This window comes from Pseudophryne corroboree, chromosome 6, assembly GCF_028390025.1.
Source record: "Pseudophryne corroboree isolate aPseCor3 chromosome 6, aPseCor3.hap2, whole genome shotgun sequence".
Lineage (NCBI taxonomy): Eukaryota > Metazoa > Chordata > Amphibia > Anura > Myobatrachidae > Pseudophryne > Pseudophryne corroboree.
Window position 1 is genome coordinate 480552352 of NC_086449.1, and position 144179 is coordinate 480696530.

At 44.9% G+C, this 144179-nt stretch overlaps 1 long non-coding RNA gene across 1 annotated transcript; it reads right to left on the bottom strand.

Moving 5' to 3' along the window:
• Positions 1–2254: 2254 nt before the first annotated feature.
• LOC134935381 (uncharacterized) lies at positions 2255–115020 on the bottom strand. Its single transcript, XR_010180101.1, has 4 exons — positions 114960–115020; positions 45809–45863; positions 4530–4664; positions 2255–2354 (listed from the first exon to the last, which is right to left on the bottom strand). It is a non-coding gene; the product is annotated as an uncharacterized LOC134935381 (long non-coding RNA).
• Between the last annotated feature and the right edge of the window lie 29159 nt (positions 115021–144179).

Consider the following 144179-nt stretch of genomic DNA (forward strand, 5'->3'; position numbering starts at 1 on the left):
AGGGCAAGTCCGGGTCGCATGCCGGATCCAGCTACCCCCCCCCCCAAGACATGCATGAGCATCGCACAGCTGTAATGCTTTTAAATGTTTAGAGTAGCCCTCTGTATACGCAGCCTAGCTGTGAAGGCAGACGGCTACCCACCATGTTAAGGGTCGCAGTGGCTGCGTGTCACATCATGAAGCCGCTGCGGCCCGCCCAGCAAATTGTCCGAATATGTCTGCATTGTCCAGACTGTGTCCTAAGATGGGGCATCAACACCCACAAAACGCGGCATTGACGCACCATTCCCGCCCCCTCCAGGTCTTAATCTGAGTTCTAAAGAGAATGCAGGTTAGGACCTTGCACATGCACGTACCGGTGTACTCTCATGAACAGATGTGCAGAAATCACTTCACATCGATTTTTCCACATCAGTGTCAGGGTCTGAATCAGACCCATTGTTAAGATGGCACTATGGACCTGGTTCATGCTTGTAAAGCAAATTATCAAACAACTGGGCAAAACCATGTTGAACCGTAGGTAGGGCAAATGTAACATGTGCAGAGAGATTTATATTTGGTTGGGTTATATTTTTCTGTGCATGGTAAATACTATATGCTTGATTTCTACACTGCAATTTAGATTTCAGTTTGAACGTACCCCACCCATATATAAATCAGCCAATTAAGAGAAGAGGCCCGTGTGCAGTCTCCATCTGGGCCCCCTCCTTTCTAGCCAGCAGCTCAGTAGACTCTGAGCACCAGGATCACTAGGGGACCCTAGCGCTGTACCAGAATCTAGTGCGCATGCACGGGTCTCCAGGGAAATGCCGCAGCGGCCATTTTCCCTGTGATTTCCCTGTGAATGCTGGAAAAATGGCCACTGCACTATTTTCCCAATTATTTGTGCAGTGCTGCTGCCAACAACTCTGGTAGGACAAGTATTTTAGAAATGGGTGCAGGGTGTGTGGTGTAGGCCCCCGTAGGCACAGGGGCCTGTGTGCACTGCACTGTCTGCACACCTTGCACCCATTATAGATACGCCACTGAGTTAGAGCCTTAAGAAGAGATTGCATTTATTTCTACTGTTCTCAAAGTGTTTTACAAATAATGCAATAACAGGTAAACTCATTTAACATATAATAATAATAATAATAATAATAATAATCATTATTATTATTATTATTCCTAAATATACATGTACATTATTAATATTTAACTATATTTAATTATAGTAAACATTTGTCCCTATTTGGACATAATACACCTTCAAATATTGGTAAATTGAAATAATGCTCATCTTAGTAATATGTTCTTCAAGCCAAGGTCACACAGCTTCCGTTCAGACTGCTGAGACAGCTTTGAATGGATGACTGTTTTGTAAACTTTCTAACACACTGCTGAAAATGTAATTACTCTCAGTTTAAAATCTAGACATTACTGTTGTTGTATTTTAATGCCCTTTATAACATGCATGCTTCTTTAACTTAGCAAAGCTCAATCTTGACCATATAAATTAACGAAGAATGCAACAAAAGCTGCAATAAAAGAACTTTATCCTCCAAGCCTTCAAGTTGCAGCTAAATGAGATTTCTTTGAAATGCAGATCAGTTTAACTAGATTAGTGAATTTTAGCTCCTGTCAACATCATAACAAAATACAAATACAATTGTTCGCTGGCCTTATCTTCATGCTTCCATCTGCTGCCTTGTTATTTACTTTCCTTGATTTACTATGCAGATCTAAATAAGGCACATCAAGGAGGGCTTACAACACAATGGCTTCTTAAGCTTTACATCAAGGTATTTGAAACTGAAGCCCTGAAAGGGCTGCCATCAAAGACATATCTCTAATGAACTTCCATATCTGAGAAGGTTTGGTATTTAATACTGCTGTGAAAAGGAAGAAAAACAAATCAGAACAGCCTTCGAAATAAAATGCTAGGAAATCTTGATGAGATTAGCACCTACTGGAATTAATATCCCAATAAAAGTAATGTATTGCACTATACAGAGTTAACTCCCAACCTTGTTTAAAATCAGTGTCAAATAGGCCATAACAGCTGACAAGGTTGAAAGGTCATAATAGGATTTCAATGTTTTCATAGAAGACAATGAAACAGCTTTGGCTCTTTAATCAAATCTTGTAAGTCAAATTATCAGTAGCACACTGATGTAGATCACCAGCAGATCCAGCAGAGCTTTAATTTTACAAATATATATTTTATTGTATCTTTTTCAAATTTAGAACAGCATCACTGTGTACAAACCTAATCTTAAATGACAGCAGGCACCATTTGTTCATCAAAATCACTATTCCATTTCCACCCCCACAGCAATCTACGCTTGCTCAAGGAAAAGTCTTCTGTCAGATGGCTTGAAAAATAATTCATAAGTATATATTCTGTTATCCTTACAATAAAGAGAACACTTTTTATTTTAGTTCCATGACCAGCTAAACACAGGCAACCTTATAACTAAATATTAAAATAGATATCACACAATAGTTTGCTTTTTGGAATAAAGTATATAATGACTTGAAGAAAGTAGTTCACTTCATTATGAACCCATAAGGAGAAACTGTTAGCCACCAAAGTCAAGATGACACTTTACAAGCTTCAGTGCCTGTAAATTGTGCTGTAGGCTCACCAGATGATGAGAAATAAGGTACGCATTTGTATCCCTTGGCCTTTGGGCACATTGCACTTCTAGCTAGTCTTATATCAGAGATGGAAAACACCTTAATTTTTCTGCAGATCTTTCTATGGTGGAAATGTTTAGCTAGTGATAAAGAGCTGATTATCTTTTGTCCTTTGTATACAGACAATAACTATGCAGCACCCATTTTCGCAAATAAACTCATATTTGAGGACAAGCAAATAGCTATTTCTAATGAAATAACTCCAATTATCACCTTTCTTACTTAGCTGTAAACAGCACGGTATGCTGCTTTTTCATGAACAATGCTTGTTGTAGAACAGGTGCTTGAACAGATTTTACCTTATGCTGACCGTAGGCATAAGCAGCATTTATTAGCAACAGTTTGGGAAGTAATGTAACAAAAGATAATTAAAGCCTTAGCAATTTAAATAATCTGTCAGGTAAACTACTATTCCTTGAAAATATTTGACATTACCATTCTTATTTCTTCTCTTTTTCGTCTGTCAAAATTCATATCACAATGCATCGTTAATACTTTTATCTTAATTGTGACAGTTAGTTTTAGTGCTATTTTATTACATTGTTTATTCAGAAAGACTTTTATGCTGCACTATTTGTACAGAGAATAAAAATAATCTACATTTTCAGTCACTGATTTGGAACAAAAAAACAAACAAATTTATATAACATCAACCAGGCCCAATTTAATTAGAAATCCAGAGATGTAAATAGCCAAAACAGCAGCTCCACATAGTCAACACTCAGTAGCGTACGCAGGGGGGTTCTGGGTACCCAGAAACCCCCCCCTAATGGACTGAATGCCTTTTTAAGAGACAGATGTGTCTCCGTGTCAAGGAAAGCAGCGACTACGATCGCAATCATGATCGCAGTTACCGCTGCAGTGCAGGGAGCTCTTGCCGGGAAAAGCTATCTGCCTACATAGAGGGTCCAACTGCAACAGCAACTCCATACTGATGTCCTCACTGTTCCGTGGCTGGCAGTATCCCTCCTTCTGCAACCCGGATGCACTCCATATGCTTGTAAAAAATGTACCTTATGTGTGTGGTGCGTTATGTATGTTTGTGTGTATGTTCTTTTTACACAAACTTATAGACACACACACACAAATATATATATATATATATATATATATATATATATATATATGTAGGGGGAAGCAGCGGCACTCGCAGGTCTTGAATACATGCAGTAGATAATTAACCCATCAGGTCTCTATGTCAACGTTTCAATTCATTACATAAATTTTCATCATAAATTTGATGTCCTAATGAAAATTTATGTATGTTCTTTTGATGGCACCCAGGCAAGTTGGACTGTTTTTGTGAATGCCGGTCACCTACCAGTCGGTCTATCTATCTATCTATCTATCTATCTATCTATCTATCTATCTATCTATTTATATATATATATATATATATATATATATATGTATATATATATATATATATATATATATGTATATATATAAACAGAAATCCATATAAGAAAGGCACTCGGAGTCAGCAGTAATGCAAGATACCTCTTGTATTGGTCATGTCGATACAAGAGGTATTTTGCATTATTGCTGACTCCGAGTGCCTTTCTTATATGAATTTCTGGACGGATGCACCGGAGCAAGCTGATCCCTTTAAGTGAGTGCCAGCATATCATGGATATATATATATATATATATACAGACATATGATGAAGAAGGCGGCACTCAGCAGTCTGTTAAAATAGTGTAGAACATTCGTTCTTTATTTAGGGTCCTAAATTTCAAGGATAAATTCCCCATCTTCAGGGACAAGCAGATACAAACAACCACAAAATACAAACACATATATACCTTAAAAACGTCACGTATGGTGATTGAAAAACTATATCTCTCACCTGTCTGTCATTACCATTTGGTGCTTACAAGCACAAAGGGTCCGGTGGTCGTATGTGACTGACATCATTGGGCAGCGGCAGACAGGTGATTGGAAACCTCGCAAGCTGTTAGGCATTGCTAGGCGACGCTTTGTCCTAAAGAAAATCACACATGCATTTAAAAAAACAGCAACATTGTAACCAATAACATGATACTATACATATAGTCTTGAAAATGCAGGAGTTATTTGGGGTATTCACCTAACCAGTTGATTTAGTTATACTACTATCGAGTTTACAGATATTACAGAAAGCATTGCAATCCCAATGACTCATTTAACCTAATGGGCAATAAGGTGTTGAGAGTATAGATCCATCTGCTCTCCCTCTGTAATAGTACTTTATTGTGATCTCCCCTCATAAGGTCCCAAGGTACATGGTCTATTAATATAGCTCTTATTGAAGCTATACTATGTCTAGCCTGTACACAGTACCGTGCAACAGGCTGTTCATTGCGCCTTGTTTCTATGGATGCTTTAATGGAGCTGTGATGTAGTGCCATGCACTCCTTAAATTGCCTTTGTGTCTTACCTATGTAAGATAGCCCACATGGGCATGTTAACATATAAATTACATAGGTGGTGCAGGTTAAAGGAAAAATTATAGTGTAGCGCTTGATTTTATGTGGATGGCCAAAAGAATTGCCAACAACCAGTGCATTACAAGTGGCACAACCTAGACATCTAAAGCAACCTGGTTTGCGACTTAAAAAATTACCTTTTTTTGGGAGGCTAATTTAGTAATATCCAATTTGACTATCCTATATTTAATGTTAGGTCCACGTGTTAAAGCTGTGGAGAAGTTTAGAATTAGCCATTGCTGGCTAATTCCACTTACAGTGGAGTTTCTGAGGGCACCATTATTTTATACAGTACCAAAGATTCACAAAACACTAAACTAAGCTGCCTGGGTGATCCATCGTGTCAGCTAGACAGTCCCTGTATAATCTAATATCTATATATCGGACTGCGTACAAAATATACCTTCATACCTCAAGGATACAACTGCTTTGTTAAACCAACTCAAGGCCTGTGGTGTTCAAAAAATTTAGACTATTCTATGTAGTGCAGCTTATATACCTGAATACCACATGAACAGGGTATAGAAGCTGTCAGGACACTAATTACTAATAATGATGTATATGTGGGTCAACCAATAGAATACTTTTTGGATTTGCTAAAATTGGTATTAACACGTAATTATTTCTTGTTTAATGGTAGATTTTACCTACAGAAGGCGGGGTGTGCAATGGGGTCCTCAGTGGCCCCATCGTACTCCAATGCCTTCATGTATGTGGAGGAACAATGATTATTCTACAATAATGCTATATTGTTATATTGTTGGAGCCTATTTCACTATATTTTCGTTATCTAGATGATCTTTAGATATTTTGGACTGGTCCCCAAATAGAACTCGTTAAGTTATTGGACAAACATAACAGCTCCAACAGTGTAGTTAAATTCACCTACCTAGTCAGCACAGATAGTATTAATTATTTGGATGTTAAACTCTCCCTTAAGCAAGGCATTATAGACACACAACTGCATTCCAAGGAAATAGATAAGAATACCCTGCTATCGCATAGTAGTTTTCATCCTGTATTTTTTGCATAAAGGTCTACCCTACTCACAATTCTTACGTGTTCAGTGGATCACATCCAATCCTGACATGTTAGATAAAGTGTTATTAGAAATTAGAGAGGTGCACCAGAAATTTTTCAGGTTTTGAGTTTTGGTTTTGGATTCGGACGTGTTTTGGCAAAACCTCCCTGAAAATTTTTTGTCGGACTCGGGTGTGTTGTGGAGTCGGGTGTTTTTTTTTTTCAAAAACCCCTCAAAAATAGTTTAAATCATAGAATTTGGGGGTAATTTTGATCCTATAGTATTATTAACCTCAATAACCATAATTTCCACTAATTTTCAGTCTCTTCTGAACACCTCACACCTCACAATATTATTTTTAGTCCTAAAATTTGCACAGAGGTCGCTGGATGACTAAGCTAAGCGACCCAAGAGGGCGGCACAAACACCTGGCCCATCTAGGAGTGGCACTGCAGTGTCAGACAGGATGGCACTTAAAAAATTGGCTCCAAACAGCACATGATGCAAAGAAAAGAGAAAAAGAGGTGCACTGTGGTCGCTGGATGGCTAAGCTAAGTGACACAAACACCTCAATATCACAGGAATTATTCGTTCTAATCAATGGTATTATCGGTCCAAATCACTGGAAGAAAATGACAAAATCACAGGAATTATTCGTTCTAATCAATGGTATTATTGGTCTAAATCACTGGAAGAAAATGACAAAATCACAGGAGTTATTTGTTTTAATCAATGGTATTATTGGTCCAAATCACTGGAAGAAAATGACAAAATCACTGGAATCATTTAGCAAGATCACTGTAATTAATAATTGATTATAAATCACTGATATTAATTGGTAAGATCTCGCTATCGCCTGCCTAGTGAAGTGGAATCTAGATGGGATTTTGTACCGGGGTCACAATAACTTCATCAATTGTCTAAATCCCAATGCACTAATGGCGGAAAACGGGTGCATGTTTAACAGCACACTGATTAAACTGAGAACTGATTATACTGATCAATCACTGATTATACTGAGCACTGATTTTACTGAGCACTGATGATGCTACGGAGAACTGACACTGAGCAGCGAGAACAGCACTGGACTATTGTACTGTAGTATACTGGTCACCACAATGCTGCACTATACTACTATATACTGCTCACAACAATGCAGCACAGATATGGATACTTGAAGTGACACGGAGCTGCAAGATACAGCAATGGCCTACTGTACTGTACAACTATATACTGTTGGTCACCAAAATGCTGCACTGTACTACTATATATACTGCTCACAAAAATGCAGTACAGATATGGAATAGATACTTGCAGTGACACGGAGCTGCAAGATACAGCAATGGCCTACTGTACTGTACAACTATATACTGTTGGTCACCAAAATGCTGCACTGTACTACTATATATACTGCTCAAAAAAATGCAGCACAGATATGGAATGGATACTTGCAGTGACACAGAGCTGCAAGATACAGCAATTGTCTACTGTACTGTTCAACTATATACTGTTGGTCACCAAAATGCTGCACTGTACTACTATATAAACTGCTCACAAAAATGCAGCACAGATATGGAATGGATACTTGCATTGACACAGAGCTGCAAGATACAGCAATGGCCTACTGTACTGTACAACTATATACTGTTGGTCACCAAAATGCAGCAGACTGAGCACAGATATTTGCAGCACACTGAGCACAGATATGGAGCTTTTCAGGCAGAGAATGTAGATATTTGCAGCACACTGAGCACAGATATTTGCAGCACACTGAGCACAGATATGGAGCTTTTCAGGCAGAGAACGTAGCCACGTCCTCTCCGTTCAATCTCCAATGCACAAGTGAAAATGGCAGCGACGTGCGGCTCTTTATATAGAATATGAATCTCGCGAGAATCCGACAGCGGGATGATGACGTTCGGCCGCGTTCGGGTTAACCGAGCAAGGCGGGAAGATCGGAGGCTGCCTCGGAAATGTGTAAAATAGGTGATGTTCGGGGGGGTTCGGATCTCGACGAACCGAACCCGCTTATCTCTATTAGAAATGTTTTAAAAAAATTGTGTCCAGGGGTTATGAATGGAGAGAATAAAATGCTTTGAAGCAGAAGGTCCTCACAATTCCTAGAGATAAGACCTTATCCGTCAAAAGTCTTCATGTTAAACAACCTGAACAGACAATCATTCCCTGGGTAAAGAAATATAATGCTAATAGTCGATACACTGTCAAGAAAGCAAAACAAATGTGGATATTAATTAACACAGACCCAGACTTGCCGGCAATGGTTAATTCTAAAATTCTCCACAGCTTTAAATGCGGACCTAACATTAAAGATATTATAGTCAAATTGGATATTATTAAATTAATCCAAAAATCCAAACTCATTTTTTAAGTCGTAAACCAGGTTGCTATAGATGTCTAGGTTGTGTCACTTGTAATGCACTGGTTGTTGGCAATTCTTTTGGCCATCCACATAAAACCAAGCGCTACACTATCATTTTTCCTTTAACCTGCACCACCACCTATGTATTTTATATGTTAACATGCCCATGTGGGCAATCTTACATAGGTAAGACACAAAGGCAATTTAACATCACAGCTCCATTAACGTAGCCATAGAAACCGGGTGCAATGAACAGCCTGTTGCACGGTACTGTGTACAGGCTAGACATAGTATAGCTACAATAAGAGCTATATTAATAGACCATGTACCGTGGGACCTTATGAGGGGAGATCACAATAAAGTACTATTACAGAAAGAGAGCAGATGGATCTATACTCTCAACACCTTAGCGCCCAATGGGTTAAATGAGTCATTGGGATTGCAATGCTTTCTGTATTATCTGTAAACTCGATAGTAGTATAACTAAATCAACAGGTTAGGTGAATATGAATACCCCAAATAACTCCTGCATTTTCCAGACTATATGTATAGTATCATGTTATTGGTTACAATGTTGCTGTTTTTTAAATGCATGTGTGATTTTCTTTAGGACAAAGCGTCGCCTAGCAATGCCTAACAGCTTGCGAGGTTTCCAATCACCTGCCTGCCGCTGCCCGATGATCATAGTCACATGTGCAGAGGCGTAGCATGTAGCCATGGCATCCGGAGCAAGCTCACGTCATGGTGCCCCCCCCATGTATACTCAAACACATACCCATCACCTACCTCAGACACAGCCCCATCATCTTCCTCAGAACCCAGACCCATCACCATCCTCAGCTCCCAGCCCCTTATCTTCCTCAGCCAGAGACCCATCTTCAGCACCCATGAACTCCCTCAGCCATCATCCTTTTACCTTCCTCAGCCCCCCACTCCATGACCTACCTCAGCCCCCATTTCCATTACCTCCCTCAGCTCCCAGCCCCCTCACCTTCCTCAGCCACAGGCCCCTCATCATCCCCAACCCCATCACCAACCTCAGCCCTCACCTTCCTAAGACCTCAGCTCCATCACATTCCCTGCAGCAGAAAACTGAATTATGCCATGGTAGAGCTCCTTAAACACATTACACTTCAGTAGAGCCCCTTATACACATTAAGCCAGGTAGCTCCTTATACACATTACACCAGGTAGCCCATTATACACGTTGTAGCAGGTAACCCCATATACACATTACCCTGGGTAGCCCCTATGTACACTTTATGCCTGGTAGTCCTTACATACACATTATGCCAGGTAGCCCTTACATACACATTGTGCCAGGTAGCCCTTACATACACATTGCACCAGGTAGCCCCATAGACAAATTGCGCCAAGTAGCCCCATATGCACAATGCACCAGGTAGACCCATATAAACATTGCCCCAGGTAGACACATATACACATTGCACCAGGTAGCCCCATATAATCATTGCGGCAGGTATTCCCATATACACATTATGCCAGGTAGCCCCATATATACATTACACCAGGTAGCCCCATATACACATTATGCCAGGTAGCCCTATATGCATATTGCGCCAGGTAGACCCATACACACATTGTGCCAGGTAGACCAATATACACATTGCACCAAGTAGCCCCATATAATCATTGTGCCAGGTAGACCCATATACAGATTGCACCAGGTAGACCCATATACACATTGCACCAGGTAGACCCATATACACATTACGCCAGGTAGCCTCAAATACACATTGCACCAGGTAGCCCCATATAATATTTGCACCAGGTAGCCCCATATACACATTGTGCCAGGTAGCCCGATATATACATTGTGCCAGGTAGCCCCATATACACATTGCACCAGGTAGCCCCATATACACATTGTGCCAGGTAGCCCCTTATGCACATTGTTCCAGGTGACCCCATATAATCATTGCTCCAGGTAGCCCCATATAAACATTGCATCAGGTAGCTCCATATAATCATTGCATCAGGTAGCCCCATATAATCATTGTGCCAGGTAGCCCCATATAATCATTGCGCCAGGTAGCCCTTACGTACACATTTTGCTAGGTAGGCAGGGAAGAGTGTGAGTGTGTTTGTGTCACACTCCCTGCAGTTCCGGTACCTGCCACTCTGTTTTTCTGCTCCCTGCAGCTCCGGGACCCACCACTCCATTACTCCGCTCCATGCAGCACTAGACCCGCAGTTGTGACAAACTGCGGGTCTAGTGCTGCATGGAGCGGAGTAATGGAGTGGTGGGTCCCGGAGCTGCAGGCAGCGGAAAAACGGAGTGGCAGGTCCCGGAACTGCAGGGAGTGTGACATAAACACACTCACACTTTTTCCTGCCTACCTAGCAAAATGTGTACGTAAGGGATACCTGGCGCAATGATAGCTCTTTGCAGCTATGGGACCCACCAGTGCCCTCTGACAGTTTTGGCACCTGGAGCTTGCGCTCCACCAGAACTGCCTTCCCTATGCCCCTGTACATGCGGCCACCGGACCCGGAGCGCTTGTGAGCGACAAACGGTAACGTCGTACAGGTGAGAGATATCGTTTTCCAATCAGCATACATGACGTTTTTAAGGTATATATATGTTTGTATTTTGTGGTTGTTTGTATTGACGGTCCAATACCCGGTTAAGCAGTTGCTTTACATGTAACCAAAGATACATAAGCAATTAGTCAACCCTCCAAGTAGGCCCACAATAGCAGCCAGGGGTTCATTGTATCAACTCATTTCCATATATTTGGATGCTTTGCTACAGCCTTGTGTGCAGGCAAAACCAACCTTCTTAAAGGATACCACTAGTCTACTTGTGGCCCTAAGGCAGTTACCATCCCTGACCGACACATGTTTACTTTGTGTGGTGGATGTGAGCAGCATGAATACCTGCATACCTCATAAGGCGTGTATACAGGCTACTAAATAATTTATTATGAATAACCCCCTGTATAGGGGTCCACCTGTTGAACATTTTGTGCACCTTCTATGGTTGGTGTTGACGAGAAACTTTTTTTCTTATGATGACCGTGACTACTTACAACTGTCAGGGTGTGTGATGGGGTTCAATGTGGCCCCATCGTATGCAAATGCATTTATATTCACAGTTGAGGAGCATTTATTCTTTGACAACAGGGAGGTGGCTGACAGGATACTAACTTATTTTAAATTTATTGATGATCTGTTGATTATATGGGAGGAGGCAGAATGTGATTTCGTCCACCTGATTGAAACACCTAATGCTGGCGACAGCCCTGTTAAATTTACATACACCTTAGATGCCAAGACCATGAATTTTCTTGATGTGAGTCTTACCAAAATCAATGGTAGACTATCTCCAGCACTATTTACTAAGCCCACATAGAAATAATTTGTTACAGGCAATTAGTGCACATCCAGCCCCTTTAAAGAATGCTTTGCCTTACTCCCAATTTTTGAGGGCTCTCCATATCTGTGATGATAGCAAAGTGGGGATTAGACAGCTAGAGATGATGTTTATGAAATTCCTCCAGAGAGGGCACAAGGAGGTCGATTTGATTAAGGCTAGGAATGATGCTCTAGCGGTACCAATGGAACAACTCCTTGTACCCAAAGTTAGGAATACTAACACCAATCGTCATGTATGGGTTAGTAAATATACGCATATGAGTACTCATATTAACAACAAAGTGAAATCCTTGTGGCCCATGCTCACGTCTGACAAAGAATTGGGGGCCCTGCATAACAGGTCCCTCATGACATGTTACAGACGTGGCAAGAACCTTAAGGATTACTTGGTACGTAATGATGTGTCTCAACTGGGTAATAAATCTAGTAGCACCTTCCTCAGTAAACCTAAAAACAGATGCTACAAATGTCCAAACTGCACTACTTGCAGTTTTTTACAGACTGGACCCTCCTTTTATCACCCATATACTGGGGTAAAATTCAATATACGGCACCGACTTAAGTGTACCAGTCGTTTTGTGGTTTATGTTATATCTTGCCCCTGCTCAAAAATCTATGTTGGGAAGACTGAGGTCACCTTTCGTGAAAGGATGGCTCAACATCGCACTGCCATTCGGGCACCCATCAATACTGGTTCAAGTATTCAACCGGTGGCATGCCATTTTGTTGAGGTTAAACACAATCTGTCATCTTTACGTTATAGGATTATAGATCATATACCACCCTTGTTAGGGGTGGTGATAGATCTGTTAAATTGTTGCAGAGGGAGGCTGAGTGGATCCTACAGTTTGACTCTCTGACCCCTAGGGAGTTAAATGAAAATATTGGCATGCAGGTTTTCTTATAGTATGTAAAAGCGCAAGGAAGCGCTGAAACATTGCCTAACAAGCTGCTGTTTGAGTCTTCTTTTCAGTCCTGAGTGCCGCCATTGGAGGATATATTGCACATAGCCTTTGGCTATTATGTGAGGAGGGCACCGGGTGCAGTTTCTTTTCTTGTGGTTTCCAGTGAGTGCCGGAGTTGGGAGATTGTATATATATATATATGTGTGTGTATATATATATATATACCTTTTTTTAACACCCCCTTGGAAAAATCCTGCGTTTGCCACTGACACTAGGTTAATTGACTCAAATAAGAGAATAAAGACCACAAGCTGCACTTTCAGCCAACACTCAAAGAATCAGTGGGGGTAAGAAAACCATCGTGGACGTGTGGTGAGGTAAATTGTTTAATAGGAACTGGCTAGTACCAGCGACAGATTTACACACTATATATAAGGCCAAGGGATCATGTGGGCATTATACACAGGTGCAGCAGTATATACTGTTGCAAATTTGGTGAGTTTTGATCACAGATGTGTGGAAAAGGTAAGCAGGGGACACACTGCCTCACCTGCCATAAACCAGTAAAAATGATTTGAATAATACAAGAAAAATGTTATATCTTCTTTGTATTTTTCTTATAATTTTTATAGTCAAAACCCAGGTGTATATTGGAGTATGGCCCTGCCTCACCCGCTTCACCTAACTGCACATCATTGCGGTGAGGTTAGAATACTCACCAAAACATGTAGGGATTTTGATCATTGGGATGCCTCTGTGGGGATTGTAGCTCCGGGATATCGCACCCAAGTGACCCAACCGATTCACACACACACACACACACACACACACACACACACACACACAATAATATATATATATATATATATATAGTACATATATCTTTGTATATTTTTGGGTAATTGGTTCTTTTTTTTGCAGCAGCAGTGAGAAAGGTGAGCTGATTATAGATTTTTTCTTGTTTGTGTTGATTAGCGTGTGCTTGTGTGAAGTGCAGTGTTAATGTTAGTGTAGATTTTATTTTTCTGTGTTTATCTTGTCTGTCTTCTGTGTTTTCTGTTAGTATGGAGGGGTAGAGGAGAAGATGATATGGAGGATAGGGAGCCAGTGGTAGGTGAGGATGCACAGGAGGTGATGAAGGGGAGGAATGAGAGCCATCCAAAACCAAGTCAAGGAGACATGTAAAGTGCTTATATAATGAAAATGTGGCCAGAGCCGGATTAAATGTGTGTGGGGGATGGGGGGGGGGGGAAGGGGGGCAGGAGACACATTACCATGATCTCAGGGGCCACCTGTGCCTGCCGTTTGCATAATGTTGGTTTTTTTATCAGAGACGGAGATAGCCTTGTCTCTGTCCCTACACCAGCTGTCACCATGCAGGAGCATGATTGGAGCAGCCCCACATACAGGCTGCTCTTCAAAGACAATCCGGTAGAGTTGGACAAAACAGAGCCAGTCCAGGGGCCGGGCCCCAGTGCTGAGCAGGGTTGTGTGGGAGCAGAAGCAAGTCAGCACCTTGGACAGTGGCTACCGGCTACACTACAGCTGTGACTCCAGGGGGTTCTCTGCTCTTATTATCCTGGCTTTGAGCCGGCTGGTGGACAGGAAGCGCCTGGTGGTGGGGATGGTGCTGCTGCTGGTCATCCTCATCCTGGTGCTTGTCAACTCGGTGCCACCTCCACCCACTACAAGATGCTGGGCACCTACAGGATGGACTGCAACCCCTATGGCCCCAAGCACTGCCATGGAGGATCCGGTGCCGGAGCACAGCCTTCTCCAGTCCCTGCCCACCTTCATCCAGGGGCTGAAAGGGGAACCAGGCCGGACAGGTAAGGCTGGCCCCAGGGGCCCCCGGGGGCCCTCCCTTTCCTCCCTTGTCTTAAGTACCTTAATCCAGCTCTGAATGTGGCACTGGTGGCAGCAATAGTATCAAATTATGAAGTTATCCTTTGTAACCAGGCCACAAAGATATAAGTGCAGCACAAGCAGCAGATATGGTCCACGGTCCTATGCCAGAAATAGAATTGGTGTCTCCCTCTGTAAAATAGGGATAGTGTGCGCCATAGGAGCACACCACAAAATAGGGGTGTGGCTTCATGGGGCATCCTTTAGTCACATTACACAGCATAGTAGTGTCCGTTAGTCACATTATACCACATGGCAGTGCCTGTAAGTCATATTACACTGCACAGTAGTGCACGTTAGTCAAATGACACTGCACGGTAGTGCCCATTAGTCACATTAAACCCCATAGCAGCATCCGTTAGTCACATTACACATTATAATTTATCACCTGCCAAAGATTCATAAAGCTCGGGAGACACTGCCACGCCGCCCAATTGTTTCGGGAATAGATTCTATTTCGGCTAGGATATCAGAATATATAGATATTAATATAAAAAATTATGTTACACAATTAAAATCTTATGTAAAAGATTCAACATCGATCTTGCAGACTCTTGAAAACTGTGTCTGGAAGGATAGCTATTTGTGGGGTACGATCGATATTAATTCCTTATATACCTCTATACCTCACGAGAAAGGGGTGGATTCTATAAAAGCAGTTCTGTTAAGAGACTCTGAAATAGGGTGTGAGAGAATGGATTTTATTCTAGATTGTCTGTATTTTGTTTTAAAACAACTATTTTAAATTTTGGGGGGAATATTTCATACAATGCTGTGGGACGGCGATGGGGATGATTTGCGCCCCAAGTTTTGCTAATCTTTATTTAGGAGAATGGGAGCAAGAATGTATTTACTCTAATAATCCCTATACTAAAAATATAGTTCTATTTAAACGTTAAATTGACGACCTGTTGGTGGTATGGGAGGGGTCAGAATTGTTCAAAGAATTTGTGGAATTTATACATGTTAATGAATATAATTTAAGTTTTACCTTTAATATTCATAAAAAGGAGATTCAATACTTGGATTTAACACTTAGAGTGGAAGGTTGTTCTAAGGGTTTTAATTCTTGTACCTATTTCAAACGTGTTGACAGTAACAATTATTTAGAGTATAACAGTTGCCATTATAGTAAATGGAAAGAAAATCTTCCTTTTTCTCAACCAATATGATTAAGACGCACATGTAATCATGTTGATAAATTTGAAGAACAAGCACTGATACTGTATATGTTAAAAGGTTACGTAGAACTTAGTAAGGAGACCGCACTGGTTGTAATAATTGGATAGTGAAACAATAGGATGGTTATCTCCCAAGAAAAGCCAACTTATTAATATGCAGGAAAGTCCTGTATTTAAAGTACCCCACACATGTTTAGCAAAACAAAGTTGCCTATTTTATGTGCTGTGGGTTTACTGTTGGCGGTGCTCCCCTAGAGCCTGAATATTACACGTTAATATCCAAAAAAAGAAACAATTGACTCTGTTTGGGAAGCACTCTTACTTAGGAAGATGAGTATATTGTACCTCAGTACACTGAAAAGATAGGATAAATTAAATTAAATTATATTCCGTACTTTCTAGAGTTAACGGAGTTCCTTCTGAGAACAAATAATTGCAATGCGAATTTATGTAGAATATCAACTTATCCTATTGTTAAATACTGGATAAATAATAGTAGTGAACTGGTATTTGCTGTATATTAAGTATATACTATGGAAGAGTCCCCCCCTCAATATTTAATGACTGGGAACACTTTATATATGAACCCCCATTCAGCCTGCATGTATCCCCTTTTTTTAATGGGATACATGCAGGCTGAATGAGGGTTCATATATAAAGTGTTCCCAGTCATTAAATATTGAGGGGGGGACTCTTCCATAGTATATACTTAATATACAGCAAATACCAGTTCACTACTATTATTTATCCAGTATTTAACAATAGGATAAGTTGATATTCTACATAAATTCGCATTGCAATTATTTGTTCTCAGAAGGAACTCCGTTAACTCTAGAAAGTACGGAATATAATTTAATTTAATTTATCCTATCTTTTCAGTGTACTGAGGTACAATATACTCATCTTCCTAAGTAAGAGTGCTTCCCAAACAGAGTCAATTGTTTCTTTTTTTTTATATTAATATGTTAAAAGGTTCCAAGAGAAAGGATATCCACAGAGTTTAATAGAAGCAGCCCTTCATAAAGCTAGGTCTTTAAATAGAAAATAATGAATTTGTTATAAGGAGAGATCTAATATAAGTTTAAAAGAAAAGAACCAGTTTACCTGCTCATTTGTGACACAATATAATGCACAGGGGACTATTATTCGGAAATTTCTGGATAAGCACTGGCACGTATTAAAAATGGATCCGGTACTTAAAGGTACGATCCCTGATAAACCTGAAATAGTTTTTAGAAGGGCCAAATCTTTAAAAAATCTCTTGGCACCAAGTGAGTTACCTTTATTACCTTTAGAAAGCAAAAGCATTGGAAAGAGCTTTTGGAAAAAAACTGAAGGTCTTTTTGCCAGCGGCAGCTGTAAAATGTGTGTACACGGTCTTGCCGGTAAATAGACCTTTAGTGACAGTGAGGATAAAAAAGACTTTAAGATAAAGAGTCTTATAAATTGTAACACACCACATATGTGATCTACATGCTCGTTTGTGCATGTGGGAAAAAATATATTGGAAAAACGAAGAGAGTACTAAAGTTGCGCATTTTAGAACATTATAGAAATCTTAAAAATAAATGTGTGAACCATAGTGTACCGTGGCATTTTAAAACCTGCCAGGATGGAAATCCTCATCTGATGTGCTTTGTGGGTTTAGAACATGTAACTTTAAATCATCGCAGAGGAGATAGAATGAAACTCCTGTCCAACAAGAGACGTATTGGATTCTTACACTGAACACTTTGCACCCTGCTGGTTTAAACGATCGGTTTGAAATTACACCTTTTATTGATTAACGTTTGTTTGCTGTTAGCGATAAGATAAATATATTATGATCAAGAGGTTTATTAAGGGATTTATTGTTTTATCTTTCCCTCTTATTTAAAATTGTTTTAAGTAATATTTTAATTCACTGTTGTATTGTGTTTAATATAACATATAACTATGTTATTATATGCTTAATGCTGGTGAAATATTTTGACAGAATGTTAAAAATATGCTGTTATTATATGACTGCTATTTATTCATTAAGGGTGTAATTACCGGATTGAATTTAGCACTATTCCGCCATTGATTCACTGCGGGTGAGATCACCTGATTGAACCAGTGGGGGATAAAAGAAGTGACTGAGCTATGCTAGGCCAGCCCTCTGACGAAGTCCTGTGATGACGAAACGCTTAGGGGCGTGGCCTAGCGTGTGGACTGCTGTGAGGTGGTGAGATTCCCCTGATGCGGTGAAGTCCTTTTTGAAATAAATGTTATACGTACGGGGGTTGATACTGCCTGCTGTGGTATTTTACCTGTCTGTATATGGAGAGTTGATGGAATAAAATCTACTTTTAAACGGATTCATGCACTATAGAGTACCCTTTTTATTTGTTTTTCTATATATATCTATATCTATATATATATATATTTATATATCTCTCTCTATATATATATATATATATATATATATATATATATATATATATATATGTGTATATACATATACATACAGTGCATCCGGAAAGTATTTGCAGAGCTTCATTTTTTCCACACTTTGTTGTTACAGTCTTATTCGAAAATGGAGTAAATTAATTTTTCCCTCAACATTCTACACACAATACTCCATAATGACAATGTGAAAAAAGCTTTTTTGAGATTTTTTAAAATGTATTAAAAATAAAAAACTAAGAAATCACATGTACATAAGTATTCACAGCCTTTGCTCAATAGTTTGTTGATGCACCTTTGGCAGCAATTACAGCCTCAAGTGATTTTGAATATGATGCCACAAGCTTGGCACACCTATCTTTGGGCAATTTTGCCCATTCCTCTTTGCAGCACCTCTCAAGCTCCATCAGGTTGGATGGGAAGCGTCAGTGCACAGCCATTTTCAGATCTCTCCAGAGATGTTCAATCAGATTCAAGTCTGGCCTCTGGCTGGGCCACTCAAGGACATACGCAGAGTTGTCCTGAAGCCACTCCTTTGATATCTTGGCTGTGTGCTTAGGGTCGTTGTCCTGCTGAAAGATGAACGGTCACCCCAGTCTGAGGTCAAGAGCGCTCTGGAGCATGTTTTCATCAAGGATGTCTCTGTATATTGCTGCATTCATCTTTCCCTCTATCCTGACTAGTCTCCCAGTTCCTGCCGCTGAAAAACATCCCCACAGCATGATGCAGCTACCACCAAGCTTCACTGTAGGGATGGTCTTGGCCTGGTGATGAGCGGTGCCTGGTTTCCTCCAAACATGACTCTTGTCATTCATGCCAAAGAGTTCAATCTTTGTCTCATAAGACTAGAGAATTTTGTTTTTCATGGTCTGAGAGTCCTTCTGGTGCATTTTGGCAAACTCCAGGCGGGCTGCCATGTGCTTTTTACTAAGGAGTGGCTTCCGTCTGGCCACTCTACCATACAGGCCTGACTGGTGGATTGCTGCAGAGATGGTTGTCCTTCTGGAAGGTTCTCTTCTATCCAGAGGAATGCTGTAGCTCTGACAGAGTGACCATCGGGATCTGTGTCACCTCCCTGACTAGGGCCCTTCTCCCCCGATTGCTCAGTTTAGATGGTCGGACAGCTCTAGGAAGAGTCCTGGTGGTTCCGAACTTCTTCCATTTACGGATGATGTGCTCATTGGGACCTTCAAAGCAGCAGATATTTTTCTGTACCCTTCCCCAGATTTGTGCCTCGACACAATCCTGTCTCGGAGGTCTACAGACAATTCCTTTGACTTCATGCTTGGTTTGTGCTCAGACATGCACTGTCAAGTGTGGGAACTTATATAGACAGGTGTGTGCCTTTCCAAATCATGTCCACTCAACTGAATTTACCACAGGTGGACTCCAATTATGATGTAGGACCATCTCAAGGATGATCAGTGGAAACGGGTTGCACCTGAGCTCAATTGTGAGCTTCATGGCAAAGGCTGTGAATACTTATGTACATGTGATTTCTTAGTTTTTTATTTTTAATAAATTTGTAAAAGTCTCAAAAAATCTTTTTTCAAATTGTCATCATGGGGTATTGTGTGTAGAATTTTGAGGGGAAAAAATAATTTATTCCATTTTGGAATAAGGCTGTAACATAACAAAATGTGGAAAAAGTGAAGCACTGTGAATACTTTCTGGATGCACTGTGTATATGTATATATATATATATATATTTATTTATTTTTAAATATATATACTAGGTGGTTAATCGCGCCCTACGGGCGCTCTTAACACCGTCGCAAGGGGCTACGCCCCCTTAAACCCTGCACGCCTTTCTAGGGTTTAATATTTGTATTATATGGAATATTACCTGAGAGCTGTTTGTAGCCATTTTGCACCCCAGTGGGAGTCTTAAAAATGCTTTCCCCCCCCCATTGACATTAAAAAAAAATCCCCCCCCCCCACCAGATATAAAAAAAAATTGTGTGTGCGCCTGGCAAGGGGGAGTGGCCATGTTAAAATGTGCTTGACTTCTGTAAAATGGGCGTGGCCTCGTGTGAAAAGACGACCTCACACTCCAGTTTGGCGCCCCTGGAGCAACAGATCACCGGCACCACAGGGAAAAAAAATAATTCCACAATAATAAGCCCCACACAGTAATGCCCCCCTGCACCATATTATGTCATACACCTCATGGCCTTGATACACTAAATCCCCATTTTACATATGACGGCAGACAAGAGTCCCTATTTTACACATTACAGCAGGCAAGAGTCCCCATTTTACACATTACAGCAGGCACGTGTCCCATTTTACACATTGCGGCAGGCAAAAGTCCCCATTGTACACATGACGGCAGGCAAGAGTCCCCATTTTACACACTACGGCAGGCACGTGTCCCCATTTTACACTTGACGGCAGGAGAGAGTCCCCATTTTACACATGACGGCAGGCAAGAGTCTCCATTTTACACATGACGGCAGACACGTGTCCCCATTTTACACATTACGGCAGGCAAGTGTCTCCATTTTACACATTACGGCAGGCAAGTGTCCCCATTTTACACATTACGGCAGGCACGTGTCCCCATTTTACACATTACAGCAGGCAAGTGTCTCCATTTTACACATTACGGCAGGCAAGTGTCCCCATTTTACACATTACGGCAGGCACGTGTCCTCATTTTACACATTGTGGCAGGCACAGTCCCCTTTTTACACATTGCGGCAGGCAAGAGTCCCCATTTTACACAGGAGGGCAGGCAAGAGTCCGCATTTTACACATTATGGCAGGCAAGAGTCCCCATTTTACACATTACCGCAGGCACGTTTCCTCATTTTAGACACTACGGCAGGCACAGTCCCCTGCTACAAAGAGAGAGAGAGAGAGAAAGTTTTAGTTACATTTGCACTGCAGCGGCATCCGCCGACCAGAAGTTCTCTTCCATCCCGATTCTGGCTCTTTGTTCGGCCTGGGCTGCCTCTCGCTGCGTGTCCCGGGAAGCTCCCCCTCCTCCCTGTCATCAGTACTATGCTCGGGGGCGCAGGTAAGTGGAATGATGCGTTTGTGTTGTGAAGTCACAACACAAATGCACCATTGCATGAAACTCCGGGCCCCAAGTGGAATAGTAATGATGTGGAGGAGGGCGAGCACAAACAGAGAGACCTAGAGCCGCAGCGGGCACCACATGCGAATGCACACCGCGCCCACCACAAGAAATGGCTGTGTATTACCTGCATTCCTCATTCTGTTAGTAGTTAAATATTGGCCGACTAAAGGGCGTTCGATGGTGAAAGGGGTGGGGAAGTGGGGGCCGCGGATGGGGTAGGGGGACCAGAGGTGCTGCGGGTGTGGGAGGGGCAGGTGTGGGTTTGTCGCAGATGGGGGAGGGGTTCCGGAAGTGCTGTGGGTGGAGGAGGGGCGGGGGTACAGCGGGTGGTTTAGGGGGTCTGGAAGTGCCGCGGATGGGGGAGGGGCAGGGGTGCGGCAGGTGGTGGAGGGGCGGGTGCTGGTGTTCCGGGTGGGTGGGGGGGGACAGGGGGCCAAAAGGTATGGAGGGTGGGGGAGGGGTGGGTGCAGCGGATGAGGAAGGGGGTCTGTGGGCGCTGCAGGTGGGGGAGGGGCCGGTGTGTGGGTGCCATGGGTGGGGGAGAGGCAGGTGCTGGTGTGTGTGTGGGGGGAGGAAGGGGAGTAGGGGGTTCAGAGGAGTTGCGGGTGGGAGCAGCGGATGAGGGTGGTGGTCCAAGTGTGCTGTGGGTGCATGGGTGGAGGAGAGACGGGTGTGGGGCGGGCTGGGGGAGTAATAAGCCCCGTATGTAAGGGCAATAGAGGATGTGGATGTATTGTAATCTCTCATGTCAGGGGTTACACAGGGAGCCCCCTTTTTACCTCAGGCAGAGTGAGTGATTGGTGGGCAGGCCTGTGCAGCTGCCATTTGTGGTCTGTCCTCCCCTCTGTCCTGCGGCATGCTGGTGGCTGGCGGGCAGGGTGGTGGTCGTGCAGGCCCGCTGGTATTGTCTGTCCTGGACGCTGCTGCTCTCCATACTGGCGTCCTCCGGCCGGTGACAGGCAGTGGCCCCCAAGGCTCCCCATCCCACCGCACATTCGCAGCTTGGCGCAGCGCTGCCGCAGCTGCGCGGCTCAGCTAGGAGCAAGGAGTCCTCTCGGGGTGACGGTGATGAGCTCTATCTGAAGGCAGCAGGTATTACTGATGGGGGGGCGAGGGCTCATCTGCTGCAAAACACACACACTATATATATATATATATATATATACATATACACATACATACACACTGTGGGGGGCAATGTATATTTGGCACTGTGGGGGCAGTGTATATTTGGCACAGTGTGGCATTGTATACCTAACACTGGTGGGGGGGGGAATGTATATCTGCCACAGTTTCGGCATTGTATATCTGGCACAGTGTCGGCATTGTATAGCTGGCACAGGGGGCCAATGTATATCTGGCACAGTGTGGGTATTGTATATCTGGGCCTGTGGGGGCAATGTCTAACTGCCACTGTGGGCCCATTGTATATCTGCCACTGTGGGCTCAATGTATAGCTGGCACTGTGGGGGCAATGTATAGCTGGCACTGTGGGGGCAGTGTATAGCTGGCACTGTGGGGGCATTGTATAGCTGGCACTGTGGGGGCATTGTATAGCTGGCACTGTGGGGGCATTGTATAGCTGGCACTGTGGGGGCAATGTATAGCTGGCACTGTGGGGGCATTGTATAGCTGGCACTGTGGGGGCATTGTATAGCTGGCACTGTGGGGGCATTGTATAGCTGGCACTGTGGGGGCATTGTATAGCTGGCACTGTGGGGGAAGTGTATAGGTGGCACTGTGGGGGAAGTGTATAGGTGGCCCTGTGGGGGAAGTGTATAGGTGGCACTGTGGGGGCGGTGTATAGCTGGCACTGTGGGGGCATTGTATAGCTGGCACTGTGGGGGCATTGTATAGCTGGCACTGTGGGGGGCAGTGTATAGCTGGCACTGTGGGAGCAGTGTATAGCTGGCACTGTGGGGGCAATGTATAGCTGGCACTGTGGGGGCATTGTATAGCTGGCACTGTGGGGGCATTGTATAGCTGGCAATGTGGGGGCATTGTATAGCTGGCACTGTGGGGGCAGTGTATAGGTGGCACTGTGGGGGAAGTGTATAGGTGGCACTGTGGGGGAAGTGTATAGGTGGCACTGTGGGGGCGGTGTATAGCTGGCACTGTGGGGGCATTGTATAGCTGGCACTGTGGGGGCATTGTATAGCTGGCACTGTGGGGGCATTGTATAGCTGGCACTGTGGGGGCAGTGTATAGCTGGCACTGTGGGAGCAGTGTATAGCTGGCACTGTGGGGGCAATGTATAGCTGGCACTGTGGGGGCATTGTATAGCTGGCACTGTGAGGGCATTGTATAGCTGGCAATGTGGGGGCATTGTATAGCTGGCACTGTGGGGGCAGTGTATAGGTGGCACTGTGGGGGCAGTGTATAGGTGGCACTGTGGGGGAAGTGTATAGGTGGCACTGTGGGGGCAGTATATATCTGGCACTGTTGGGGCATTGTATAGCTGGCACTGTGGGGGCATTGTATAGCTGGCACTGTGGAAGCATTGTATAGCTGGCACTGTGGGGGCAGTGTATAGCTGGCACTGTGGGGGTAGTGTATAGCTGGCACTGTGGGGGCAATGTATAGCTGGCACTGTGGGGGCATTGTATAGCTGGCACTGTGGGGGCAGTGTATAGCTGGCGCTGTGGGGGCAGTGTATAGGTGGCACTGTGGGGGCAGTGTATAGGTGGCACTGTGGGAGCATTGTATAGCTGGCACTGTGGGGGCATTGTATAGCTGGCACTGTGGGGGCATTGTATAGCTGGCACTGTGGGGGCATTGTATAGCTGGCACTGTGGGGGCAGTGTATAGCTGGCACTATGGGGGCAGTGTATAGCTGGCACTGTGGGGGCAGTGTATAGCTGGCAATGTGGGGGCATTGTATAGCTGGCACTGTGTGGGCATTGCATGCAGGAAGTGGTGCTGGGGTTGTGGGGAGGGTGTTTTAGGTGGTGTGCAGCTCAACGGCAGGTCCTGCTGGGGTTGTGGGGAGGGGAGGATTGGTGCTGTGGTGTGCTGTGCGGCTTGTTTGTTCAGCTGACGGCGGGTCCCAGCCAGCTTGGCGTGGAGTGGACAGCGGGTCCCGGACAGCTTGTTGCGGAGCGGACGGCGGGTCCCAGCCAGCGTGTCGTGGAGCGGATGGCGGTTCCCGGCCAGCGTGTCGTGGAGCGGCTGCATGCAGGAGGTGGTGCTGGGGTCGTGGAGAGGGGGGATTGGTGGTGTGCGGCTCGTCCGTGGTGCGGACGATGGGTCACGGACAGCCTGTGTGTGCCGCGTCTGCATGCAGGAGGTGGTGCTGGAGTTGTGGGGAGGGGGGGATTGCTGGTGTGGGGTGAGGGTGTATTGTGCGTGTGTGTGTTCGTCCGTTGTGCGGACGTCGTCTCTTGGGCTGCTGGCTGACTCTGGGGACTGGCTGTGGTTTTGTGGAGGGGAAGGGGGGGTGCAGGGTGCGGGTGTCATTGGGGTGTAGGTGGTTGTTTTGGGGGGTAAACCTAGGGAGGGGTGCATGGTTACCAGGCACTGTGCTGCGTCTGGCCACTGGTGGGTTGTCTGTGGAGATGGTATCCAGATTCTGTGGCTGCAGTGCTGCTACCGTTGCAGGTAGTGTTAAGAGGTGTGCTGGCACTGGGACAGGAGCTGTTAACTCCACCCAGGCCTGTGACTCCACCCAGTGTTAGAGGGCCAGGCACAGACTCACAAGGCAAATATATAGGAGATATATATTTTATACTATAGCAGAAGAATATTGACAAACAGTAAGTGTTATGTTTTCAATTTTAGGGGATATTAGATTACGGTATGTACAGTTTTGGGGCTTTTTTTTCAAAATCTCTACACTGATGTACAGTAATTTATCTGAAAAGTCACTGAGAGACAGTCCAGAATGACCAACCACAAGGCAAGCCATTCTTAATGTTATTTATGTCTCTGAAAGTAGTATTGACAAGCACAAACCTAGGGGTAAATTTACTAAGATTCGTATTTTCCCATTTGAGGTCAAAGTTCAATCACGAATGACATCGAAAGTGTAAATATGCAACTTTTTGAATTGATTACGACTAATTTACTAAGCTGCCGTATTCTGCATTTTCGGGGTTTTCCGATGTCGATGTCATTCGTTTTTTTTGGCAGTGTTTTACGTGAGTGACTTGTAAAACACTGCCGACTTTAATACAATGAATCTCGGCCTGATCTGAGAGATCCGTGCTGGGCTTCATTGTGCAGCTTGTGAAAAAAAAAAAAAAAGTTTAAATGTAAAAAAAAAATTGCATGGGGTCCCCCCTCCTAAGGCAAACCAGCCTCGGGCTCTTTGAGCCGATCCTGGTTGCAGAAATATGGGGAAAAATGGACAGGGGTTCCCCCATATTTAAGCAACCAGCATTGGGCTCTGTGCCTGGTCCTGGTTCCAAAAATACGGGGGATAAAAAGCGTAGGGGTCCCCCGTATTTTTGAAACCAGCACCGGGCTCCACTAGCTGGACAGATAATGCCACAGCCAGGGGTCACTTTTATACAGTACCTTGCTGCCGTGGCATCAAATATCCAACTAGTCACCCCTGGCCGGGGTACCCTGGGGGAGTGGGGACCCCTTCAATCAAGGGGTCCCCCCCCCAGCCACCCAAGGGCCAGGGGTGAAGCCCGAGGCTGTCCCCCCCATCCAATGGGCTGTGGATGGGGGGCTGATAGCCTTTGTTCAAAGTGATTGATATTGTTTTTAGTAGCAGTACTACAAGGCCCAGCAATCCTCCCCCGCAAGCTGGTACTTGGAGAACCACAAGTACCAGCATGCGGCAGAAAAATGGGCCCGCTGGTACCTGTAGTACTACTACTAAAAAAATACCCCAATAAAGACAACACACACACACCTTGAAAGTATAACTTTAATACATCCATCCACACCTCCATATAAACATACTTACCTTATGTTCCCACGCAGGTCGGTCCTCTTCTCCAGTAGAATCCATGGTGTACCTGTAGAAAAAATTATACTCACATAATCCATGGTTGAAGGCTTCTCTGCTTGTAATCCTTTTGTAATCCACGTACTTGAAAAAATAAAAAAACGGACACCCGACCACGAACTGAAAGGGGACCCATGTTTTCACATGGGACCCCTTTCCCCGAATGCCAGAAACCCACTCTGACTGATGTCTAAGTGGGTTTCTTCAGCCAATCAGGGAGCGCCACGTTGTGGCACCCTCCTGATCGGCTGTGTGCTCCTGTACTGTGTGACAGGCGGCACACGGCAGTGTTACAATGTAGCGCCTATGCGCTCCATTGTAACCAATGGTGGGAACTTTCAGGTCAGCGGTGAGGTCACTTTCGGTCAACCGCTGACCTGAAAGTTCCCACCATTGGTTACAATGGAGCGCATAGGCGCTACATTGTAACACTGCCGTGTGCCGCCTGTCATACAGTACAGGAGCACACAGCCGATCAGGAGGGTGCCACAACGTGGCGCTCCCTGATTGGCTGAAGAAACCCACTTAGACATCAGTCAGAGTGGGTTTCTGGCATTCGGGGAAAGGGGTCCCATGTGAAAACTAGAGATGAGCGGGTTCGGTTCCTCGGAATCCGAACCCGCCCGAACTTCAGCTTTTTTTACACGGATCCGAGCGACTCGGATCTTCCCGCCTTGCTCGGTTAACCCGAGCGCGCCCGAACGTCATCATGACGCTGTCGGATTCTCGCGAGGCTCGGATTCTATCGCGAGACTCGGATTCTATATAAGGAGCCGCGCGTCGCCGCCATTTTCACACGTGCATTGAGATTGATAGGGAGAGGACGTGGCTGGCGTCCTCTCCATTTAGATTAGAAGAGAGAGAGTGAGATTGAGACAGAGACACTTGATTTACTGGAGCTTAGGAGTACTAGAGAGTGCAGAGTTTACTAGTGACTGACCACTGACCAGTGACCACCAGTGCAGTTTTATTTAATATAATCTGTTCTCTGCCTGAAAAAAACGATACACAGTGACTCAGTCACATACCATATCTGTGCTCAGCCCAGTGTGCTGCATCATCTATGTATAATATCTGACTGTGCTCACACAGCTTAATTGTGGGGGAGACTGGGGAGCAGTTATAGGTTATAGCAGGAGCCAGGAGTACATATTATTAAAATTAAACAGTGCACACTTTTGCTGCAGGAGTGCCACTGCCAGTGTGACTGACCAGTGACCTGACCACACTGACCACCAGTATAGTATACTATATTGTGATTGCCTGAAAAAGTTAAACACTCGTCGTGTGACTTGTGTGGTGTTTTTTTATTCTATAAAAAACTCATTCTGCTGACAGACAGTGTCCAGCAGGTCCGTCATTATATAATATATACCTGTCCGGCTGCAGTAGTGATATATATATTTTTTATATCATTATTTATCATCCAGTCGCAGCAGACACAGTACGGTAGTTCACGGCTGTAGCTACCTCTGTGTCGGCACTCGGCAGTCCATCCATAATTGTATACCACCTACCCGTGGTTTTTTTTTTCTTTCCTCTTTATACATACTACATCTCATTATCATCCAGTCTATATTAGCAGCAGACACAGTACAGTACGGTAGTCCACGGCTGTAGCTACCTCTGTGTCGGCACTCGGCAGTCCATCCATAATTGTATACCACCTACCCGTGGTTTTTTTTTTCTTCTTTATACATACTACATCTCATTATCATCCAGTCTATATTAGCAGCAGACACAGTACAGTACGGTAGTCCACGGCTGTAGCTACCTCTGTGTCGGCACTCGGCAGTCCATCCATAATTGTATACCACCTACCCGTGGTTTTTTTTTCTTTCTTCTTTATACATACTACATCTCATTATCATCCAGTCTATATTAGCAGCAGACACAGTACAGTACGGTAGTCCACGGCTGTAGCTACCTCTGTGTCGGCACTCGGCAGTCCGTCCATAATTGTATACCACCTACCCGTGGTTTTTTTTTCTTTCTTCTTTATACATACTACATCTCATTATCATCCAGTCTATATTAGCAGCAGACACAGTACAGTACGGTAGTCCACGGCTGTAGCTACCTCTGTGTCGGCACTTGGCAGTCCGTCCATAATTGTATACCACCTACCCGTGGTTTTTTTTTCTTTCTTCTTTATACATACTACATCTCATTATCATCCAGTCTATATTAGCAGCAGACACAGTACAGTACGGTAGTCCACGGCTGTAGCTACCTCTGTGTCGGCACTCGGCAGTCCGTCCATAATTGTATACCACCTACCCGTGGTTTTTTTTTCTTTCTTCTTTTTACATACATACTACATCTCATTATCAACAAGTCTATATTAGCAGCAGACACAGTACAGTACGGTAGTCCACGGCTGTAGCTACCTCTGTGTCGGCACTCGGCAGTCCATCCATAATTGTATACCACCTACCCGTGGTTTTTTTTCCTTCTTTATACATACTACATCTCATTATCATCCAGTCTATATTAGCAGCAGACACAGTACAGTACGGTAGTCCACGGCTGTAGCTACCTCTGTGTCGGCACTCGGCAGTCCGTCCATAATTGTATACCACCTACCCGTGGTTTTTTTTTTCTTTCTTCTTTATACATACTACATCTCATTATCATCCAGTCTATATTAGCAGCAGACACAGTACAGTACGGTAGTCCACGGCTGTAGCTACCTCTGTGTCGGCACTCGGCAGTCCATCCATAATTGTATACCACCTACCCGTGGTTTTTTTTTCTTTCTTCTTTATACATACTACATCTCATTATCATCCAGTCTATATTAGCAGCAGACACAGTACAGTACGGTAGTCCACGGCTGTAGCTACCTCTGTGTCGGCACTCGGCAGTCCATCCATAATTGTATACCACCTACCCGTGGTTTTTTTTTCTTTCTTCTTTATACATACTACATCTCATTATCATCCAGTCATATTAGCAGCAGACACAGTACAGTACGGTAGTCCACGGCTGTAGCTACCTCTGTGTCGGCACTCGGCAGTCCGTCCATAATTGTATACCACCTACCCGTGGTTTTTTTTTCTTTCTTCTTTATACATACTACATCTCATTATCATCCAGTCTATATTAGCAGCAGACACAGTACAGTACGGTAGTCCACGGCTGTAGCTACCTCTGTGTCGGCACTCGGCAGTCCGTCCATAATTGTATACCACCTACCCGTGGTTTTTTTTTCTTTCTTCTTTATACATACATACTACATCTCATTATCAACCAGTCTATATTAGCAGCAGACACAGTACAGTACGGTAGTCCACGGCTGTAGCTACCTCTGTGTCGGCACTCGGCAGTCCATCCATAATTGTATACCACCTACCCGTGGTTTTTTTTTTCTTCTTTATACATACTACATCTCATTATCATCCAGTCTATATTAGCAGCAGACACAGTACAGTACGGTAGTCCACGGCTGTAGCTACCTCTGTGTCGGCACTCGGCATTCCGTCCATAATTGTATACCACCTACCCGTGGTTTTTTTTTCTTTCTTCTTTATACATACATACTACATCTCATTATCAACCAGTCTATATTAGCAGCAGACACAGTACAGTACGGTAGTCCACGGCTGTAGCTACCTCTGTGTCGGCACTCGGCAGTCCATCCATAATTGTATACTAGTATCCATCCATCTCCATTGTTTACCTGAGGTGCCTTTTAGTTGTGCCTATTAAAATATGGAGAACAAAAATGTTGAGGTTCCAAAATTAGGGAAAGATCAAGATCCACTTCCACCTCGTGCTGAAGCTGCTGCCACTAGTCATGGCCGAGACGATGAAATGCCAGCAACGTCGTCTGCCAAGGTCGATGCCCAATGTCATAGTACAGAGCATGTCAAATCCAAAACACCAAATATCAGTAAAAAAAGGACTCCAAAACCTAAAATAAAATTGTCGGAGGAGAAGCGTAAACTTGCCAATATGCCATTTACCACACGGAGTGGCAAGGAACGGCTGAGGCCCTGGCCTATGTTCATGGCTAGTGGTTCAGCTTCACATGAGGATGGAAGCACTCAGCCTCTCGCTAGAAAAATGAAAAGACTCATGCTGGAAAAAGCACAGCAAAGAACTGTGCGTTCTTCGAAATCCCAAATCCACAAGGAGAGTCCAATTGTGTCGGTTGCGATGCCTGACCTTCCCAACACTGGACGTGAAGAGCATGCGCCTTCCACCATTTGCACGCCCCCTGCAAGTGCTGGAAGGAGCACCCGCAGTCCAGTTCCTTATAGTCAGATTGAAGATGTCAGTGTTGAAGTACACCAGGATGAGGAGGATATGGGTGTTGCTGGCGCTGGGGAGGAAATTGACCAGGAGGATTCTGATGGTGAGGTGGTTTGTTTAAGTCAGGCACCCGGGGAGACACCTGTTGTCCATGGGAGGAATATGGCCGTTGACATGCCTGGTGAAAATACCAAAAAAATCAGCTCTTCGGTGTGGAAGTATTTCACCAGAAATGCGGACAACATTTGTCAAGCCGTGTGTTCCCTTTGTCAAGCTGTAATAAGTAGGGGTAAGGACGTTAACCACCTCGGAACATCCTCCCTTATACGTCACCTGCAGCGCATTCATAATAAGTCAGTGACAAGTTCAAAAACTTTGGCCGACAGCGGAAGCAGTCCACTGACCAGTAAATCCCTTCCTCTTGTAACCAAGCTCACGCAAACCACCCCACCAACTCCCTCAGTGTCAATTTCCTCCTTCCCCAGGAATGCCAATAGTCCTGCAGGCCATGTCACTGGCAATTCTGATGATTCCTCTCCTGCCTGGGATTCCTCCGATGCATCCTTGCGTGTAACGCCTACTGCTGCTGGCGCTGCTGTTGTTGCTGCTGGGAGTCGATGGTCATCCCAGAGGGGAAGTCGTAAGCCCACTTGTACTACTTCCAGTAAGCAATTGACTGTTCAACAGTCCTTTGCGAGGAAGATGAAATATCACAGCAGTCATCCTGCTGCAAAGCGGATAACTGAGGCCTTGACAACTATGTTGGTGTTAGACGTGCGTCCGGTATCCGCCGTTAGTTCACAGGGAACTAGACAATTTATTGAGGCAGTGTGCCCCCGTTACCAAATACCATCTAGGTTCCACTTCTCTAGGCAGGCGATACCGAGAATGTACACGGACGTCAGAAAAAGACTCACCAGTGTCCTAAAAAATGCAGTTGTACCCAATGTCCACTTAACCACGGACATGTGGACAGGTGGAGCAGGGCAGGGTCAGGACTATATGACTGTGACAGCCCACTGGGTAGATGTATGGACTCCCGCCGCAAGAACAGCAGCGGCGGCACCAGTAGCAGCATCTCGCAAACGCCAACTCTTTCCTAGGCAGGCTACGCTTTGTATCACCGGTTTCCAGAATACGCACACAGCTGAAAACCTCTTACGGCAACTGAGGAAGATCATCGCGGAATGGCTTACCCCAATTGGACTCTCCTGTGGATTTGTGGCATCGGACAACGCCAGCAAGATTGTGTGTGCATTAAATATGGGCAAATTCCAGCACGTCCCATGTTTTGCACATACCTTGAATTTGGTGGTGCAGAATTTTTTAAAAAACGACAGGGGCGTGCAAGAGATGCTGTCGGTGGCCAGAAAAATTGCGGGACACTTTCGGCGTACAGGCACCACGTACAGAAGACTGGAGCACCACCAAAAACTACTGAACCTGCCCTGCCATCATCTGACGCAAGAAGTGGTAACGAGGTGGAATTCAACCCTCTATATGCTTCAGAGGTTGGAGGAGCAGCAAAAGGCCATTCAAGCCTATACAATTGAGCACGATATAGGAGGTGGAATGCACCTGTCTCAAGCGCAGTGGAGAATGATTTCAACGTTGTGCAAGGTTCTGATGCCCTTTGAACTTGCCACACGTGAAGTCAGTTCAGACACTGCCAGCCTGAGTCAGGTCATTCCCCTCATCAGGCTTTTGCAGAAGAAGCTGGAGACATTGAAGGAGGAGCTAACACGGAGCGATTCCGCTAGGCATGTGGGACTTGTGGATGGAGCCCTTCATTCGCTTAACAAGGATTCACGGGTGGTCAATCTGTTGAAATCAGAGCACTACATTTTGGCCACCGTGCTCGATCCTAGATTTAAAGCCTACCTTGGATCTCTCTTTCCGGCAGACACAAGTCTGCTGGGGTTGAAAGACCTGCTGGTGAGAAAATTGTCAAGTCAAGCGGAACGCGACCTGTCAACATCTCCTCCTTCACATTCTCCCGCAACTGGGGGTGCGAGGAAAAGGCTCAGAATTCCGAGCCCACCCGCTGGCGGTGATGCAGGGCAGTCTGGAGCGACTGCTGATGCTGACATCTGGTCCGGACTGAAGGACCTGACAACGATTACGGATACGGACATGTCGTCTACTGGCACTGCATATGATTCTCTCCCCATTGAAAGAATGGTGGAGGATTATATGAGTGACCGCATCCAAGTAGGCACGTCACACAGTCCGTACTTATACTGGCAGGAAAAAGAGGCAATTTGGAGGCCCTTGCACAAACTGGCTTTATTCTACCTAAGTTGCCCTCCCACAAGTGTGTACTCCGAAAGAGTGTTTAGTGCCGCCGCTCACCTTGTCAGCAATCGGCGTACGAGGTTACATCCAGAAAATGTGGAGAAGATGATGTTCATTAATATGAAATATAATCAATTCCTCCGCGGAGACATTGACCAGCAGCAATTGCCTCCACAAAGTACACAGGGAGCTGAGATGGTGGATTCCAGTGGGGACGAATTGATAATCTGTGAGGTGGGGGATGTACACGGTGATATATCGGAGGATGATGATGAGGTGGACATCTTGCCTCTGTAGAGCCAGTTTGTGCAAGGAGAGATTAATTGCTTCTTTTTTGGGGGGGGTCCAAACCAACCCGTCATATCAGTCACAGTCGTGTGGCAGACCCTGTCACTGAAATGATGGGTTGGTTAAAGTGTGCATGTCCTGTTTTGTTTATACAACATAAGGGTGGGTGGGAGGGCCCAAGGACAATTCCATCTTGCACCTCTTTTTTCTTTTATTTTTCTTTGCGTCATGTGCTGTTTGGGGAGGGTTTTTTGGAAGGGACATCCTGCGTGACACTGCAGTGCCACTCCTAGATGGGCCCGGTGTTTGTGTCGGCCACTAGGGTCGCTTATCTTACTCACACAGTCAGCTACCTCATTGCGCCTCTTTTTTTCTTTGCGTCATGTGCTGTTTGGGGAGGGTTTTTTGGAAGGGACATCCTGCGTGACACTGCAGTGCCACTCCTAGATGGGCCCGGTGTTTGTGTCGGCCACTAGGGTCGCTTATCTTACTCACACAGCTACCTCATTGCGCCTCTTTTTTTCTTTGCGTCATGTGCTGTTTGGGGAGGGTTTTTTGGAAGGGACATCCTGCATGACACTGCAGTGCCACTCCTAGATGGGCCCGGTGTTTGTGTCGGCCACTCGGGTCGCTTATCTTACTCACACAGTCAGCTACCTCATTGCACCTCTTTTTTTCTTTGCGTCATGTGCTGTTTGGGGAGGGTTTTTTGGAAGGGACATCCTGCGTGACACTGCAGTGCCACTCCTAGATGGGCCCGGTGTTTGTGTCGGCCACTAGGGTCGCTTATCTTACTCACACAGCTACCTCATTGCGCCTCTTTTTTTCTTTGCGTCATGTGCTGTTTGGGGAGGGTTTTTTGGAAGGGACATCCTGCGTGACACTGCAGTGCCACTCCTAGATGGGCCCGGTGTTTGTGTCGGCCACTAGGGTCGCTTATCTTACTCACACAGTGACCTCGGTGCAAATTTTAGGACTAAAAATAATATTGTGAGGTGTGAGGTATTCAGAATAGACTGAAAATGAGTGGAAATTATGGTTTTTGAGGTTAATAATACTTTGGGAGCAAAATGACCCCCAAATTCTATGATTTAAGCTGTTTTTTAGGGTTTTTTGAAAAAAACACCCGAATCCAAAACACACCCGAATCCGACAAAAAAAATTCGGTGAGGTTTTGCCAAAACGCGGTCGAACCCAAAACACGGCCGCGGAACCGAACCCAAAACCAAAACACAAAACCCGAAAAATTTCCGGCGCTCATCTCTAGTGAAAACATGGGTCCCCTTTCAGTTCGTGGTCGGGTGTCCGTTTTTTTATTTTTTCAAGTACGTGGATTACAAAAGGATTACAAGCAGAGAAGCCTTCAACCATGGATTATGTGAGTATAATTTTTTCTACAGGTACACCATGGATTCTACTGGAGAAGAGGACCGACCTGCGTGGGAACATAAGGTAAGTATGTGTATATGGAGGTGTGGATGGATGTATTAAAGTTATACTTTCAAGGTGTGTGTGTGTTGTCTATATTGGGGTATTTTTTTAGTAGTAGTACTACAGGTACCAGCGGGCCCATTTTTCCGCCGCATGCTGGTACTTGTGGTTCTCCAAGTACCAGCTTGCGGGGGTGGCTTGCTGGGCCTTGTAGTACTGCTACTAAAAACAATATCAATTACTTTGAACAAAGGCTATCAGCCCCCATTTCGCAGCCCATTGGATGGGGGGACAGCCTCGGGCTTCACCCCTGGCCCTTGGGTGGCTGGGGGGGGACCCCTTGATTGAAGGGGTCCCCACTCCCCCAGGGTACACCGGCCAGGGGTGACTAGTTGGATATTTGATGCCACGGCCGCAAGGCACTGTATAAAAGTGACCCCCGGCTGTGGCATTATCTGTCCAGCTAGTGGAGCCGGTGCTGGTTTCAAAAATACGGGGGACCCCTACTCTTTTTGTTCCCCGTATTTTTGGAACCAGGACCAGGCGCAGAGCCCGGTGCTGGTTGCTTAAATATGGGGGAACCCCTGTCCATTTTTTCCCCATATTTTTGCAACCAGGGCCGGCTCAAAGAGCCCGAGGCTGGTTTGGTTTAGGAGGGGGGACCCCACGCATTTTTTTTTTGAAAATTTATAACATTTCCCCCCTCTTCCCACTGAAAAACATGCACGGATCTCATGGATCCGTGCATGCCTATACAAACACGGGATAAAAAAGCAGGTCTGTTTTTTTTAGCACTTTTTCACGATTTGTATTTTAGCACGGCAGTGTTTGGCTATTGTCGGCAGTGTTTGTGTTTTGCACTTTTTAGTAAATTCCCGATTTCTACCACATTGCAGGCGTATTTGACCGATGGTGTATTGATTTGTGATTTTTTCCAAGGACTTCCAAAATATTACGAATGCCCTCATCACTGCCGTGATTTTTGCTTAGTAAATTACCGAGATGACACTTTGAAGAAAAAACGGCATCTCGGTCAAAATCGGGACCTTAGTAAATATACCCCCTGGTGTTATGAGCCACGGCTGTGGCTCATTCCTGTTTTGCATTTCGGTTATGTATTTTATGTTATACTTCTGTTTATGTTCCCCGTGGGTGTCATGGGGTGTTCGGAGCTCACCCTTAAGGAGAGGGTACTGTTATGAACCACAGGTAGTTCATTCCTGTTTTCCGTATTTTATGTTTATAGTTGTCTTCAGGCCAGGATTTCCCGTTGCTCTGGTTTAAGAAGACTCTTGTTTGCTGCCGGTGGTGAGTCTGTGTAATTGCAGCTTGTTCCCATGTGTTCAGCCTCACCTGTCTGTTAATTGCACCTCTCAGTTGTGCAGCAGGGCAGCTGCACGACATAATTAATTAGGACTCTCTGTTATATTCTGGCTCAGTGCAATTCACAAACGCTGGTGATAGTTCCAGAGTTCTTGAGATCTGAGCTAGTCCCTGCCAGTTCCTGAGCTCCTGTCTAGCAGTGTCTGTCTAGCTGCTTCCAGTGTCGGTTCCACTGTCGGTTCCAGTGTCTGATCCCGTGTCCTGCCGTGAAGCATTCCTGTCCAGAAGTCCTGTGGCTTTGTCTGTGCCTGGTCGAGTATCTGGCTTCTTGGTGTCCACCGGTCTGTTGTTTGGGATTCTGCCTGTCCTCCGGTACTGAGAGTCTGTGTCGGCTACTTTGGGGGTTCCTGTCCGTTTGCCAGTATTTGTACCGGTTCTGTGAGTAGCGGCTTTGTGGTGTCCGTCGGCTTAGGCCGCTGTATTCTTTGGTTTTATTTGTTACTGGTGTTTTTCAGAGGGTTCTGCATATGCTGTCACCGCCGGTACACAACAGTATTGTGTCGGCGTGTGGACAGCATTTCTTTTGTTGTTCTTTTCCTCTGTAGGCGTGCCGCACATATACTTAGTTTTAGGATTGTTAGTAGCCCCTAGCCTTCTGTTTGCTTTAGTTAGAGGTCCCCTTGTTATTATCCTGTCTCGGTTCATGCCTTGTCTCACTCTAACACCTGGGGGCATCGGAATTGGGTAGACCTAATCCGCCCTTCAAACACGGCAGCCGTGGTCCCAAGAAACCATAGTCACTCAGGCGTGAACTGACCACACGGGTGAAACAATGGAGGTAGGGTGCTAGGGGCTATTTCCACACCACACCTTATTTCAGCATCACGTTCTGGTGCTCTGGACTCACTACGCAACATCTCCCTTGTTCTGAGCACCAGGAACCTAACATTATCACCAGCCATACAACAAAAAAGAAACAAAGCTAAATAGTAGTTTTTTCTTTTTTGGTCCAGTGTCTTGTCTAGAATTCACTGTACAGAATCCAGTCCGGTGTTTAGAATCCAGTCCTGTCTAGAATTCAGTGTACAGAATCCAGTCCGGTGTTTAGAATCCAGTCCTGTCTAGAATTCAGTGTGCAGAATCCAGTCCGGTGTTTAGAATCCAGTCCGGTGTGCAGAATCCAGTCTTGTCTTGTCTAGTTTAAAAAAAAAAAATCCAGTCCAGTCTTGTCTTGTCTTGTCTAGTTTAAAATCCTCCTATGCCAACTATGCAAGCCCTGCAGGCATCTCTCTCAGCCCTGAACTCTGCTTTCAGTGCTTTGAAACCTGAGCGACTGGAAGTTTTGCAGCAATCCTTAAAGCAACTGCAAAACCTTCTGACTAAAATTTTGCTTATCTTGCCAGAAGTCGTTGAGAGTTCATTTACCTCTAAAGAGACTCTTGCTCACAATATGGTGACAAGAGAATCCTCAGGTTCAGTTGGAGAGAAAAAGTTTAAACATTTTCTGCGGCCCAGGCTCTCAGAAGAGGAGCGTCTGCGTCGCAGAAACTTAAATGTATGCCTATATTGTGGGGGTTTAGGCCACTATCTGCAGACCTGTGAGTTGCGCAAGCCAAAGTGTGGCGTCAAGTCCTGCCCTCTGGCCAAGTTGAGTCAGTATACAAGACCTACTCCTGTCTCTACTGTGGCAGAGGTACTTGTCACACAACCCACACTAAAAAGCACTCTGTCCTATAATTGGGGTCCTTGGGCTAGGGAGCCCCATTATAGATTCAGGAACCAAAGGAGAATGTTTCTCTCCTCTCTTGATTTTCCTGTTGAAGCAGAGTTGCAAACCCCTGGAGTGGTGCCCGATGCCCAGGGTCCTGGAGTGGTGCCCGATGCCCAGGGTCATGGAGTGGTGCCCGATGCCCAGGGTCCTGGAGTGGTGCCCGATGCCCAGGGTCCTTGAGTGGTGCCCGATGCCCAGGGTCCTGGAGTGGTGCCCGATGCCTAGGGGCCTGGAGTGGTGCCCGATGCCAAGGGTCCTGGAGTGGTGCCCGATGACCAGAGTCCTGGAGCGGTACCCGATGCCCTGGGTCATAGAGGGACATCGAATATTATAGCTCAGGTGTCAATACCATAAGGGGTCTCAGAAGCTGTTACCCCAGGTAGGGACTTGAAAAGCGCAACTCCAGAGAAGGTGTCTAAAACCATAGTTCTAGAAGGGAACTCAAGAAGCAAAACCCCAGAAGGGATCTTTGAAGTAATATCCCCAAGTGGGGTCTCAAGAGACACAGCCCCAGAGAAGGGTCTAGTAGTCGCTTCCCCAGGAAAGAACTTAAGAGGCATAGCGTTAGTGGAGGTTCTGAAGGTTATACCTTCAGCAAAAGTCCCGGAAGTCATAGTCCCGGGAGAAGTTTCGATAATTATCGACTCAGAGAGGGAGGCTGACGGCCCGGTCCCAGAGAGGGAGGCTGACGGCCCGGTCCCAGAGAGGGAGGCTGATGGCCCGGTCCCAGAGAGGGAGGCTGACGGCCCGGTCCCAGAGAGGGAGGCTGACGGCCCGGTCCTAGAGAGGAAGGCTGTCGGACCGGTCCCAGAGAGGGAGGCTGACGGCCCGGCCCAAGCGGGGTTCCCGAAGGCCACTGCCCCAGCGGGTTCCCGAAGGCCACTGCCCCAGCGGGGTTCCCAAAGGCCACTGCCCCAGCGGGGTTCCCGAGGGCCACTGCCCCAGAGGGGTTTCATAAAGTCACTGCCCCGGGTGGGGTTCAGAAAGTCACTACACCAGGTGGGGTTCCGAGGGTGACTGCCCCAGGTGGGGTTCAGAAAGTCACTGCCCCAGGTGGGGTTCAGAAAGTCTCAGCTTCGAGTAAGGTCAGTAGTGACCAGGTCCTAGCAAAGCACTCTAGTCAGTCAGATGGGAAGGAAGCAGATCCTGACTGTTGATTTCTCAACATCTATAATCTTTGATGGGGACTTAGTCCAATTTCTGGTGCTTTACAAACACTATTACATCATTATGTTGTCTAGACCATTTCTGGGCATCACTTCAGAGAACCTTGTGCTCTATCTGATATATTCCTTTAGAGGGGAGCCTTTTGAGTGGGCATCCAATTTAATGAAAACTGAAGATCCCATTCTTCAGGACCCCCCAGCATTCAGTGATGCAGTTATTAAAAGATATGGTTCCAAAGAAATTGGTTCAGCTTCCTCTAGGTCACCCGTCTTATCTGCTGAGAGTTCACCGTATACTGTAAACTCGGCACAAGAGTCTCAGCCCGTTGTTTTGACTGCAGGATGTGTTTTTCTGTCTTCTTCTAATAGTAGTACTTTGCCTGAAAGTTCAGCTCCCAAGGTTAATAAACCAATCTCTGATTTGAACCCAGCCTTGCTGGGAGGTACCATCAGTTCAGACAATGTTTGGGGAATTACCTTGGTCAGACCTCAAGAACTTTGTAAAAATAATAATAATAAGAACAATAAATAATTATTTACTCTTGCCTTGATATATATATATATATATATATATATATATATATATATATTAGAAAAATATTTTTTTTCCTTGTCTTGTGTCCAGTGGCCACCGTCAAGGGGGGGGGGCACTGTTACAGCTTGTTTCTGTTTTCTTGCCTGTTAGACCAGTGTGTCAGGTTTTTTTTGTATCCCTTGTTTTGGAAAGTCTGAATTTTTGGGTCCTTTGATCCCTCCTCAAGGGGGGGGGGGTACTGTTATGAGCCACGGCTGTGGCTCATTCCTGTTTTGCATTTTGGTTATGTATTTTATGTTATACTTCTGTTTATGTTCCTCGTGGGTGTCATGGGGTGTTCGGAGCTCACCCTTAAGGAGAGGGTACTGTTATGAACCACAGGTAGTGGTTCATTCCTGTTTTCCGTATTTTATGTTTATAGTTGTCTTCAGGCCAGGATTTCCAGTTGCTCTGGTTTAAGTAGACTCTTGTTTGCTGCCGGTGGTGAGTCTGTGTAAATGCAGCTTGTTCCCATGTGTTCAGCCTCACCTGTCTGTTAATTGCACCTCTCAGTTGTGCAGCAGGGCAGCTGCACGACATAATTAATTAGGACTCTCTGTTATATTCTGGCTCAGTGCAATTCACAGACGCTGGTGATAGTTCCAGAGTTCTTGAGTTCTGAGCTAGTCCCTGCCAGTTCCTGAGCTCCTGTCTAGCAGTGTCTGTCTAGCTGCTTCCAGTGTCGGTTCCAGTGTCGGTTCCAGTGTCTGATCCCGTGTCCTGCCGTGAAGCGTTCCTGTCCAGAAGTCCTGTGGCTTTGTCTGTGCCTGGTCGAGTATCTGGCTTCTTGGTGTCCACCGGTCTGTCGTTTGGGATTCTGCCTGTTCTCCGGTTCTGAGAGTCTGTGTCGGCTACATTGGGGGTTCCTGTCCGTTTGCCAGTATTTGTACCGGTACCGTGAATAGCGGCTTTGCCGCGTCCGTCAGCTTAGGTCGCTGTATTCTTTGGTTTTATTTGTTACTGGTGTTTTGCAGAGGGTTCTGCATATGCTGTCACCGCCGGTACACAACAGTATTGTGTCGGCGTGTGGACAGCATTTCCTTTGTTGTTCTTTTCCATTGGCGGCGTGCCGCACATATACTTAGTTTTAGAGTTGTTAGCAGCCCCTAGCCTTCTGTTTGCTTTAGTTAGAGGTCCCCTTGTTATTATCCTGTCTCGGTTCACGCCTTGTCTCACTCTAACACCTGGGGGCATCGGAGTTGGGCAGACCTAATCCGCCCTTCAAACGCGGCTGCCGTGGGCCCAAGAAACCATAGTCACTCAGGAGTGAACTGACCACACGGGTTAAACAATGGAGATAGGGTGCTAGGGGTTATTTCCACACCACACCTTATTTCAGCGTCACGTTCTGGTGCTCTGGATTCACTACGCAACATCTCCCTTGTTCTGAGCACCAGGAACCTAACACCTAGATGATAAGCAGCACCGGTATTAGAGTCCACAAAACATGAAGGAGAGAGGGAGAGATGTCACTCGTGCTGAGCAGCAGCAGCCGTCTCCTCTCCAGTTCTCGGAAGTCAGTGTACAGTACAGAAGAGGAGAGGAGAGGAGGGAAGGGGGGCGGAGGAGAGCACATGGGGGAAAGATAGAGAGTTTGAAGTGGGAAGGGTCAGCAATGATCTTCTCTGCCCTCTTCCTGGTTCTGGAGTGGTATAGGTCCAGGAGAGATGGCAGGTCACAGACGATAACCTTCTCAGCTGACCATATGATCCGCTGCAGTCTGCCTGTGTCCTTGGTATTGGAAGCAGCATACCAGACGGTGATCCATGAACTGAGGATGGACTCACTACTGGTCATGTAGAATTTTCGATGGCAGGTTGAATTTCTTCAGCTGCCTCAGGAAGAATGTTCTCCTTGCAGCTAACTGGGAGGTCACACATGTGGGGTTGTTCAGAGTTGTTAGCAAACCAAAAAAGCACAGTTATGGGCAAAACCATGTTGCACTGCAGGTGGGGCAGATGTAACATGTGCACAGAGAGTTAGATTTGGGTGGGTTGTGGTCAAACTGAAATCTAAATTGAAGTGTAAACATAAAGCACCCAGTACTTACCATGCACAGAAACAATGCAACCCACACAAATCTAAATCTTTCTGCACATGTTACATCTGCCCCATCTGCATGCAACATGGTTTTGTCCAATTGCTAACTTTATGGTTTGCTAACAACTCTAAATAACCCCCATGATGGGGCAGTCAGTGCTGGGCTCCTGCTGAAATCTACTACCATCTCCATAGTTGAGCATTAGACTCCAGGTGGATCTGACTGCACCAAGAAGCTAAGTAATCAATTTCCCTTCTCCTAGGCAGACTCAGCCCCATTGGAGTCATCTGCAAGCTTCAAGAGATTGACTGATAATAATAATAATAATAATAATAATAATAATAATAATAATAAAAATGATAATTTTATTTATATAGTGCTCTTTCTCCAACAGGACTCAAGGTGCTCAAGACTGATGGGTGGCTAGAGGTGCAGCTGTTAGTGTCAAAAGAGAAGAGCAGGGGAGAGAGCACAGACACCCTTGTAGGGCTCCAGTGTAGATGGTCCAGGGGTCCAAGGCACTGAGACAAACTTACTCAGCCTTGCGTAGTGCTTCCAGTCTGACAGGAAATCAGTGATCAGCTGGGATAGTCTGTCTTGGAGAAGTACTGGGGCAATGGTGTTGAATGCAGAGCTGATGTCGATGAGCAAGATCCTGGCATAAGTGTTGGGAGAGTCTAAATGCTGGAGGTTGAAATGGAGTCCCATGTTAACTGCGTTGTCTATTGACCTCTTGGCTCTGTAGGTGAACTGCAGTGGGTCAACAAGGGAGTTGGTGGTTTCCTTATGATGGGTCAGCACGAGGAGCTCAAAAGTCTTCATTACCACAGAGGTCAGAGCGACTGGTCTGTAGTTATTAAGGATTGTGATCCTCAGCTTTGTAGGTACTGGCATCACTGGCAGGCAGTCTGGCGCCATTTTCTTTTCTATGAGCGGCTGCATGTAACATCACGCAGCTCACTGAAAATGTTCCCGACATGCCCCTGTCCTAAAAATGCTCCTGACATGCCCCTGTTTTGCTCGTCAGCCCATGACACCAGGTCTACGCCCCCCTGATGGCTGCATAGTGATGGGTCGCACATGCAGACTATAGATGCTGCACATGCACAGACCCCCTGGATGCAGCCACTGCGTGTGAATGCGTGGCTGCGTCCAGGTCTAAATAGACCCCATAGATGTTAATCTATAAGCACTCCAAACTACATTTACTTGTCTAGATAAGTATCTCTTCAAAAGTTAGACAAACTATGTTTTAATGGTTTTGTACTGTTTTTTTCACATCATTACCCAAAAGAAACATACACAGCAGCATCAACAAGTTGGCTTCGGCTATATTTGTCGATACTTCAGTTACATTAGAATGCAAGATTCCCATACAATGCTATTATCAAATATGTTTAATTTACTGGCAAAATCTTAGCTCACCTACCTGAGGTCCATACCAGGGCCGAAACTAGGATTTACGGCACCCGGGGCAAGGCAGTAATTTAGCACCCCCCAAAAAAAAATAATAATAATAATAATAATAAATAAAATAAAATAATAATAATGGGGGGAAAAATGCAAAAAATAATAAATAATAATGAATAAAAAAATAAAAAAATAGATAAAAAAGTACAATGAAACAGAATAAAAAAGACCGACAAAATTCAAAACTATGCCACCCAATGCAACTTTGTTCTCAATACCAAGCATAGCAATACCCCTCATTAACAGAGGAGAGGTGGAGAGATATGGAAGAAAGGAGAGGGAGAGATAATATGCTTCAGAATAACCCTCAGACAGGCAGACCCCAGTAAAACACATATATATATATACATATACACATATACTACATACAGGTTAAGTATCCCATATCCAAATATTCCGAAATACGGAATATTCCGAAATACGGACTTTTTTGAGTGAGAGTGAGATAATGAAACCTTTGTTTTTTGATGGCTCAATGTACACAAACTTTGTTTAATACACAAAGTTATTAAAAATATTGTATTAAATGACCCCCAGGCTGTGTGTATAAGGTGTATATGAAACATAAATGAATTGTGTGAATGTACAAATGCTTTGTTTAATGCACAAAGTTATAAAAAATATTGTCTAAAATGACCTTCAGGCTGTGTGTATAGGGTGTATATGTAGCATAAATGCATTCTGTGCTTATATTTAGGTCCCATCACCATGATATCTCCTTATGGTATGCAATTATTCCAAAATACGGAAAAATCCGATATCAAAAATACCTCTGGTCCCAAGCATTTTGGATAAGGGATACTCAACCTGTATATATATATATATATATATACACATACATACACACGCACACATTTTAAATAAATATATATATATATATATATATATATATATAAAATCTGTAGCTGTCACAGTGGTATAAATAAATAGTCTCAGCATGACATATTTAGGCTATATATATATATATATATATATATATATATGCTTAAATGAGCTGCAGGGGTTAACATCAGTCAGGGTGAGGGAGTGTGTGTGCCTGTGTCTTTTACCTCTCCAGTCCTCTCACTAATCAGACGGAGGTGAAGGGTGCTGGTCTGCTTCGATCAATCACTGCTGGTGTCAGCGACTCAGCAGCGGAGCTGAATGTAGGGCTGCGTGGGGCTGGAGAACGCTCAGCAGCATGTCACAGGGCGGGTGGCTTGCCGCTCAGGATAGCCGACTACTGCAGCTCCAGCGGCGGCCATCTCTCTGCAGGGTGAAATGCCTCATGGGATTTGTAGTCTCTCTGTTACAGCTCCAAGTGTAACCAGTAACAGACATGACTACAAATCATACTTGCCTACCTGACCCTCTCCATGAGGGAGAAAATGCTCTGTTCCTGGACTTTCCTGGTAATGTATGATTGCCATCACCTGTGGTGTGCTAGTTAATTGATAAGAAAGGTGTTTCACCACAGGTGATGGCAGTCATACATTACCAGGAAAGTCCAGGAACAGAGCATTTTCTCCCTCGTGGAGAGGGTAAGGTAAGCAAGTATGCTACAAATCCCATGTAACTCCACTTCCTTCCCTGCTGTATCAGACGCAGACGGATCCCAGCGCCCTATCCAGTCCCGCGCCCGGGTCACATGCACCCCTAGCCCCCCCCTAGTTACGGCTCTGTCCATACAATAGCATCTTCTAGCAGCACGCCACCAAGTGTGGCATAACTGACTCCCAAAACATTGCATCTGCACTGGGATTGTCTATTCACGTGGTCACCCTAAAGACCCCTCCCATGCCTTAAATCCTTTAAGGAGACAATAAATATTTGTTTAGTTGTTAGCCTTCCTAAGAAAGTTGTATACTTGCAACAGGTCTTATGTAATACAAAAACATTGTGGCTATATTTTAATTTATTATATTTGAAATGTTGCTTTCATTTAGCAAATATATAAGTACTTTACAAATTTGGTCCTGTTATTTTAATAATAAAAATATGTTTTATAAACTGGTTTGATTTTCTTTATCTTACAAAAGACAAGCATATTTATACTTGTATAAGCAACACCTTATAAGTATTAAAAAGCTGATAATGTAAACAAAACACAAAGGTAAGTTTTGAAAGACAAGGTCAAAACATTATTGGCAACTATACTTACATGTAAAGTAATTGTTAATTAGAGATTGCCTCACCTGTCTGCCACTACCTGTGCTCTGAAAGTTGCCTGATGATAACAAGACCCATACCTGCTCACTTTCTTTTGCATAATCTAATGGCTCATGTTGATTTTTTTTGAAGTCCATATTGTGCAATATACATCAGCAGAGCACAATATCTGAGGCATCAGATGAGCAAAATAATAATAAACTACTGACTTATCATCTGAGCTTAGTTTTAATAGTCCAAAAGTTCACTCTATCTATCACGTATCTTATTACACTTATGAACATCAGGGGGTAAATTTACTAAGATGGGAGTTCTATTTAAGATGGGATGTTGCCCATAGCAGCCAATCAGATTTTACTTCTCATTTATCTAGCACCTTCTAGAAGATAATACCTGGACTCTGATTGGTTGCTATGGGCAACATCCCATCTTAAATAGAACTCCCATTTTAGTAAATATTCCCCCTAGGAGTATGAAGAAGCAACAAAGGATTCAGAATAAGGATTAAGAATAACAGTAATAGCAAGAATCACCTGTGGGGTTCAACACACACAAAAAAATGTGATTAGCATTAATATGTGAGACCTTTTTCAAGGTTCAAAAATGGTACACAAAAAATACACCTACTGTACTCACCAGCAATCCTTCCGGTATAAATTCAGCTTCAATTTTCTTATGTAGGGATAACTGTCTGAGGAAAAAACATCATTACATGAGAGACAGCTACTGGGTACCCTGCAACAACACGTATAATTTTCAATTTGTATCACAAACCACCTGAAATATGGTTCCTATTTGTGAAACCTCTACCCTGTGCCTAGGCTATCTCAGCCCAATGTCTATAACTCCTAGAAAATTAGTCATGCCTGTGAGACTATAGAATACAAACCTTAGTTCATGCCACTGTGATTCCTGGCTGGAGAAGCATACTGAGGAGTAGGAAAAGGTTTACAGGGCTGCCAGCACCAAAAAGAGATGGCGGGAGAACATGTTCTGATGCCCACCACACGATATATAACTGATTGGAAGGAACCAATGGCCTTCACAACAGCTTGTGAAGGCCTAATACTGATCTTGACCTTGCCATGTCTGGCTTAAGATGGTCCTTGGCAAGGTTGTTCATTAAATTGTTGCAACTGAGGTGGAAATCCTGTTTGCCCTCACTATCAGACTTGGCATTGGGGTACAAACACCACCCAAAAAACCTAGACATGTAAAGCTTTTGTAAAGCTGCCAGTGCTCCTCTGCTTCTGTTTCGAGTGCTGGATAACTCATGTAAGCTGTGATCATACAGTAGCATAATCTGGAAACACTCACATTGCCTACATTCACAGTATTTCACATACTTGTGTCCCTTTGTTTAGTCATCATGGTGAAGTCTTGGACAATACAATGTGTTCATCCACCGCACGTCACTGGTTTTTACACAAAAACTTGCCTCTCAGTAGCTAGCCTATAATTTGGGCAGGTTTGATGTCAGCTTTTTAATGGTTTCTTATATTGGTGCTTAGTAAATAGGGAGTTTCTAAACTTGTTATGTTAAAACCATCAATGCTTAACCAATGTTCAGTGGTTTTCTAAAATCTGGCTTCCTGGTGGTATTCCATCAGTTTGGGCATTAGCTTAAGCTTAGTAAATATACCACTAAACTTTCTTTGTATATCTGTGTGCATCTCTGTCTCCTTTTTGCAAGTGTTTGTTCTTTTCTTTCACCCACTTTTCAGGTCTGTCTTTAGTATGTTAACCTATGTTTCCCTATCTCTTTGTTCTCCTCTTTGAGTCTGTTCTCCCTTTGTCTCTTCTCTTTGAGTCTGTTCTCCCCTTTGTGTCTTCTCTTTGGATATTGTGTGTCGATATCTATGACATTTGCCCTACAGCCAATATTTACCCCATGCCCTAATCCACTCTTCCTCTAGCCCTCCAGCCTCCAACAACTTCTTCATTTTCCTCCTCTCTTCACCCATTATCTTCCTCATCCTTCTCTTCTGAAGTTTACGCATGAATCTTCAAGGTATATTTACTAAACGTTAGTATGTAAAAGCTGCCAATGATTTTGGTTTTGATAGGTAAACTTAAAGAGGCAACTGTAACAAATGCTATTCCTTGCTAGTTTAGCTTTAATTTCTGTTGCCACTTTACAAGTATCAGTCAGTCACTAAATTATAGAAGTTTTGTTTATTTCAAAACATGTTTTTACAACGTAACCTTATAAACCTTATACTGTACATCATATTTAATTTATAACAGAATCTTTAAACTGGTGGTTTCACACAGTGCAACAGTCTAAAACGTGTCCAAGGCTCAGTTGCAACAACAAAATGTTGAGTGCATATCAATTAGTGATGTGCACCGGACATTTTTTGGGTTTTGTGTTTTGGTTTTGGGTTCGGTTCCGCGGCCGTGTTTTGGGTTCGAACGCGTTTTGGCAAAACCTCACCGAATTTTTTTTGTCGGATTCGGGTGTGTTTTGGATTCGGGTGTTTTTTTAAAAAAACCCTAAAAAACTGCTTAAATCATAGAATTTGGGGGTCATTTTGATCCCATAGTATTATTAACCTCAATAACCATAATTTCCACTCATTTTCAGTCTATTCTGAACACCTCACACCTCACAATATTATTTTTAGTCCTAAAATTTCCACCGAGGTCGCTGGATGGCTAAGCTAAGCGACACAAGTGGCCGACACAAACACCTGGCCCATCTAGGAGTGGCACTGCAGTGTCACGCAGGATGGCCCTTCAAAAAAATACTCCCCAAACAGCACATGACGCAAAGAAAAAAAGAGGCGCAATGAGGTAGCTGTGTGACTAAGCTTAGCGACCCTAGTGGCCGACACAAACACCTGGCCCATCTAGGAGTGGCACTGCAGTGTCACGCAGGATGGCCCTTCAAAAAAATACTCCCCAAATAGCACATGACCCTTCAAAAAAATACTCCCCAAACAGCACATGATGCAAAGAAAAATGAAAGAAAAAAGAGGTGCAAGATGGAATTGTCCTTGGGCCCTCCCACCCACCCTTATGTTGTATAAACAGGACATGCACACTTTAACAAACCCATCATTTCAGCGACAGGGTCTGCCACACGACTGTGACTGAAATGACTGGTTGGTTTGGGCCCCCACCAAAAAAGAAGCAATCAATCTCTCCTTGCACAAACTGGCTCTACAGAGGCAAGATGTCCACCTCATCATCATCGTCCGATTCATCACCCCTTTCACTGTGTACAGCCCCCTCCTCACAGATTATTAATTCGTCCCCACTGGAATCCACCATCTCAGGTCCCCGTGTACTTTCTGGAGGCAATTGCTGCTGGTGAATGTCTCCACGGAGGAATTGATTATAAATAATTTTAATGAAAATCATCTTCTCCACATTTTCTGGAAGTAACCTCGTACGCCGATTGCTGACAAGGTGAGCGGCGGCACTAAACACTCTTTTGGAGTACACTGGAGGGAGGGCAACTTAGGTAGAATAAAGCCAGTTTGTGCAAGGGCCTCCAAATTGCCTCTTTTTCCTGCCAGTATACGTACGGACTGTCTGATGTGCCTACTTGGATGCGGTCACTCATATAATCCTCCACCATTCTTTCAATGGTGAGAGAATCATATGGAGTGACAGTAGACGACATGTCAGTAATCGTTGTCAGGTCCTTCAGTCCGGACCAGATGTCAGCACTCGCTCCAGACTGCCCTGCATCACCGCCAGCGGGTGGGCTCGGAATTCGTAGCCTTTTCCTCGCACCCCCAGTTGCGGGAGAATGTGAAGGAGGAGCTGTTGACGGGTCACGTTCCGCTTGACTTGACAATTTTCTCACCAGCAGGTCTTTGAACCCCTGCCGGAAAGAATGATCCAACGTAGGTTTTAAATCTAGGATCGAGCACGGTGGCCAAAATGTAGTGCTCTAATTTTAACAGATTGACCACCCGTGAATCCTGGTTAAGCGAATTAAGGGCTCCATCCACAAGTCCCACATGCCTAGCGGAATTGCTCTGTTTTAGCTCCTCCTTCAATGTCTCCAGCTTCTTCTGCAAAAGCCTGATGAGGGGAATGACCTGACTCAGGCTGGCAGTGTCTGAACTCACTTCACGTGTGGCAAGTTCAAAAGGTTGCAGAACCTTGCACAACGTTGAAATCATTCTCCACTGCGCTTGAGACAGGGGCATTCCACCTCCTTTGCCTATATCGTGGGCAGATGTATAGGCTTGAAAGGCCTTTTGCTGCTCCTCCATCCTCTGACGCATATAGAGGGTTGAATTCCACCTCGTTACCACCTCTTGCTTCAGATGATGCCTGTACGCCGAAAGTGGCCCGCAATTCTTCTGGCCACCGACAGCATCTCTTGCACGCCCCTGTCGTTTTTTAAATAATTCTGCACCACCAAATTCAAGGTATGTGCAAAACATGGGACGTGCTGGAATTTGCCCAGATGTAATGCACGCACAATATTGCTGGCGTTGTCCGATGCCACAAATCCCCCGGAGAGTCCAATTGGGGTAAGCCATTCTGCGATGATCTTCCTCAGTTGCCGTAAGAGGTTTTCAGCTGTGTGCGTATTCTGGAAAGCGGTGATACAAAGCGTAGCCTGCCTAGGAACGAGTTGGCGTTTGCGAGATGCTGCTACTGGTGCCGCTGCTGCTGTTCTTGCAGCGGGAGGCAATACATCTACCCAGTGGGCTGTCACAGTCATGTAGTCCTGAGTCTGCCCTGCTCCACTTGTCCACATGTCCGTGGTTAAGTGGACATTGGGTACAACTGCATTTTTTAGGACACTGGTGACTCTTTTTCTGAGGTCTGTGTACATTTTCGGTATCGCCTGCCTAGAGAAATGGAACCTAGATGGTATTTGGTACCGGGGACACAGTACCTCAATCAAGTCTATAGTTGGCTCTGAAGTAACGATGGATACCGGAACCACGTTTCTCACCGCCCAGGCTGCCAAGGCATCAGTTATCCGCTTTGCAGCAGGATGACTGCGGTGATATTTCATCTTCCTCGCAAAGGACTGTTGGACAGTCAATTGCTTACTGGAAGTAGTACAAGTGGTCTTCCGACTTCCCATCTGGGATGACGATCGACTCCCAGCAGCAATAACAGCAGCGCCAGCAGCAGTAGGCATTACACTCAAGGATGCATCGGAGGAATCCCAGGCAGGAGAGGACTCATCAGACTTGCCAGTGACATGGCCTGCAGGACTATTGGCATTCCTGGGTAAGGAGGAAATTGACACTGAGGGAGTTGGTGGTGTGGTTTGCGGGAGCTTGGTTACAAGAGGAAGGGATTTACTGGTCAGTGGACTGCTTCCGCTGTCGCCCAAAGTTTTTGAACTTGTCACTGACTTATGATGCATGCGCTGCAGGTGACGTATAAGGGAGGATGTTCCGAGGTGGTTAACGTCCTTACCCCTACTTATTACAGCTTGACAAAGGCAACACACAGCTTGACACCTGTTGTCCGCATTTGTGTTGAAATAATTCCACACCGAAGAGCTGATTTTTTTTGTATTTTGACCAGGCATGTCAATGGCCATATTCGTCCCACTGACAACAGGTGTCTCCTCGAGTGCCTGACTTAAACAAACCACCTCACCATCAGAATCCTCCTTGTCAATTTCCTCCCCAGCGCCAGCAACACCCATAGCCTCATCCTGGTGTACTTCAACACTGACATCTTCAATTTGACTATCAGGAACTGGACTGCGGGTGCTCCTTCCAGCACTTGTAGGGGTTGTGCAAATGGTGGAAGGCGCAAGCTCTTCCCGTCCAGTGTTGGGAAGGTCAGGCATCGCAACCGACACAATTGGACTCTCCTTGGGGATTTGTGATTTCGAAGAACGCACAGTTCTTTGCTGTGCTATTGCCACCTTAAGTCTTTTCTTTTTTCTAGCGAGAGGATGAGTGCTTCCATCCTCATGTGAAGCTGAACCACTAGCCATGAACATAGGCCAGGGCCTCAGCCGTTCCTTGCCACTCCGTGTCGTAAATGGCATATTGGCAAGTTTACGCTTCTCCTCCAACGCTTTTAATTTAGATTTTTGGGTCATTTTTTTACTGATCTTTTGTGTTTTGGATTTTACATGCTCTGTACTATGACATTGAGCATCGGCCTTGGCAGACGACGTTGATGGCATTTCATCATCTCGGCCATGACTAGTGGCAGCAGCTTCAGCACGAGGTGGAAGTGGATCTTGATCTTTCCCTATTTTTTTAACCTCCACATTTTTGTTCTCCATATTTTAATGCGCACAACTAAAAGCCACCACAGGTATACAATGTAGATGGATGGATAGTATAGTATTATATTACTTATGGAGGACGACTGACGACACAGAGGTAGGTACAGCCGTGGCCTACCGTACTGCTATATATATATATATATATATATATATACTGTATAATAATAACGGACCTGGTGGACACTGTCAGCAGACTGCTAAACTAGTATGAAGAAAAAAAAAGCCACCACAGGTATACAATGTAGATGGATGGATAGTATAGTATTATATTACTTATGGACGACGAGTGACTGACGACACAGAGGTAGGTACAGCCGTGGCCTACCGTACTGCTATATATATATATATTATACTGTATAATATATTAACGGACCTGGTGGACACTGTCAGCAGACTGCTAAACTAGTATGAAGAAAAAAAAAAGCCACCACAGGTATACAATGTAGATGGATGGATAGTATAGTATTATATTACTTATGGACGACGACTGACGACACAGAGGTAGGTACAGCCGTGGCCTACCGTACTTCTATATATATATATAATGTACTGTATAATAATAACAGACCTGGTGGACACTGTCAGCAGACTGCTAAACTAGTATGAAGAAAAAAAAAAGCCACCACAGGAGTGTTTTTCAGGCAGACAAACGTATACTGGACTGGCGGTCACTGTCAGCAAAACTATGCACTGTACTTCTGCTATAACTGCTTCCCAGTCCCCACAATTAGGCAGTGTGAGCAGCAGTGCACTCAGCACAGATATATCATGCAGCAGTGCAGCACACTGAGCACAGATATGGTGGAGCGTTTTTTTCAGGCAGAGAAACAACGGATTAAACTCACTGGTGGTATTATAATCAAAACCCTGCACTGTACTCCCTAACAGCTGCTCCCCGTCCCCAATCCTCCCCACAATTATAACTAAGTCACTCTTTTCTACTATAACAGAGAGGACGCCAGCCGCGTCCTCTCCCTATCAATCTCAATGCACGTGTGAAAATGGCGGCGACGCGCGGCTGCTTATATAGAATCCGAGTCTCGCGAGAATCCGACAGTGGGATGATGACGTTCGGGCGCGCTCGGTTTACCCGAGCCACACGGGAGAATCCGAGCACGGCTCGGACCCGTGTAAAAAGGCTGAAGTTCGGGGGGGTTCGGTTTCCTAGAAATCGAACCCGCTCATCACTAATATCAATACACATGGGGGGTCATTCCAAGTTAATCGCTAGCTGCCGATGTTCGCTGCATAGCGATCATTTAAAAAAACTGCAAAACTACGTATGCGTGTGGGGCGCAATGCGCACATGTGGCATATGGGTACAAAGAGCATTGTTGTTTTGCACTGCTTCTAGTGACGATTCCATTCGCACAGCTGATCGTAAGGAGATTGACAGGAAGTGGCAGTTTATGGGTGTCAACTGACCTTTTTCTGGGAGTGTTTGGAAAAATGCAGGCATGTCCAGGCGTTTGCAGGGCGGGTATCTGACGTCAATTCCGAGACCTTCGTCGCTGCATTTATCGCACAGAAAGTAACTACAGGGCTGGTCTTGTTTTGCACAAAATGTTTTTGTACCGCTCGGCTGCACAGGCATTTACACACTTGCAAAGTGAAAATACACTCCCCCACCGGCGGCGACTATGCGTTTGCACAGCTGCTAAAAGTAGCTAGCGAGCGATCAACTCGGAATGACCCCCATGATCCAAAAAATTATCATACACAGTGTAAACTATTCATCCCTTTTGTTTAGTCTCAGGATTTGTGGATAGCACAGCAAGGTTTAGGAAACATTGGACTCTTTCACACTTATATACTTTTTAAGGGAACTTTGCTGTAAAGTACCTGATACTGCTGACTGTACACCTTCATCATTGTCTTCAAGAAACCCCAGAGCATGTTTCCCTCATTTAATACATAATATTTTAAACAAGCACTGTATCTTCATTCATGATTAAGGTGTGTAATTTGTTAAAGGGAAAACCTGAAACATAGGGAAACATAGGCTTGAAGAATTACTAAAAATCAGACTCATGACAAGGAAGAAGAGGGAAGAGAGGAGCCTTCCAGAATACTCTAATTCAAGAGTATTTATGATGGATTGACTTTGTCTACATTTTCTCCATTATCTATATTACTTGACAATTTGTGAATGAGGGGTATAGTCTCTCTTCTTTACTTATTAGTTGTTATAATATTTCTTATTTTGAGATAACGGCTAATGTGATTTATTTGAGCAATTTTCCGTTATGGCCTTAACGTTAACTTATACCCAAACTAGACAGTTTAGAATCAGTTGCTTAACCTAAAAAGCATATGGAAAAATAGCAGTTCCCATCTAGCATAAACAAAGATTTCTTCACATCAAACAAAAATAGTTATTTATTGTTGAATTAACATGTGTTTAAAGTGACCTATTATAGTTGTGTCATTCTATTTTTGAGATATGCCAGCAGAAGGTAACACCATATGCCCCAAGCCTGACGTTTGATGCTCTTTCTGCAGTCAAATGTGGCTGTCAAAATGTGTTACAATCACAAATCTTCTCTATCTCTATCCACAATCTAATACTATGTGGCTGTCTTCAATCTTTTTATTATTTTGTGACACATTCTTAGACATGTGCAATGCAACTATTTTTAAATTGAATATATATATTAGAGATGAGCGGATTCGGTTTCTCTGAATCCGAACCCGCACGAACTTCATGTTTTTTTTCACGGGTCCGAGCGACTCGGATCTTCCCGCCTTGCTCGGTTAACCCGAGCGCGCCCGAACGTCATCATGACGCTGTCGGATTCTCGCGAGACTCGGATTCTATATAAGGAGCCGCGCGTCGCCGCCATTTTCACACGTGCATTGAGATTGATAGGGAGAGGACGTGGCTGGCGTCCTCTCCATTTAGATTAGGAGAGAGAGAGAGAGATTGACCTGAGGCTGATACTGTAGAAGAGAGTGCAGAGTTTAGTGACTGACCACAGTGACCACCAGCAGTGCAGTTGTTTTATTTAATATATCCGTTCTCTGCCTGAAAAAAACGGTACACACAGTGACTCAGTCACATACCATATCTGTGTGCACTGCTCAGCCCAGTGTGCTGCATGCCTGCATCATCTATGTATATATTATATATCTGACTGTGCTCAGCTCACACAGCTTATAATTGTGGGGGAGACTGGGGAGCACTGCAGTGCCAGTTATAGGTTATAGCAGGAGCCAGGAGTACAAGACAGTCACATACCATATCTGTGTGCACTGCTCAGCCCAGTGTGCTGCATCATCTATGTATATATTATATATCTGACTGTGCTCAGCTCACACAGCTTATAATTGTGGTGGAGACTGGGGAGCACTGCAGTGCCAGTTATAGGTTATAGCAGGAGCCAGGAGTACATATTATATTAAAATTAAACAGTGCACACTTTTGCTGCAGGAGTGCCACTGCCAGTGTGACTGACCAGTGACCTGACCACACTGACCACCAGTATAGTTAGTAGTATACTATATTGTGATTGCCTGAAAAAGTTAAACACTCGTCGTGTGACTTCACTTGTGTGGTGTTTTTTTTTTAATTCTATAAAAAACTCATTCTGCTGACAGACAGTGTCCAGCAGGTCCGTCATTATATAATATATATACCTGTCCGGCTGCAGTAGTGATATATATATATTTTTTATATCATTATTTATCATCCAGTCGCAGCAGACACAGTACGGTAGTTCACGGCTGTAGCTACCTCTGTGTCGGCACTCGGCAGTCCATCCATAATTGTATACCACCTACCCGTGTTTTTTTTTTTCTTTCTTCTTTATACATACATACTACTACATCTCTTTATCAACCAGTCTATATTAGCAGCAGACACAGTACAGTACGGTAGTTCATGGCTGTGGCTACCTCTGTGTCGGCACTCGGCAGTCCGTCCATAATTGTATACCACCTAACCGTGGTTTTTTTTTCTTTCTTCTTTATACATACATACTACGACATCTCTTTATCAACCAGTCTATATTAGCAGCAGACACAGTACAGTACGGTAGTTCACGGCTGTGGCTACCTCTGTGTCGGCACTCGGCAGTCCGTCCATAATTGTATACCACCTAACCGTGGTTTTTTTTTCTTTCTTCTTCATACATACATACTACGACATCTCTTTATCAACCAGTCTATATTAGCAGCAGACACAGTACAGTACGGTAGTTAACGGCTGTGGCTACCTCTGTGTCGGCACTCGGCAGTCCGTCCATAATTGTATACCACCTAACCGTGATTTTTTTTCTTTCTTCTTTATACATACATACTACGACATCTCTTTATCAACCAGTCTATATTAGCAGCAGACACAGTACAGTACGGTAGTTCACGGCTGTGGCTACCTCTGTGTCGGCACTCGGCAGTCCGTCCATAATTGTATACCACCTAACCGTGGTTTTTTTTTCTTTCTTCTTCATACATACATACTACGACATCTCTTTATCAACCAGTCTATATTAGCAGCAGACACAGTACAGTACGGTAGTTCACGGCTGTGGCTACCTCTGTGTCGGCACTCGGCAGTCCGTCCATAATTGTATACCACCTACCCGTGGTTTTTTTTTCTTTCTTCTTTATACATACATACTACTACATCTCTTTATCAACCAGTCTATATTAGCAGCAGACACAGTACAGTACGGTAGTTCACGGCTGTGGCTACCTCTGTGTCGGCACTCGGCAGTCCGTCCATAATTGTATACCACCTAACCGTGGTTTTTTTTTCTTTCTTCTTCATACATACATACTACGACATCTCTTTATCAACCAGTCTATATTAGCAGCAGACACAGTACGGTAGTTCACGGCTGTAGCTACCTCTGTGTCGGCACTCGGCAGTCCGTCCATAATTGTATACTAGTATCCATCCATCTCCATTGTTTACCTGAGGTGCCTTTTAGTTGTGCCTATTAAAATATGGGGAACAAAAATGTTGAGGTTCCAAAATTAGGGAAAGATCAAGATCCACTTCCACCTCGTGCTGAAGCTGCTGCCACTAGTCATGGCCGAGACGATGAAATGCCAGCAACGTCGTCTGCCAAGGCCGATGCCCAATGTCATAGTACAGAGCATGTCAAATCCAAAACACCAAATATCAGTAAAAAAAGGACTCCAAAACCTAAAATAAAATTGTCGGAGGAGAAGCGTAAACTTGCCAATATGCCATTTACCACACGGAGAGGCAAGGAACGGCTGAGGCCCTGGCCTATGTTCATGGCTAGTGGTTCAGCTTCACATGATTATGGAGGCACTCAGCCTCTCGCTAGAAAAATGAAAAGACTCAAGCTGGCAAAAGCAGTAGCACCGCAAAGAACTGTGCGTTCTTCGAAATCCCAAATCCACAAGGAGAGTCCAATTGTGTCGGTTGCGATGCCTGACCTTCCCAACACTGGACGTGAAGAGCATGCGCCTTCCACCATTTGCACGCCCCCTGCAAGTGCTGGAAGGAGCACCCGCAGTCCAGTTCCTGATAGTCAGATTGAAGATGTCAGTGTTGAAGTACACCAGGATGAGGAGGATATGGGTGTTGCTGGCGCTGGGGAGGAAATTGACCAGGAGGATTCTGATGGTGAGGTGGTTTGTTTAAGTCAGGCACCCGGGGAGACACCTGTTGTCCGTGGGAGGAATATGGCCGTTGACATGCCTGGTGAAAATACCAAAAAAATCAGCTCTTCGGTGTGGAACTATTTCAACAGAAATGCGGACAACAGGTGTCAAGCCGTGTGTTCCCTTTGTCAAGCTGTAATAAGTAGGGGTAAGGACGTTAACCACCTCGGAACATCCTCCCTTATACGTCACCTGCAGCGCATTCATAATAAGTCAGTGACAAGTTCAAAAACTTTGGGTGACAGCGGAAGCAGTCCACTGACCAGTAAATCCCTTCCTCTTGTAACCAAGCTCACGCAAACCACCCCACCAACTCCCTCAGTGTCAATTTCCTCCTTCCCCAGGAATGCCAATAGTCCTGCAGGCAATGTCACTGGCAATTCTGACGAGTCCTCTCCTGCCTGGGATTCCTCCGATGCATCCTTGCGTGTAACGCCTACTGCTGCTGGCGCTGCTGTTGTTGCTGCTGGGAGTCGATGGTCATCCCAGAGGGGAAGTCGTAAGCCCACTTGTACTACTTCCAGTAAGCAATTGACTGTTCAACAGTCCTTTGCGAGGAAGATGAAATATCACAGCAGTCATCCTGCTGCAAAGCGGATAACTGAGGCCTTGACAACTATGTTGGTGTTAGACGTGCGTCCGGTATCCACCGTTAGTTCACAGGGAACTAGACAATTTATTGAGGCAGTGTGCCCCCGTTACCAAATACTATCTAGGTTCCACTTCTCTAGGCAGGCGATACCGAGAATGTACACGGACGTCAGAAAAAGACTCACCAGTGTCCTAAAAAATGCAGTTGTACCCAATGTCCACTTAACCACGGACATGTGGACAGGTGGAGCAGGGCAGGGTCAGGACTATATGACTGTGACAGCCCACTGGGTAGATGTATGGACTCCCGCCGCAAGAACAGCAGCGGCGGCACCAGTAGCAGCATCTCGCAAACGCCAACTCTTTCCTAGGCAGGCTACGCTTTGTATCACCGGTTTCCAGAATACGCACACAGCTGAAAACCTCTTACGGCAACTGAGGAAGATCATCGCGGAATGGCTTACCCCAATTGGACTCTCCTGTGGATTTGTGGCATCGGACAACGCCAGCAATATTGTGTGTGCATTAAATATGGGCAAATTCCAGCACGTCCCATGTTTTGCACATACCTTGAATTTGGTGGTGCAGAATTATTTAAAAAACGACAGGGGCGTGCAAGAGATGCTGTCGGTGGCCAGAAAAATTGCGGGACACTTTCGGCGTACAGGCACCACGTACAGAAGACTGGAGCACCACCAAAAACTACTGAACCTGCCCTGCCATCATCTGAAGCAAGAAGTGGTAACGAGGTGGAATTCAACCCTCTATATGCTTCAGAGGTTGGAGGAGCAGCAAAAGGCCATTCAAGCCTATACAATTGAGCACGATATAGGAGGTGGAATGCACCTGTCTCAAGCGCAGTGGAGAATGATTTCAACGTTGTGCAAGGTTCTGATGCCCTTTGAACTTGCCACACGTGAAGTCAGTTCAGACACTGCCAGCCTGAGTCAGGTCATTCCCCTCATCAGGCTTTTGCAGAAGAAGCTGGAGACATTGAAGGAGGAGCTAACACGGAGCGATTCCGCTAGGCATGTGGGACTTGTGGATGGAGCCCTTCATTCGCTTAACAAGGATTCACGGGTGGTCAATCTGTTGAAATCAGAGCACTACATTTTGGCCACCGTGCTCGATCCTAGATTTAAAGCCTACCTTGGATCTCTCTTTCCGGCAGACACAAGTCTGCTGGGGTTGAAAGACCTGCTGGTGAGAAAATTGTCAAGTCAAGCGGAACGCGACCTGTCAACATCTCCTCCTTCACATTCTCCCGCAACTGGGGGTGCGAGGAAAAGGCTCAGAATTCCGAGCCCACCCGCTGGCGGTGATGCAGGGCAGTCTGGAGCGACTGCTGATGCTGACATCTGGTCCGGACTGAAGGACCTGACAACGATTACGGACATGTCGTCTACTGTCACTGCATATGATTCTCTCACCATTGAAAGAATGGTGGAGGATTATATGAGTGACCGCATCCAAGTAGGCACGTCACACAGTCCATACTTATACTGGCAGGAAAAAGAGGCAATTTGGAGGCCATTGCACAAACTGGCTTTATTCTACCTAAGTTGCCCTCCCACAAGTGTGTACTCCGAAAGAGTGTTTAGTGCCGCCGCTCACCTTGTCAGCAATCGGCGTACGAGGTTACATCCAGAAAATGTGGAGAAGATGATGTTCATTAAAATGAATTATAATCAATTCCTCCGCGGAGACATTGACCAGCAGCAATTGCCTCCACAAAGTACACAGGGAGCTGAGATGGTGGATTCCAGTGGGGACGAATTGATAATCTGTGAGGAGGGGGATGTACATGGTGATATATCGGAGGGTGATGATGAGGTGGACATCTTGCCTCTGTAGAGCCAGTTTGTGCAAGGAGAGATAAATTGCTTCTTTTTTGGGGGGGTCCAAACCAACCCGTCATATCAGTCACAGTCGTGTGGCAGACCCTGTCACTGAAATGATGGGTTGGTTAAAGTGTGCATGTCCTGTTTTGTTTATACAACATAAGGGTGGGTGGGAGGGCCCAAGGACAATTCCATCTTGCACCTCTTTTTTCTTTTCTTTTTCTTTGCGTCATGTGCTGTTTGGGGAGGGTTTTTTGGAAGGGACATCCTGCGTGACACTGCAGTGCCACTCCTAAATGGGCCCGGTGTTTGTGTCGGCCACTAGGGTCGCTAATCTTACTCACACAGTCAGCTACCTCATTGCGCCTCTTTTTTTCTTTGCGTCATGTGCTGATTGGGGAGGGTTTTTTGGAAGGGACATCCTGCGTGACACTGCAGTGCCACTCCTAAATGGGCCCGGTGTTTGTGTCGGCCACTAGGGTCGCTAATCTTACTCACACAGTCAGCTACCTCATTGCGCCTCTTTTTTTCTTTGCGTCATGTGCTGATTGGGGAGGGTTTTTTGGAAGGGACATCCTGCGTGACACTGCAGTGCCACTCCTAAATGGGCCCGGTGTTTGTGTCGGCCACTAGGGTCGCTAATCTTACTCACACAGTCAGCTACCTCATTGCGCCTCTTTTTTTCTTTGCGTCATGTGCTGATTGGGGAGGGTTTTTTGGAAGGGACATCCTGCGTGACACTGCAGTGCCACTCCTAGATGGGCCCGGTGTTTGTGTCGGCCACTAGGGTCGCTAATCTTACTCACACAGTCAGCTACCTCATTGCGCCTCTTTTTTTCTTTGCGTCATGTGCTGATTGGGGAGGGTTTTTTGGAAGGGACATCCTGCGTGACACTGCAGTGCCACTCCTAGATGGGCCAGGTGTTTGTGTCGGCCACTAGTGTCGCTTAGCTTAGTCATCCAGCGACCTTGGTGCAAATTTTAGGACTAAAAATAATATTGTGAGGTGTGAGGTATTCAGAATAGACTGAAAATGAGTGGAAATTATGGTTTTTGAGGTTAATAATAATATGGGATCAAAATGACCCCCAAATTCTATGATTTAAGCAGTTTTTTAGTGTTTTTTTAAAAAAACACCCGAATCCAAAACACACCCGAATCCGACAAAAAAAATTCGGTGAGGTTTTGCCAAAACGCGGTCGAACCCAAAACACGGCCGCGGAACTGAACCCAAAACCAAAACACAAAACCCGAAAAATTTCAGGCACTCATCTCTAATATATATATATATATATATATATATATATATAGCAGAAATATTAATTATTAATGCTATTAATTTTCAACAACTATCTACCTTACTGCAACCACTGCTCTCACCAATTTATACATTCACCTCTCCTGAGACTGCTGTGTCACACCTTAACCAAACTCTAGAAACAGCACTTGATGAAGTGGCTCCAGCTACCCATCACACTCCACGTAGACTTAGATGTCAACTGTGGCACTGTAAATACACTAAACATCTACAAAAACTCTCATGTAAAGTAGAACACCAGTGGCATAAATCTCGTAGTTCAAGTGACTTTCTCACATATAAGACCCTGTACCACTCTTATCATAATGCTCTGGACACTGCCAAACAAACATATTTTCAATCTCTCATCTCTGCTCAAACCTCTAACCCCAAGAGATTTTTTTAATACATTTAAATCACTTCTTGTCCCTCCCTCGCCCAACCCACCAGCCACTGTCAGTGCACAAGATCTTGCTTCCTATTTCAAGGACAAGATTGATAAGATCTGAAATGAAATGGTATGCTCTTCCCCAGCAAGTGACCTGCTCAATTCCTTGCCTGAACCCTCTAACACCTTCTTTTCCTTTGATCCTACAAAGATGTAGTATCTACACTCTTTCCATCTGCCTACTCTACTACTTCTCCCCTTGACTCTATACCCTCACAAATTAGTAAAGCTCTGTCTGCTGTGCTCATCCCAACTTTAACTAAAATCTGTAATTTCTCTCTTTCTACTGGTATCTTTCCTTCTCTGTACAAGCATGCAGTGATTACTCCCATTCTGAAAAAACCAAACTCTGACCCTAACTCTCTCTCAAACTATCATCCCATCTCTCAGCTCCCATGCCCCTCCAAGCTATTTGAGTGACTTGCCTACAGTCACCTCACACACTTTATTAACTCACACAGCTTACTGGACCCACTGCAGTCAGGATTTTGTGCCCAACACTCCACAGAGACAGCACTGACTAAGGTAGTGAATGATTTGGTCACTGCTAAATCTATAGGCCATTACTCACTACTTATTCTCCTTGATCTCTCTGCTGCTTTTGACACTGTTGACCACTCTCTTCTCATACAAACACTACAATCCCTAGGTATTCAGGACACAGTCCCTTCTTGGTTCTCATCCTACCTATCTAATCGCTCCTTCAGTGTTTGTTTCTCTGATTCCACCTCCTCTTCGCTACCTCTCTCAGTTGGAGTACCGCAAGGCTCAGTCTTAGGTCCTCTGCTCTTCTCTATCTATACCACATCTCTTCGCAAACTAATCAACTCTTTTGGATTTCAATACCATCTGTATGCAGATGATACTCAAATCTACCTATCTCCCCATATTTGTCACCATCTGTATTGGGCCGTGTTACTGAATGCCTTTCTGCCATTTAATCTTGGATGACATCTCACCACCTCAAACTTAATATTTCCAAAACAGAATTAATTATATTTCCACCGGCAAATAGTAGTTACCAGCCAGATATCTCTATCACATTTGAGAACTCGGCAATCATCCCTACCCCACAAGCTCGCTGCCTAGGTGTAATTCTTGACTTTGAACTGTCCTTTGTTCCCCACATTCCATCTGTCTCAAGATCGTGTTACATACATCTAAGAAACATATCCAAAATATGACCATACCTTACACAAGACACAGCAAAAACTCTAATCCATGCTCTCATTATCTCCCACAATGATTATTGTAACAGTCTCCTGACCGGTCTTCCCAAACATACGCTCTCACCACTACAATCCATTTTGAATGCAGTTGCGAGGCTAATCTTCCTTGCTAGATGTTCATCGTCTGCAGATCTGTTCTGTCAGTCCCTCCATTGGTTACCAGTATTCTACTGTATTAAATATAAAATACTTTTACTGACATACAAGGCTATTAACCAAAGTGCACCAGCATACATCTCTTCACTCATCTCAAAATATCTCCCTACCTGACTTCTCCGCTCAGCACAAGATCTGCATCTCTCATCCACACGCATTACTTGTTCACACTCAAAATTACAAGACTTTATCCGGGCTTCAACCACTCTGTGGAATGCCCTCCCACGCACAATAAGTCTCGCCTCTAGTCTCCAAACCTTTAAACGTTCCCTGAAAAGTCACCTCTTCAGACAAGCCAATCAAATTCCAGACTCACCCACATAACCTTCAATGCTTCCCTATCCAATTACATCCTCTCTGTACAGTACACATAACATAACATCACAAATCTTGTCTTTCTTTACTCTCACACCCTCCTGACACTTGGCCAACATTGCGGGGTGATCATATCATACAACCCATTAAGAACCTAGCAACCTGGTGGACCATTATGCAATAGGTAGCATCTATCCTTGTGTATCAATGCCTATTTCCCTATAGATTGTAAGCTTGTGAGCAGGGCCTTCCTACCGCTATGTCTGTCTGTTTTTACCCAGTTTTGTTCTATTACTGTTTGTTCTAATTGTAATGCACAACAAAATATGCTGCACTATATAATAAATTGTTAATAAAATGTTAATTATATATATATATATATATATATAGACAGACAGACAGACAGATAGATAGATATAATGTAGTACAAGATAATTCTAAATAATTTACATGCAAACTAGCAAAAAGACATTTAAATAAGAATGACATTCTATATTATTTGTTTAGGATGTAATAATATACTTTCTGTTTAAATATAAAATGGAGCTGTTATATGTAATTTTTGGTCACTGCATTACCAAAAATTCATAGTGTTTAGTATAGCAATCTTGGTCAGGGTAGGTGATTTGGTATTCACTGGAGTAGAAATAGGTACCAGTGGCGTCTCCATATGTGGTGCTGCAGCACAGTCCAAATTTCATATAGGGAAGCCCCACCAACTGTCATCCCAAACTGACTCACTGGCAGTTGGTGTGGCTCCCCTATGTGAAATGTAGACTGCGCTGCAGCCCCACAACAAAGTACATATAAACAAAAGTGGTGATGCACAGCTGGTCATTTTGCATCTAAATGATACTTACAGTTTATTAAACAAGCTGCTGACATTGTGAACATATGCAAAACTGCCATAAGGTCAGGGTGCGTGAATGAAACAATGTACATGGATGCACCCACAGTGCAGCAAACCCAAACCAAGGGGGGCATTTACTAAGCAGTGATAAGAGCGGAGAAGTGAGCCAGTGGAGAAGTTGCCCATGGCAACCAATCAGCACTGAAGTAACATCTATAATTTGCATACTATAGAATTATACAGAGTTGCTGATTGGTTGATGGGGCAACTTCTCCACTGGCCCACTTCTCCACTCTTATCACTGCTTAGTAAATGTCCCCCACAGTATCCTACAAATCTCACCAAAGAAGGTTCTTCTTACTTTAATGCATAACTTGGCACAATAGAGCTGTAAAACAGTCTGGCATTTAAATTGAGGGGTTAATGTTCTCCTTCTTTTCTGGATAACAGTCCCAGATTACATATAAAAATGAATATAACAGATACACTATAGTGTAATACAGAGGTTCCCAAACTTTTTTGAATCACAGTGCCCTAGAATATTAGATTTCTTTTCACACCACCCCTAGGCCAAAAGTTTCTTATTGAGAAATTTAGAAAGAAATATTAAATTAAGTAAATTGTGTTTATATGTCATCCTAAAGTTCAATTGTGTGGTGAAGGACAAGATTTACTTCTTTTTGTCCGCATTTTTCATGATTGACAGACACCAGCATGGGTTTTGCCTATTACATTGCCTATAAATAATTTGAATTGGTCCTGGACCACCAACCCAGGGCACTCCTGCAAGTGTTCTGAGGCACCCCAGGGTGTCACGGCACACAGTTTAAGAACCACTGGTGTAATACATTCAACACAGTTATGCATTCTGGTGTATCACTCGAAAAGAATGAAGGAGGGAGTTACATTAAAAGAGATCCAACTCCATCAATCTCCTTCTTACTAGAACAAAGTAGAATAAGTACTTAATCAATAGTCTTGCTCTGACGCTTATTGATCCTTCCTCTTAGATGGAAGTATAGGAAGAGAACTAGGGAACAGAATCTAGCGTACACTACAGTACCTGTTTTTAAAACGCGGGGGTATATTTACTAAGATTCATGTTTCTGCTGAATTGGTGGGAGTTTGAACTCGATTTTTATCGGTCATATTTTCCTGCAACTTTTTAAAATCATTTTCGGTAATTTACTAAACTGCCGAGTTTTCATTTTTCGTATTTTCCAATGTCAATGTTATTTGTATTGTCAGTGTTTTACAGGAGTGATTAGTAAAACACTGCCGGACATAACACAATGAAGCCCGGCCAGATAAGTGAGATCCGTGCAGGGCTTCATTGTGTACAGTATGAGAAGTATTTAAACAGTTAAAATAAAATAAAAATGCGTGGGGTCCCCCCTCCTAAGCATAACCAGACTCGGGATCTTTAAGTCGGTTGTTTAAATACCGGGGGAAAATTGCCTGGGGTCCCCCCGTATTTAGACAACCAGCACCGGGCTCTTGGGCCAGCCCTGGTTACAAAAATACGGGGAACAAAAGACGTAGTGGCCCTCCGTATTTTTAAAACAAGCACCGGGCTCCACTAGCCAGAGAGATAATGCCACAGCCGGGGGACACATTTATACTGCTTCCTGCAGCCATGGCATTACCTCCCCAACTAGTCACCCTTGGCCGGGGTTCCCTGGAGGAGTGGGGACCCCTTAAATCAATTCATCTGAGGATGAAGACTCATTACACTCCGGTTGTGCATACGGAGATGAGGAGGAGGAAGGTCTCAGGGTGGACATAGCTGAGTTAATTAATGCAATGAAAGCCATTATATCCTTAGAAGAATCAGCAGAGCCTGTGTTAAAATCTGAGGCACCTGTGTTTAAGCGTCCCAAAACAGTTAGGACTGAATTTCCTGGATCAGAACAGCTGACGGAAATTATACAAGAGGCTTGGGTCACGGCCAGTAAGAAGTTTAGAATTCCAAGGAAATGGAATTCTAATTATCGTCTTCCGGATGGGGACTGTTTAAAGAGGGGGGTGGCTCCCAAAGTAGATGTCATTCGATTAGTGAGGAAAATCTACATTACCTCTGCCTTCAACATCATTAAATGATGTCACAGATAGGAGAGTTGATGGTTTCCTAAAAAACATTTTTTTCCCTGTCTGGGGCAATCATAAGACAAGCCATGGCTTCAGCCTAGATGGCAAAAGCAGTGGCTGCCTGGGTTGATGCATCTTTCAATGGCATCTAGAGAGCAGAAATCCCATGTTGCACATATCAAACAGGCTGCAATGTTTTTGGAAGAAGCAGCCTTGGAAATGGGTACAATTGCCTCTCAGGCATCAGCTTCAGCAGTAGCCGCTCACAGAGCAGTTTGGCTATGTGCATGGAAAGCTGATACAGAATCCAAAAAGGTTTTGGAGTCTTTATCTTTTACTGGAGATATTCTTTTTGATAAAGAATTAAACAGTATTTTGGAGCCAGAAGCAGACTCCAAGAAAGTGAAGTTTCCCTCCACATACAAATTCAAGCCTAAATTTCCAGCTTTTTGGCCCTTTCGGTCTCAAGGAAAAGCAAAAGGAAAAGGTGATGGAAAACAGTACCAATACAACAAGTGTGGTAAAACTAAAAAAAACATTGGGCTATCAGAGAACCGGCTTCTAAATCAGAAAATAAGCCATCAGCCTGATGATGCAGGCCTCCATCTGGGGTATCCCAGGGTGGGAGGCCGACTTCTTCAATTTGCACAGATCTGGCAGCAGTCTTCCACAGATGCCTGGGTGTAAGAAGCAGTGTCTCTCGGTTATACATTTGCTTTTACCAGTCCCTCTTTAGTAGAGACGAAGGCCAGGGCTCTGCAAGAGGCAGTTCAGAAATTGCTTCAGTCAGGAGTAATCATTGCAGTTCCTCCTGCACAACGAGGACAGGGTTTTTACTCCAACCTGTTTCTAGTCCAGAAGCCAAATGGGTCGTTCCGGCCCATAATCAATCTAAAAGTGCTGAACAAGTACATTTGGGTGCCTCGGTTTCATTTGGAGCGTTCCATAATTTTGGCCATGGAGTCAGGGAATTTTATGGTATCGCTGGATATCCAGAATGCTTACCTTCCTATTCCTATAGCACTGTCCTTTCAGCACTATCTCAGGTTTGCTATCCTCCAAAAGCATTTTCAGTTACAGACCCTTCCATTTGGATTGGTCACAGCCTCTGGAACTGCTTCTGTGTCATCTGCAACAGATAATAGATTGTCTGCAGAAGCACGGTTGGCTCATAAAATGGGCAAAATTGTCTCTGGTTCCGTCACGGCGGATGACTCACTTGGGGGCTGTGTTGGATTTGAGCCTTTAGAGAGTAGCTTTACCTCTGAATAAAATATCTAAAGTTCAGGAGCTGCTACACAGTCGAAAGGTATCCATTCACGCAGCAATGCGTGTGATGGGATTGATGGGGTCAATATTCGACATGGTAGAGTATGCTCAGTTTCATTCAAGGCCTCTGCAATGTCTGATCCTTACCAAATGGAATGGTTTCATCATACAATAAAAACGCAGACTATGGTTCTTACTCTGGAAGTAAGGAGGTCATTAGCCCGGTGGCTACAGACATCCCATCTGGACAAAGGGAGAACCTTTTGGATATCAGATTGGGAAATTCTGACAACGGATGCGGGCCTCCAGGGCTGGGGAGCAGCGTCAAGAAGGATTTGTTTCCAGGGGCAGTGGACCAAGGAAGAAAGTTACCTGCCAATAAGTATATTGGAACTCCGGGCCATATACATGGCACTGATTCAGGCAGGGGAAACCAGATCCGCTCGGACAATGCGACGGCAGTAGCGTACCTCAACTCGCAGCCAGAGAGCAATGAAGAAGGTAAGTCACACTTAAAAGCGGGCAGAACTTTATCATCCAGCCTTGTCCGCAGTGTTTGTTCTGGGAGTCCTAAACTGGGAAGTGGAATTTCTCAGTTGACACACCATTCATGCAAACAAAGGGGGCTTTACACCCCAAGGTTTTTCAAACCCTGGTTGACAAGTGGGGGTTGCTGGAGATAGATCTCATGGCATCCCATCAGAACAACAAAGTTCCCGCATACAGGTAAAGAACAAAGGATCCCAAAGCGATCTTTGTGGATGCCCTGTCAGTAGGATGGGACTTTCATTTGGCCCATGTGTTTCCACCAATCGCCCTGTTACCCAGGGTGATGAGAAAGGCAAAACAAGGAAGGGGTGCCGTGATACTAATAGCTCTGGCTTGGCCCAGAAGACATTGGTACACAGATCTACAGAGGATGTCAATGGATGCTCCATTCCTACTACCTCAACGTCCAGATCTACTGTCTCAAGGTCCTTGTTATCATAGATACCTGAATCGACTGTCTTTGATGGCGTGGCTCTTGAGACTTCCACCCTGAAGTCAAGAGGATTCTCACAACGGGTAATTCAAACAATGCTCAGAACAAGGAAACCTACTTCAGCTTACATTTATCACCGAATATGGCAAGCCTATATTCAATGGTGCAGTGATCGGAAATTTGGCCCTAGGTCTTTCAGAGTTTCCAGGGTCTTAGCATTCCTTCAGGCAGGAATGAATAAAAGTTTAAGGGTGGCTTCCTTGAGAGTGCAAGTGTCAGTGTTGACTGTATGTTTCCAAAAGAAAACTGCTAACTTACAGGATGTGCGCACTTTTTTCCAGGGAATGCTGCGCATTCAACCTCCTTTTATTCCTTCTACAGTGCCTTAGGATTTAAGTTTAGTCCTAGAGGCCCTTAAGGTTACCTCATTTGAACCAATTAAAATGGTTGACAGCTAAAGTTCTCCTGGCTATTTCTTCAGCTAGATGAGTTTCAGATTTAGGGGCATTGTTATGTCGTCCTCCATTTCTGATTTTTTTATCCAGATAGAACTAAATCTGGGTATCTTCCTAAGGTGGTGTCTAAATTCCACTTTAATGAAGAAAATGTTGTCCTGGCCTTCCAGGGGCTGGACCTTTCTGCGGGAGATGCATCGTTGGACGTAGTCTATGCCTTAAGGATCTACGTAGATCGTGCCAGTGCCATCAGAAACATAGATTCTCTCTTCATTATCTACGGATTTCACAAGAGAGGATAGCCGGCTGATAAGCAGACACTGGCGAGATGGCTTCGGATGACGATTTCAGAAGCATATTCTCAAGCTGATCTCCGTGTTCTGGCTAATGTCTCTGCTCACTCTACTCGTAAGGTAGGTCCATCATGCGCAACACAATGTGGTGCTTCAGCAGAACAGATATGTAAGACAGCCACATGGTCTTCCATTAACACATTTATTAGACATTATGCCTTTGATACCTTGCCTCTCATGATGCTAAATTCAGGAGAAGGATTCTCCTGTCCAATCAGGAGTGTCCCCACCCCTAAATTGCTTTGGGACATCCCAATGTTATCCTGTGGATAACCTGTGGACCCTGCCGGAGAAATATACGTTATGGTAAGAACTTACCATTGATAGCGGTATTTCTCCTAAGTCCACAGGATCCACAGGGATCCCACCCTGACGCACCTGATTTGAGGATCCTTTCAATCACTAACCTCTTCCTTCATGTACAGAAGGGTGTGCATGTGTGTTCTTCTCGCCTGATTAGGGCTCTCTATGATGCTCCTGTCTTGAGCTTTGGAAAAACAACTAATTTGCCTGAGCCAGTAGGTGGGAATATATGGACTGGTCTGTTGCATGCTTGGAGGCCGAAAGCTTTAAACGATTGGTGCAAATCCGCTGTCGCGTCATCATATCCCAATGTTATCCTGTGGATCCTGTGGATTTAGGAGAAACACCATATCAATGGTAAGTTCTTACCATAATGTATATTTCTTTCGAATATTGCAGTGATAAACAGGGCCATAGAGAGCTAGGGCTCTCATTCAGTATGGATCGCAGGAGCGATCCTCAGCGCAGTTTCCTGATAATCTGGAAACATGTGCAGAACGGGTACTGTGATCGCATAGCATTATTGCAAATGCCTCTGCCCTATTGACAGACAGAAGCATTCAGGGGAGGGACAAGGATGGGGGTGGCCTTCGTTGCCAGAAAAGGAGACGTGTTTCCTTTGGCCTCGTAAGCCACCCTGGGTTGAGGATTACCCTGAGCTCTTGGCAAGCTGAGGTTTACGCAGCTTGCCAACACAGATGGCCATCGTGACCATTTGATCCCAGACTGTGACTCCAGTCACAGTGCTGCAATTGCAATAGCAGCAAGGAGGTTTGTAACACCTCCTGCTGCATTCACTCCAATAAGGATCAAATTTGTAATGCTGCTGCGAGCAGCTTTGCAAATGCGATTTATACTTAACAAGGGCCTAAGTTCGGGCCTGGGTCCTTTTTGGTGGCCTTATCATAGGAGCCATGGCCAAGCACCCTTAGAATAAAAAAATAGAAAAAGCATTTGTGGTGCTGCGCACTAAATAGGGAAGCACCAGCATCAGCAGCCTCCATGGTCCCACTGCAGCCCAGAACAGGATGTAGTTATGTGACCGGCGATCACTACCACCTACATCTCGCCCACTCAGTATCCTGACAGTCGGCATGCCGACCAACAGGGACTATTCCCATAGAGTGGGAATAGAACCTGTAGCGACCACAACTCGCCACCAAAACCGCAGCATGGAGAGCACAGTGAGCCCACAAGGAGCTTGTTACACTCCCCCACCCCCCCCCACCACATTCTGTAGCCGCTGATAACGCATACCACACCTGTCACAACTAGTGATGAGCGGGTTCGGTTCCTCGGAAACCGAACCCCCCCGAACTTCACCCATTTAACACGGGTCCGAGGCATACTCGGATTCTCCCGTATGGCTCGGTTAACCCGAGCGCGCCCGAACGTCATCATCCCGCTGTCGGATTCTCGCGAGATTCAGATTCTATATAAGCAGCCGGCGTCGCCGCCATTTTCACTCGTGCATTGGAAATGTTAGGGAGAGGACGTGGCTGGCGTCCTCTCCGTTTATTAATGTTAATGCAAATATTTGTGCTTATTGCTTAATTGTGGGGACTGGGGAGCAGCTGTATTATATAGGAGGAGTACAGTGCAGAGTTTTGCTGACAGTGACCACCAGTATACGTTGTCTGCCTGAAAAACACTCCATATCTGTGCTCAGTGTGCTGGATACATCTGTGATCACACTGCTTTATTGTGGGGACTGGGGACCAGCAGTATAATATAGGAGGAGTACAGTGCAGAGTTTTGCTGACAGTGACCACCAGTATACGTTGTCTGCCTGAAAAACACTCCATATCTGTGCTCAGTGTGCTGCATATATCTGTGCTCACACTGCTTTATTGTGGGGACTGGGGACCACCAGTATATTATATTGGGGAGTACAGTGCCGAGTTTTGCTGACAGTGACCACCAGTATACGTTGTCTGCCTAAAAAACACTCCATATCTGTGCTCAGTGTGCTGCATATATCTGTGCTCACACTGCTTTATTGTGGGGACTGGGGACCAGCAGTATTATATAGGAGGAGTACAGTGCAGAGTTTTGCTGACATTGACCACCAGTATACGTTGTCTGCCTGAAAAACACTCCATATCTGTGCTCAGTGTGCTGCATATATCTGTGCTCACACTGCTTTATTGTGGGGACTGGGGACCACCAGTATATTATATAGGAGGAGTACAGTGCAGAGTTTTGCTGACCAGTAACCACCAGTATACGTTGTCTGCCTGAAAAACACTCCATATCTGTGCTCAGTGTGCTGCATATATCTGTGCTCACACTGCTTTATTGTGGGGACTGGGGACCAGCAGTATTATATAGGAGGAGTACAGTGCAGAGTTTTGCTGACAGTGACCACCAGTATATATAGCAGTACGGTACGGAAGGCCACTGCTCTACCTACCTCTGTGTCATCAAGTATACTATCCATCTAGATTCAATACCTGTGGTGCATTTTAGTTTTGCAGTTTGCTGACAGTGACCACCAGTATATATAGCAGTACGGTACGAAAGGCCACTGCTCTACCTACCTCTGTGTCGTCAAGTATACTATCCATCTAGATTCTATACCTGTGGTGCATTTTAGTTTTGCAGTTTGCTGACAGTGACCACCAGTATATATAGCAGTACGGTACGGAAGGCCACGGCTCTACCTACCTCTGTGTCGTCAAGTATACTATCCATCCATACCTGTGGTGCATTTCAGTTGTGCGCAGTATATATAGTAGTAGGCCATTGCTATTGATACTGGCATATAATTCCACACATTAAAATATGGAGAACAAAATTGTAGAGGTTAAAATAGGGAAAGATCAAGATCCACTTCCACCTCGTGCTGAAGCTGCTGCCACTAATCATGGCCGAGACGATGAAATGCCATCAACGTCGTCTGCCAAGGCCGATGCCCAATGTCATAGTAGAGAGCATGTAAAATCCAAAAAACAAAAGTTCAGTAAAATGGCCCAAAATCAAAATTGAAAGCGTCTGATGAGAAGCGTAAACTTGCCAATATGCCATTTACGACACGGAGTGGCAAGGAACGGCTGAGGCCCTGGCCTATGTTCATGGCTAGTGGTTCAGATTCACATGAAGATGGAAGCACTCATCCTCTCGCTAGAAAACTGCAGTGCCACTCCTAGATGGGCCAGGTGTTTGTGTCGGCCACTTGGGTCGCTTAGCTTAGTCACACAGCTACCTCATTGCGCCTCTTTTTTTCTTTGCATCATATGCTGTTTGGGGACTATTTTTTAAATCTGCCATCCTGTCTGACACTGCAGTGCCACTCCTAGATGGGCCAGGTGTTTGTGTCGCCCACTTGGGTCGCTTAGCTTAGTCACACAGCTACCTCATTGCGCCTCTTTTTTTCTTTGCATCATGTGCTGTTTGGGGACTATTTTTTAAATCTGCCATCCTGTCTGACACTGCAGTGCCACTCCTAGATGGGCCAGGTGTTTGTGTCGACCACTTGTGTCGCTTAGCTTAGTCACACAGCGACCTTGGTGCACCTCTTTTTTTCTTTGCATCATGTGCTGTTTGGGGACTATTTTTTTGAAGTGCCATCCTGTCTGACACTGCAGTGCCACTCCTAGATGGGCCAGGTGTTTGTGTCGGCCACTTGGGTCGCTTAGCTTAGTCACACAGCTACCTCATTGCGCCTCTTTTTTTCTTTGCATCATGTGCTGTTTGGGGACTATTTTTTTGAAGTGCCATCCTGTCTGACACTGCAGTGCCACTCCTAGATGGGCCAGGTGTTTGTGTCGGCCACTTGTGTCGCTTAGCTAAGCCATCCAGCGACCTTGGTGCACCTATTTTTTTCTTTGCATCATGTGCTGTTTGGGGAGTATTTTTTTGAAGTGCCATCCTGCCTGACACTGCAGTGCCACTCCTAGATGGGCCAGGTGTTTGTGTCGGCCACTTGTGTCACTTAGCTTAGCCATCCAGCGACCTCGGTGCAAATTTTAGGACTAAAAATAATATTGTGAGGTGTGAGGTGTTCAGAATAGACTGAAAATGAGTGGAAATTATGGTTATTGAGGTTAATAATATTATGGGATCAAAATGACCCCCAAATTCTATGATTTAAGCTGTTTTTGAGGGTTTTTTGTAAAAAAAAAAACGAATCCAAAACACACCCGAATCCGACAAAAATTTTTCAGGGAGGTTTTGCCAAAACGCGTCCGAATCCAAAACACGGCCGCGGAACCGAATCCAAAACCAAAACACAAAACCCGAAAAATTTCCGGGGCACATTACTAGTCACAACACAGCAGCATGCGGAGCTGTAAAGAGAGACTGCTGCTGCTGCTGACACATAAGTGGGGGGCTGGGAGGACAGCCGTGGACCCAGGCTCATGGTGGGTACCTCCAATAAGCCCAGGCCCTGGTAATTAGTACACACCCACGACTCTCTCAGTAGCCCTGGTGATAAAGCACAAAACATGAGCTAAATAATAACTACAAATGAAAATAAAATAATACCAGATAACCATAATAATAAATAGGTGGTTCATCCCATTTCCTTACCTGAGCTCAGTATATACTTTCAATTAGAGATATGCAGTTCAGTTTCCTTGGAAACTGAAACCACCCAAAGTATTTCTAAGTCACACCTCGGTATTTCCCACCAAGCTCATATCAGAATACGAGGCAAAACGTCTTCCTTATGACATTGGATCTCACATTTTTCAGATTCAGTAAAAGACCCTACCTCGTGGTTCGGGTGCCATTTCACACAAAACATCATAGGGAGAGGGTGTGGGTGGGCAGCAGTATGATTAAGGAGGTCTACTGTGACTGTGATTAATGACTACTGTGACTATGATTAAGGCTGTGTCACACACACTCCATGTCATCATTTTACTAGGGTTGTGGGCTGCAGCACTGTCTGTATCACTGTCAATCATTGATTCATCATCATAATAAGGGCTGTGGGCTATTGTCTTCAACATCAGTGAAAGGCTATGGGCTACTTTGTCAGTGTCATCACTATCACTTAACAAGAGCTGTGGGTTGCAGCACTGTCTGTGACTATGTCAGACTCAGTGTCATCAGTGAAGGCATACCTCCCAACTGTCCAGGTTTTCGTGGGACAATCCTGTTTTTTTGGGACTGTCCCACCCGCAGGCCACAGTGTCCTGCAGTGTGGGGGGGGGGGGGGCAGTTAGGAGGCTCCTGTCAGTCACTGCACTGCCTAGCAGAGCAGCGGTGAATCAATGTTGTGCGCATGTGCACAGCATATATTCACGGGAGTCAGAGGGAGAAAGAGCATTCCAGCAGCTCACAGAGTGCTGGCCATGCCCCCACAGTGATGGAAATCAGGGGCATGGCTCGCGTTTGCGGCACTCCCACATATCCACGCACCCTTTTCTATAGGTCACACACCTTTTTTGGTCAGGCGCAGCTTAGCTGCACCAGGATGTCCCTCCTGAACACCTCCCAATGTTGAGAGGTATGAGTGAAGGGCTGTGGACCACTGTGTCATGGTCATCAGTGAAGGGCTGTGGGTTGCAGCACTGTGACTATGTCAGTGTTGGGAAAATCATCATCATTATAAAAAAAAAGCGTGTGTTCAGGCCATGTTCAAGCGCTGTACTTAAAAATATAATGTTCAGTAGAGGTGCCATCATTACTTAATAAATATGCGTGTTATTAGACAGGGCATGCATATAACTTTCAGTATAGGTTCCACTATTACTTACTGCAGTGTTAAAAAAAATCAAATGTGCGTGTTCTTGTTCAGGGCAGGCATTGTACTTCAAATATAATGTTCATTACAGTGATTGTAAAAACAAGCAGTCTAGTATCAGCTACCAGCAGTTTGGACCAGCACATGCAACACCCTCTTCCTCAACCTCCTTATTAATGATCAGAGGTAGCTCATTCAAAAAAGAATTGTGGGAGCACAAACAAACCAAGCTCTTCAGCCACAAAATTGTCAGTCCCTGTCTCTGAAGTGCTTGGTTTGTTAAACTGTACATGTCCTTTTTAATATACAACATAAGGGTGTGTGGGAGGGACCAAGGACAATTCCACCTTGCATCACTTTTCATAATGTGCAGCATTTTGGAGGGGGGGGGGCATTGGGGATAGTCTTTTCTTTTTTTGCATAGATGAACATTGTTATCAGCTATTGCTCTAATACATTATTAATTTGCAGCACATTTATACCAGAAAAATAATTCAATGTTTATACAACAGTCAAGGATCCCTGACAAGGGTAGAAGAGCAATGTTAATAGGCAAGTATTTCTGACAAAGGCTGAAGAGCATTGTTAATAGTCACAGATTCCGGACAAGGATTGATGAGCAATGTTAATGGCCAAGGATTTCCGGCAATGGTTGAAGAGAATTTAAGAAAATTAGTAGTTGCAGCAGATCTGCAAACTCCTAATCAGCCTATCCCTATCTTAAATTTTCAGAATCCCAAACAATTTTAAATAAACTAATCAATTAATCCTTTACCTGCCTTCCACTACATACACACTCTTTGGCCTCTGATCTAGTTCTTGATTAATTAAAACATTCTTGGTTTCTATGGGGTCATATAGTTTATTAAACTGCCATACTGTCTGCCACTGCTGTGTAGCAATGTTTCATAGATGTGCTATCGTCTTTTAAACTGCTTCTGCTAGCCAGCCAGTCTTTGGCCTATATTGGTGAATATTATTGTGAGCTCTGTCTCTGTAGGTGGAGGGAGTGCAGCAACGAACCGCTCTGAGAGCGATCGCTGTGCGTGCATCCCCCCCCCCCAAGACAGGCAGTGAACCCAGGCTGACCGGTCTCCGGCGTGTGACTGAACACAGTCACAGTGCCGGTGACAGGAGCCAGGGGGAAATGCCAGTCTGGAGTCCCTCTTCTTTGATTTTATCCTCCAAAACTGTCTAAAGCTTCCAATAAGGCATACATCCTATAAGTGTTACGATTCACCTGCCTCTAATGTTTGGCAGGTGAATTACAAGGAGAGAATTACTACTGGAGGTGCAGGCAGATGCAGTGTGACATAGAAATGGTTAACCAGACTTGACTGGGGAATACAGTAATAACTTGAGCACGTTGTAGCAGAATTGAAGGTTAGCAGACTATGGACTCTCCCGTTAATACGGGGATGTGCAGCACCACACTTTACACTGATTATGGACAGCAGGTGAGTAATAGAACAGCTAAGAGCCAGGACTTGAATACAGGACTAGAATGTATCACAATCACTGTTGCAGGTAATGAATGTCCACAGAAGTGCAGGAATACTAAGTATTTATTATAGCAGTGGTATAATGAGGTATGGCAGAGGAATCACAGTAACAATCCAGGGTACAATATGAGCTAAGAGTAAATGGGTTTGCAGACTGAGAATTGCAGCAGAGTAATGAGACAGTTGAATAAGGAATCAGAGTAATATAATCCACGGAACTGATTGCAGGATTTGTATAATAAAGCATAACAGCATGCAGGCATAGAAGGAGTCCATAGTAACATGTAACACGAGAAGTGAATACTAGAGAATCCACAGAGCACAGTGAAAGTCCATAATACTTAACTAAATAGTTCTGGCATGAACATGAGCTGGCAAGAATGGTTGTGGCAGGATAACATGAACTGGAAAACCAGGCTTCTCGGCATGAACAGGAGCTAGGACGAAGACACCAGGCAATGCAGGTAGTTCAGGCAGGAAAGTAGTATAATATCACCAGCGTCAGAGAACTCAGCTAGCTGGCCTTTAACAGCCACACTAACCAATGAACAAGGCCAGGCTGGGAGTGTTAACTCTAATTACAAACCCTGTGCACCTGCTGAGCTGCATCTACACAGAGCCAAAGGAACAGAACACATATGGATCAGCTGACACCAGACACATACTGAACAGAATCCTAACATTACCCCCCCCCCCCTTCAGGGTGGACTCCGGACACCCAAACAGGACCAAGGGAAACAAAAGTCTTAGAGATAAATCATAAATTCAAGATCTCAGACGATGCTTCTTCTTACGGGACCGTTTTGGTTTTACCACTGGAAGCATAAAGACATTGTCATAGCTTACAGGTGACTCCAGTAGCAGAGCTTCTTCAGCTACTGAGTCATAATCCGAATTGGAGTCAACGTCACAAGGCAAAACCACAGCTTTCTCAGCAGGAGATAAAAACTTGACAGACTGAGCAGATGATGAGTTCAAATGACAGGAATTTTCAGAAGACCAATTGTATGGGGAGGAGAATGACATACAGCCAGAAGTTATGTACTTGGTTTGTTGTTTTGAAGATTTTGGAAGCCTGCAGTTTTTGTGAGATGAAGAGTCATTCGTGCGCTGGTTCCTCAAAGATGATCCGACTTCAGTAATAGAAGATTCTTTCGTGGACAAGGCAGGACTCCCGGAACATTCAGAAAAATCAATTTCAGGACCACTAAATCTTTTAGTAACAGCATTACTGAAGGCTTTCATGTCTTGAAGAACAGGATTGTTGGAAGAGATGAGTGGTTTAAGCCACTTCAGAGCCTCCCCCTTGAAGGCCATGCCCAAGAATTGAATTATCTCAGCATCAGAGGAAAGGCATGGACCCAATTCCCGAACTTGAAGTAATAGATCTCGAAATTGCTCCAACCTCCCATTAAAGATAATAGGGTCTGGGTCTTTCTCAGGATCAAAAGAATGAGAGTCTTTAACAGGACCCACAGACTGGACTTTCTTTTCAGGCTTGACAGAAGGAAGAACTTTCTCAGGACCAACAGGACATGAAGCCCCTACTTGAGACTTACAAAACTTAAGGTTCTTCCCGGGAACTGGTAGGGCAGGAAACTTCTCTTTAGGATCAGCAAGACATGGAGACTCATTAGCAGAAGCAGTTAAATTAACTTTACGGACCGGAGCAGGTAGACTTTGACTGGAAATAGATACGACAGAATTTGAATCTATGGACAACTTTGAACAGTCTGATTTTGGGGTGAATCTTTGTTGTACTGCTTTAATGAAGGCAGGAAGATCAGTGAGCAATGGATCTTTGGACTTGATGAAGGGTTTGGCCCAGTCCCAAGCTTCTCCTCTGAAGGATCTGAGGAAATAATTAACTGCATTGGCAGGAGTGATGCCGATTGACGAGTCTGATTCGATGTATATGAGATACTGACGAGCCAGGGCACGGAATTGGGCAAGATCTCCTTCAAAGACAATATTCTCTGGAGTATTACAATGGAGATCTTTCTTGGAACTAAAACTAACAGATGTGACATGATCGTGTTTGGAGGTATTTTGGATACAGTCTGAGAAAGCTGTGTTCACACTGGAAATCAACTCTGAGGCACAATGTTTAACACTAGAACTTGAATCAGATGCCCCACCCGGGGCTTCAGAACTGGACACGAAAACTGGAACCCATCCTGGTACTTCAGGGTTTGCTGACCCTTTTGGTGAGAGGCCATCAACTACCCTTTCTGGAATCTGGACAGGCAGAGCCCCCTCCTGGGGCTGGACAGGCAGAACCCCATCCTGGGGCTGGACAGGCAGAGCCCCCTCCTGGGGTTGGACAGGCAGAGCCCCCTCCTGGGGCTGGACAGGCAGAGCCCCCTCCTGGGGCTGGACAGGCAGAGCCCCCTCCTGGGGCTGGACAGGCAGAGCCCCCTCCTGGGGCTGGACAGGCAGAACCCCCTCCTGGGGCTGGACAGGCAGAACCCCCTCCTGGGGCTGGACAGGCCTTGGCATGACCTCTGGCAAGGCGGACACCTCTCGGACCTCTGGCAAGGCGGACACCTCTCGGACCTCTGGCAAGGCGGACACCTCTCGGACCTCTGGCAAGGCGGACACCTCTCGGACCTCTGGCAAGGCGGGCACCTCACGGACCTCTGGCAAGGCGGGCACCTCACGGACCTCTGGAAAGGCAGACTTGGATGACTGAGTGACCCTGAAAGACAAGACAACATTTGGACTGACCGTTGACATGGCAGTCCTCGCTTGCCCGATGGAAGGGAAAACAGCGTCCTCATGCCGTGAGGCAAGGGCAGACGGGTCCTCATGCCGTGAGGCAAGGGCAGACGGGTCCACATGCCGTGAGGCAAGGGCAGTGGGGACCCCACCTGGGGCTTTGGCACACGAGTCCCCTCCTGGGGATTTGGCACACGAGTCCCCTCCTGGGAATTTGGCACTCGAGACCCCTCCTGGGGATTTGGCACTCAAGACCCCTCCTGGGGCACAGCCACTCGAGACCCCTCCTGGTGCACAGCCACTCGAGACCCCCCCTGGGGCACAGCCACTCGAGACCCCCCCTGGGGCACAGCCACTCGAGACCCCCCCTGGGGCACAGCCACTCGAGACCCCTCCTGGTGCACAGCCACTCGAGACCCCCCCTGGGGCACAGCCACTCGAGACCCCCCCTGGGGCACAGCCACTCGAGACCCCCCCTGGGGCACAGCCACTCGAGACCCCCCCTGGGGCACAGCCACTCGAGACCCCTCCTGGGGCACAGGCGGTGAACACCTCACTGCTGATAAGAGACTTAATCGTCTCCTGCTGGTTCCCAAATTTAAGTTCTGAGCCCCTCGTCACAGGACTCCAATTGTAAATAAGAGTTTTCTTTTGGGCAACCTTTTTGGGAGTAATAGGGTCTGGAAGAACATTGAGTGATTTATCAGCCTGAACCCTGGAAGGCTGAAGTTTATCACTATTTCTGAACCTGCATAATGAACAGTCTTTAATCAGGTGTTCAGCACTCCCACAATAGAGACAGAGACCATTCTCCATACGCCGCTGACGTTCAGCTTCAGAAAGCCTGGGTCGCAGGTAACTCCGAAATCTCCCTTCACTCCAACCTGACGAGGAAATTTCAGTAGTGGGGGAGCAAGAGTCTGTAGTCACATTGGTCTCAGAAACCAGAGAGTAAGCTTTGAAAATGTCCAGAAAACTCCCAAAAATTTCTGGTATCAATTGAGTTATACCAGCAAAAAACATTTGTAACTGCTCAATTTTCACGAACAAAATACTCAGTCGCTCAGGATTCACTCCACCATGGGACTGAGAGGACCTGGAACAGTTGCAAGAAAATGTACCAACAAAATTGTCCTCACCAGGCTGATTATGGCAAGGATTAACTGCCTCCAGGACACTTTGAGAGGTTGGAATACTCTGCTGCTGCAGCAGATCCACACGAGAAGACATTCCTAAAAAGGCTTGTAACAGCAGTGTCTGTATACTCTCAAAGTTCTGCAGCTTGCTCAGAAGACCTGGAACTGGATCTGCAACATGAGTCTAACCGGCTGAGATCTGGACTGGACTTGAAACGACTGGGTCCATTCTGAGCATACTACTCCAGTAGTGTGTTTTGTGGCCGGTGATAATGTTACGATTCACCTGCCTCTGATGTTTGGCAGGTGAATTACAAGGAGAGAATTACTACTGGAGGTGCAGGCAGATGCAGTGTGACATAGAAATGGTTAACCAGACTTGACTGGGGAATACAGTAATAACTTGAGCACGTTGTAGCAGAATTGAAGGTTAGCAGACTATGGACTCTCCCGTTAATACGGAGATGTGCAGCACCACACTTTACACTGATTATGGACAGCAGGTGAGTAATAGAACAGCTAAGAGCCAGGACTTGAATACAGGACTAGAATGTATCACAATCACTGTTGCAGGTAATGAATGTCCACAGAAGTGCAGGAATACTAAGTATTTATCATAGCAGTGGTATAATGAGGTATGGCAGAGGAATCACAGTAACAATCCAGGGTACAATATGAGCTAAGAGTAAATGGGTTTGCAGACTGAGAATTGCAGCAGAGTAATGAGACAGTTGAATAAGGAATCAGAGTAATATAATCCACGGAACTGATTGCAGGATTTGCATAATAAAGCATAACAGCATGCAGGCATAGAAGGAGTCCATAGTAACATGTAACACGAGAAGTGAATACTAGAGAATCCACAGAGCACAGTGAAAGTCCATAATACTTAACTAAATAGTTCTGGCATGAACATGAGCTGGCAAGAATGGTTGTGGCAGGATAACATGAACTGGAAAACCAGGCTTCTCAGCATGAACAGGATCTAGGACGAAGACACCAGGCAATGCAGGTAGTTCAGGCAGGAAAGTAGTATAATATCACCAGCGTCAGAGAACTCAGCTAGCTGGCCTTTAACAGCCACACTAACCAATGAACAAGGCCAGGCTGGGAGTGTTAACTCTAATTACAAACCCTGTGCACCTGCTGAGCTGCATGTACACAGAGCCAAAGGAACAGAACACATATGGATCAGCTGACACCAGACACATACTGAACAGAATACTAACAATAAGTGCATTAATTCATATACAGATCAGCGGGACGCCGCAGTCTGGATTTTAAACAAACAGACTTTTTTTCTTCCCTTTTTTTCAAACAACATCCCCAAGAGGTACTGTGCCCCTGGACATTCAGTTTATTACTTAATTAAACCCAGCACAGCACAGCATGCTCAATATGCTCAGTTTGGACAATTTATTATAACAGAGTTTCAGAACCTCGTTACTAACAACTTATATTGCAATATAATAAACGTTAATTGTGCAACGTATTTAAACAGTGCATATTTGTTTATACATATATATACATTGTTAACTAGAAATCGGGGTTGAGCGCAGTGTAAACACACATTTGGACATTATTGTTACAACAAGAAGGGACCGACTTGTTAAACATTAGCAGCACTCCCCGTAACACAGTGTACATCTGTGCGCAGTCCGCCAACCTTTTGCTTGTATTTTTTTGGTCTTATGCCCAGGCATCACAATGGCTTTCTTTTTATCACTGCCATGGATTGCAGCCACTCAGTGCTAACTTACATACACAACATCATCATCAACATACTCAGTGTCAGATAGTAGTAAACACATATTCCCCTCATCCTGTTCCACTTACACACAAGCATCCTCAATTTCTATTATGCCCCCATCACCATCTTTACATGTACTGCTCCCCACATGTGCAGATGGTGCAAAAATGGTGGAAGGAGTTGAAAGAGGCTTCTCTCTGAAGACTGTGAGAAATGTCAGACTCACACTCCTGTAGAACCCCTCAACGTTCCTCAGGAATGTATGATGGTTCTGAACGCAGTATGTTCTACTGCTTTAGTTGTTTTCATTTTTTGACACCTCTTCTAGACCCATTGAAAATTTCTTGGATCGTCATGAGAAGCAGAAGAAGATGCCTCACTGACAGTTGCAGAACCACCACTTATAAATAAAGGCCAAGGCCTGAGACTTTCCTTGCCACTTTGTGTGGTGAATGACATATTGCCCATTTTTTTGTTTCTCTGCAGCTAAATTTCCTTTTGATGTTTTTTTCTTTACCACTGTAGAATTATATTGCTTCTTTTATTTTACATGCCCTGACTTAAGGCCTATATGCCTTGGTCATTGGCCTTAGCAGATGACGTTGATGGACTTATATTGTCATGACTGGTGGCAGCAGTTGCAGCAGTAGTATGTGCTTCCTGCTCTCCTCTCAATTGTTCGTCCTCCATATCTATCAAGTATCAACAAACACAAACGATATGGGGTACAGCACACACACCATTTTGTACAAAAAATGTACCAACTACAGTAGGGATGAATTGGTTTGGTTCCCTGAGAACTGAATCCGCCAGAACTTGGAGATCCGAGCCCAAATCTGAGCCAGGCTAGGTTTTGCACACCTGACTTGGATCAAAAAAATGAGGCAAAACATCTCATCCTGCTGTCGGATCTCATGGGTTTTGGATTCTATATATAGTCCTGGTGACTGGCGCCATCTTCACTCCGGACTTGGAGAGTGCACAGTAAGAATATGTTCCTTCTGTGCTGATAGGGAAGGAGCAAGCAAGGAGAGAGCAATGGGGGACAGGAGAGAGCAATGGGCAGGACAGAACAAAGGGGGCAGGAGAGAGAAGAGGGCAGCAGAAGAGAGCAGAGGGGTTGTTTTGCAGGAGAGTTGAGTTGGGTTCTTGGGTGTGCTGTCACTGTGTTAGGACTCTGCATAGTAGTATAATGTGCCTGTGTATAGGACCAGGTGTTCTCTGTCTATAAGGGGCTGTGTACTGCCATATACTACTGCTATATAGCCTCTGTGTGTGATCCAATGCAAAAAAAAATATTTCTATTAGTGCATCATTCTGACTACTAGTACTACGGCTGCCATACACTACTGCTATATATCTGTGTGTGACTCAAAGCAAAAAAATATATTTTAATTGGTATGTCACTCTGACTACCAGTACTGCATTGCCGTAAACTACTGCTATATATCTATGTGTGATCCAGAGCAAAAAATAATAATTTGTATTGTTGCTTCACTCAGTGGCGACTACCAATACTGGCATACACTACTGCTATATATCTATGTGTGATCCAGAGCAAAAAATATATTTCTATTGGTGCATCACTCAGTGATGACTACCAATACTGGCATACACTACTGCTATATATCTATGTGTGATCCAGAGCAAAAAATATATTTCTATTGATGCATCACTCTCACTACTAGTACTGTGGCAGCCATACACTACTGCTATATATCTGTGTGTGCTCCAAAGTAAAAAATATATTTCTATTGGTGCGTCACTCAGTGACGACTACTAGTACTGCCTTACACTCTTGCTATATATCATTGTGTGATCCAAAGCAAAAAAATATATTTCTATTGGTGTGTCTCTCAGTGATGACTACCAGTACTGCCGTACACTACTGCTATATATCTGTGTGATCCAAAGCAAGAAATATATTACTATTGGTGCATCACTCTGACTACTAGTACTGCAGCTGCTGTACTCAGAAAGAGTTTTTAGCGCAGCCGGGAACCTTGTCAGCGATCGGCATAGGTTACTTCCCCAAAATGTGGAAAAGATGATGTTCATCAAAACGAATTCCAAATTCCACGAGGAAGACCTTTACCAGCAATTACCTTTCAAAAAAGTACAGAGGGACCTGTGATGGTGGATTCCAGTGGAGATGAATTAATAGTCTGTGAAGACGAGTATGTACACACTGATGGGGTGAGGAATCAGAGGATGATGATGACATCTTGCTTCCATAGAGCCAGTTTGTGCAGGGAGAGATCGATTGCTTCTTTTCTGTGGGGGCCCAAACAAACCAATCATTTCAGCCACAGGTGTGGCAGTCCCCGTTGCTGAAATGATTGGTTTGTTAAAGTGTGCATGTCCTGTTTATAAAACATAAGGCTGGGTGACAATTCCATCTTGCACCTCTTTTCTTTGCATTATGTGCTCTTTGGAGCATTTCTTTGGAATAGTTTGTAAAACTGCCATCCTGTCTGCCACTGCAGTGCCACTCCTAGATGTGCCATGTGTTTGTGCTGCTCACTTCTGTCACTTAGCTTAGTTATCCAACTACCTTGGTGCAACCTTTTAGCCTAAAAACAATGGGCCTACATCAGAGTTGATCGCAGCAGCAAATTTTTTAGCAGTTGAGCAAAACCATGTGCACTGCAAGGGGAGGGGCAGATATAACATGTGCAGTGTTCAAAATTAAATCTAAATTGCAGTGTAAAAATAAAGCACCCAGCATTTACCCTGCACAGAAACAAAATAACCAACCCAAATCTAACTCTCTCTGCAAATGTTATATCTGCCCCCCCTGCAGTGCACATGGTTTTGCCCAACTCTTAACAAATTTGCTGCTGCAATCTACTCTGAATTACTCCCAATATTGTAAGCTGTGAAGTGTTCAGAAAAGACTGGAAATTAGTGGAAATGAATGTAGGAACAAAAACACCAGCTGTTTTGATGATTTTTAAAAAAAAAATACAATTCCAAAACCAAAACCAGCAAGGGTGGTTTTGTTTAGAGATGTGCAGTGGGCATTTTTCGGGTTTTGTGTTTTGGTTTTGGATTCAGTTCCGCGGTCGTGTTTTGGATTTGGACGCATTTTGGTAAAACCTCCCTTAAGAATTTTTGTCGGATTTGGGTGCGTTTTGGATTCGTTTTTTTTTTTTAAAAACCCTCAAAAACAGCTTAAATCATAGAATTTGGGGGTAATTTTGATCTTATAGTATTATTAACCTCAATAACCATAATTTACACTAATTTCCAGTCTTTTCTGAACACCTCACACCTCACAATATTATATTTAGTCCTAAAATTTGCACCGAGGTAGCTGGATGACTAAGCTAAGCGACCCAAGTGGGCGGCACAAACACCTGGCCCATCTAGGAGTGGCACTGCAGTGTCAGACAGGATGGCACTTAAAAAATAGTCCCCAAATAGCACATGATGCAAAGATAAATAAATAAAAAAGTGGTGCAAGATGGAATTGTCCTTGGGCCCTCCCACCCACCCTTATGTTGTATAAACAGGACATGCACACTTTAACAAACCCATCATTTCAGCGACAGGGTCTGCCACATGACTGTGGCTGAAATGACTGGTTGGTTTGGGCCCCCACCAAAAAAAAGCAATCAATCTCTCCTTGCACAAACTGGCTCTACAGAGGCAAGATGTCCACCTCCTCCTCATAGTCCAATTCCTCACCCCTTTCACTGTGTACAACCCCATCCTCACAGAGTATTAATGCGTCCCCACTGGAATCCACCAACACAGGTCCCTGTGTACTTTCTGGAGGCAATTGCTGGTAAATATCTCCACGGAGGAATTGATTATAATTCATTTTGATGAACATCATCTTCTCCACATTTTCTGGAAGTAACCTTCTACGCCGATCGCTGACAAGGTTACCGGCTGCACTAAACACTCTTTCGGAGAACACACTGGAGGGTGTTAGGAATGTCTGTGTGTTTGTGTTGCCTTGCATTGTCTCATTCCTGCCTCTAGGGGTCTCACTTGCTGCCTTAGGTCTGAATGGCAGTTGCACACTCTGTCCCTGCAGGTTGATTACCTGATTGTGAGCAGCTGTGGCCAACACCTTGTGCTGCTATTTAGCTCCAGCTCACCAGCATTCATGTGCAGATCATTGTGGTTCCGTCTGGAGTGTGACTAGGCTCTCTCCAGTTATCCTGTCCTGCTTCTGCCATACCTACATCTTGGAGACATTTCCTGCAGTTTGCCGTTACATATGCCTTGCTACAAGACTTCTAACCCTGCTGGATCAACATCTGCATTTCTGTATTATTATTTGCAGTCTGTTTCCACCCCTGCCTGATTACTACGTTTTGGTATGTTATTTTCCCCCTGCTTGGTTTAAACCCGGATTTCTTCATGTTTATTTCACCTCTGTAATTAACCTGGACTATACCTATATTCGAGCATAATCATCCTCCCTGTTTCTATAACAAGCCATTACAATTATCTGGGAATATTGTGTTCTGTTCCATGTTAATCAAGGATCTAGTTTCTGTATGCTGATATTTTACTGGTTCTTTTCTACACTAAACCTTGTTTTAATTTTCACCTGGCTTCAGCTGACCTCATTTCAGGTATGCACACACAGAGAAACCTAGTAATCCTAACAGAGGGGGGCAACTAAGGTAAAATAAGCCAGTTTGTGCAAGGGCCTCCAAATTGCCTCTTTTTCCTGCCAGTATACGTACGGACTGTCTGACATGCCTACAGTGATGCTGTCACTCATATAATCCTCCACCAGTCTTTCAATGGTGACAGAATCATATGCAGTGACAGTAGACGACAATCGCTACGTTTTAGCTCCTTCTTCAATCTCTCCAGCTGCTTCGGCAAAAGCCTGATGAGGGGAATGACCTGACTTAGGCTGGCAGTGTCTGAACTGACTTCACGTGTGGCAAGTTCAAAGGGTTGGAGAACCTTGCACAACATGGAAATCATTCTCCACTGCGCTTGAGTCAGGTGCATTCTCCCTCCTTTGCCTATATCATAGGCAGATGTATAGGCTTAAATGGCCTTTTGCTGCTCCTCCATCCTCTGAAGCATATAGAGGGTTGAATTCCACCTCGTTACCACCTCTTGCTTCAGCTGATGGCAGGGAATGTTCAGGAGTGTTTGCTGGTGCTCCAGTCTGCGGCACGCGGTGGCTGAATGCCGAAAGTGGCCCGCAATTCTTCGGGCCACCGGCAGCATCTCCTGCACGCCCCTGTCATTTTTTTTTTCAATTCTGCACCACCAAATTCATTGTATGTGCAAAACATGGGACGTGCTGGAATTTGCCCACATGTAATGCACGCACAATATTGGTGGCGTCCGATGTCACAAATCCCCAGGAGAGTCCATTTGGGTTAAGCCATTCTGCAATGATATTCCTCAGTTTCCGTAAGAGGTTGTCAGCTGTGTGCCTCTTATGGAAAGCGGTGATACAAAGCGTAGCCTGCCTAGGAACGAGTTGGCGTTTGCGAGATGCTGCTACTGGTGCCACTGCTGCTGTTGTTGCTGCGGGATGCAATACATCTAACCAGTGGGCTGTCACAGTCATATAGTCCTTAGTCTGCCCTGCTCCACTTGTCCACATGTCCGTGGTTAAGTGGACATTGGGTACAACTGCATATTTTAGGACACTGGTGACTCTTTTTCTGACGTCTGTGTACATTCTCGGTTTCGTCTGCCTAGAGAAGTGGAACCTAGATGGTATTTGGTACCGGGGACACACTACCTCAAGCAATTCTCTAAGTCCCTGTGAACTAACGGCGGATACCGGACACACGTCTAACACCAACATAGTTGTCAAGGCCTGAGTTATCCGCTTTGCAACTGGATGACTGCTGTGATATTTCATCTTCCTCACAAAGGACTGTTGGACAGTCAATTACTTACTGGAAGTAGTACAAGTGGTCTTCCGACTTCCCCTCTGGGATGACGATCGACTCCCAGCAGCAACAACAGCAGCGCCAGCAGCAGTAGGCGTTCCACTCAAGGATCCATCGGAGGAATCTCAGTTAGGAGAGGACTCATCAGACTTGCCTGTGACATGGCCTGCAGGACTATTGGCATTCCTGTCTAAGGAGGAAATTGAGATTGAGGGAGTTGGTGGTGTGGTTTGCAGGAGCTTGGGTACAAGAGTAAGAAAGGATTTAGTTGTCAGTGGACTGCTTCCGCTGTCACCCAAAGTTTTTGAACTTGTCAATGACTTCTGATGAATGCCCTCCAGGTGACGTATAAGGGAGGACGTTCCTAGGTGGTTAACGTCCTTAACCATACTTATTACAGCTTGACAAAGGCAACACATGGCTTGACACCAGTTTTCCGCATTTCTGTTGAAATAATTCCACACAGAAGAGGTGATTTTTTTTTGTATTTTGACCTGGCATGTCAATGGCCTTATTCATCCCACGGACAACAGGTGTCTCCCTGGGTGCATGACTTAAACAAACACCTCACCATCAGAATCCTCCTTGTCAATTTCCTCCTCAGCGCCAGCAACACCCATAGCCTCATCCTGGTTTACTTCAACAGTGACATCTTCAATTTGACTATCAGGAACTGGACTGGGGGTGCTCCTTCCAGCACTTGCAGGGGGCGTGCAAATGTTGGAAGGAGCCACCTTTTCCCGTCCAGTGTTGGGAAGGTCAGGCATCACAACCGACACAATTGGACTCTCCTTGGGGATTTGTGATTTAGAAGAATGCACAGTTCTTTGCTGTGCTTTTGCCAGCTTAACTCTTTTCATTTTTCTAGTGGGAGGATGAGTGCTTCCATCCTCATGTGAAGCTGAACCACTAGCCATGAACATAGGCCAGGGCCTCAGCCATTCCTTGCCACTCCGTGTCGTAAATGGCATATTGGCAAGTTTACGCTTCTCCTCAGACGCTTTTAATTTAGATTTTTGGGTCATTTTACTGAACCTTTGTTTTTTGGATTTTACATGCTCTCTTCTATGACATTGGGCATTGGCCTTGGCAGACGACGTTGATGGCATTGAATTGTCTCGGCCATGAATAGTGGCAGCAGCTTCAGCACTAGGTGGAAGTGGATCTTGATCTTTCCCTATTTTACCCTCCAAATTTTTGTTCTCCATTTTTTAATGTGTGGAATTATATGCCAGTAATATATCTGGAATTAGACGGCAGTAATGTCTGGAATTAGATACCCCTAGATAGATACCAGATACCACTGTGACTGGAATGATGATGACCTATGCACAGTGACAGGACACTACCACAGCACCTTACAGCAGCAAGATGCAGCACAAGACACTGGACTTTTAGTAATGTACTGTAGTATACTGGTCACCACAATGCAGCACAAAACAATGAGTAGTGATACTGAGCCCTGATGAGGATACTAGAACTGACACTGGGCAGCGAGATGCAGCACTGGGCTATTGTACTGTAGTTTACTGGTTACCACAATGCAGCACAAGACAATGAGCACTGATCCTGAGCAATGATGAGGATACTAGAACCGACACTGAGCAGCGATATGCAGCACTGGACTATTGTACTGTAGTATACTGGTCACCACAATGCAGCACAGATACTGAGCACTGATATTGAGCTGATATTGAGCTTTCCACTCAGAGAACGTAGCCACGTCCTCTCGCTCTCTCGACAATGCACGAGTGAAAATGGCGGCGACGCACGGCTCTTTATATGGAATCCGAATCTCGTGATAATCCGACAGCGGGATGATGAAGTTTTCCCTCGTTCGGTATTTCCGAGCAAGGCGGGAAGAACCGAGGCTGCCTCGGACCCGTGTAAACCACGTAAAGTTCGGGGGGATTCGGTCCTCGGTGAACCGAACCCGCTCATCTCTAGTTTTGTTAAAATCAATCCAGATCTAAAACATGAAGGAGATCCAGATCCAAAAGCAAATGACAAAACCTGAAAAATGGCAGTCAGAAATAATAATCAAACACTGCGGTTTAATTTCACCAACAGTGTTGCACAATACATGTATAAGTACAAAATAAAATATATTACTGTGGTACCACCTTCACCCACAGTGTCACACAATACCTGTTAGAGTCAGAAATAGTAATCGAACCCTGTGGTTCATTTTCACCAACAGTGTTGCACAATACGTGTTTGAGTACGAAATAAAGTATATTACTGTGGTACCATCTTCACCCACAGTGTCACAAAGTATGTGTGTTAGTCAGAAATAGTAATTGAACACTGCTGTTTGATTTCACCAAAAGTGTCACACAATACATGAATGAATACGAAAAAATATATATTACTGTAGTACCACCTTCACCCACAGTGTAGCACAATACATGTATGAGTCAGAAATAGTAATCAAACACTGTGGTTTCATTTCACCAACAGTGATGCACAATACGTTTATGAGTATGAAAATATATTACTGTCACCCACAGTGTCGCACAATGGGGGTCATTCCGAGTTGTTCGTTCGCTGCCATTTTTCGCAGCGCAGCGATCAAGTGAAAAAGTGGCAATTCTGCGTATGCGCATGGTACGCAGCACACATGCGCTAAGTACTTTCACACAAAACTTTGTAGTTTTACCCAAGCTCGAGGGACGTTTTTCAGTCGCTCGAGTATTCGTAGTATGATTGACAGGATGTGGGTGTTTCTGGGCGGAAACTCTGCGTTTTCAGGGAGTGTGCTAAAAAACGCAGGCGTGCCAGGCAAAAATGCAGGAGTGGCTGGAGAAACGGGGGAGTGGCTGGCCGAACGTAGGGCGTGTTTGTGACGTCAAACCAGGAACTAAACAGACTGCAGTCATCACAAGATAGGAGTAGGTCTGGAGCTACTCAGAAACGGCATGAAATTTTTCCTGTGCAGTTCTGCTAATCTTTCGTTCGCACTTCTGCTAATCTAAGATACACTCCCAGAGGGCGGCGGCTTAGCGTTTGCACTGCTGCTAAAAGCAGCTAGCGAGCGATCAACTCGGAATGAGGGCCCATATGTGTAGGATTCAGAAATAGTAATCAAAAACTGTAGTTTAATTTCACCAACAGTGTCGCAAAATACATATATCAGTATTAAAAAATATTACTGTGGTACCTTCACCCAGAGTATTAAAATATATTACTTCACCGTATTAAAATATATCACTGTGGTACCACCATCACCCACAGTGTCGCACAATACGTGTCTGAGTACAAAATATTAATATACTATGGTTTGACCGGCAGCATCACAGTACTTAGAAAAATTGTATAGTTTACTGGTGTACAGCACAAACAAAAAAATATGTATTTTATATAATTCTGTTTTAGGCTTTTTAGCTTTTATTATTGTGATTTTACACTGGGGTGTAGCCCCCTGGATGGACGGACAGATCACCCAGATACAGCAGACAACAGACAGAGCACCCCTGGACTGATACTAATAGGACACATCAGCCTCTGGATGTACACGCAGTATACTGGGATTATAATTAACATTGGGGCAGAGCCCCTGGATGTATGGACAGATCACCCCTAGGTGGACAAATACAACAGACAGAGCACCCCTGGACTGATACACCAGCCCCACAGCAGCCGCCAGCCCCATGCCCTACAACCCACCACTGAGACGGTCACTTCCTTTCAGTACACTCTCTACATCCGGAGTGAAAATGGCAATAATCACTGGGGCCATAGAATCCAAAACCCTGCGAGAATCCAATAGTGGGATGATGACATTTTGACTCGTTTCAGGATCCGAGTGTGGTGGGAAACCCCAAGCTGGACTCGGATCCAGACTTGGATCTGGAAGTTCGGGTGGTCCAGTTCTCTGAGAACCGAACCCGCTCATCTCAAGTTATAACCTCTGATGCAGAAATGTTTATATACTGTACTTGCCTGCATTGTCATCTTGTACTGTAAGTCACTGTTATCTTATTTTGCTAATTTGTTAGGTGCTGCAGAACACTTGTGGTGCCATATATATAAAGGATAATAAAAATAGTATGTGTGCTATAACCTGTATATGTGATTGTTTTTTAAGTGCTGTGCATTTGTGAATTTTGCTGAATCGTATAACTTTTTTTTAAATGCAGATGGAAGTGTAATATGGGGGAGCGCTGCAAGTACGGAGGTACGGGGTGGTACTGCATATCGGTAAGAAATTGCCAGCCAGTACGCAGTACTCCCGGCCTGACTGCAATGCTTGCAGCCCGCCACTGCTCTGCTGTGTGCGAGGCCCGGAAGGAGAGCACAGCACGCGCCTCTCTTGTGTCCCTAAGTGCTCATTCGGTCTCCGATGGCGTGTCTCTCAAATCAGGCACCATATCATGAGCCAATCACAGCTCACAGACCAGCAGCTGTGGCTCCTGACTGGCTGCCAGTCTGCGAGTTATGATTGGCTCACGATCCGGTGCCTCATTTGTGAGACACGACACCGCCGCCAGAGACCGAATGAGCACTGAGGGACACAGGAGAGGTGTGCACTGCGCTCTCCTTCCGGGCCTCACACAGCACAGCAGTGGTGAGCAAGGGCGGGGGAGTGTATGTACCTGGCACTGGGGGGAGGAGCGTGTGTACCTGGCACTAGGGGGGCATATGTGGAGGCATATCTGGCACTGTTGAAGCATATCTGTAACTATGGGGGCATATGTGTATCTGGCACTATGGGGGCATATCTGGCACTGTGGAGGCATATCTGGCACTCTGGGATCATATCTGGCACTGGGGGCATATGTGTATCTGGTACTGTGGGGGCATATGTGTATCTGGCACTGTTCTACTAGGGGCATATGTGTATCTGGCACTATTGGGGTTATATGTGTATCTGACCCCACATATGTGTATCACGCCTCTATTATCATTGGCAACGCCCCATGTTGGATGTGGACACATGGGGCATGGCCACATGCCTTCGGCACATGCACACAGTACCACTAGGAAGGTGGTGAGTTTAAATCCCTTGGTCACCCAACACACATTGTGGCATCACCTTGAAAAAGATTAACACTCTATTAAATCAACTGAATTTTCCTCATTGTATCAAATGTTTTAAGTGTACTAAGCTGATTTTAGTAGAGATGTGCACCGGACACTTTTTGGGTTTTATGTTTTGGTTTGGATTTTGGTTTTGGTTTTGGATGTTTTTTTTTTCTTAAAGAAAAAACATAAAAACAGCTAAAATAACAGATTTTTTTGTGTTGTTCCCACAGTATAATTAACCTCAACAACATTCATTTCTACTCCTTTCCAGTCTATTCCGAACACCTCACAATATTGTTTTTAGACCAAAAGGTTGCACCAAGGTAGCTGGATGACTAAGCTAAGTGACACAAGTGGTCGGCACAAACACGTGGCCCATCTAGGGGTGGCACTGCAAGGGCAGACAGGATGGCAGTTTTAAAAACTAGGCCCCAAAGAGCACATAATGCAAAAAAAAAAAAAAAAAGAGGTGAAAGATGGCATTGTCCTTGGGCCCACCCACCCTTATGTTATTTAAATAGGACATGCACAGTTTAATAAACCCATCATTTCAGCGACAGGTGGACCCCTGGAAAAAGATTGCCAGGTTCTCCGAATCATAGCTAGCTACAAACATACCACCTACATATTTGATGACTTTTCATATTATGAGGACAGCATCAAGAAGGTGATTAAAAATTAGAGAGGCACACGCAATCAGGAACAAAACACAGGCTTTCACCTCCATTCAGAGGCGGAACTTGCGCCAGTGCAAGCGGTGCAGTGCACTGGGGCCCAGCGCTGTGAAGGGGCCCATAGCCGGCAGCAGTATAATGAGTCAGACTGACTCATTACACGCTGCCACCGCTGAGCTGCTGCTGCGGGTCATAACTGAGGAAGCCTGTACGCGGTCCCCAGCACCAGTGATGTGAGAAGGGTGATCACATCACCCTTTATCTCAGCTGCAGCTCTCAGCTTCCTGGACTGAGTCACTGCATACTGGACAGGGGGGGAGGGGGAGGGAGGGGGAGAGAGAGGGGAGTCACGGCAGCAGTGTGTGTATACAGAAGAGTGAGGACTGAGGAGACGTCACGTCAGTCAGTGCACTCAGCCCCCGCACAGTGAGGAGCCTTGCCGGAGCCAGAGCTAGCCTAGGAGGTGGAAAGTGTGCAACTTGTGGAAAATGAAAACATATGTAAAGTAAAAAGTTTGTGTTTTGCTGGCAATGTGTGTGTTTAGCTATGGGTGTGTGTGTGTTTCAGTGTATACTCTATATGTATTTTCCTATGTCTGTTTTGCTGTGTGCGTGTGTGTTTCTGTATATACTGTATAGTGATGAGCGGGTTCGGTTTCTCGGAAACCGAACCCCCCCGAACTTCAGCCTTTTTACACGGGTCCAAGCCGTGCTCGGATTCTCCCGTGTGGCTCGGGTAAACCGAGCGCGCCCGAACGTCATCATCCCGCTGTCGGATTCTCGCGAGATTCGGATTCTATATAAGCAGCCGCGCGTCGCCGCCATTTTCACACGTGCATTGAGATTGATAGGGAGAGGACGTGGCTGGCGTCCTCTCCGTTATAGTCATAATAGAAAAGACTAAGAGTGACATTGTTATAATTGTGGGGAGGATTGGGGACGGGGAGCAGCTGTTAGGAGTACAGTGCAGGGTTTTGCTGATAGTAGTGAGTGTGACCACCAGTTTAATCCGTTCTCTGCCTGAAAAAAACGCTCCATACCATATCTGTGCTCAGTGTGCTGCATGATATATCTGTGCTGAGTGCACTGCTCACACTGCCTAATTGTGGGGACTGGGGAGCAGTTATAGCAGGAGTACAGTGCACAGTTTTGCTGACAGTGACCACCAGTCCAGTATACGTTTGTCTGCCTGAAAAACACTCCTGTGGTGGCTTTTTTTCTTTATACTAGTAGTTTAGCAGTCTGCTGACAGTGTCCACCAGGTCCATTTATTATACAGTATATTATATATATAGCAGTACGGTAGGCCACGGCTGTACCTACCTCTGTGTCGTCACTCATCGTCCATAAGTAATAATAGTATACTATCCATCCATCTACATTGTATACCTGTGGTGGCTTTTTTTTCTTCATACTAGTTTAGCAGTCTGCTGACAGTGTCCACCAGGTCCGTTATTATTATTCTGTATATATTATATATATAGCAGTATGGTAGGCCACGGCTGTACCTACCTCTGTGTCGTCACTCGTCGTCCATAAGTAATAATAGTATACTATCCATCCATCTACATTGTATACCTGTGGTGGCTTTTTTTTCTTCACACTAGTTTAGCAGTCTGCTGACAGTGTCCACCAGGTCCGTTATTATTATTCTGTATATATTATATATATAGCAGTACGGTAGGCCACGGCTGTACCTACCTCTGTGTCGTCACTCGTCGTCCATAAGTAATAATACTATACCATCTATCCATCTACATTGTATACCTGTGGTGGCTTTCAGTTGTGCGCAAAATAAGGAGAACAAAAATGTGGAGGTTAAAAAAATAGGGAACGATCAAGATCCACTTCCACCTCGTGCTGAAGCTGCTGCCACTAGTCATGGCCAAGACGATGAAATGCCATCAACGTCGTCTGCCAAGGCCGATGCCCAATGTCATAGTACAGAGCATGTAAAATCCAAAACACAAAAGATCAGTAAAATGACACAAAAATCAAAATTAAAAGCGTCTGAGGAGAAGCGTAAACTTGCCAATATGCCATTTACGACACGGAGTGGCAAGGAACGGCTGAGGCCCTGGCCTATGTTCATGGCTAGTGGTTCAGCTTCACATGAGGATGGAAGCACTCAGCCTCTCGCTAGAAAAATGAAAAGACTTAAGCTGGCAAAAGCACAGCAAAGAACTGTGCATTCTTCGAAATCACAAATCCCCAAGGAGAGTCCAATTGTGTCGGTTGCGATGCCTGACCTTCCCAACACTGGACGGGAAGAGCTTGTGCCTTCCACCATTTGCACGCCCCCTGCAAGTGCTGGAAGGAGCACCAGCAGTCCAGTTCCTGATAGTCAAATAGAAGATGTCACTGTTGAAGTACACCAGGATGACGATATGGGTGTTGCTGGCGCTGGGGAGGAAATTGACAAGGAGGATTCTGATGGTGAGGTGGTTTGTTTAAGTCAGGCACCCGGGGAGACACCTGTTGTCCGTGGGAGGAATATGGCCATTGACATGCCTGGTCAAAATACAAAAAAAATCAGCTCTTCGGTGTGGAATTATTTCAACAGAAATGCGGACAACAGGTGTCAAGCCATGTGTTGCCTTTGTCAAGCTGTAATAAGTAGGGGTAAGGACGTTAACCACCTCGGAAGCAGTTAACTGACAACTAAATCCTTTCTTCCTCTTGTACCCAAGCTCCTGCAAACCACACCACCAACTCCCTCAATCTCAATTTCCTCCTTAGACACGAATGCCAATAGTCCTGCAGGCCATGTCACAGGCAAGTCTGATGAGTCCTCTCCTAACTGGAATTCCTCCGATGGATCCTTGAGTGGAACGCCTACTGTTGCTGGTGCTGCTGTTGTTGCTGCTGGGAGTCGATGGTCATCCCAGAGGGGAAGTCGGAAGACCACTTGTACTACTTCCAGTAAGCAATTGACTGTCCAACAGTCCTTTGCGAGGAAGATGAAATATCACAGCAGTCATCCTGCTGCAAAGCGGATAACTGAGGCCTTGGCAGCCTGGGCGGTGAGAAACGTGGTTCCGGTATCCATCGTTACTTCAGAGCCAACTATAGACTTGATTGAGGTACTGTGTCCCCGGTACCAAATACCATCTAGGTTCCATTTCTCTAGGCAGGCGATACCGAGAATGTACACAGACGTCAGAAAAAGAGTCACCAGTGTCCTAAAAAATGCAGTTGTACCCAATGTCCACTTAACCACGGACATGTGGACAAGTGGAGCAGGGCAGACTCAGGACTACATGACTGTGACAGCCCACTGGGTAGAAGTATTGCCTCCCGCTGCAAGAACAGCAGCGGCAGCACCAGTAGCAGCATCTCGCAAACGCCAACTCGTTCCTAGGCAGGCTACGCTTTGTATCACCGCTTTCCAGAATACGCACACAGCTGAAAACCTCTTACGGCAACTGAGGAAGATCATCGCAGAATGGCTTACCCCAATTGGACTCTCCTGGGGATTTGTGGCATCGGACAACGCCAGCAATATTGTGCGTGCATTACATCTGGGCAAATTTCAGCACGTCCCATGTTTTGCACATACCTTGAATTTGGTGGTGCAGAATTATTTAAAAAACGACAGGGGCGTGCAAGAGATGCTGTCGGTGGCCAGAAGAATTGCTGGCCACTTTCGGCGTACAGGCACCGCGTACAGAAGACTGGAGCACCACCAAAAACACCTGAACCTGCCCTGCCATCATCTGAAGCAAGAGGTGGTAACGAGGTGGAATTCAACCCTCTATATGCTTCAGAGGATGGAGGAGTAGCAAAAGGCCATTCAAGCCTATACATCTGCCCACGATATTGGCAAAGGAGGTGGAATGCACCTGACTCAAGCGCAGTGGAGAATGATTTCAACGTTGTGCAAGGTTCTGCAACCTTTTGAACTTGCCACACGTGAAGTCAGTTCAGACACTGCCAGTCTGAGTCAGGTCATTCCCCTCATCAGGCTTTTGCAGAAGAAGCTGGAGGCATTGAAAGAGGAGCTAAAACAGAGCGATTCCGCTAGGCATGTGGGACTTGTGGATGGAGCCCTTCATTCGCTTAACCAGGATTCACGGGTGGTCAATCTGTTGAAATCAAAGCACTACATTTTGGCCACCGTGCTCGATCCTAGATTTAAAACCTACATTGTATCTCTCTTTCCAGCAGACACAAGTCTGCAGAGGTTCAAAGACCTGCTGGTGAGAAAATTGTCAAGTCAAGCGGAACGCGACCCGTCAACAGCTCCTCCTTCACATTCTCCTGCAACTGGGGGTGCGAGGAATAGGCTAAGAATTCCGAGCCCACCTGCTGGCGGTGATGCAGGGCAGTCTGGACCGAGTGCTGACATCTGGTCCGGACTGAAGGACCTTCCAACGATTACTGACATGTCGTCTACTGTCACTGCATATGATTCTGTCACCATTGAAAGAATGGTGGAGGATTATATGAGTGACCGCATCCAAGTAGGCACGTCAGACAGTCCGTACGTATACTGGCAGGAAAAAGAGGCAATTTGGAGGCCCTTGCAGAAACTGGCTTTATTCTACCTAAGTTGCCCTCCCTCCAGTGTGTACTCCGAAAGAGTGTTTAGTGCCGCCGCTCACCTTGTCAGCAATCGGCGTACGAGGTTACTTCCAGAAAATGTGGAGAAGATGATGTTCATTAAAATTAATTATAATCAATTCCTCCGTGGAGACATTCACCAGCAGCAATTGCCTCCAGAAAGTACACGTGACCTGAGATGGTGGATTCCAGTGGGGACGAATGAATAATCTGTGAGGAGGGGGATGTACACAGTGAAAGGGGTGATGAATCGGACGATGATGATGAGGTGGACATCTTGCCTCCGTAGAGCCAGTTTGTGCAAGGAGAGATTGATTGCTTCTTTTTTGGTGGGGGCCCAAACCAACCAGTCATTTCAGTCACAGTTGTGTGGCAGACCCTGTCGCTGAAATGATGGGTTCGTTAAAGTGTGCATGTCCTGTTTATACAACATAAGGGTGGGTGGGAGGGCCCAAGGACAATTCCATCTTGCACCTCTTTTTTCTTTCATTTTTCTTTGCGTCATGTGCTGTTTGGGGAGTATTTTTTTGAAGGGCCATCCTGCGTGACTCTGCAGTGCCACTCCTAGATGGGCCAGGTGTTTGTATCGGCCACTAGGGTCGCTTAGCTTAGTCACACAGCTACCTCATTGCGCCTCTTTTTTTCTTTGCGTCATGTGCTGTTTGGGGAGTATTTTTTTGAAGGGCCATCCTGCGTGACACTGCAGTGCCACTCCTAGATGGGCCAGGTGTTTGTGTCGGCCACTTGAGTCGCTTAGTTTAGTCACACAGCTACCTCATTGCGCCTCTTTTTTTCTTTGCTTCATGTGCTGTTTGGGGAGTATTTTTTTGAAGGGCCATCCTGCGTGACACTGCAGTGCCACTCCTAGATGGGCCAGGTGTTTGTGTCGGCCACTAGGGTCGCTTAGCTTAGTCACACAGCTACCTCATTGCGCCTCTTTTTTTCTTTGCGTCATGTGCTGTTTGGGGAGTATTTTTTTGAAGGGCCATCCTGCGTGACACTGCAGTGCCACTCCTAGATGGGCCAGGTGTTTGTGTCGGCCACTAGGGTCGCTTAGCTTAGTCACACAGCTACCTCATTGCGCCTCGTTTTTTCTTTGCGTCATGTGCTGTTTGGGGAGTATTTTTTTGAAGGGCCATCCTGTGTGACACTGCAGTGCCACTCCTAGATGGGCCAGGTGTTTGTGTCGGCCACTTGGGTCGCTTATCTTAGTCACACAGCTACCTCATTGCGCCTCTTTTTTTCTTTGCGTCATGTGCTGTTTGGGGAGTATTTTTTTGAAGGGCCATCCTGCGTGACACTGCAGTGCCACTCCTAGATGGGCCAGGTGTTTGTGTCGGCCACTAGGGTCGCTTAGCTTAGTCACACAGCTACCTCATTGCGCCTCTTTTTTTCTTTGCGTCATGTGCTGTTTGGGGAGTATTTTTGTGAAGGGCCATCCTGCGTGACACTGCAGTGCCACTCCTAGATGGGCCAGGTGTTTGTGTCGGCCACTAGGGTCGCTTAGCTTAGTCACACAGCTACCTCATTGCGCCTCTTTTTTTCTTTGCGTCATGTGCTGTTTGGGGAGTATTTTTTTGAAGGGCCATCCTGCGTGACACTGCAGTGCCACTCCTAGATGGGCCAGGTGTTTGTGTCGGCCACTAGGGTCGCTTAGCTTAGTCACACAGCTACCTCATTGCGCCTCTTTTCTTCTTTGCGTCATGTGCTGTTTGGGGAGTATTTTTTTGAAGGGCCATCCTGTGTGACACTGCAGTGCCACTCCTAGATGGGCCAGGTGTTTGTGTCGGCCACTTGGGTCGCTTATCTTAGTCACACAGCTACCTCATTGCGCCTCTTTTTTTCTTTGCGTCATGTGCTGTTTGGGGAGTATTTTTTTGAAGGGCCATCCTGCGTGACACTGCAGTGCCACTCCTATATGGGCCAGGTGTTTGTGTCGGCCACTAGGGTCGCTTAGCTTAGTCACACAGCTACCTCATTGCGCCTCTTTTTTCTTTGCGTCATGTGCTGTTTGGGTAGTATTTTTTTCAAGGGCCATCCTGCGTGACACTGCAGTGCCACTCCTAGATGGGCCAGGTGTTTGTGTCGGCCACTAGGGTCGCTTAGCTTAGTCACACAGCTACCTCATTGCGCCTCTTTTTTTCTTTGCGTCATGTGCTGTTTGGGGAGTATTTTTTTGAAGGGCCATCCTGCGTGACACTGCAGTGCCACTCCTAGATGGGCCAGGTGTTTGTGTCGGCCACTAGGGTCGCTTAGCTTAGTCACACAGCTACCTCATTGCGCCTCTTTTTTTCTTTGCATCATGTGCTGTTTGGGGAGTATTTTTTTGAAGGGCCATCCTGTGTGACACTGCAGTGCCACTCCTAGATGGGCCAGGTGTTTGTGTCGGCCACTTGGGTCGCTTATCTTAGTCACACAGCTACCTCATTGCGCCTCTTTTTTTCTTTGCATCATGTGCTGTATGGGGAGTATTTTTTTGAAGGGCCATCCTGCGTGACACTGCAGTGCCACTCCTAGATGGGCCAGGTGTTTGTGTCGGCCACTAGGGTCGCTTAGTTTAGTCACACAGCTACCTCATTGCGCCTCTTTTTTTCTTTGCTTCAGGTGCTGTTTGGGGAGTATTTTTTTGAAGGGCCATCCTGCGTGACACTGCAGTGCCACTCCTAGATGGGCCAGGTGTTTGTGTCGGCCACTAGGGTCGCTTAGCTTAGTCACACAGCTACCTCATTGCGCCTCTTTTTTTCTTTGCGTCATGTGCTGTTTGGGGAGTATTTTTTTGAAGGGCCATCTTGCGTGACACTGCAGTGCCACTCCTAGATGGGCCAGGTGTTTGTGTCGGCCACTAGGGTCGCTTAGCTTAGTCACACAGCTACCTCATTGCGCCTCTTTTTTTCTTTGCGTCATGTGCTGTTTGGGGAGTATTTTTTTGAAGGGCCATCCTGTGTGACACTGCAGTGCCACTCCTAGATGGGCCAGGTGTTTGTGTCGGCCACTTGGGTCGCTTATCTTAGTCACACAGCTACCTCATTGCGCCTCTTTTTTTCTTTGCGTCATGTGCTGTTTGGGGAGTATTTTTTTGAAGGGCCATCCTGCGTGACACTGCAGTGCCACTCCTAGATGGGCCAGGTGTTTGTGTCGGCCACTAGGGTCGCTTAGCTTAGTCACACAGCTACCTCATTGCGCCTCTTTTTTTCTTTGCGTCATGTGATGTTTGGGGAGTATTTTTTTGAAGGGCCATCCTGCGTGACACTGCAGTGCCACTCCTAGATGGGCCAGGTGTTTGTGTCGGCCACTAGGGTCGCTTAGCTTAGTCACACAGCTACCTCATTGCGCCTCTTTTATTCTTTGCATCATGTGCTGTTTGGGGAGTATTTTTTTGAATGGCTATCCTGCGTGACACTGCAGTGCCACTCCTAGATGGGCCAGGTGTTTGTGTCGGCCACTTGGGTCGCTTATCTTAGTCACACAGCTACCTCATTGCGCCTCTTTTTTTCTTTGCGTCATGTGCTGTTTGGGGAGTATTTTTTTGAAGGGCCATCCTGCGTGACACTGCAGTGCCACTCCTAGATGGGCCAGGTGTTTGTGTCGGCCACTAGGGTCGCTTAGCTTAGTCACACAGCTACCTCATTGCGCCTCTTTTTTTCTTTGCATCATGTGCTGTTTGGGGAGTATTTTTTTGAAGGGCCATCCTGCGTGACACTGCAGTGCCACTCCTAGATGGGCCAGGTGTTTGTGTCGGCCACTAGGGTCGCTTAGCTTAGTCACACAGCTACCTCATTGCGCCTCTTTTTTTCTTTGCGTCATGTGCTGTTTGGGGAGTATTTTTTTGAAGGGCCATCCTGCGTGACACTGCAGTGCCACTCCTAGATGGGCCAGGTGTTTGTGTCGGCCACTAGGGTCGCTTAGCTTAGTCACACAGCTACCTCATTGCGCCTCTTTTTTTCTTTGCATCATGTGCTGTTTGGGGAGTATTTTTTTGAAGGGCCATCCTGTGTGACACTGCAGTGCCACTCCTAGATGGGCCAGGTGTTTGTGTCGGCCACTTGGGTCGCTTATCTTAGTCACACAGCTACCTCATTGCGCCTCTTTTTTTCTTTGCGTCATGTGCTGTTTGGGGAGTATTTTTTTGAAGGGCCATCCTGCGTGACACTGCAGTGCCACTCCTAGATGGGCCAGGTGTTTGTATCGGCCACTAGGGTCGCTTAGCTTAGTCACACAGCTACCTCATTGCGCCTCTTTTTTTCTTTGCATCATGTGCTGTATGGGGAGTATTTTTTTGAAGGGCCATCCTGCGTGACACTGCAGTGCCACTCCTAGATGGGCCAGGTGTTTGTGTCGGCCACTAGGGTCGCTTAGTTTAGTCACACAGCTACCTCATTGCGCCTCTTTTTTTCTTTGCTTCAGGTGCTGTTTGGGGAGTATTTTTTTGAAGGGCCATCCTGCGTGACACTGCAGTGCCACTCCTAGATGGGCCAGGTGTTTGTGTCGGCCACTAGGGTCGCTTAGCTTAGTCACACAGCTACCTCATTGCGCCTCTTTTTTTCTTTGCGTCATGTGCTGTTTGGGGAGTATTTTTTTGAAGGGCCATCTTGCGTGACACTGCAGTGCCACTCCTAGATGGGCCAGGTGTTTGTGTCGGCCACTAGGGTCGCTTAGCTTAGTCACACAGCTACCTCATTGCGCCTCTTTTTTTCTTTGCGTCATGTGCTGTTTGGGGAGTATTTTTTTGAAGGGCCATCCTGTGTGACACTGCAGTGCCACTCCTAGATGGGCCAGGTGTTTGTGTCGGCCACTTGGGTCGCTTATCTTAGTCACACAGCTACCTCATTGCGCCTCTTTTTTTCTTTGCGTCATGTGCTGTTTGGGGAGTATTTTTTTGAAGGGCCATCCTGCGTGACACTGCAGTGCCACTCCTAGATGGGCCAGGTGTTTGTGTCGGCCACTAGGGTCGCTTAGCTTAGTCACACAGCTACCTCATTGCGCCTCTTTTTTTCTTTGCGTCATGTGATGTTTGGGGAGTATTTTTTTGAAGGGCCATCCTGCGTGACACTGCAGTGCCACTCCTAGATGGGCCAGGTGTTTGTGTCGGCCACTAGGGTCGCTTAGCTTAGTCACACAGCTACCTCATTGCGCCTCTTTTATTCTTTGCGTCATGTGCTGTTTGGGGAGTATTTTTTTGAATGGCCATCCTGCGTGACACTGCAGTGCCACTCCTAGATGGGCCAGGTGTTTGTGTCGGCCACTTGGGTCGCTTATCTTAGTCACACAGCTACCTCATTGCGCCTCTTTTTTTCTTTGCGTCATGTGCTGTTTGGGGAGTATTTTTTTGAAGGGCCATCCTGCGTGACACTGCAGTGCCACTCCTAGATGGGCCAGGTGTTTGTGTCGGCCACTAGGGTCGCTTAGCTTAGTCACACAGCTACCTCATTGCGCCTCTTTTTTTCTTTGCATCATGTGCTGTTTGGGGAGTATTTTTTTGAAGGGCCATCCTGTGTGACACTGCAGTGCCACTCCTAGATGGGCCAGGTGTTTGTGTCGGCCACTTGGGTCGCTTATCTTAGTCACACAGCTACCTCATTGCGCCTCTTTTTTTCTTTGCGTCATGTGCTGTTTGGGGAGTATTTTTTTGAAGGGCCATCCTGCGTGACACTGCAGTGCCACTCCTAGATGGGCCAGGTGTTTGTATCGGCCACTAGGGTCGCTTAGCTTAGTCACACAGCTACCTCATTGCGCCTCTTTTTTTCTTTGCGTCATGTGCTGTATGGGGAGTATTTTTTTGAAGGGCCATCCTGCGTGACACTGCAGTGCCACTCCTAGATGGGCCAGGTGTTTGTGTCGGCCACTAGGGTCGCTTAGTTTAGTCACACAGCTACCTCATTGCGCCTCTTTTTTTCTTTGCTTCAGGTGCTGTTTGGGGAGTATTTTTTTGAAGGGCCATCCTGCGTGACACTGCAGTGCCACTCCTAGATGGGCCAGGTGTTTGTGTCGGCCACTAGGGTCGCTTAGCTTAGTCACACAGCTACCTCATTGCGCCTCTTTTTTTCTTTGCGTCATGTGCTGTTTGGGGAGTATTTTTTTGAAGGGCCATCCTGCGTGACACTGCAGTGCCACTCCTAGATGGGCCAGGTGTTTGTGTCGGCCACTAGGGTCGCTTAGCTTAGTCACACAGCTACCTCATTGCGCCTCTTTTTTTCTTTGCGTCATGTGCTGTTTGGGGGGTATTTTTTTGAAGGGCCATCCTGTGTGACACTGCAGTGCCACTCCTAGATGGGCCAGGTGTTTGTGTCGGCCACTTGGGTCGCTTATCTTAGTCACACAGCTACCTCATTGCGCCTCTTTTTTTCTTTGCGTCATGTGCTGTTTGGGGAGTATTTTTTTGAAGGGCCATCCTGCGTGACACTGCAGTGCCACTCCTAGATGGGCCAGGTGTTTGTGTCGGCCACTAGGGTCGCTTAGCTTAGTCACACAGCTACCTCATTGCGCCTCTTTTTTTCTTTGCGTCATGTGATGTTTGGGGAGTATTTTTTTGAAGGGCCATCCTGCGTGACACTGCAGTGCCACTCCTAGATGGGCCAGGTGTTTGTGTCGGCCACTAGGGTCGCTTAGCTTAGTCACACAGCTACCTCATTGCGCCTCTTTTATTCTTTGCGTCATGTGCTGTTTGGGGAGTATTTTTTTGAATGGCCATCCTGCGTGACACTGCAGTGCCACTCCTAGATGGGCCAGGTGTTTGTGTCGGCCACTTGGGTCGCTTATCTTAGTCACACAGCTACCTCATTGCGCCTCTTTTTTTCTTTGCGTCATGTGCTGTTTGGGGAGTATTTTCTTGAAGGGCCATCCTGCGTGACACTGCAGTGCCACTCCTAGATGGGCCAGGTGTTTGTGTCGGCCACTTGGGTCGCTTAGCTTAGTCATCCAGCGACCTCGGTGCAAATTTTTGGACTAAAAATAATATTGTGAGGTGTGAGGTGTTCAGAATAGACTGAAAATGAGTGTAAATTATGGTTATTGAGGTTAATAATACTATGGGATCAAAATGACCCCCAAATTCTATGATTTAAGCTGTTTTTTAGGGTTTTTTGAAAAAAACACCCGAATCCAAAACACACCCGAATCCGACAAAAAAATTTCGGTGAGGTTTTGCCAAAACGCGTTCGAACCCAAAACACGGCCGCGGAACCGAATCCAAAACCAAAGCACAAAACCCGAAAAATTGCCGGTGCACATCACTAATACTGTATATGTATTTTGCTATGTCTGTGTAGCTGTGTGTGTGTGTGTGTGTTTAGCTATGGGTGTGTGTGTGTCTGTATATACTGTATGTGTATTTTACTATGTCTGTTTAGCTGTGTGTGTGTGTGTGTGTGTGTGTGTGTGTGTTTAGCTATGGGTGTGTGTGTTTCTGTGTATATACTGTATATGTATTTTGCTATGTGTGTTTAGCTGCATTTATGTGTTGTGTGTGTGTGTTTTCTGTGGATGTGTCTGTGTATATGTGTCTTGCTTTGCGTATGTTTTACTATGTGTGTGTGTGTGTGTGTGTATATCCATATCTATAGATGTAGCCACACTCATACAACCCGCGATGAGTTCGCAGAACGGCATGGATGGCGCGACTAGTGTGCCCATGTCTATGAAGCGCGTCTGTGTGTACGCATGCAAGCCATAGACTTCTATGGAGTGAACGGAGGCAGCGACTAGCCACAGCACGGCGTTCACTGCAGCTTGCTGTGATGCGTACGCCAGTTCCAACACATCGCGGCAATGATAAGGCTGTCTTCATCTGTATCTGTCTCACATTCCTGGTTGTAAATGTTGACATGTGCGTCGCTCTACTGTGTGGGTACCATGTATAAGGCTCTCTACTGTGTGGCGTACCATGTATAAGGCTCTCTACTGTGTGGCGTAACGTGTATAAGCCTCTCTACTGTGTGGCGTACCATGTATAAGGATCTCTACTGTGTGGCGTACCGTGTATAATCCTCTCTATTGTGTGGCGCAACGTGTATAAGCCTCTCTACTGTGTGGCGTACCGTGTATAAGCTTCTCTACTGTGTGGCGCAACGTGTATAAGCCTCTCTACTGTGTGGCGTAACGTGTATAAGCCTCTCTACTGTGTGGCGTAATGTGTATAAGCCTCTCTACTGTGTGGCGTAACGTGTATAAGCTTCTCTATTATGTGGGGTTTTCAATTCCGGCTAACCGAAAAAATGGTATAATTCGACCATGGGTATTTCATTGCGAGCGTTTTCGCCCATTTTTGAATCCCTTTTCGCCCATGACGTTTCACTTTTTTTGTCGAATCGGCATGGGAGAAAACAAACCCAAAAACGGGTGAAAATGCCTGCAAATTCGTCAAAACACATGGCTCACCAGGAAATTCACAGATCCACGTGGTTTTCGTTAGTGCTGGATTTTTTGACCAGTTGAAAAATCCTGCACATGCATTGAATAAGGGGAATGTCATTCGCCCTAAAAATGACCAATAATTGACGATTTTTAGACTGGATGAAAAATCCGGCAATAATTGAATACCTCCCTATGTCTTGTAACATGTATAAGCTTCTCTACTGTGTGGCGCACCCTGTATAAGGATCTCTACTGTGTGGCGCTCCCTGTGTAAGGCTCTCTACTGTGTGGCGAACCCTGTATAAGGAACTCTACTGTGTGACGTACCGTGTATAAGCTTCTCTACTGTGTGGCGCAACGTGTATAAGGCGCTCTACTGTGTGGTGCAACGTGTATAAGGCGCTCTACTGTGTGGCGCAACGTGTATAAGGCTCTCTTCTGTGTGGTGTACTGTGTATAAGCTTCTCTACTGTGTGGCTTACTGTGTATAAGGCTCTCTACTGTGAATTGGGAGTACTACTGTGTGGCGACACCGCTTGTTAGTGAGATAAAACAACGTATTTTGGGCGACGCCATTTCCCTGTTTTTAATATGGGAGGGGGCCCAATGCATATTGTTGCACCTGGGCCCACCATTCTCTAGTTCCGCCACTGCATCCATTACAATCTTGGTGTGTAACAGAAAGGACTTTAACCAAGCAAATGTATAATTACCACATTACTGGACAAACTGAAAAACTAGGGGCCAAAGCTTCTGAATTTATACCCCCTTCTCCATTTTCAGTGATTACGATAATCTCGGATTTAATGCTGGGGTGCAAATAAACTGGTTTATAACACAGGATCAAGATTGGAAATTCTCCCCTCCACGTAGTCTGGAGACTTATTTTGTGAAAATCCCATGTTTCTTTTTATTTTTATTTTTAATTGCATTTTTATTTACATAATTTGTGGCAGATGCCTTATTTTCATTTTTCACAGCTCCCAGATACACGCATGTGAGCATACCTGTGTGTCCCAGTTACACGGATGTGACCATACCTGTGTGTCTTGTTTATTTTATTCATATTTTACTTTTAAATAAAGCAGCCCCTTAGATGTTTTAGCAGTCCCTCGTGAGTCCCCACAGCAGCCCCAGATCGGGTAAGTTGAGTTCGGGTGGGTTCGGTACAGTACTAAGCAGGACTGTGCAGTGATTTTTTTGTTATTCAGCCCCTGCCCTAGTCGGAAAGTGAGTTTAGGTGGGTTTGTACAGTACTAAGCAGGACTGTGCAGTGGATTTTTATTATTCAGTCCCTGCCCTAGTGGGTAAGTTAAGTTCGGGTGGGTTCGGTACAGTACTAAGCAGGACTGTGCAGTGAATTTATTGTTATTCAGCCCCTGCCCTAGTTGAGCTTACCACTATACAGTCCAAACAAATTTCATACTACAAGTAGGACTGTGGGAGGTAGCAATGCTAACCTCTGTTCCCCCAGTATGCCTCAGCCTGGCAAGTCAGACAGCATCCTGGCTGTAAACCATCATGAGACTCCATATTGGCCCCTTATTCAGTAACTGTGCATCACAGGAGCTCCTGGCCCATCTAGTGCTGCAGTGCAATGGAAAGATGAGATTTAATTTGCAATGCAGGATCACTGAAACTCCGTTGTAACACCACAAGGTCTTGCAATAACGCAACCCTTATATTGTACAATTATTAAGGAGAAACCATTTTGACAATAAAGGAAAAGAACCCTGTACAACAAATGCAGATTTTCTAAATAACCCAAAATGTGGAACATTAATAAATCAAAGTTAAGGTTGACTAATTGGAGCAATTAATTTGAGTCCCTAACATGAAATAATTGAGAAGAACCCCTTTCTAATGCAGGGTACACAGTGCACACTAGAAGATATATCTACTAGAGATGAGCGAGTTCAGACAGGACACCCCTGGAATTACAGTATATGGCAGACATATAGACAGGTGTGTTTGGAAAATCTATTTTTCTCTAGCAGTTGCTAGAGAAAATGAAGTAGGAGATGTTGCCATGTCAAGATCTGCTGGATTATGCTTCTGTCTCTTCTGACTGACTTTGGCCACAAATGTGGCCTTGCCCCATTTTGTACTCAGAGTTGTATGTTTATTGGAAAACACTTGGTCAAACTTAGAATTTCCATTTCACCTTTGCGGCTATATGTTTTCACAAATCTGGTTGTGATGTTGAAGCTTGTTTCATATTCTGCTCTAGATTTTAGTTTAAACCTAGGATCAAGTACAGCAGCACCCCTGGAATTATACGGCAGTGGCTCTGGACTTATACAGCAGATAGTCAGCATCCCTGGACTTATATATCATAGGCAGCACCCGTGGAGAATTACACAACACATCAGACAAGCAGCAGCAACCCCGGACTTAAACGGCAGTGAGGCAGCACAACTGGACTGATAGGGCAGTGGGACAGCACCCCTGTACAGCACCCACAACAGCACAGGACAGCACCCCAGGAAAGCACAGAACTGCAGCACCCCTGTACAGCACCCCTAACAGCACACCTTTATTTTTACAGCACTCAGGACAGCACCACAGTGCCCATTTATTTTTATAGCACACAGGACAAAGCCACAGCACCCCATTATTTTTATAGCACACAGGACAGTGCCCCTTTATCTTTACAGCACACAGAACAGTGCCACAGTGCCCCTTTATTTTTACAGCACACAGGACAGTGCCCCTAACACCACAGGACAGCACCCAAGGACAGCACCCTGTACAGTACAGCACAGGACAGCAGCTCCCATGTACAGCACAGGACAGTACTCCTAACAGCACAGGACAGCACTCCTGTACAGCACAGGACAGCAGAGGACAGTAGCACCCCTGTACAGCACCCCTAACAGGACAGCACATGACAGCACCCCTGTACAGCACAGGACAGCAGCACCCCTGTACAGCACAGAACAGCACCGCTGTACAGCACAGGACAACAGCACATAGGACAGCTTCCCTTTATTTTTACAGTGCACAGGAGAGTGCCCCTTTATTTTTACAGCACACAGGACAGCGCCACATTGCCCCTTTATTTTTACAGCACACATGACAGCACCCCTTTGTTTTTACAGCACACAGGACAGCACCACAGCGCCCCTTTACTTTTACAGCACACAGGACAGTGCCCCTTTACTTTTACAGCACACAGGACAGCACCACAGTGCCCCTTTATTTTTATAGTGCACAGGACAGAGCCACAGAGCCCCATTATTTTTATAGCACACAGGACAGTGCCCCTTTGTCTTTACAGCACACAGAACAGTTCCACAGTGCCACTTTATTTTTACAGCACACAGGACAGTGCCCCTAACACCACAGGACAGCACCCCAGGACAGCACCCTGTACAGCACAGGACAGCAGCTCCCATGTACAGCACAGAACAGCACTCCTAACAGCACAGGACAGAACCCCTGTACAGCACAGGACAGCAGAGGACAGTAGCACCCCTGTACAGCACCCCTAACAGGACAGCACCCCTGTACAGCACAGGACAGCAGCACCCCTGTACAGCAGAGGACAGCACAGGATAGCAGCACTGCAAACAGCACAGGACACCACCCCAGAACAGCACCCCTGTATAGCACAGGACAGCAGCATCCCTGTACAGCAACCCTAACAGCACAGGACTCCACAGGACAGCACCCCAGGAAAGCACAGGACAGCATAGGACAGCAGCACCCTTGTACAGCAACCCTAAACAACAAACAGAGTTTTGTCTCCCTCACTCTCCAAGTTCGGAGTGAAAATGGCAGCGATATGCGGCTCCTTATAAAGAATCCAAAACCCACGAGAATCCGACAGCGGTATGATGACGTTTTGACTCGATCTGGGATCCGAGGAAGGTGGGATGTCCCAAGTCGGACTCGGATCCCAGCTTGGATCGTGAAGTTCGGGGGGGTTTGGATCTCTGAGATCCAAACCTGCTCATCTCTAGTTTTAGTAGTATAGTTTTCCAAGGAAATGTACTACTGTCAGAGACAGGACCTGTGATTCAGGACCTCTGTTTCAGAAATATCTGACTGCCTTACTGAATGTACATTTTCTATACAAATATTCAAATCAGTATAGTGTGGTTGGCGTAATGGTTAGCAGTACTGCCACATAGCACTTAGGTCATGAGTTCAAATCCCAGTCATATGGCCAATTGGTATGGAGTTAGTATATTTGCTCCTTGTTTGCATGGGCTTGCTCTAAGTGGTTAAATTTCCTACCACAATCCAAAAACATACTGTCAAGTTATTTGGCTGCTGACACAAATTAATCCCAATGTTTATGTGTGCACATGTGATAGGGCAATAAAGAATGTAAGTAAGCTCCACTGGGGCAGAGACTAATTTCAATGACTAACATATTCTCTGTAAAAAAAACTGCCTAATGTATGTGCACTCTATAAATATCTATTAATAAATAAATAATTAATTAATTAACGCAGACTGTGGTTAAAAACTTGTAGATACTTTTAGTGAAGAATACTTTATTGTTCTCGAGCCTTGTAGACCACAACTAAGCAAGGATAAGTAGAGTCCCAGCAGAAGAGTCCCAGCAGAAGAGTTTAGCTCTGCAAAAACAAATACTGGAGACGTCAATGGTCCTCATCATTACTGTCAAATGCCAGACCACATTAACTGACACATTCATCTCTAAATTAGAAAAGGTAACAACATACTCTATATAATAATCCTGCAATATATATAATAATCCTGAGACATAAGAAATCAAAGAATGTGGACATCACTGCCTATGCAATGACTTATTCTTCAAGACTTTGAAAACTTTTTCCTCCGACCCAACCATAATAATTGAAGACACCTCAAAGTAAATCAATCAGAATGTAATTGCAGAGAGATAAATAGTTAAGAAATTAAAATTATGAAAAGGCGCCTCTTTATGAATATCTAAACAAAGACTCACGTTTTATTATTCATTTTTATCAATGACTCAAAAATCTTATAGTACAATTTACATTAGTCAGACATACAGTAGGCAACAGCCAAGGTGGATTTGTCAATATTGTTCATATACAGTATCTTGGCAATGCAGTTTTGACTTAATTCATAATCTGTGTACACATAACTGAATGTAGTGTAGGTAAGTACAGTATGTGTGAGGGTGTGTGCAAGGGTGTTGTGCAAGGGTGTTTATTAAAGTTGTACTTTTGCGGCGTGTGTGTCTTGTCGTTATTTTTTTTTTACAGAGAGACTATAGGTACCAGTGGGTCCTTCAATGGCCTGCATGCTCGTTCTTGTGGTTCTCCAAGTACCAGAATGTGTGGGAGGCTTGCTGGGTCCTGTAGTCCTCCTATAAAAAATATTTTACATATCTCAAACTTTAATGCTGTCAACTTGGCATCCACCACCCAGGGGTGCCTGGGATATCCCCAGGCTTCAGCCCAGGCCTTGGGTGTCTGGAGGTGGGATCCCTTTTTTGGGGGGTCCCATGGAACCCCAGCCTGGGCTGACTAGTTAGGTGGGGTAATGCTTCAGCCACAGGACCCTATAAAGTGTGTACTTTGGCTGTGGTATTACCTCCCTGCTAGTTGAGCTCGGTGTTGGTTGTAAAAAATATGGGCTACCTCTATGACTTTTCCCACATATTATTAGAACCAAGACTGGTCCAAGAGCCAAGTGCTTGTTCTTAAAATACAAGTGGACCTCACTCTTTCTCCTGCATTTTTTGAAACAGGACCGGCTCAAAGAGCATGGGGCTGTTTGTGTCTGGTGGGGCACCCCACATTATTTTTTTTATTATTTAACTATTTCTAAACTTTTACTGATAGAAGCATGCACAAATCTCACTACTTTGTGTATATTTATGTACAACTCGCCTATAAAAAAAGCTAGTCTATTTATAGGTTAGTTTTTGGTAAGGTTTTGGGTATAAGTTTAAAACTCGCACCGTACTACAATGGCCAAGTTTTAGGTTTTCCATAGGAAAACATCTGTGAGAGTTTTGGGATAGCAGGAAACTTGCGAGTTAGCATGATCCCACTTCCTATTGCATTGTTCAAGTTTTAAAAATGTGCGAGTTTACCACTAAACTCACACATTCAACAAACTTGCTTTCTCAATGGTGCATATAGATGTGCAGTAGATGTCGATCCAATTTGCCGATTGGGGGACTCCAATGAAAATTACAACATAATAAAAATCCCTGACTCGCTGATTCCATTAATTTTTGGGTTGGAATTGGCGGATTTTTCAACATATTGAAACTTGCTGATCTTTTGGCCCAATCATCAGCGGAACAGAGAATAGACAAGATACATTCTTGATGTATGGGCCCAATAAGTTTTAATACTTCTTATCAGCTCAATAGCTATGCATTTCTTGGGCATATGTTTGCTTACTCAGGCTGGTTTATTGCATGAAATTTCTAGACGGTGGGTAAAACAGTTACAAAAAATGTATGCAATTATAACAACGATTAACAGCATGAATAAGAGACTTTCCTTTACAACAAATTTTACTGAAATATAATTACTCTTGTACTGTACTATTATTAACAAACCTTATATTTGCGTCCAAACATGAACTGCACTAATCGATTCAACAGGCAAAAAAAAGGATATATTATGAGCCTAAGGCTAATCCAAAAGGATGCAGTCATTAGGTCAACAATAACAATGTTGACATTCATAATATTGACTCCACAATTTCAACAATTATAATCTCAGCATTTTTTAAAATGTCTACAGGCAACATGTCAACATTCTCAGAATGTCAACATGTGAAATATCAACATTGTCAAAATGATGACATTAGAGTTAGTCTGTGGGATGGGAAGGTTAAGTTTAGGCACTAGATGGAGAAGCTCAGGGTTTGGCTACAGGGGGATGAGGTTAGACAGGCACTAAAGGGAATCTTAGGGTTGGGGAGGGGGGAGGGATTAAGGTTAAGGATAGGGCATGTGTACTCACGGAAACAATGCTCCACCAGATGACTGACAGTCTCATGATTACATGGACCTGGAAGACCCCTCTGCAACCTCTGCAGCAGGTAGGTCAACACTAGGCCACCAGGGACGCTATGTCAACATTCTTTCATGTCGATATTTAATCAGTGTCTAAATGATGAATGTTGACATTATGACCATGTTGACATTCTCATGCCGACATTATGAATGTCAGCATATCATACCACATCCAATACAGGTAATCCAGGTAACAGCCTCATTATAAGAGAGCTATCTCAATTTATAGCAATTGAATGTAATTATTTCCAGTAAAAAAAACTGAACGCATTGATACAATGGTTTTCTTTATCACCAATCCTTTTTGGCAGCTATGTGGCAGAAATTGTAAGCCACAGGAGAAACTGAAATGGTCAGAATGGGCTACAGACATGGCTGTTCCCTCTACAGTATAACTCAAAGCAAGAAATACCTTCATTCACAGTATCCGGTTAATAGATCTACAGTAAAAAGATAGATTAACATGCGCAAGGTTAACAGGTAAAAAGTAGACAGTGCTTAAGGTTGACAGGTTCAAAGGGTCGACAGATTCAAAAGGTCAACATGACAATGGTCAACACAAGTTTTTTTCCTACTGTTTCATAATTTACCATCCACATGGACTACGATTGCGAATAACAACCTGTGCCGAGCGCAGTGGCAGCAGAGCAAGGCAACTTGCCAGCAGTGTGGTGAGCGAAGCCAACCTGCAAGAGCACAAGTTTCTATTCATTTGGATCAGATAGGGTGAAACATACAAAATGAGACACACTCTAAAAAAACTTACATTGACCATTTTTGTGTTGAGCATTTTCATGGCGACCTTTTGACCCAGTTGACCTTGTGTACCTGTTGACCTTTCTGCTGTCTACCTTTTGATCTAGTTGACCTTTTGACCCTGTTGACCTTTTGTATGACGACCATTTGGAGTCAACCGATATATCTTATCATTTCAAATAGTGAACTCTTTTTTTTTTATTTCCTTTAGGACCACATCGGTTCCAATTTATGTTGTCTATCTTACAGAGTCATCTGAGACTTGATTTTTTAAAATATTTTAATACAGAGAATTGTAACGTTGCAAGACATATGCAATATGTGATAGCAATATGTGATATTATTTCAAAAATCAAGTCTCAGATGACTATGTAAGATAGACAACATAAATTGGAACTGGTGTGGTCCTAAAGGAATTAAAAAAAAAAAAAAACAGTTCACTGTTTGAAATGATACTATATATCAATTATCAAATTCTAGATTCATGTGAAGAAAGGTTGGTAGAAGAGTAGGTTATTAGAGATGAGCGGGTCCAGTTTTCTGGCAACCAGACCCACCCAAACTTCACGATCCGAGCCGAAATCCGGGAGTTTACCTCCTGACTCAGATGCAAAATGAGGCAAAACATCATCCTCCCGCTGTCGGATTCTCAGGGGTTTTGGATTCTATAAAGGTAATCGTACCTATGGAGCTTGTATTGAACTGACTTGTCCATGTGGTGACTGTCCAGGGGTGCTGTGTTGTCCATCCAAGGGTGCTACTGGTGCTCTCTCTGTCCATAAAAGGGTGCTGTGTCTTCCAGGGGGGCTCTTTCAATATAGGGGCACTCTGCCCCTGTTTAAACAAATTAAAAGCTAAAAAAATAGTTACAAAAAACAGACTGTAGGTGGAAGTGAACTGCAGTGTAATTTATATTCTTACTCATACACATATTGTGGAACACTGGAAGGTTAAAATAAACTGCAGTGTTAGATTATTGTTTCTGACTCATACACATATTGGGGGTAATTCCAAGTTGATCGCAGCAGGAAATTTTTTAGCAGTTGGGCAAAACCATGTGCACTGCAGGGGGGGCAGATATAACATGTGCAGAGAGAGATATATTTGGGTGTGGTGAGTTCAATCTGCAATCTAAATTGCAGTGTAAAAATAAAGCAGCCAGTATTTACATTGCACAGAAACAAAATAACCCACCCATATCTAACTCTCTCTGCAAATGTTATATCTGCCCCCCCCCCTGCAGTGCACATGGTTTTGCCCAACTGCTAAAAAAATTCCTGCTGCGATCAACTTGGAATTACCCCCATTGTGTGATACTGTAAGGGAAAGTAAACCACAGTGTTAGTGTTAGGGTCTCCTGCCCTGTGCTGCCACGTCGTCATGGCAACCGGGAGACAAGTGCTAGCGGAGTGACCTGAGCGCAGCTGATACTCCGGTTCGGGTCTTTTGCTGTGCAGTGGTTATAGGCTCTGTGCATGGCAGGGGATCCGGTGCTGGTTTTTGTGCTCACAGTCTGTGAGGTCTGAGTGGGGCGTGGACAGCACCTGCTTTATAAGGCCTCTTCTCAGGGTAAGCAGATGCTGCTGAATCTTTGTTGGTTAGTCAGTTTCTGAAAGTTAGCCAGTACTGTGTAGCTTTGTATTTGTTTGTTGCTTACTGCAAATAGGCCTGGGGATTTGGTATTACACTCTGCCAATCCAGACCTAGCAGTAAGACTGGAGTCAGTCGTTTAGCTTGCTGGGGTTCTGTTACTACTCTGTGAACTTAGCAAGTTTGCGGCTGTATTCTAAGACTTGCCTGTCTAATCCTGTCTCACTTTGCTAGGTGTCAGGGGTCAGTTTAGTGGCAGCAAGCTGAACCTGTGCACTGCAAGTGAGAATTAGGATTGTGGAGACTCTCCTTGTGTCTATCATTCCATCTCTGACCAAGGAGTTTACTGCCACACCCGTTGGTAACCCTTTAGGGTTTTGCTGTTGCCCTTAGCAACAGCATTTCGGGTTCTCTACGTATTAAAACACAACATCTTGCTTTTCTCATCTGAGCAGTTCTAATACAAGGGAGATACCCAGTTCCTTAGCCTCTGGGCTTCTCTGTTCACTTTGTGTGTATTTTGTTACCCTATCACCTTCTGTGTACGTTATGTCATATTCCCCAGTCTGTCTGTAAGTCCATTTGTTTTGCATAACAGTTCAAACACCAGTACATTCCTGCAGGCACTGGAGTGCATAACAGTCCTGACACCAGTACTTTCCTGCAGGCACTGGTGTGCATAACATATTCAGCAGCCTAATACTCCTGTTGAAATTTTGTGGGAATATGGAGCATACCCCTCAAAATACGTTGCAACAGGTGGTCGATCAGGTGCAGGTCCTGACTCGACAATTTAATGATTTGTCCATTAAAATGCACACCTCCCAGGCTGCTGGCGGAGCTCCCGCAGCAGCAGCACCTGCAGGGGTTAAGGAGCCGAAAGTAAATCTCCCGGATCGTTTTTCTGGAGATCGCTCGCAGTTCTTTTGTTTCAAGGAGAGCTGCAAGCTATACTTCCGGCTTAGGCCTCAGTCTTCTGGGTCGGAGATTCAGCGGGTGGGCATAGTGATTTCCTTGCTACAAGGAGACCCACAGGTCTGGGCATATGGGTTGCAGCCTGACTGTCCGTCGCTTAAAAGTGTTGATGCTTTTTTTACGGCACTGGGCATGTTGTATGATGACCCTGACAAGACGGCCTCAGCCGAGGCTCAGATTTCGATCCTTAAGCAAGGGCGAAGGCCAGTTGAGGTTTACTGTACGGAGTTTCGGAGGTTGGCCCATGATACCCAGTGGAATGACCGAGCCCTGAGACACCAGTACCGAAGAGGTCTTTCTAACCAGATAAAGGACCAACTGGTACAATATCCCTTGCCTGATAGCTTGGATCAGCTCATGCAGTTATCCATCCGGGTGGATAGACGGCTGAGAGAGCGTAGGCTTGAAAGGGAGACTGAGATTTCCTTCCTTCCCAAGGGATCCTCAGACTCTGAGGAATTTTCCGAGGAGCCTATGCAGATTGGGGCTACCCGCCTCTCCTCGCGTGAGAAGACGCGGAGGAGACAGCAGGGGTTGTGTTTGTACTGTGGGAATAAAGGTCATGTGGTAGTATCATGCCCAGAAAAGCCGGAAAACTTCAGGGCCTGAGGGTGATGGGAAATATCCTGTCAGGCCAGAAGTCAGAATTTCCCAAGAAGACTTTTATCATTCCGGTGACCTTGAAGATCCTCGGTCAAACTGTCAAGACTAAGGCCTTTGTGGACAGTGGGGCCGACGGGGTTTTTATGGACCGCCAATTCGCCCTGAAACACTCTGTTCCCTTAGTACCCTTGGCATCGGAAATTGAGATTTGTGGGTTAAACGGGGAACCATTATCCCAAGGTAAAATTACCTCTTGCACTAGCCAGATTTCTTTGTTTATTGGAGCCACACACTCTGAAAAATTGTCCTTTTATGTGACTGTCTGTACTTTTGCCCCATTGGTGTTGGGGTTACCCTGGTTAAGGGCCCACAATCCTCAATTTGACTGGGTCTCTGGGGAGATTCTTAGTTGGGGTACTGATTGTTTCAGGAGTTGCTTGAGCCTTCCAGTCAGGCTCTCGCAGCTAAGTTTGCCAGGATTGCCAGGGTGTTATGCAGATTTTGCGGACGTGTTCTCCAAAAAAGTTGCAGAGGTACTACCTCCCCATCGCCCCTATGACTGTGCCATTGATTTGTTGCCAAATGCTAAGCTTCCCAAGAGCAGGTTGTACTCCCTGTCACGTCCTGAGACTCAGGTTATGGCAGAGTACATTCAGGAGAACTTGGCTAAGGGATTTATCAGACCTTCACAGTCTCCAGTTGGGTCGGGGTTCTTCTTCGTGGGTAAAAAGGACGGTTCGTTGCGACCCTGCATCGACTTCAGGGAATTGAACCGTATCACGATTAAAAACTCATACCCACTGCCTCTCATTTCGGTCTTGTTTGACCAGCTTCGTACTGCCACCATTTTTTCTAAGATTGACCTACGCGGTGCGTACAATCTAATCCGAATAAGAGAGGGGGATGAATGGAAGACTGCCTTTAATACCCACTCAGGGCATTATGAATATTTGGTGATGCCTTTTGGGCTCTGTAATGCCCCGGCAGTCTTCCAGGATTTCATGAATGATGTGCTCAGGGAATATTTGGATAGATTCTTAGTTGTATACTTAGATGACATCCTAATCTTCTCCCATTCCCTGGAGGAACATCGGAAGCATGTACGCTTAGTCCTCCAGAAACTCAGAGACCACCGGCTTGGGGCGAAGCTGGAGAAGTGCGAATTTGAAGTTCAGCAAATCGCATTTCTAGGATATATTATCTCCCCAGAAGGTTTCCAAATGGAGGGTTCCAAGGTACAGGCAGTCCTGGATTGGGTGCAGCCCACTAGTTTGAAGGCGCTTCAGCGTTTCCTGGGCTTTGCAAATTTTTATAGACGATTTATCGCTGGATTTTCGTCTATAGTGGCGCCCTTGGTGGCACTCACTAAGAATGGGGCGGATGTTGCTCACTGGTCTTGTGAGGCTAAAGCGGCTTTTGCCCGTCTCAAAAGGGCATTTGTTTCGGCCAAGGTGCTGCGACACCCAGATCCAGAGCGTCCTTTTGTGGTGGAGGTGGATGCCTCTGAGATGGGTATTGGGGCAGTGCTTTCTCAGATGGGAGTGTCTGATAATCGCCTTCATCCCTGTGCTTACTTTTCCCGTAAATTTTCGCCTGCCGAGATGAATTATGACGTGGGTAACCGGGAATTGTTGGCTATTAAGGATGCACTCGAGGAGTGGAGACACTGGCTTGAGGGGGCTAAGTTTGTGGTCTCAATTCTCACTGACCATAAGAATCTGGCATATTTAGAGTCAGCGAAGCGTCTCAATGCCAGGCAGGCACGATGGGCTTTGTTTTTTGCTCGCTTTAATTTTTTGATAACATATCGCCCTGGGTCAAAAAACATCAAGGCTGATGCGCTCTCGCTGAGTTTTGCTCCAATCCAGGAGACCACCGAGGAGCCGTTGCCCATTGTTTCCCCATCATGTATTAAAGTGGGCATTACCCAGGACCTCTTATCATTAGTCCTTAGAGCACAGGAGCAGGCTCCTCCAGACCTTCCGGTAGGTCTTTTGTTTGTGCCTCCTAGGTTAAGACAGTGAGTGTTCCTGGAATTCCATGCCAAGAAGTCTGCAGGTCACCCGGGTATTGCCAGAACTTGGGAGTTGCTATCTAGGGCGGTGTGGTGGCCCTCGGTGGCTAAGGATGTGGATCAGTGGGTTCGGGCATGTGACATCTGTGCCCGAAATAAGACTCCTAGAGGGGTTCCTGTTGGCCCATTACATCCACTCTCTATCCCATCTAAGCCATGGACCCACATTTCAATGGATTTTGTGGTGGACTTGCCCAAATCCTCGGGGATGACAGCCATCTGGGTTGTCGTTGACAGGTTTTCGAAGATGGCGCACTTCGTTCCACAGGTTGGGCTGCCATCGGCCAGACGCCTGTCTGAATTATTTATGCTGCATGTTGTGCGTCTCCACGGGTTGCCACTTGATGTGGTCTCTGACCGCGGATCCCAGTTTGTGGCCAAATTCTGGAGGGCATTTTGTTCCGATCTCCAGATTTCTGTCAGCTTGTCGTCGGGCTACCATCCGCAGTCTAATGGGCAGACTGAAAGGGTGAACCAGTCCTTGGAGCAGTTCCTCAGGTGTTATGTCTCCAAGTGTCAGACTGACTGGGTTGCTCATCTGTCCATGGCGGAGTTTGCCTATAACAACGCGGCTCACTCTGCTACAGGGATCTCTCCCTTCCTTTGTGTGTATGGGCATCATCCTAAGGCCAATTCTTTTGACCCCCTGGACTCCACGCCTGGTGGTTCCTCTGTGGTTTCGGTCCTTAGAGGTATTTGGCGGAAAGTGAAGAAAGCCCTTGTGTCTGTGTCATTAGTGACCAAAAGGGTTTTTGATAAGCGGAAAAGACCCTGCAGCTTCAAATTAGGAGACTTCGTCTGTTTGTCTACCAAGAATTTGAAGTTGAGACAGCCATCTCATAAGTTAGGCCCCCGGTTCACCGGCCCTTATAAGATCACCAGGGTTATCAATCCGGTGGCATTTCAGTTAGATCTGCCCCGTTCTTTGGGTATCAATAAAACATTTCATTGTTCCCTTTTAAAACGGGCGATTAGTAATCCTTCTTCCAGTGGAAGACCTTCCCCTCTTCTGATACGTGGCCAGAGGGAGTTTGTTGTTGAAAGGATTCTTGACTCCAAGGTGGTTCGGGGTCGGCTGTCATTTTTGGTGCACTGGAAGGGGTATGGCCCGGAGGAGCGGTCGTGGGTGCGCAGTTGTGATCTTCATGCCCCCAGACTGATACGCTCTTTCTTCTCGCAGTTCCCCGATAAACCCGGTGGTAGGGGTTCTTTGACCCCTCGTCAGAGGGGGGGTTCTGTTAGGGTCTCCTGCCCTGTGCTGCCACGTCGTCATGGCAACCGGGAGACAAGTGCTAGCGGAGTGACCTGAGCGCTGCTGATACTCCGGTTCGGGTCTTTTGCTGTGCAGTGGTTATAGGCTCTGTGCATGGCAGGGGATCCGGTGCTGGTTTTTGTGCTCACAGTCTGTGAGATCTGAGTGGGGCGTGGACAGCACCTGCTTTATAAGGCCTCTTCTCAGGGTAAGCAGATGCTGCTGAATCTTTGTTGGTTAGTCAGTTTCTGAAAGTTAGCCAGTACTGTGTAGCTTTGTATTTGTTTGTTGCTTACTGCAAATAGGCCTGGGGATTTGATATTACACTCTGCCAATCCAGACCTAGCAGTAAGACTGGAGTCAGTCGTTTAGCTTGCTGGGGTTCTGTTACTACTCTGTGAACTTAGCAAGTTTGCGGCTGTATTCTAAGACTTGCCTGTCTAATCCTGTCTCACTTTGCTAGGTGTCAGGGGTCAGTTTAGTGGCAGCAAGCTGAACCTGTGCACTGCAAGTGAGAATTAGGATTGTGGAGACTCTCCTTGTGTCTATCATTCCATCTCTGACCAAGGAGTTTACTGCCACACCCGTTGGTAACCCTTTAGGGTTTTGCTGTTGCCCTTAGCAACAGCATTTCGGGTTCTCTACGTATTAAAACACAACATCTTGCTTTTCTCATCTGAGCAGTTCTAATACAAGGGAGATACCCAGTTCCTTAGCCTCTGGGCTTCTCTGTTCACTTTGTGTGTATTTTGTTACCCTATCACCTTCTGTGTACGTTATGTCATATTCCCCAGTCTGTCTGTAAGTCCATTTGTTTTGCATAACAGTTCAAACACCAGTACATTCCTGCAGGCACTGGAGTGCATAACAGTCCTGACACCAGTACTTTCCTGCAGGCACTGGTGTGCATAACAGTTAGATTATTATTTCCGACTCATACACATATTCTGACACTGTATGGGGTACATTTTTGTACAAATTGTGTGCTGTACCCCACTTCGTTCGTGATTGTTGATAGATATGGAGGATGAACAATTGAGAGGAGAGCAGGAAGCACATACTATTGCTGCAGGTGTTGCCACCAGTCAGGATGATACAAGTCCATCAACATCATCTAATAAGGCCGATGCCCAAGGACATAGAGGGCTTAAGTCAGGGCATGTAAAATCAAAGAAGCAATTTCATTTTACAGTGGTGAATAAAAAAACATCAACAGGAAAGTTAGCTGCAGAGAAAAATAAAATTGGCAATATGCCATTCACCACACAAAGTGGCAAGGAAAGACTCTGGATTCGGCCTTTATTTATAAGTGGTGGTTCTGCAATTGTCAGTGAGGCATCTTCTTCTGCTTCTCATGATGACACAAGAGCTTTTCACTGAGTCTAGAAGAGGTGTCAAAAGAATGAAAACAACGAAAGCAGTAGAACAAACTGTGCATTCAGAACCATCACGCATTACTGATTCAGGAACATTTAGGGGTGTCCATGTCAGCTATGTGTGAGTCTGACATTTCTCACACTGTCCTCATAGAGAAGCCACTTTACCCTCCTTCCACCATTTCTGCACCATCTGCACATGTGGGGAGCAGTGCAAATAAAGATGGTCATGGGGACATAATAGAAATTGAGGATGCTTGTGTGGAAGTTGAACAGGATGAGGGTGATATGTGTGTACTACTAGTATCTGAAACTGAAGATGAAGATGTTGATTATGTTGTTTGTGTATGTTAGCCACCAGTGACTGCAGTTCTTGCCCAAGATAAAAAGAAAGCCATTGTGATGCCTGGGCATAAGACCAAAAAAGCCACCTCTTGGGTGTGGGATTATTTTTATCCAAATCCTGACAATGTTTGTAAAGGCATCTGCTCCATTTGTGAGGCCAAAGTTAGTAGAGGTAGGGATGTTAGCCCTCTAGACAACTACTCCATATTACAGTACGAAATTTGCAGTGAGTTTATTAAATTTATTTTACAAGATTATAATGTAATTAACTCCCTCATCATCAACCTCCTCATTAGAATCTGCGGTAGTCCTTCCAAAAAAATTGTTGTAGGTGCCCAAACAAAGCAAGCACTTCAGCTACAAGGCAGGTAACAAAAGTGTCAGTCCCTGTCACTGAAGTACTTGATCTGTTAAAATGTACATGTTCTTTTTAATATCCATCATGGGGCAGGGTCCCACGGTCAATTCTGTCTTGCACCACTTTTTTTTCTGCCACTTCTGTGTGGCAATGTTTCATATATGTGCTATAAACTGCTGTGTGTTTGTGTCGCTGCTCTGTCAGTTAGTAACCAGTCAGTTTGCTGCAGCCTTTGTCCTAAAATGGATGAAAACAATATTGTGAGATGTGAGGTGGTCAAAATTGACTGTGAGTGGAAATGAATGTTACTGAGGTCAAAAATACAGTAGGAACAAAAAATAGGCCCAAATTATGTGATTTTAGCTGTTTTTGTGATTTTTTAAAGAAAAAAAATACAGATCCAAAACCAAAACTCACAAGGGCAGTTCTTGCAAAACCAAATACAGATCCAAAACATGAAGGAAATGCAGATCCAAAACCAAAACACAGGGTCGGCGCACATCTCTAGTTATTATGAGGCTGCATGTGGAGAGAGGCACAAGAAAGCTTAGCAGGTGGTATCTGTTACCTTCCTAAGTGGTGCTGTTGGCCACATAGCCAGTAGGTTGGGTGGACTTTGGGGGTAATTCAGACCTGATCATAGCAGCAAATTTGTTAGCAGTTGGTCAAAACCATGTGCACTGCAGGTGTGGCAGATATGACATGCACAGAGAGAGTTAGATTTGGGTGGGTTATTTTGTTTCTGTGCAGAATAAATACTGGCTGCTTTATTTTTACACTGCAATGTAGATTTCAGTTTGAACACACCCCACCCAAATCTAAAGGGGGGTACTCACGGAGCGATATTCTAAGCAATCTGACTAGATTGCTTAGAATTTGAGCATTATCGCTCCGTGTGTACCCCCTACAGTGATAGCGATGCGCATCGCTATCGCTGGTGCTAGATTGTCCTGCATGCAGGCCAATCTAGCGGGTCGCTCACTTCACCTGCTGGGTGAAATGAGCGTCCCCCCCGTCTCCCCCCGCTGAGCGGCGGGAGAGGTGTGTGCTGAGTGGTTCGCTCAGCACACATTTCTCCCGCATCGGCTTGTCTATATGGGACTTAACTCTCTCTCTCACTTGTTACATCTGCCCCCCTACAGTGCACATGGTTTTGCCCAACTGCTAACAAATTTCCAAGAAAAACACAAAAAAATGGGTTGTGACCACACGCTAATTAACTTAATTCCTGTGCTGCTAGTAATATAGGGGTTGCCCAAACCTACGAAATGTACTAAAACCCAAAAAGAAAATTATTACAGCGCTCAGTAATTAATAGACAATTTATTAAAATACAATATTCATAAAATACATAAAACACATATCCACCGGCCGGTATTTTTGAAATAAATATCCTCTATAGTTGATATAATGCGTTATAGTTGAAACTGTAGCAGATCCATATAACAGAGCATTAACAGTTCCACATAGAGTGTAGCAGAGATATTTTGTAGCAAAGATATTTCCTTTATGTCGCTCAATAGCTTATGATACACCATTCAATCTTAACACATTATAGCTCCACATATGAAGCTGATGAAGCCGCTGATACTAAAAGGAGGTGGGGAAACACGTTAAGACGACTTTTTATTCAAACACCACTTGTGCTGGAGTTTATCTACAGCCATTTGCAGCAACACCGATCCCATGTACACCATTCCTCAGAGATGTCTGCGTTTAAAGGATAACAGCACCAGCAGCCAGGGAGATCTAAGATTGGTGAGATCAAGGCTATTACTGTCTGGCCACACATACACAAACTGTATTTAAAACCTGTAATTGGACTCTTGTTTGGCTACGTATTATAGAGGAGTCTGTGAGTTCATGTGTTGTTGCTGCAGCAGCTGTTACAATTATTCGCAAGCAGCTGATTCAAATTTATTTGAAACAATGGGGCAGATGTATTAACCTGGAGAAGGCATAAGGAAGTGATAAACCAGTGATACATGCAAGGTGATAAACACACCAGCCAATCAGCTCCCATATGTAAATTAACAGTTAGGAGCTGATTGGCTGGTGCATTATCACCTTGCACTTAACACTGCTTTATCACTGATTTATTTTCATGGCGACCTTTTGACCCAGTTGACCTTGTGTACCTGTTGACCTTTCTGCTGTCTACCTTTTGATCTAGTTGACCTTTCGACCCTGTTGACCTTTTGTGCGACGACCATTTGGAGTCAACCGATATATCTTATCATTTCAAATAGTGAACTCTTTTTTTAAAATTTCCTTTAGGACCACATCGGTTCCAATTTATGTTGTCTATCTTACAGAGTCATCTGAGACTTGATTTTTTTTAAATATTTTAATACAGAGAATTGTAACGTTGCAAGACATATGCAATATGTGATAGCAATATGTGATATTTCAAAAATCAAGTCTCAGATGACTATGTAAGATAGACAACATAAATTGGAACTGGTGTGGTCCTAAAGGAATTAAAAAAAAAAAAACAGTTCACTGTTTGAAATGATACTATATATCAAATATCAAATTCTAGATTCATGTGAAGAAAGGTTGGTAGAAGAGTAGGTTATTAGAGATGAGCGGGTCCAGTTTTCTGGCAACCAGACCCACCCAAACTTCACGATCCGAGCCGAAATCCGGAAGTTTACCTCCTGACTCAGATGCAAAACGAGGCAAAACATCATCCTCCCGCTGTCGGATTCTCACGGGTTTTGGATTCTATAAAGGTAATCGTACCTATGGAGCTTGTATTGAACTGACTTGTCCATGTGGTGACCGTCCAGGGGTGCTGTGTTGTCCATCCAAGGGTGCTACTGGTACTCTCTGATTTATCACTTCCTTATGCCTTCTCCAGGTTAATACATCTGCCCGATTGTTTCAAATAAATTTGAATCAGCTGCTTGCGAATAATTGTAACAGCTGCTGCAGCAACAACACATGAACTCACAGACTCCTCTATAATACGTAGCCAAACAGGAGTCCAATTATAGGTTCTAAATACAGTTTGTGTATGTCTGGCCAGACAGTAATAGCCTTGATCTCACCAATCTTAGATCTCCCTGGCTGCTGGTGCTGTTATACTTTAAACGCAGACATCTCTGGGGAATGGTGTACATGTGATCGGTGTTGCTGCAAATGGCTGTAGATAAACTCCAGCACAAGTGGTGTTTGAATAAAAAGTCGTCTTAACGTGTTTCCCCGCCTCCTTTTAGTATCAGCGGCTTCATCAGCTTTATATGTGGAGCTATAATGTGTCAAGATTGAGTGGTGTATCATAAGCTATTGAGTGACATAAAGGAAATATCTTTGCTACACTCTATGTGGAACTGTTAATGCTCTGTTATATGGATCTACTACAGTTTCAACTATAACGCATTATATCAACTATAGAGGATATTTATTTCAAAAATACCGGCCGGTGGATATGTGTTTTATGTATTTTATGAATATTGTATTTTAATAAATTGTCTATTAATTCCTGAGCACTGTAATAATTTACTTTTTGCTAACAAATTTGCTGCTCTGATCAGGTCAGGGGCATATCTAGAGATATGGGGACCCATGTGCAGTCTCCGGGTGTGAGCCCCCTCCTCTCCCGTCCTGTAGCCGGCAGTAGCGCTGTTAGCACTCTGTCTGAGTGCTAGAGACTCTGGCACAGTGCCAGAGTCTACAGCGCATGCGCAAGTCTCCGTCAAAATGGCATGGTGGCCATTTTTTCGGAGACCGGTGCATGCGCTGTAGACTAGTGCTCAGACAGAGCACTAACAGCGCTGCTGCAGCTGCTGGCTACAGGACTCGGGAGAGGAGGGGACACACACCTGGACACCAGAAAGGTAAGTATTTAGAAGAAATGGGTGCAGTGTGTGTGCGGTGTGGGCCCCCTCTGGACCCAGGGGCCCGTGTGCACCACACACACTGCACCCATTATGGATACGCTAGTGGATCAGGTCTGAATTACCCCCTTTGTACTGTAGTTAACTTGTCATACCCACATGGGATTTGTATCTTGTCAGTCTGACTGGACAAAGTTGAACAAATCAGTGCAATGTTTAGTCACAGTATGATTTGCTTCACACTAGCTTGTGATGCAACACATAATGATATAATGTATAATATAATTTAACACATAGGGCGATATCCTATTAGCTGTGGTAAATTACAGCGGCTAATTGTCCTGCCTTGGGCAATCTAATTAGACCTGATAAATCGGCTCCAGGCACAGTTTATCAGGGATTTTGTTTCACCTGCTTCAGGCAGGCAAAACCAAATTCCGGGAAACAGACCCGTTTTCATGCGAAAACGGGGCTGTTTCTCACAAAAACACACAGGTTTCACTGAACTTGTGTGTTTTGGAGAGAAACTGCCTTTTTTTTATTGGCGATCTAATTGGATAGCCTAAAAACAAAAATCAGTGAAACATCAGGAAAAATGGTGAAAAACAAATGTTTTTCACACCCGATGTTTTACTTCTGCTAATAGAATACCGCTCATAATGATATAATGTAAAAAAAAAAGCATATTTTGTCCAGTATTCTATACCTAAATGTGGAGATGTGCTCTTGATTGTATAGTTGAAGTGGTGTTTTTTGATCATATGGTTCAGAATAAGCAAAAAGCATGCAGGTGTAATCAGTGTAATTTATATTGTAAAAAAAAAAAAAAATCCCCAAGTAGTAGTCACTTCAGTAACTTGATATATGAATTATTCACAATACCTTCAATAATGTGAATTAGTTAATACAATCAAAAAACAGCACGCTGTTAGTGCTATCTGGTCAATCAGAAGGAGAGGAATCACTTATAATGAGGGCAATCATTATGTATTATATAAAGACACAGAGACTGTAACTTTGTTAATTCTCTTATGGGAAAATACTATTTTATTAATAAATTATGAGAAAAAATATTGTTTCATTTTATTATGGTTGCAATTATTATTTATTGATTATAACAAAGGAATGATCAATATTAATGAATATTTAAGCTGTGTTTAAACATGTTATTTTATGGTGGGGGCAACATTTATTAATGTATGGCTATATAAATGGTGCCCATATCATAAAATAATACATGGCTAGCAAAATGAACTCAGTTCACAGATTCTGGGAATTATTGACTTATCTATTCACATGCTTGCCAGTGGTGGTTGCATCAAACTGAGGGGCAGATGTATTAAGCCTTGAGACGGCATAAGGAAGTGATAAACCAGTGGTAAGTGCAAGGTAATTAACGCACCAGCCAATCAGCTCCTAACTGTTAATTGACATATTGGAGCTGATTGGCTGCTGCTTTTATCACCTTGCACTTATCACTGGTTTATCACTTCCTCATGCCTTCTCCAGGTTAATATATCTGCCCCAATCTTCTGAATTACATCAATTCTGGATTTCTTTGTTGAACCACATACCATTCTGCTACTAAATTCCTTAAACCAAGCTTAATACTATTAGATTAGAAAATGGTGTGGCCACCATCACCTCTGCATCTTGCTGCCTGTCACTTAGCAGCAGGGATATTGTTTTATAGACCATAGTGCTCACATGGTTGCATCTCTGATTGCTCTACTCTACACTTGTGTGTTCATATGTGTCCATCGGGTCCTGAAAGCCTAAAAGGGCATGGAGGTAATAGTCTTCTGGTCATTGATAGTTTATACTGCTGTGTTCCCTACTTTTTCTTCCAGTATTCAGTTCCATATACAGCTTATTACTAGTTCCATACACAGCTTATTACTTTGCCCATGGCTTTATTTTTTCACACGCAGCTGCTCCGAGGAAAAATAAAATGGTGCCGGACCACCTGCCAGTGAAGTCAGGCTGCACAGTCAGGGGTCAACCACAAATCGATGTGTTCATAATTCAATTACAAACAGATCGCAGGGCGGCACCACACATGTGTTGGGCGGCCTTGATCTGTGCTGGGCGTCCCCCAGCTTGTGAGTAGGTGGATGCAGATCTCGTTGCGGAAGCAAGATATTCATCCATCTCTGAATAACCCCCTATGGTTGTCTCTGTGTGTCATGTGGTAGATTAGTTACTTGACCATGTTTAAACCTGCAACATTTGGAAGTTTTTGCATGTACTGCATCACTTGTTAGAAACTGCATACAGTATGTCTGACCTTTATGGTAGTGATGTTCTCCATATCTTCCCCATTCTCATAAACAAAAATATCAGACTTGTCAACTTCCTCTAATCAAGCCAAATTTCAAAATGTATACACCTGTACATATTTTCTGACATTCAAAATTCCATGCAGGAGATACAGGGGCTTGTGGCTCAGTGATGTGTCATTGTGACCCCATCCTTGGCTGTACAAAGTCATGATTTATAGCAATGCAATTCAATGCTCATACAGTATGCCAAGTTCCTGGGATGCCTACACGGAACAAAGAGAATCTTTCCCTTACACATCTGAATAAGCAACAAAGTGGTGAGGGAGTGTTTATTTAATAAATGACTTTGCCACAGTGTGTGAGTACTGTCAGTGTATTCATATTTCTTATCGGGTACGCTGCATTTTCTAGTAGGCTCTGGAAGCCAGGGCATGCAGGCACTTGTGGTTCCCCATGTGCCATCATAACCTGGCAGGCAATTATATTTGGCATGACAGGGCTAGCTTGGAACAGTAGTACAAGTACAGTATTATTTATATTATTAGACAATATTAACCCCACACCCATCGCAAAAGGGGCCTAATTTCTGATGTTCAGTACTTTACGCATGCGCCGGACCCATACTGTGATGTGCAGTTTGGGTCCTGCATTGTAGGATGAATTACAGCTGCAGGTGTTTCTAGATTGACAGTCTGAAGCTCTTTGGTGGCAGAGAGGGGGTGGCAACAGTCCCCGTTTCCCAAAATGGAGGCATGTTTCTGCCGTTGCAGGGGAATGCCGAGGCCATGATCTCCATCAGAAGATGGATATTTCCTGGCGTTTTTCTAGAATCTGCAGTGGCCAGCTTACGTGAGCCCATGGTCACACAGTCAGTCAATGGTGTCGCAAGTAATCTGATGCTGTGTCCTTGGATGCAGCAAAGATAACTAATGCAAACAGGAAGCATCTACTTATATCAGATGTCCCCTGCTGCATTACCATACTAGTGCATCGCTGCAGCTTCCAAGCAAGCAGCAGCGGTAGCACCTCCAACCACATCTGAATTAGGCCCAAGAGGTATAAAGCCATGGTAATAGTCCTAGGACTATCAGCATGTTCTGCCAATGGTGGGGGCCCACCATTGGCGTATATATAATGGGTGCAGTGTGTGCGGTGCACACGGGCCCCCGAGGTCCAGGGGGGGCCCACACTGCACACCTTGCACCCATTATTTTTCATACTTACCCTCCGGAGTGCCGCAGTGCTGCAGAAATCACTGGGAAAATGGTACAGCGCATTTTTCACATTATTTTGCGCATGTGCAGTAGGAAACATCACTGGAAAAATGGGCGTGGCACCATTTTCCCAGAGATCTGTGCATGCGTTCTAGACTCTGGGACAGTGCTACCGGCTAGAGAGGAGGGGGCCCTGACGGATCCTGCATATGGCCCTCCTACTCTCTAGTAATGTCCCTGGGGCCCACATTTTATTTCCAGACCCTTATCCCCTACAGATTCCAGCCCTGTGCTGACCATCCTAGGAATGTTTGGCAGTGATGGGGGACCACATGCTGCATGCCCCTTTGCCTAATGGCACCAATATTGGCTGGCAATGGAAATGTGGGGAGATCTCGGGCTCTTTATAAGCCCTAAGTTTTCCATTAACAGTCTATGATGTGCTGGTTTTAAATGTATGTTAATGGACCCTATGCTTTTTATTCAGTTATTAATGTAATAATTTTTAACATACAGTGCAGTGCCAGGAGAGATAGCAGTTTTCACATTTCATCTGTAACATTAATATTAATATTTATGGATTAATTATCTTAAAAATAATTAATGAATTATGAACTAATTCATGTAATGTGTAGAAGTAGATTGAAGAATAGTTTTTCTTAGTACCAGGCTGGTTACAGAGGAAAGGGATTTCTTTCTGCTACCAAAGTACAATGAAAATGGGCATCACATAGGCACCTACCTAACATTAATAACATTTCAAAATGCCAGAGGCGACTGTTATTTACTCTGATTTTTTACACTTTCGGTCTTTCTCAAGCAGCATAACATTTTTCTAATAGGGTGTGGTATGGAAGGTCAACCAAACTAGGTCGACAGTGTCTAGGTCGACAGTAACTAGGTTGACAGGGATTCTAGGTCGACAGGGTTTCTAGGTCGACATGTTCTAGATCGACAGGTCAAAAGGTCGATATTACTTTTTTTTAAACAAATTGGTGTTGTTTCATGTGTACAGTGACCAGGAACTCCAATTAGCGCACCGTGTCCCCTCGCATGGCTCACTTCGTTTGCCATGCTTCGGGCAAGGTGCCTCACTCCGCTACCGCTGCGCTCGGAACAGGTTACTATTCCCAATCGTAGTCCACGTGGATCGTTAAGTATGAAAAAGTTCAAAAAAAGAAAAAAATTGTGAAAAACTCATGTCGACCTTTTGACCTTTCAACCTAGAACATGTCGACCTATAAAACCTGTCGACCTAGATACTGTCGACCAATAGTGGTCGACCTAGACATTGTCAACCTAAGTGTGGTCGACCTAGAGGCCGGATACCCTTCTAATAAGTACAGTACACCATAATGCCAATATAAAAGTGATTGAGGTCCTGCGTCTTCTGCAACTTCTCATACATCAGTATCTACTGCAGTTATGTGTAGGTCTGTCACTTCCAGAATAATGACATCAAAGAATAAGAACACTGAGGCCAAACACCAATTTGTTATTTACATCATCCTGAGAGGAATCTCAGGGTGTACATGACTCGTATATCTGACATTATCGCATACCTTGCTCTTTATTCCCTAACATTTGGAAATGGGAAGATGACTAACAATGAAGATTCAGAAATAGTGCTTGCACCTCTGAAAGTTCTTATGATTGAGCCTCATTGGAATAATGGTGAAGACGATATTGAGAATGATGATATACATATGTTGAACTAGATTAAGTTAATGAGGATAATGTCAATAGTGGTGAACTAAGGCAGCCACCAGTGCTTTCCCATACTAGTAGTGTAACTACAGGGTGGCTAAACTGGCAAATGTCTAGGGGTCCACAAGGTGAAGGAGGCCCACCCCGAAATCAGCCACTAAATGCGATACGACAGCCCCAGGAATCAGCAGCACTGCGTGTTTTACAGCCGCCACTGCATTCGGGACGCAACAGCACTCAGCTTCTCCTTCCTGTAAAAGCCTGCCCCCAGGTTCCTGTGTAACAAGCCAATGGAGGTCTGGGGACAGTCTCATACAGGAAGGAGAACTGAAGCTGAGTGCTGCATCCAGAGTGCAGACGTTGCTGTGAAACACAGTGCTCCCACAGGTCAGGCAGCCGACACAGATATCACATGTAACATTAAAGGTATGTTTATTTGTTTTAAACACCCCCCCTCCCCCATGCTATATTTGTTCTGTGCTGCAGCCAGGAGCAGCAGCCACCAATGATGACATCTAGCAGCTGGGTAAGCTTTGACACTGTCTTTCCTCGTCGCCTCACATATTTCTAATGTGCATGATACGGAGATTATTCGGATATGATGTTTACCTAGTGATTTATGGAAATCAAATAGGAGGCCCCCTTGAGCATTTGTCAGGGGCCTCCAAGCCTCTAATTACACCACTACCACCTACCATATATATGTGTGCACAATGGTGGGTCTTTGTATGGTAACTGAGGATAAGAGACGCCATCAGTAGGCATCTCTGTGGAAACATAAGTCGAAGGAAAGAAGATCATTGTCAGAGGCAATGATAAATTGGAAAAATCAGAGAAAGCACTTTATTAAGTGAAGACCAGATGAAAGGTGTGCCCACTCATGTGGCAGCGTATGGTTGTCCATTGAGAAAGATCAAATGATGATGTTAGGGAAAGCTGTTTAGAGTAAGAGGAATCAGTTGGGGCCTCAATAAGGATATGGAATTCGCATAAGTCGAGGGAGGAAAGGTTAGAAGAGAGAATGTGGGGAGCCAGGAGGCAAAATTGTTAAGAACTTTTGAGATAGGTGGTTGATAGATGACAGCCATACAAAACTGAACAGGGTGAAATAGCAGAATGAACCTCAGTGTAAGAGAATGACACAGGTGGGTTCTGATGGTATGAATTGGAATTAGCAGCAGGGCAAAGAAGAACTCCCATATCTCCACATTGCTAAACTCATTGGTCCTAAGTAGTAAAAGAATGAGAGGCCTCCAAAGGAAAGACTGGTGGGAGAAGTGGTGTCCAATGGGAACTTCCATTGATGATTAGGAGATTAAGGTATCTATTCATGAAGCAGTGAAAAGAGTGGAGAAGTGAGCCAGTGGAGACTTTGCCTTTGGCAAACAAGTCAGTGTTGAAGTAACATTTAAAAAGTGCATTCTATAAAATTATACGTAGCAGCTGATTGGTTGCCATTGGCAAATTCTCCGCTGGCTTGCTTCTCCACACTTTTCATTGCTTCATGAATAGACCCCTAAGGGAGCAGCAGATGAAAAGTTAATTGGTGGTGCCAGGGTGTTACAGTCAGTCCTGTTATGGTGCAGCAGACAGGGACAAAGCAAAGTGGAGAGATGTGAATGAGACAGTTCCTGGAGCAGGTTGCTGGAGCATGATGGCATGGTTGATTTTGAGTGGGAAGATGGTCAGTAGCCTGATCAAGCAAGGGGAAACAGCCAGTGTGGCAAGGAGGGAGTTTAGTACGAAGAAAGATCAGGTGGGGAGAGGTTACTGGGAGAGAAGGGAGGAAGCAGAGCTTATGGAGGGGGTTGGGGGGCAATGAGGACCACAAGGGTTTACAAGTGAGAGGTGGGAGCTTACCAGAGAACGGGGGGTGGGGGGTCAGTAATAATGGTAACAGTGATGTGCAAATACAGTACAGGTACTGTACATTGACAAAATGCAGGCAAATATACAGAAAAAGGGACATTACAGGTAACTCTGAAATCACCTGATTTCTTTATGGGATTGCTGCTTTTAATCTTCTTTTATTACAGTATACTTGGAGATGTGGGTGTTGTCTGAGATCAGTTATCTATTTTTGCCTTTTCCAAAATGTGATTCACTTTATATTCTTTACTGCCCACCATTGAGTAAGGAACAAGAAAATATATTTAATGTGTCTTTTGACTGCCATAGCTCTATGCTTCTGTCTCATCATGCTCCTCCTCGGACTGATGTGAATATTCATTGGCACTTACAGATGTAGCCACCTTTATCTTGACTGTTTCTCCGCCGAGACGGGCGTTTAGTCACGCTAATGCGATAGCTGAGTTTCATCACAGGCAGGCGCGTTGAGGCGATCTAGATACTCATCATGCATTACACATCTCCACCACTGTGTCGCTAATGCTCCACTAATCCAGTACTTTCGATCGTACAGTATAGCGGCGGATTGATCTACAGCTCTGGCAATACTGTAGGCGTAACGGGAGGCGGTGGAAAAAGTATGGAGTACTGTACAGTATGTGTATGGAGACGCAACTACAGTAATTGTGTAAAAGGAAGAATGTACAGTACAATGTATAAACACCGTGCTTTTAAAATATATGAGCGTCTGAGTTCGCTAATGCATAATGGGAATGGAGGGCTAGCCGGAGGCGGAGGAAAACACCGTGCTTTACAAATGCGAGCGTCCGAGTCCTCTAAGGCATAAACCAACAGCAATGGGGCGGGGGCCGGCCGCTGTTTGCAGTACTTTCACACATGAAATTGGAAATCTCTCATGAGGCGTCGTGGGCTAGGGGTGAAGGCTCCCACCTCCCTCGCTGGGGGTCCAGGGTTCAAGACCTGATGTGCTTTCTTTCTTTTTTTTTTTTTTTTTCTGTAATAATGCACTGTATTCTTTTATTTACACTGTAAGACAGTCAATGGAAGGATGCACACAGATTTCACATAAATCAAAGTACATCTGCAGGAGCGATTCTTTACGCTAAATGCACCTAAACAGCGGGAATGAAATGAGTGTATTCTGACGCTACCAACTGAGCAAAACAGTACTGTAGATCTTCAGCGTTTGTGTATTGCACAGGACCTGAATTTCCTCCCTGTGCAGGCCCCCAGGGGGGAAGGGTGATGGGGGTAGGGGGGAGACGATGGAAAATACTGTGCCTTTGAAATGCAATTACATGAGCGTCCGAGTACACTACGGCATACTGTAAACCAACACCAATGGGAAGGAAGTGCCAACCTTATTTTTAATGTGTTCCCGTGACATTCACTTTAAAAAAAAAAAAATTCTCTCCAATACAGTACATCCAATGGAAGGATGCACACAGGTTTCACATACTGTACAGTAAATCAAAGTACATCTGCAGGAGCGATTCTTTACGCTAAATGCAACCTACAGTACAGTACTGTAAGTGAGCAAAACAGTACTACAGTGGGCGTTTGTGTATTGCACATGACCAGCATTTGCATTCCCTCCCTGTCTACTGCATGATCTGTGCAGGCTCCCATGGGGGAAGGGCAGCATGCTAGCCGGAGGCGGAGGAAAACACCGTGCTTTACAAATGCGAGCGTCCGAGTCCTCTAAGGCATAAACCAACAGCAATGGGGCGGGGGCCGGCCGCTGTTTGCAGTACTTTCACACATGAAATTGGAAATCTCTCATGAGGCGTCGTGGGCTAGGGGTGAAGGCTCCCACCTCCCTCGCTGGGGGTCCAGGGTTCGAGACCTGATGTGCTTTCTTTCTTTTTTTTTTTTTTTTTTTCTGTAATAATGCACTGTATTCTTTTATTTACACTGTAAGACAGTCAATGGAAGGATGCACACAGATTTCACATAAATCAAAGTACATCTGCAGGAGCGATTCTTTACGCTAAATGCACCTAAACAGCGGGAATGAAATGAGTGTATTCTGACGCTACCAACTGAGCAAAACAGTACTGTAGATCTTCAGCGTTTGTGTATTGCACAGGACCTGAATTTCCTCCCTGTGCAGGCCCCCAGGGGGGAAGGGTGATGGGGGTAGGGGGGAGACGATGGAAAATACTGTGCCTTTGAAATGCAATTACATGAGCGTCCGAGTACACTACGGCATACTGTAAACCAACACCAATGGGAAGGAAGTGCCAACCTTATTTTGAATGTGTTCCCGTGACATTCACTTTAAAAAAAAAATTTTTCTCTCCAATACAGTACATCCAATGGAAGGATGCACACAGGTTTCACATACTGTACAGTAAATCAAAGTACATCTGCAGGAGCGATTCTTTACGCTAAATGCAACCTACAGTACAGTACTGTAAGTGAGCAAAACAGTACTACAGTGGGCGTTTGTGTATTGCACATGACCAGCATTTGCATTCCCTCCCTGTCTACTGCATGATCTGTGCAGGCTCCCATGGGGGAAGGGCAGCAGGCTAGCCGGAGGCGGAGGAAAACACCGTGCTTTACAAATGCGAGCGTCCGAGTCCTCTAAGGCATAAACCAACAGCAATGGGGCGGGGGCCGGCCGCTGTTTGCAGTACTTTCACACATGAAATTGGAAATCTCTCATGAGGCGTCGTGGGCTAGGGGTGAAGGCTCCCACCTCCCTCGCTGGGGGTCCAGGGTTCGAGACCTGATGTGCTTTCTTTCTTTTTTTTTTTTTTTTTTCTGTAATAATGCACTGTATTCTTTTATTTACACTGTAAGACAGTCAATGGAAGGATGCACACAGATTTCACATAAATCAAAGTACATCTGCAGGAGCGATTCTTTACGCTAAATGCACCTAAACAGCGGGAATGAAATGAGTGTATTCTGACGCTACCAACTGAGCAAAACAGTACTGTAGATCTTCAGCGTTTGTGTATTGCACAGGACCTGAATTTCCTCCCTGTGCAGGCCCCCAGGGGGGAAGGGTGATGGGGGTAGGGGGGAGACGATGGAAAATACTGTGCCTTTGAAATGCAATTACATGAGCGTCCGAGTACACTACGGCATACTGTAAACCAACACCAATGGGAAGGAAGTGCCAACCTTATTTTTAATGTGTTCCCGTGACATTCACTTTAAAAAAAAAAAATTTCTCTCCAATACAGTACATCCAATGGAAGGATGCACACAGGTTTCACATACTGTACAGTAAATCAAAGTACATCTGCAGGAGCGATTCTTTACGCTAAATGCAACCTACAGTACAGTACTGTAAGTGAGCAAAACAGTACTACAGTGGGCGTTTGTGTATTGCACATAACCAGCATTTGCATTCCCTCCCTGTCTACTGCATGATCTGTGCAGGCTCCCATGGGGGAAGGGCAGCAGGCTAGCCGGAGGCGGAGGAAAACACCGTGCTTTACAAATGCGAGCGTCCGAGTCCTCTAAGGCATAAACCAACAGCAATGGGGCGGGGGCCGGCCGCTGTTTGCAGTACTTTCACACATGAAATTGGAAATCTCTCATGAGGCGTCGTGGGCTAGGGGTGAAGGCTCCCACCTCCCTCGCTGGGGGTCCAGGGTTCGAGACCTGATGTGCTTTCTTTCTTTTTTTTTTTTTTTTTTTCTGTAATAATGCACTGTATTCTTTTATTTACACTGTAAGACAGTCAATGGAAGGATGCACACAGATTTCACATAAATCAAAGTACATCTGCAGGAGCGATTCTTTACGCTAAATGCACCTAAACAGCGGGAATGAAATGAGTGTATTCTGACGCTACCAACTGAGCAAAACAGTACTGTAGATCTTCAGCGTTTGTGTATTGCACAGGACCTGAATTTCCTCCCTGTGCAGGCCCCCAGGGGGGAAGGGTGATGGGGGTAGGGGGGAGACGATGGAAAATACTGTGCCTTTGAAATGCAATTACATGAGCGTCCGAGTACACTACGGCATACTGTAAACCAACACCAATGGGAAGGAAGTGCCAACCTTATTTTTAATGTGTTCCCGTGACATTCACTTTAAAAAAAAAAAAATTCTCTCCAATACAGTACATCCAATGGAAGGATGCACACAGGTTTCACATACTGTACAGTAAATCAAAGTACATCTGCAGGAGCGATTCTTTACGCTAAATGCAACCTACAGTACAGTACTGTAAGTGAGCAAAACAGTACTACAGTGGGCGTTTGTGTATTGCACATAACCAGCATTTGCATTCCCTCCCTGTCTACTGCATGATCTGTGCAGGCTCCCATGGGGGAAGGGCAGCAGGCTAGCCGGAGGCGGAGGAAAACACAGTGCTTTACAAATGCGAGCGTCCGAGTCCTCTAAGGCATAAACCAACAGCAATGGGGCGGGGGCCGGCCGCTGTTTGCAGTACTTTCACACATGAAATTGGAAATCTCTCATGAGGCGTCGTGGGCTAGGGGTGAAGGCTCCCACCTCCCTCGCTGGGGGTCCAGGGTTCGAGACCTGATGTGCTTTCTTTCTTTTTTTTTTTTTTTTTCTGTAATAATGCACTGTATTCTTTTATTTACACTGTAAGACAGTCGTGCAGTGCATTGTGTGGTTTAATTGCAGTGTGTCGTGCAGTGTGCAGAAATTTGTGTTTCAGATAGTACAGTGTTCTAAGGGATGTTACTTTGGCAGAAATTATTCTAAGGGATGTTACAGTGGCCTAATGTGTTCTGACGTGCATTACTCTTGCATAATGTGTTATAAGGTTCATGACTGTGGCAGATCTCTACTTTGTGGCGTAATGTGGATATACTACTGCACTACTGTGACGTACAGTACAGTAACGTGAATAAGGTGCTCTACTGTGTGACACAACGTGAATCAAGGACAGTACTGTGACGTGAATACGGTGCTCTACTGTGTGACACAACGTGAATCAAGGACAGTACTGTGACGTGAATACGGTGCTCTACTGTGTGACACAACGTGAATCAAGGACAGTACTGTGACGTGAATAAACTGCACTACTGTGACATGACGTGAATAAGATGAATTCAGGTGAGTACTGCATCATCTGTCATGAAATCAATTTGTAATGTAATGAACAGTACTGAGATGGTTAAGGGTGGGAGGGCTGCATGCTGATGTGTGTCATAATGTTTATAAGGGCAATGCTTATGTGTGTTACAATGTCTATAAAGGTAGTGTTCTGTCTAATACCCTGGACCTACTGTACTGTAGCGATACTGTAAGTGTACTGTACTGTATGTCACATTTAGAAATGTGCCCCTTAAGTTTTGAAGACAGTACAGTACACTATGCCCTCCTGAGTGATTAGGTGCAGGGTACTAGAATGAACAATTCCATTTATTGTGATGTCATAAAGATGCTGTCAATGTTGAATTTCATTGGCTGTACAGTATGCTGCCATTATACTGTGTATATATATATTTTTACAGGGCTGGTAGCACGACGTCACAGGAGGCGGGACAGGCGCCGCCAAGCTGGTAAGTATTGTCAAATACAGTAGTGTACAGTACATAGTGATTTCTATAGTCCCAACCCCCTGTCCTGACCATCACAGATAACTCACTGCAATCCGTTAATGTTAAGAATGTCTGTTTACAAAACTAAATGTAAATATTAAACACAAAGTATAAATAACATTGTAGATAGCTGAATACCCGTGCTTCGCTACGGGATGAGGATGGTCAATTCCAGTGTTAGTTGTTTGTTAATTTACGTTTGTTGGCGATCTAGTATATAGTACTGTATACTTTAAGCATACTGTATCTTGCTTCTCTGATGCAGATTGTTTATTGGCCGGACCCCTTTTTGGTCCTGGATACTGTACAGTACATGTTTCAAATTGACAGCTTCACTTACAGTACTGTTATTTTTTTTCCCACAGTACCACCACCACCACCACCACCACCACCACCACCACCACCACCACCACCACCACCTGCTGCGCTGCCAGGTATTGTGTAACGAGAATTCTGGTGCTACTGTCATCGTTGTTACACTACTGTACATGTGTCCTGGATACTGTACAGTACATGTTTCCAATTGACAGCTTCACTTACAGTACTGTTATTTTTTTTCCCACAGTACCAACAACACCACCACCACCACCACCACCACCTGCTGCGCTGCCAGGTATTGTGTAACGAGAATTCTGGTGCTACTGTCATCGTTGTTACACTACTGTACATGTGTCCTGGATACTGTACAGTACAGGTTTCCAATTGACAGCTTCACTTACAGTACTGTTATTTTTTTTCCCACAGTACCAACAACACCACCACCACCACCACCACCTGCTGCGCTGCCAGGTATTGTGTAACGAGAATTCTGGTGTGACTGTCATCGTTGTTACACTACTGTACATGTGTCCTGGATACTGTACAGTACATGTTTCCAATTGACAGCTTCACTTACAGTACTGTTATTTTTTTTCCCACAGTACCAACAACACCACCACCACCACCACCACCACCTGCTGCGCTGCCAGGTATTGTGTAACGAGAATTCTGGTGCTACTGTCATCGTTGTTACACTACTGTACATGTGTCCTGGATACTGTACAGTACAGGTTTCCAATTGACAGCTTCACTTACAGTACTGTTATTTTTTTTCCCACAGTACCAACAACACCACCACCACCACCACCACCACCTGCTGCGCTGCCAGGTATTGTGTAACGAGAATTCTGGTGTGACTGTCATCGTTACACTACTGTACATGTGTCCTGGATACTGTACAGTACATGTTTCCAATTGACAGCTTCACTTACAGTACTGTTATTTTTTTTCCCACAGTACCAACAACACCACCACCACCACCACCACCTGCTGCGCTGCCAGGTATTGTGTAACGAGAATTCTGGTGTGACTGTCATCGTTGTTACACTACTGTACATGTGTCCTGGATACTGTACAGTACATGTTTCCAATTGACAGCTTCACTTACAGTACTGTTATTTTTTTTCCCACAGTACCAACAACACCACCACCACCACCACCACCACCTGCTGCGCTGCCAGGTATTGTGTAACGAGAATTCTGGTGCTACTGTCATCGTTGTTACACTACTGTACATGTGTCCTGGATACTGTACAGTACATGTTTCCAATTGACAGCTTCACTTACAGCACTGTTGTTTTTTCTCACAGTACCACCACCACCACCACCACCACCAACACCGTCTGACCAGCAGAGCTCTGGAAGTGGTAATCATTATTTTTGTTACAGACACACTAGTTTCCTACAGTATTACTGTAATTTTTTTATTTTACAATACTTGTTATCTTGTACACACAGACCGCCTCGTTATTGATACCGAGGAGGAGGAGGAGGAAATGGGGGAGCCTTCAGGCCAGCCTGGTAAGAATTGTAATCTACTGTACAGTACTCTACATTCTGCATTCATTGATTTATTAACAGTACCAATGGCTTGGGTTTGCGTGACCAGTGGTCAGGATTCCAGCAGTCAAGTGACCGACAGCGGTATCCTGATTGCAGAAATCCCATTGACTTTTCTTTTTGTTTTTTTTATATTCAACACAGATGTCACTTACCTGTACGTGGACTCTGAGCCGGAGGAGTATAGTAAGTACAGTAGGATTTTCTCAAGCCCATTCTTAAAAGTATTGACCAAGTCCACTTTTATTACTTTTCAGGCAGGGAATTCCAAACATGTACTGTACAGTATTTCCCTCACTGTGAAGACCCCTTTTCGCCTCTGTGTGCGAAATCGCCTCTCCTCCAACACGAGTTAAATACAGGCACAGTACAGTACTGTATGTCCCCTACCACTGGACAGTCATTCTGCTCCTACTGTATTATGAATATATCTCTGCCTCCTGTAGCACTGTACTACTGTGCAATTTTGTAGTAACTGTACTCTACTGTATTTTGTTTATAATATTTTTTTATTTTCCACTCAGTAATTATTGACAGTGATGAGGAAGGGGAGAAAAAGCCCTCTCCCCAACTTGGTAAGTAAACTAAAGTATTGTACTGTACTGTACATTGTGTTAAACCAATGGGTTGGGTTTGCATGACCAGCAGGGTGATCCTGATGCATCCTGATTGCAGCAATCCCAACAGGGTGAGGTACGGTATCCTAACCCTCCTCCACTACCCCCTGATTCTGGCCTCGACATTCTCGTCTCTGTGTGCGAAATCTACTCTCCTCCTCCAATTCCTGACTGAATTTTTGCTTTACTGTATTCAACACAGAATACAAAAGTATATTTCATGGAATTTTTGCTTTCACAGGCCCTACACTGTCACAGGCGGTGGCGGAGGAGGAGGACCAGGACTCTATGTCCATCACCTCACTGCACCCATTAAGTAAGTCCAGTCCGGTACATCTTGCCTCTGTAGAGCCAGTTTGAGCAAGGAGAGATTGATTGCTTCTTTTTTTGGTGGGGGCCCAAACCAACCAGTCATTTCAGCCACAGTCGTGTGGCAGACCCTGTTTATATAACATAAGGGTGGTTGGGAGGGCCCAATCACAATTCCATCTTGCACCTCTTTTTTTATTTATTTATCTTTGCATCATGTGATGTTTGGGGAAAATTGTTATAAGTGACATCCTGTCTGCCACTGCACTGCCACTCCTAAATGGGCCAGGTGTTTGTGCCGGCCACTTGGGTCGCTTAGCTTAGTCATCCAGTGACCTCGGTGAAAATTTTAGGACTACAAATAATATTGTGAGGTGTTCAGAATAGACTGGAAATGAGTGGAAATTATGGTCATTGAGGTTAATAACACTATACAGTAGGATCAAAAATACCCCCAAATTCTACGATTTAAGCTGTTTTTGAGAGGTTTTTGAAAAAAAGCACCAGGATCCAAAACAAGTCCGAATCCAAAAGCAAACACAATAGGACACGAGGATGTGCACGGAGACTGGAGGGGGGCGAGGTTCAGGGGGAATTTTAAGAAAAATTACTTCACAGAAAGTGCAGTGGACAAGTGGAATAGCCTCCCATCAGAGGTGATAGAGCCTAAAACAGTAGAGCTACAGTATTTAAACATGCATGGAAGAGACATACATAAGGATATCCTTACAAAGAAATAAGGATCAAATAAGGTTTGATGTAAAAAAAAGGTTAAAAAAAAGAGGCAGATTAGATGGCCAAAGTGGTTCTTACAGTGTTTGTCATCAAATTCTATGTTTCTGTATGCAGACCCTCCAACATGACCCGCCGCACTGCTCTGTTTCTAGACTTCCCTCTTAATTTATGATTTCCATCACCTGTGTTGAACTAGTTATATGATAAGAAAGCTGTTTCTTCACAGGTGATGGCAATAATAAATTAAGAGGGAAGTCCAGAACCAGAGCATTTTGTACCTAGTGGGGCGGGTCATGTTGGAGGGTATGTGTATTTCCTGGAATGAACCTTTTTTTTTTTCACATTAATGTTTTTTTTCACAGGCCCTACACTGGAACAGGCCATGGAGGAGGAGGAGGATGATGATGATGATGATGCTGCTGCATTTAGTGGTAAGAATTATTACTGACATTGATCTGATGCCATCAGAGTAGCACTTTTCATCAGATTTTTCTGGCAAATGCGTAGAAATCGGATGAAAATTGTTTTTGTTTGAACTGGTGATATTGCCCATACAGTAGCAACCGATCACATCCCACATTAACATTTACAGTATCTAGTTACACTTACAGACGATAATACAGTACAGTAGGTAATATTTGATTGGTTGCTACTGTATGGACAACATCCTGTTCTAAAAAAAACACCCATCTTACTCAATTTCTCTCTCTCTCTCTCTCTCTCTCTCTCTCTCACCCCTTGTCACTGTCTCTCCATTCATCTCTCTAGATACTGTCAGTGATGAATTTCCCATTAGGCACGAGAGGCACGTACTGTACCTAGTGGCGGCATCTGTTTGGGGGCCTCAGTTGGATGCTTACAGTATGCTAATACTGTCATCCCAAAAATTACCACTACAGTAACTGCTAAATATTTTAAGTGTACTGTACAATATGCACATACAGTACTGTACAGTATACATAATTCAAAAGAAAAAAGAGTTGCTACCTTATTCTAGTCATAATCACCGGCATACGGGTCACTCACAAATTTTCTGATGGTCTCGGTGGGGTCCCTTGGAATCACCATGCCTGTCACAAGCATACCTTTTTTTACCCACCTGACACTGGGCCTGGACACTAGTGTACTATTACTATACTTTTTACTGTATACTGTATCTTATAATATTCTTCTCTTTTACCCACAGACGACGAGCCAGAATACATTTTTGGTAAATATACTGTACAGTAGCAATAGTTGGTACTGTAATTACAGTATTTTTTTTCTCCAACATTATTTTAAGTCAAACTGATATGACTAACTGTATTTTATCTTTTTACAGTCCGTCGCCAACCAGT